The 122,317-nt window shown below is 46.0% G+C and overlaps 43 non-coding genes and 3 pseudogenes across 43 annotated transcripts; all 46 read left to right on the forward strand.

Moving 5' to 3' along the window:
- Positions 1 to 311: 311 nt before the first annotated feature.
- Positions 312 to 502, forward strand: LOC130339012 (U2 spliceosomal RNA). The gene has a single exon (XR_008879456.1). It is a non-coding gene; the product is annotated as a U2 spliceosomal RNA (small nuclear RNA).
- A 2,086-nt stretch (positions 503 to 2,588) lies between these two features.
- LOC130339013 (U2 spliceosomal RNA) lies at positions 2,589 to 2,779 on the forward strand. Its single transcript, XR_008879457.1, has one exon. It is a non-coding gene; the product is annotated as a U2 spliceosomal RNA (small nuclear RNA).
- A 7,184-nt stretch (positions 2,780 to 9,963) lies between these two features.
- Positions 9,964 to 10,154, forward strand: LOC130338926 (U2 spliceosomal RNA). The gene has a single exon (XR_008879384.1). It is a non-coding gene; the product is annotated as a U2 spliceosomal RNA (small nuclear RNA).
- A 2,089-nt stretch (positions 10,155 to 12,243) lies between these two features.
- LOC130339014 (U2 spliceosomal RNA) lies at positions 12,244 to 12,434 on the forward strand. Its single transcript, XR_008879458.1, has one exon. It is a non-coding gene; the product is annotated as a U2 spliceosomal RNA (small nuclear RNA).
- A 3,640-nt stretch (positions 12,435 to 16,074) lies between these two features.
- Positions 16,075 to 16,262, forward strand: LOC130338965 (U2 spliceosomal RNA). Its single transcript, XR_008879419.1, has one exon. It is a non-coding gene; the product is annotated as a U2 spliceosomal RNA (small nuclear RNA).
- A 2,082-nt stretch (positions 16,263 to 18,344) lies between these two features.
- LOC130339015 (U2 spliceosomal RNA) lies at positions 18,345 to 18,535 on the forward strand. The gene has a single exon (XR_008879459.1). It is a non-coding gene; the product is annotated as a U2 spliceosomal RNA (small nuclear RNA).
- Positions 18,536 to 20,611: 2,076 nt separating this feature from the next.
- Positions 20,612 to 20,802, forward strand: LOC130339016 (U2 spliceosomal RNA). Its single transcript, XR_008879460.1, has one exon. It is a non-coding gene; the product is annotated as a U2 spliceosomal RNA (small nuclear RNA).
- Positions 20,803 to 22,901: 2,099 nt separating this feature from the next.
- LOC130338973 (U2 spliceosomal RNA) lies at positions 22,902 to 23,061 on the forward strand (annotated as a pseudogene).
- A 692-nt stretch (positions 23,062 to 23,753) lies between these two features.
- On the forward strand, positions 23,754 to 23,942 carry LOC130338970 (U2 spliceosomal RNA). Its single transcript, XR_008879423.1, has one exon. It is a non-coding gene; the product is annotated as a U2 spliceosomal RNA (small nuclear RNA).
- A 2,106-nt stretch (positions 23,943 to 26,048) lies between these two features.
- Positions 26,049 to 26,239, forward strand: LOC130339017 (U2 spliceosomal RNA). The gene has a single exon (XR_008879461.1). It is a non-coding gene; the product is annotated as a U2 spliceosomal RNA (small nuclear RNA).
- Positions 26,240 to 28,331: 2,092 nt separating this feature from the next.
- On the forward strand, positions 28,332 to 28,522 carry LOC130339018 (U2 spliceosomal RNA). The gene has a single exon (XR_008879462.1). It is a non-coding gene; the product is annotated as a U2 spliceosomal RNA (small nuclear RNA).
- Positions 28,523 to 30,609: 2,087 nt separating this feature from the next.
- Positions 30,610 to 30,800, forward strand: LOC130339019 (U2 spliceosomal RNA). Its single transcript, XR_008879463.1, has one exon. It is a non-coding gene; the product is annotated as a U2 spliceosomal RNA (small nuclear RNA).
- Positions 30,801 to 32,887: 2,087 nt separating this feature from the next.
- LOC130339021 (U2 spliceosomal RNA) lies at positions 32,888 to 33,078 on the forward strand. The gene has a single exon (XR_008879465.1). It is a non-coding gene; the product is annotated as a U2 spliceosomal RNA (small nuclear RNA).
- Positions 33,079 to 41,668: 8,590 nt separating this feature from the next.
- LOC130339023 (U2 spliceosomal RNA) lies at positions 41,669 to 41,859 on the forward strand. Its single transcript, XR_008879466.1, has one exon. It is a non-coding gene; the product is annotated as a U2 spliceosomal RNA (small nuclear RNA).
- Positions 41,860 to 43,954: 2,095 nt separating this feature from the next.
- LOC130338974 (U2 spliceosomal RNA) lies at positions 43,955 to 44,114 on the forward strand (annotated as a pseudogene).
- Positions 44,115 to 44,806: 692 nt separating this feature from the next.
- Positions 44,807 to 44,994, forward strand: LOC130338968 (U2 spliceosomal RNA). The gene has a single exon (XR_008879421.1). It is a non-coding gene; the product is annotated as a U2 spliceosomal RNA (small nuclear RNA).
- Positions 44,995 to 47,086: 2,092 nt separating this feature from the next.
- LOC130339024 (U2 spliceosomal RNA) lies at positions 47,087 to 47,277 on the forward strand. Its single transcript, XR_008879467.1, has one exon. It is a non-coding gene; the product is annotated as a U2 spliceosomal RNA (small nuclear RNA).
- Positions 47,278 to 49,370: 2,093 nt separating this feature from the next.
- On the forward strand, positions 49,371 to 49,561 carry LOC130339025 (U2 spliceosomal RNA). Its single transcript, XR_008879468.1, has one exon. It is a non-coding gene; the product is annotated as a U2 spliceosomal RNA (small nuclear RNA).
- Positions 49,562 to 51,650: 2,089 nt separating this feature from the next.
- On the forward strand, positions 51,651 to 51,841 carry LOC130339026 (U2 spliceosomal RNA). The gene has a single exon (XR_008879469.1). It is a non-coding gene; the product is annotated as a U2 spliceosomal RNA (small nuclear RNA).
- Positions 51,842 to 53,932: 2,091 nt separating this feature from the next.
- Positions 53,933 to 54,123, forward strand: LOC130338927 (U2 spliceosomal RNA). Its single transcript, XR_008879385.1, has one exon. It is a non-coding gene; the product is annotated as a U2 spliceosomal RNA (small nuclear RNA).
- Positions 54,124 to 56,208: 2,085 nt separating this feature from the next.
- Positions 56,209 to 56,399, forward strand: LOC130338928 (U2 spliceosomal RNA). Its single transcript, XR_008879386.1, has one exon. It is a non-coding gene; the product is annotated as a U2 spliceosomal RNA (small nuclear RNA).
- A 2,091-nt stretch (positions 56,400 to 58,490) lies between these two features.
- LOC130338929 (U2 spliceosomal RNA) lies at positions 58,491 to 58,681 on the forward strand. Its single transcript, XR_008879387.1, has one exon. It is a non-coding gene; the product is annotated as a U2 spliceosomal RNA (small nuclear RNA).
- Positions 58,682 to 60,773: 2,092 nt separating this feature from the next.
- Positions 60,774 to 60,964, forward strand: LOC130338930 (U2 spliceosomal RNA). Its single transcript, XR_008879388.1, has one exon. It is a non-coding gene; the product is annotated as a U2 spliceosomal RNA (small nuclear RNA).
- A 2,087-nt stretch (positions 60,965 to 63,051) lies between these two features.
- On the forward strand, positions 63,052 to 63,242 carry LOC130338931 (U2 spliceosomal RNA). The gene has a single exon (XR_008879389.1). It is a non-coding gene; the product is annotated as a U2 spliceosomal RNA (small nuclear RNA).
- A 2,081-nt stretch (positions 63,243 to 65,323) lies between these two features.
- On the forward strand, positions 65,324 to 65,514 carry LOC130338933 (U2 spliceosomal RNA). Its single transcript, XR_008879391.1, has one exon. It is a non-coding gene; the product is annotated as a U2 spliceosomal RNA (small nuclear RNA).
- Positions 65,515 to 67,610: 2,096 nt separating this feature from the next.
- On the forward strand, positions 67,611 to 67,802 carry LOC130338954 (U2 spliceosomal RNA). Its single transcript, XR_008879410.1, has one exon. It is a non-coding gene; the product is annotated as a U2 spliceosomal RNA (small nuclear RNA).
- A 2,077-nt stretch (positions 67,803 to 69,879) lies between these two features.
- Positions 69,880 to 70,070, forward strand: LOC130338935 (U2 spliceosomal RNA). Its single transcript, XR_008879392.1, has one exon. It is a non-coding gene; the product is annotated as a U2 spliceosomal RNA (small nuclear RNA).
- Positions 70,071 to 72,164: 2,094 nt separating this feature from the next.
- Positions 72,165 to 72,355, forward strand: LOC130338936 (U2 spliceosomal RNA). The gene has a single exon (XR_008879393.1). It is a non-coding gene; the product is annotated as a U2 spliceosomal RNA (small nuclear RNA).
- A 2,082-nt stretch (positions 72,356 to 74,437) lies between these two features.
- Positions 74,438 to 74,628, forward strand: LOC130338937 (U2 spliceosomal RNA). The gene has a single exon (XR_008879394.1). It is a non-coding gene; the product is annotated as a U2 spliceosomal RNA (small nuclear RNA).
- Positions 74,629 to 76,710: 2,082 nt separating this feature from the next.
- Positions 76,711 to 76,901, forward strand: LOC130338938 (U2 spliceosomal RNA). The gene has a single exon (XR_008879395.1). It is a non-coding gene; the product is annotated as a U2 spliceosomal RNA (small nuclear RNA).
- Positions 76,902 to 78,987: 2,086 nt separating this feature from the next.
- LOC130338939 (U2 spliceosomal RNA) lies at positions 78,988 to 79,178 on the forward strand. The gene has a single exon (XR_008879396.1). It is a non-coding gene; the product is annotated as a U2 spliceosomal RNA (small nuclear RNA).
- A 2,086-nt stretch (positions 79,179 to 81,264) lies between these two features.
- Positions 81,265 to 81,455, forward strand: LOC130338958 (U2 spliceosomal RNA). Its single transcript, XR_008879413.1, has one exon. It is a non-coding gene; the product is annotated as a U2 spliceosomal RNA (small nuclear RNA).
- Positions 81,456 to 83,534: 2,079 nt separating this feature from the next.
- On the forward strand, positions 83,535 to 83,752 carry LOC130338975 (U2 spliceosomal RNA; annotated as a pseudogene).
- Positions 83,753 to 89,141: 5,389 nt separating this feature from the next.
- Positions 89,142 to 89,328, forward strand: LOC130338966 (U2 spliceosomal RNA). Its single transcript, XR_008879420.1, has one exon. It is a non-coding gene; the product is annotated as a U2 spliceosomal RNA (small nuclear RNA).
- Positions 89,329 to 91,431: 2,103 nt separating this feature from the next.
- Positions 91,432 to 91,622, forward strand: LOC130338940 (U2 spliceosomal RNA). Its single transcript, XR_008879397.1, has one exon. It is a non-coding gene; the product is annotated as a U2 spliceosomal RNA (small nuclear RNA).
- Positions 91,623 to 93,705: 2,083 nt separating this feature from the next.
- On the forward strand, positions 93,706 to 93,896 carry LOC130338961 (U2 spliceosomal RNA). The gene has a single exon (XR_008879416.1). It is a non-coding gene; the product is annotated as a U2 spliceosomal RNA (small nuclear RNA).
- Positions 93,897 to 95,978: 2,082 nt separating this feature from the next.
- Positions 95,979 to 96,169, forward strand: LOC130338941 (U2 spliceosomal RNA). The gene has a single exon (XR_008879398.1). It is a non-coding gene; the product is annotated as a U2 spliceosomal RNA (small nuclear RNA).
- Positions 96,170 to 98,263: 2,094 nt separating this feature from the next.
- LOC130338942 (U2 spliceosomal RNA) lies at positions 98,264 to 98,454 on the forward strand. The gene has a single exon (XR_008879399.1). It is a non-coding gene; the product is annotated as a U2 spliceosomal RNA (small nuclear RNA).
- Positions 98,455 to 105,390: 6,936 nt separating this feature from the next.
- On the forward strand, positions 105,391 to 105,581 carry LOC130338971 (U2 spliceosomal RNA). The gene has a single exon (XR_008879424.1). It is a non-coding gene; the product is annotated as a U2 spliceosomal RNA (small nuclear RNA).
- A 2,081-nt stretch (positions 105,582 to 107,662) lies between these two features.
- LOC130338943 (U2 spliceosomal RNA) lies at positions 107,663 to 107,853 on the forward strand. Its single transcript, XR_008879400.1, has one exon. It is a non-coding gene; the product is annotated as a U2 spliceosomal RNA (small nuclear RNA).
- Positions 107,854 to 109,939: 2,086 nt separating this feature from the next.
- LOC130338946 (U2 spliceosomal RNA) lies at positions 109,940 to 110,130 on the forward strand. The gene has a single exon (XR_008879402.1). It is a non-coding gene; the product is annotated as a U2 spliceosomal RNA (small nuclear RNA).
- A 2,103-nt stretch (positions 110,131 to 112,233) lies between these two features.
- Positions 112,234 to 112,424, forward strand: LOC130338947 (U2 spliceosomal RNA). Its single transcript, XR_008879403.1, has one exon. It is a non-coding gene; the product is annotated as a U2 spliceosomal RNA (small nuclear RNA).
- Positions 112,425 to 114,529: 2,105 nt separating this feature from the next.
- LOC130338948 (U2 spliceosomal RNA) lies at positions 114,530 to 114,720 on the forward strand. The gene has a single exon (XR_008879404.1). It is a non-coding gene; the product is annotated as a U2 spliceosomal RNA (small nuclear RNA).
- A 2,094-nt stretch (positions 114,721 to 116,814) lies between these two features.
- LOC130338949 (U2 spliceosomal RNA) lies at positions 116,815 to 117,005 on the forward strand. The gene has a single exon (XR_008879405.1). It is a non-coding gene; the product is annotated as a U2 spliceosomal RNA (small nuclear RNA).
- Positions 117,006 to 119,098: 2,093 nt separating this feature from the next.
- Positions 119,099 to 119,289, forward strand: LOC130338950 (U2 spliceosomal RNA). Its single transcript, XR_008879406.1, has one exon. It is a non-coding gene; the product is annotated as a U2 spliceosomal RNA (small nuclear RNA).
- Positions 119,290 to 121,398: 2,109 nt separating this feature from the next.
- On the forward strand, positions 121,399 to 121,589 carry LOC130338951 (U2 spliceosomal RNA). Its single transcript, XR_008879407.1, has one exon. It is a non-coding gene; the product is annotated as a U2 spliceosomal RNA (small nuclear RNA).
- Positions 121,590 to 122,317: the final 728 nt, after the last annotated feature.

Here is a 122,317-nt window from a genome sequence, read left to right on the forward strand (position 1 = left end):
AGGTGTGTGCTTGTGTGTGTGTTTCCTATGCAGATCCTAAGCCCAGTGTCACATGCAAGTAGGAGGAGTAAGAAGGGTTCCTGGCAAATCCGGGTTATGGATTGCATTTAAAAAGGCCCCGTGGGAGTGCAATGGGCCCCTGTCTTGCTGCTTAGCAATAATGGTATGGGTTTAGGTTCTGCTGTGTGTACTGGTGGTTGACTGCCCCCCAGCCCAGAGTGTGCATGGAAAATTGTCTGGCAGCCTCCCTGACAGCAAGCAGTGATAGTGCCCATGAAGGGGACCTTGTTGGGCCCGCCCCTTTCACGGTTATCGCTTCTCGGCCTTTTGGCTAAGATCAAGTGTAGTATCTGTTCTTATCAGTTTAATATCTGATACGTCCCCTATCTGGGGACCATATATTAAATGGATTTTTGAGAACGGGGGCCGATTTCGAAGCTTGCTTCCGTCGCCCTATGCATTGACCCGATATGGCAGTATCTTCGGGTACAGTGCACCACCCCCTTACAGGGTTAAAAAGAAAGATTCCTACTTTCATTGCTACCTGCTTGCTGGCTAGCCAGCTAGCCAGCCCTGTGGGCCTTGCTGCTGCAGCCAAAAAACAAAAGGTGGTGCTGCTGCTGCTGCTTCTGCTGCTTCTGCTTGTGTCTGGCCGCTGTTGGAGCGTCCAGGCACAGGACTTCTGCTGCTGCTGACTAAATGGCCTCCTTAATTGGATCATTTGAGTAGCCAGCACACCTGTGCAGGTAGGGCATGACATGATAGGCAGCTGCCTTGATAGCGGGTGGGTGCTGAATGTTCCTAATTGACAAAATAAGATTAATGCTTATGAAGAAATATAAAATCTCATCCCTTCCCCAATATCGCGCCACACCCCTACCCCTTAATTCCCTGGTTGAACTTGATGGACATATGTCTTTTTTCGACCGTACTAACTATGTAACTATGTAACATAACATGGGGGGGGGGGGGGGGTCTCCTGGCTGTTCACACAGGTGTGTCATTGCTGTACATTGACCATGCATTGCTTCTGTGGTATTGCAAAGGCAAAGACAAATGCTTCCAGCCATCCATTGCACTAATGGATTGGTCATCAGCTGGCTGTCTATGTCCCGCATCAATATAGACCAAAGTACAGAGGGTTAGGCTATGCTATTGTGCACCTACCTGATGCATCAGAAGGTGCGAGGCCCTTGCTAAATTCTGTGCACAGACTTTGAGATCTATACTTTAGACTGTATCTAAACCTGCTCCAACATGGACTGACATTCTGGCCTACTTTCAGCCGATGCGACTTGTCTGTCGCTGAACAGTCGCTTTTTATGTATTCAGCACCTATGTATAATGTTGTAAAAATGCTCTAGAAGCTAAAGTCGCAGAAATGTCACACATATTTGGCCTGCAACTTTCTGTGCGACAAATTCAGACAGGAAAAATCAGTATAAATCCTTAGAAAATTATCCCCCAGTGTCTCCATCTGCTGGCGGTATTGAATAAGCATTGCTGCACTGATGGGGTATGCATTAGACGAAAAAAAAGAAGAAAAAGAAGAATAATACGCCCAGAAAAGAGGCGAAAAGGAGAAAAACGTAAAAAAACGTGAAAAAAAAGTAAGAGGAAGAGAAGGGAAAAAAAGGTGGAAATGGGTTTAAAAGTGATTTCGGCGGAGTATATATATATATATATATATATATATATATATATATATATATATACGCGCACACACACACATATATATAAACGTATTCTCCGTTGAGATATTGCAGCCGCTGCTGTGTCCAGGCCCAGGAGCCTTAGCACTGTGCTGTGATGTCACTCAATACCACTGACATCACTAGGTGTAAACAACATCTCTCCTTTGCTGTGTATGTGACTATGGAGCTGTTTGGTGATGTCGTCTATTATGGCCTTCATAGAAGCAACAGGAGATTGTTGCATCCATCTAGAACCCTCAGAACTACAGTGCTATGATGTCACTCACTTCCACAGGCCTTGCAGAGTGTAAACAACAACAACCCAGCTTTGTTGTGTATGTAACCATAGGGATTTGTGATGTCACCTAGAACCTTCACAGCAGCGACAGCTTTATGAGGAGCATCAGCACTGCTCTGCCTGAGCAGAACCATCACCGCCATAGGTTGTCAAATAACCCGGATTTAACCCACACAGGTAAGTCCAATGGGGTGCAGGCATGTCCTCTATGCTTACAGCTTCCCGTGGGTGTTGGTTTGATACCGTTTGGGGACAGCCAAGGAGGCATCTGCAGGCAACAAAGGTAGGTGTGTGCTTGTGTGTGTGTTTCCTATGCAGATCCTAAGCCCAGTGTCACATGCAAGTAGGAGGAGTAAGAAGGGTTCCTGGCAAATCCGGGTTATGGATTGCATTTAAAAAGGCCCCGTGGGAGTGCAATGGGCCCCTGTCTTGCTGCTTAGCAATAATGGTATGGGTTTAGGTTCTGCTGTGTGTACTGGTGGTTGACTGCCCCCCAGCCCAGAGTGTGCATGGAAAATTGTCTGGCAGCCTCCCTGACAGCAAGCAGTGATAGTGCCCATGAAGGGGACCTTGTTGGGCCCGCCCCTTTCACGGTTATCGCTTCTCGGCCTTTTGGCTAAGATCAAGTGTAGTATCTGTTCTTATCAGTTTAATATCTGATACGTCCCCTATCTGGGGACCATATATTAAATGGATTTTTGAGAACGGGGGCCGATTTCGAAGCTTGCTTCCGTCGCCCTATGCATTGACCCGATATGGCAGTATCTTCGGGTACAGTGCACCACCCCCTTACAGGGTTAAAAAGAAAGATTCCTACTTTCATTGCTACCTGCTTGCTGGCTAGCCAGCTAGCCAGCCCTGTGGGCCTTGCTGCTGCAGCCAAAAAACAAAAGGTGGTGCTGCTGCTGCTGCTTCTGCTGCTTCTGCTTGTGTCTGGCCGCTGTTGGAGCGTCCAGGCACAGGACTTCTGCTGCTGCTGACTAAATGGCCTCCTTAATTGGATCATTTGAGTAGCCAGCACACCTGTGCAGGTAGGGCATGACATGATAGGCAGCTGCCTTGATAGCGGGTGGGTGCTGAATGTTCCTAATTGACAAAATAAGATTAATGCTTATGAAGAAATATAAAATCTCATCCCTTCCCCAATATCGCGCCACACCCCTACCCCTTAATTCCCTGGTTGAACTTGATGGACATATGTCTTTTTTCGACCGTACTAACTATGTAACTATGTAACATAACATGGGGGGGGGGTCTCCTGGCTGTTCACACAGGTGTGTCATTGCTGTACATTGACCATGCATTGCTTCTGTGGTATTGCAAAGGCAAAGACAAATGCTTCCAGCCATCCTGTTACGCCGAGCGCTCCGGGTCCCCGCTCCTCCCCGGAGCGCTCGCTTCACTCTCCCCGCGGCAGCGCTCCGGTCACGTCCTCTGACCCGGGGCGCTGCGATTCCGCTGCCAGCCGGGATGCGATTCGCGATGCGGGTAGCGCCCGCTCGCCATGCGCACCCCGGCTCCCCTACCTGACTCGCTCTCCGTCTGTTCTGTCCCGGCGCGCGCGGCCCCGCTCCCTAGGGCGCGCGCGCGCCGGGTCTCTGCGATTTAAAGGGCCACTGCGCCGCTGATTGGCGCAGTGGTTCCAATCAGTGTGTTCACCTGTGCACTCCCTTGCCGGATCTTGTTGCCTTAGTGCCAGTGAAAGCGTTCCTTGTGTGTTCCTTGCCTGTGTTTCCAGACCTTCTGCCGTTGCCCCTGACTACGATCCTTGCTGCCTGCCCCGACCTTCTGCTACGTCCGACCTTGCTTTTGCCTACTCCCTTGTACCGCGCCTATCTTCAGCAGCCAGAGAGGTGAGCCGTTGCTAGTGGATACGACCTGGTCACTACCGCCGCAGCAAGACCATCCCGCTTTGCGGCGGGCTCTGGTGAAAACCAGTAGTGGCTTAGAACCGGTCCACTAGCATGGTCCACGCCAATCCCTCTCTGGCACAGAGGATCCACTACCTGCCAGCCGGCATCGTGACAGTAGATCCGGCCATGGATCCCGCTGAAGTTCCTCTGCCAGTTGTCGCTGACCTCACCACGGTGGTCGCCCAGCAGTCACAACAGATAGCGCAACAAGGCCAACAGCTGTCTCAACTGACCGTTATGCTACAACAGTTACTACCACAGCTTCAGCAGTCATCTCCTCCACCAGCTCCTGCACCTCCTCCGCAGCGAGTGGCCGCTCCTGGGATACGCTTATCCTTGCCGGATAAATTTGATGGGGACTCTAAGTTTTGCCGTGGCTTTCTTTCCCAATGTTCCCTGCATCTGGAGATGATGTCGGACCTGTTTCCCACTGAAAGGTCTAAGGTGGCTTTCGTAGTCAGCCTTCTGTCCGGAAAAGCCCTGTCATGGGCCACACCGCTCTGGGACCGCAATGACCCCGTCACTGCCTCTGTACACTCCTTCTTCTCGGAAATCCGAAGTGTCTTTGAGGAACCTGCCCGAGCCTCTTCTGCTGAGACTGCCCTGTTGAACCTGGTCCAGGGTAATTCTTCCGTTGGCGAGTATGCCGTACAATTCCGTACTCTTGCTTCAGAATTGTCCTGGAATAATGAGGCCCTCTGCGCGACCTTCAAAAAAGGCCTATCCAGCAACATTAAAGATGTTCTGGCCGCACGAGAAATTCCTGCTAATCTACATGAACTTATTCACCTAGCCACTCGCATTGACATGCGTTTTTCCGAAAGGCGTCAGGAACTCCGCCAAGATATGGACTCTGTTCGCACGAGGCGTTTCTTCTCCTCGGCTCCTCTCTCCTCTGGTCCCCTGCAATCTGTTCCTGTGCCTCCCGCCGTGGAGGCTATGCAGGTCGACCGGTCTCGCCTGACACCTCAAGAGAGGACACGACGCCGTATGGAGAACCTCTGCCTGTACTGTGCTAGTACCGAACACTTCCTGAGAGATTGTCCTATCCGTCCTCCCCGCCTGGAAAGACGTACGCTGACTCCGCACAAAGATGAGACAGTCCTTGATGTCTACTCTGCTTCTCCACGTCTTACTGTGCCTGTGCGGATGTCTGCCTCTGCCTTCTCCTTCTCTACAGTGGCCTTCTTGGACTCTGGATCTGCAGGAAATTTTATTTTGGCCTCTCTCGTCAACAGGTTCAACATCCCGGTGACCAGTCTCGCCAGACCCCTCTACATCAATTGTGTAAATAATGAAAGATTGGACTGTACCATACGTTTCCGCACGGAGCCCCTTCTTATGAGCATCGGATCTCATCATGAGAGGATTGAACTTTTGGTCCTCCCCAATTGCACCTCGGAAATTCTCCTTGGACTTCCCTGGCTTCAACTTCATTCCCCTACCCTGGATTGGTCCACTGGGGAGATCAAGAGTTGGGGGTCCTCTTGTTCCAAGAACTGTCTAAAACCGGTTCCCAGTAACCCTTGCCGTAACTCTGTGGTTCCTCCAGTAACCGGTCTCCCTAAGGCCTATATGGACTTCGCGGATGTTTTCTGCAAAAAACAAGCTGAGACTCTACCTCCTCACAGGCCTTATGATTGCCCTATCGACCTCCTCCCGGGCACTACTCCACCCCGGGGCAGAATTTATCCTCTCTCTGCCCCAGAGACTCTTGCCATGTCCGAATACGTCCAGGAGAATCTAAAAAAGGGCTTTATCCGTAAATCCTCCTCTCCTGCCGGAGCCGGATTTTTCTTTGTGTCCAAGAAAGATGGCTCCCTACGTCCATGCATTGACTACCGCGGTCTTAATAAAATCACGGTTAAGAACCGCTACCCCTTACCCCTCATCTCTGAACTCTTTGATCGCCTCCAAGGTGCCCACATCTTCACTAAATTGGACTTAAGAGGCGCCTATAACCTCATCCGCATCAGAGAGGGGGACGAGTGGAAAACGGCATTTAACACCAGAGATGGACACTTTGAGTATCTGGTCATGCCCTTTGGACTGTGCAACGCCCCTGCCGTCTTCCAAGACTTTGTCAATGAAATTTTTCGTGATCTGTTATACTCCTGTGTTGTTGTATATCTGGACGATATCCTAATTTTTTCTGCCAATCTAGAAGAACACCGCCAGCATGTCCGTATGGTTCTTCAGAGACTTCGTGACAACCAACTCTATGCCAAAAGTGAGAAATGTCTGTTTGAATGCCAATCTCTTCCTTTTCTAGGATATTTGGTCTCTGGCCAGGGACTACAGATGGATCCAGACAAACTCTCTGCCGTCTTAGATTGGCCACGCCCCTCCGGACTCCGTGCTATCCAACGCTTTTTGGGGTTCGCCAATTATTACAGGCAATTTATTCCACATTTTTCTACCATTGTGGCTCCTATCGTGGCTTTAACCAAAAAAAATGCTGATCCCAAGTCCTGGCCCCCTCAAGCAGAAGACGCCTTTAAACGACTCAAGTCTGCCTTTTCTTCGGCTCCCGTCCTCTCCAGACCTGACCCTTCCAAACCCTTCCTATTGGAGGTTGATGCCTCCTCAGTGGGAGCTGGAGCTGTTCTTCTACAAAAAAATTCTTCCGGGCATGCTGTCACTTGTGGTTTTTTCTCTAGGACCTTCTCTCCAGCGGAGAGGAACTACTCCATCGGGGATCGAGAGCTTCTAGCCATTAAATTAGCACTTGAGGAATGGAGGCATCTGCTGGAGGGATCAAGTTCTCCTGTTATTATCTACACCGACCACAAGAACCTCTCCTACCTCCAGTCTGCCCAACGGCTGAATCCTCGCCAGGCCCGGTGGTCTCTGTTCTTTGCCCGATTTAATTTTGAGATTCACTTTCGTCCTGCCGATAAGAACATTAGGGCCGATGCTCTCTCTCGTTCCTCGGATGCCTCAGAAGTTGAACTCTCTCCGCAACACATCATTCCACCTGACTGCCTGATCTCCACTTCTCCTGCCTCCATCAGGCAGACTCCTCCAGGAAAGACCTTTGTTTCTCCTCGCCAACGCCTCGGAATCCTCAAATGGGGTCACTCCTCCCATCTCGCAGGTCATGCGGGTATCAAGAAATCTGTGCAACTCATCTCCCGCTTCTATTGGTGGCCGACTCTGGAGACGGATGTTGTGGACTTTGTGCGAGCCTGCACTATCTGTGCCCGGGATAAGACTCCTCGCCAGAAGCCCGCTGGTTTTCTTCATCCTCTGCCTGTCCCCGAACAGCCTTGGTCTCTGATTGGTATGGATTTTATTACTGATTTACCCCCTTCTCGTGACCTTTCCATCATATGGAGAGAGACCCAAAATTCTCTCTTACAGGCTTCATCACGCATGAAGAAGTTCGCGGATAAGAAAAGAAGAGCTCCCCCCGTTTTTTCCCCTGGAGACAAGGTATGGCTCTCCGCTAAATATGTCCGCTTCCGTGTCCCTAGCTACAAGTTGGGACCACGCTATCTTGGTCCTTTCAAAATTTTGTGTCAAATTAATCCTGTCTCTTATAAACTTCTTCTTCCTCCCTCTCTTCGTATCCCTAATGCCTTTCACGTCTCTCTTCTCAAACCACTCATCCTCAACCGTTTTTCTCCCAAATCTGTTCCTCCCACTCCTGTTTCCGGCTCCTCGGACATCTTCTCGGTCAAAGAAATTTTAGCTGCCAAAAAGGTCAGAGGGAAAATTTTTTTTTTAGTGGACTGGGAGGGTTGTGGTCCTGAAGAGAGATCCTGGGAACCTGAGGACAACATCCTAGACAAAAGTCTGCTCCTCAGGTTCTCAGGCTCTAAGAAGAGGGGGAGACCCAAGGGGGGGGGTACTGTTACGCCGAGCGCTCCGGGTCCCCGCTCCTCCCCGGAGCGCTCGCTTCACTCTCCCCGCGGCAGCGCTCCGGTCACGTCCTCTGACCCGGGGCGCTGCGATTCCGCTGCCAGCCGGGATGCGATTCGCGATGCGGGTAGCGCCCGCTCGCGATGCGCACCCCGGCTCCCCTACCTGACTAGCTCTCCGTCTGTTCTGTCCCGGCGCGCGCGGCCCCGCTCCCTAGGGTGCGCGCGCGCCGGGTCTCTGCGATTTAAAGGGCCACTGCGCCGCTGATTGGCGCAGTGGTTCCAATCAGTGTGTTCACCTGTGCACTCCCTTGCCGGATCTTGTTGCCTTAGTGCCAGTGAAAGCGTTCCTTGTGTGTTCCTTGCCTGTGTTTCCAGACCTTCTGCCGTTGCCCCTGACTACGATCCTTGCTGCCTGCCCCGACCTTCTGCTACGTCCGACCTTGCTTTTGCCTACTCCCTTGTACCGCGCCTATCTTCAGCAGCCAGAGAGGTGAGCCGTTGCTAGTGGATACGACCTGGTCACTACCGCCGCAGCAAGACCATCTCGCTTTGCGGCGGGCTCTGGTGAAAACCAGTAGTGGCTTAGAACCGGTCCACTAGCACGGTCCACGCCAATCCCTCTCTGGCACAGAGGATCCACTACCTGCCAGCCGGCATCGTGACACATCCATTGCACTAATGGATTGGTCATCAGCTGGCTGTCTATGTCCCGCATCAATATAGACCAAAGTACAGAGGGTTAGGCTATGCTATTGTGCACCTACCTGATGCATCAGAAGGTGCGAGGCCCTTGCTAAATTCTGTGCACAGACTTTGAGATCTATACTTTAGACTGTATCTAAACCTGCTCCAACATGGACTGACATTCTGGCCTACTTTCAGCCGATGCGACTTGTCTGTCGCTGAACAGTCGCTTTTTATGTATTCAGCACCTATGTATAATGTTGTAAAAATGCTCTAGAAGCTAAAGTCGCAGAAATGTCACACATATTTGGCCTGCAACTTTCTGTGCGACAAATTCAGACAGGAAAAATCAGTATAAATCCTTAGAAAATTATCCCCCAGTGTCTCCATCTGCTGGCGGTATTGAATAAGCATTGCTGCACTGATGGGGTATGCATTAGACGAAAAAAAAGAAGAAAAAGAAGAATAATACGCCCAGAAAAGAGGCGAAAAGGAGAAAAACGTAAAAAAACGTGAAAAAAAAGTAAGAGGAAGAGAAGGGAAAAAAAGGTGGAAATGGGTTTAAAAGTGATTTCGGCGGAGAAATATATATATATATATATATATATATATATATATATATATATATATATATACGCGCACACACACACATATATATAAACGTATTCTCCGTTGAGATATTGCAGCCGCTGCTGTGTCCAGGCCCAGGAGCCTTAGCACTGTGCTGTGATGTCACTCAATACCACTGACATCACTAGGTGTAAACAACATCTCTCCTTTGCTGTGTATGTGACTATGGAGCTGTTTGGTGATGTCGTCTATTATGGCCTTCATAGAAGCAACAGGAGATTGTTGCATCCATCTAGAACCCTCAGAACTACAGTGCTATGATGTCACTCACTTCCACAGGCCTTGCAGAGTGTAAACAACAACAACCCAGCTTTGTTGTGTATGTAACCATAGGGATTTGTGATGTCACCTAGAACCTTCACAGCAGCGACAGCTTTATGAGGAGCATCAGCACTGCTCTGCCTGAGCAGAACCATCACCGCCATAGGTTGTCAAATAACCCGGATTTAACCCACACAGGTAAGTCCAATGGGGTGCAGGCATGTCCTCTATGCTTACAGCTTCCCGTGGGTGTTGGTTTGATACCGTTTGGGGACAGCCAAGGAGGCATCTGCAGGCAACAAAGGTAGGTGTGTGCTTGTGTGTGTGTTTCCTATGCAGATCCTAAGCCCAGTGTCACATGCAAGTAGGAGGAGTAAGAAGGGTTCCTGGCAAATCCGGGTTATGGATTGCATTTAAAAAGGCCCCGTGGGAGTGCAATGGGCCCCTGTCTTGCTGCTTAGCAATAATGGTATGGGTTTAGGTTCTGCTGTGTGTACTGGTGGTTGACTGCCCCCCAGCCCAGAGTGTGCATGGAAAATTGTCTGGCAGCCTCCCTGACAGCAAGCAGTGATAGTGCCCATGAAGGGGACCTTGTTGGGCCCGCCCCTTTCACGGTTATCGCTTCTCGGCCTTTTGGCTAAGATCAAGTGTAGTATCTGTTCTTATCAGTTTAATATCTGATACGTCCCCTATCTGGGGACCATATATTAAATGGATTTTTGAGAACGGGGGCCGATTTCGAAGCTTGCTTCCATCGCCCTATGCATTGACCCGATATGGCAGTATCTTCGGGTACAGTGCACCACCCCCTTACAGGGTTAAAAAGAAAGATTCCTACTTTCATTGCTACCTGCTTGCTGGCTAGCCAGCTAGCCAGCCCTGTGGGCCTTGCTGCTGCAGCCAAAAAACAAAAGGTGGTGCTGCTGCTGCTGCTTCTGCTGCTTCTGCTTGTGTCTGGCCGCTGTTGGAGCGTCCAGGCACAGGACTTCTGCTGCTGCTGACTAAATGGCCTCCTTAATTGGATCATTTGAGTAGCCAGCACACCTGTGCAGGTAGGGCATGACATGATAGGCAGCTGCCTTGATAGCGGGTGGGTGCTGAATGTTCCTAATTGACAAAATAAGATTAATGCTTATGAAGAAATATAAAATCTCATCCCTTCCCCAATATCGCGCCACACCCCTACCCCTTAATTCCCTGGTTGAACTTGATGGACATATGTCTTTTTTCGACCGTACTAACTATGTAACTATGTAACATAACATGGGGGGGGGGGAGGGGGGGGGGTCTCCTGGCTGTTCACACAGGTGTGTCATTGCTGTACATTGACCATGCATTGCTTCTGTGGTATTGCAAAGGCAAAGACAAATGCTTCCAGCCATCCATTGCACTAATGGATTGGTCATCAGCTGGCTGTCTATGTCCCGCATCAATATAGACCAAAGTACAGAGGGTTAGGCTATGCTATTGTGCACCTACCTGATGCATCAGAAGGTGCGAGGCCCTTGCTAAATTCTGTGCACAGACTTTGAGATCTATACTTTAGACTGTATCTAAACCTGCTCCAACATGGACTGACATTCTGGCCTACTTTCAGCCGATGCGACTTGTCTGTCGCTGAACAGTCGCTTTTTATGTATTCAGCACCTATGTATAATGTTGTAAAAATGCTCTAGAAGCTAATGTCGCAGAAATGTCACACATATTTGGCCTGCAACTTTCTGTGCGACAAATTCAGACAGGAAAAATCAGTATAAATCCTTAGAAAATTATCCCCCAGTGTCTCCATCTGCTGGCGGTATTGAATAAGCATTGCTGCACTGATGGGGTATGCATTAGACGAAAAAAAAGAAGAAAAAGAAGAATAATACGCCCAGAAAAGAGGCGAAAAGGAGAAAAACGTAAAAAAACGTGAAAAAAAAGTAAGAGGAAGAGAAGGGAAAAAAAGGTGGAAATGGGTTTAAAAGTGATTTCGGCGGAGAAATATATATATATATATATATATATATATATATATATATATACGCGCACACACACACATATATATAAACGTATTCTCCGTTGAGATATTGCAGCCGCTGCTGTGTCCAGGCCCAGGAGCCTTAGCACTGTGCTGTGATGTCACTCAATACCACTGACATCACTAGGTGTAAACAACATCTCTCCTTTGCTGTGTATGTGACTATGGAGCTGTTTGGTGATGTCGTCTATTATGGCCTTCATAGAAGCAACAGGAGATTGTTGCATCCATCTAGAACCCTCAGAACTACAGTGCTATGATGTCACTCACTTCCACAGGCCTTGCAGAGTGTAAACAACAACAACCCAGCTTTGTTGTGTATGTAACCATAGGGATTTGTGATGTCACCTAGAACCTTCACAGCAGCGACAGCTTTATGAGGAGCATCAGCACTGCTCTGCCTGAGCAGAACCATCACCGCCATAGGTTGTCAAATAACCCGGATTTAACCCACACAGGTAAGTCCAATGGGGTGCAGGCATGTCCTCTATGCTTACAGCTTCCCGTGGGTGTTGGTTTGATACCGTTTGGGGACAGCCAAGGAGGCATCTGCAGGCAACAAAGGTAGGTGTGTGCTTGTGTGTGTGTTTCCTATGCAGATCCTAAGCCCAGTGTCACATGCAAGTAGGAGGAGTAAGAAGGGTTCCTGGCAAATCCGGGTTATGGATTGCATTTAAAAAGGCCCCGTGGGAGTGCAATGGGCCCCTGTCTTGCTGCTTAGCAATAATGGTATGGGTTTAGGTTCTGCTGTGTGTACTGGTGGTTGACTGCCCCCCAGCCCAGAGTGTGCATGGAAAATTGTCTGGCAGCCTCCCTGACAGCAAGCAGTGATAGTGCCCATGAAGGGGACCTTGTTGGGCCCGCCCCTTTCACGGTTATCGCTTCTCGGCCTTTTGGCTAAGATCAAGTGTAGTATCTGTTCTTATCAGTTTAATATCTGATACGTCCCCTATCTGGGGACCATATATTAAATGGATTTTTGAGAACGGGGGCCGATTTCGAAGCTTGCTTCCGTCGCCCTATGCATTGACCCGATATGGCAGTATCTTCGGGTACAGTGCACCACCCCCTTACAGGGTTAAAAAGAAAGATTCCTACTTTCATTGCTACCTGCTTGCTGGCTAGCCAGCTAGCCAGCCCTGTGGGCCTTGCTGCTGCAGCCAAAAAACAAAAGGTGGTGCTGCTGCTGCTGCTTCTGCTGCTTCTGCTTGTGTCTGGCCGCTGTTGGAGCGTCCAGGCACAGGACTTCTGCTGCTGCTGACTAAATGGCCTCCTTAATTGGATCATTTGAGTAGCCAGCACACCTGTGCAGGTAGGGCATGACATGATAGGCAGCTGCCTTGATAGCGGGTGGGTGCTGAATGTTCCTAATTGACAAAATAAGATTAATGCTTATGAAGAAATATAAAATCTCATCCCTTCCCCAATATCGCGCCACACCCCTACCCCTTAATTCCCTGGTTGAACTTGATGGACATATGTCTTTTTTCGACCGTACTAACTATGTAACTATGTAACATAACATGGGGGGGGGGGGGGGTCTCCTGGCTGTTCACACAGGTGTGTCATTGCTGTACATTGACCATGCATTGCTTCTGTGGTATTGCAAAGGCAAAGACAAATGCTTCCAGCCATCCATTGCACTAATGGATTGGTCATCAGCTGGCTGTCTATGTCCCGCATCAATATAGACCAAAGTACAGAGGGTTAGGCTATGCTATTGTGCACCTACCTGATGCATCAGAAGGTGCGAGGCCCTTGCTAAATTCTGTGCACAGACTTTGAGATCTATACTTTAGACTGTATCTAAACCTGCTCCAACATGGACTGACATTCTGGCCTACTTTCAGCCGATGCGACTTGTCTGTCGCTGAACAGTCGCTTTTTATGTATTCAGCACCTATGTATAATGTTGTAAAAATGCTCTAGAAGCTAAAGTCGCAGAAATGTCACACATATTTGGCCTGCAACTTTCTGTGCGACAAATTCAGACAGGAAAAATCAGTATAAATCCTTAGAAAATTATCCCCCAGTGTCTCCATCTGCTGGCGGTATTGAATAAGCATTGCTGCACTGATGGGGTATGCATTAGACGAAAAAAAAGAAGAAAAAGAAGAATAATACGCCCAGAAAAGAGGCGAAAAGGAGAAAAACGTAAAAAAACGTGAAAAAAAAGTAAGAGGAAGAGAAGGGAAAAAAAGGTGGAAATGGGTTTAAAAGTGATTTCGGCGGAGAAATATATATATATATATATATATATATATATATATATATATATATATACGCGCACACACACACATATATATAAACGTATTCTCCGTTGAGATATTGCAGCCGCTGCTGTGTCCAGGCCCAGGAGCCTTAGCACTGTGCTGTGATGTCACTCAATACCACTGACATCACTAGGTGTAAACAACATCTCTCCTTTGCTGTGTATGTGACTATGGAGCTGTTTGGTGATGTCGTCTATTATGGCCTTCATAGAAGCAACAGGAGATTGTTGCATCCATCTAGAACCCTCAGAACTACAGTGCTATGATGTCACTCACTTCCACAGGCCTTGCAGAGTGTAAACAACAACAACCCAGCTTTGTTGTGTATGTAACCATAGGGATTTGTGATGTCACCTAGAACCTTCACAGCAGCGACAGCTTTATGAGGAGCATCAGCACTGCTCTGCCTGAGCAGAACCATCACCGCCATAGGTTGTCAAATAACCCGGATTTAACCCACACAGGTAAGTCCAATGGGGTGCAGGCATGTCCTCTATGCTTACAGCTTCCCGTGGGTGTTGGTTTGATACCGTTTGGGGACAGCCAAGGAGGCATCTGAAGGCAACAAAGGTAGGTGTGTGCTTGTGTGTGTGTTTCCTATGCAGATCCTAAGCCCAGTGTCACATGCAAGTAGGAGGAGTAAGAAGGGTTCCTGGCAAATCCGGGTTATGGATTGCATTTAAAAAGGCCCCGTGGGAGTGCAATGGGCCCCTGTCTTGCTGCTTAGCAATAATGGTATGGGTTTAGGTTCTGCTGTGTGTACTGGTGGTTGACTGCCCCCCAGCCCAGAGTGTGCATGGAAAATTGTCTGGCAGCCTCCCTGACAGCAAGCAGTGATAGTGCCCATGAAGGGGACCTTGTTGGGCCCGCCCCTTTCACGGTTATCGCTTCTCGGCCTTTTGGCTAAGATCAAGTGTAGTTCTGCTCGCTTGGTCTGGCCAGAGGGTGTCTGGGGTACCCGGCTCCTTTGCCTGGGGGGATCGTCCTTCTTAACGGAGGGACTTCACCCCCCTGCTGCTATCAGGGAGCCGGCTTAGTCCCCAGACAACGGGAGGCGATCCCCACCTACCTACTTCGGTGGGGGAGGTGTCTGGACATCATGGACATGGAGGAAGATTGCGGTTTTTCTTCGGAAGGCGTGCCGCCTTTTGCGAGACTTCGGAATGGAGTTCGTATTTCCCTGCTCGATGTCCGGAAGAAGGAAAGAGGCCTTGTCTTTGTCGTGGAAGAAGTGCTGTTTAAGTTGCTGGAAGTCAAGAGGGAGCAAATCCTATCCATGCTTGAGTTTCCCAGAAGTGGATACTACGACGTGGTGCTGGCTTCTGAAAAGGACTATGAGTCATTTTGGAACATATTGCAGCAAAAGAAGGTATGTCCGGTTTTGGAAGGGGTGGAGATAGTTCCACATTTCCCACGTAGAGAACGATTGGTGACTATAAGGATGTATAGCCCATATACTTCGGAGGAGGATATCGTTACCTTTTTGTCTCGATTCTGTGACAGTGTTCTGCCTAAAGGCAAGGTATTTAATCAATATGGACTATGGACCACCAAGTGGAGGTTCCATGTGAAATTTAAAATGGCAGATGGCAAGTTAGTGATCCCCCCAGGACGGTTTAAAATTGGTTCTGTGAACGGGGATCTGTATTTTTCTGGCATGCAAGATTTTTGCCGCAAATGTAAACAGTACGGTCACAGAAAGGAGGATTGCACGTTTTTGTGGTGTTTCAAGTGTCAAGAGGAGGGTCACGACGTGGAAAATTGTCAAAAGAAAAGGAAATGCCATCTGTGTGGTGAGGAGGGCCATCTGCTTGGCTCGTGTCCTAAGAAAAAGTCTGAGAAAAATTCAGAGAAAAAGGAAGCTGTAAAAAGAAGCAGAGAGGAACCAGCTGAAGTGAAAGAACCAGAAGTGGAGCAGGTTCCAACTAGAAGACCTACAGAGCAGAAGAAGAAGAGAGAGGAGGAAGTGTATGTGCCAGTGCAGTATTTTGGTGTGCTTGGTGGTTTGTTGGAAAATTTGTCGGAAGCAGAAAGAAAAACGTTTGACAAAGATATGATGGATCTAAAGATAGGCTTAAAGAACCGGGAGGAAGAAGCTCGGGATAAAGTCTATTTTTCTTTCAAGGCAGACATGAACCGTTTTGTTGAAACGTATAAAATTCCAGGCTGGTTAGCGTCTCAAGTTAAGAAAGATATAGCAAATGGCAATATCAGTCGAGGACTGATAGACTTTCTAATGGTGTTTGCATGGAGGAAGGGGATGACCTTCTAATTTGGTTTTGCTTAATTAGAAAGTAATGTTTGGTTTTGCTATTTTATGTTGTTTCTTATTTTGTTTTTAAATGTTCTATTTTGTTTCATTAGTGTTTAAGAAAAGAAATAAAAACATGTTACCTGATGATGAACACAAAATTGAGTTCCAAATAAGATCTTGGAACTCTGAGTGAGTTCTGAGGGCTAACTTAAAAAATCTGTTCTTATCAGTTTAATATCTGATACGTCCCCTATCTGGGGACCATATATTAAATGGATTTTTGAGAACGGGGGCCGATTTCGAAGCTTGCTTCCGTCGCCCTATGCATTGACCCGATATGGCAGTATCTTCGGGTACAGTGCACCACCCCCTTACAGGGTTAAAAAGAAAGATTCCTACTTTCATTGCTACCTGCTTGCTGGCTAGCCAGCTAGCCAGCCCTGTGGGCCTTGCTGCTGCAGCCAAAAAACAAAAGGTGGTGCTGCTGCTGCTGCTTCTGCTGCTTCTGCTTGTGTCTGGCCGCTGTTGGAGCGTCCAGGCACAGGACTTCTGCTGCTGCTGACTAAATGGCCTCCTTAATTGGATCATTTGAGTAGCCAGCACACCTGTGCAGGTAGGGCATGACATGATAGGCAGCTGCCTTGATAGCGGGTGGGTGCTGAATGTTCCTAATTGACAAAATAAGATTAATGCTTATGAAGAAATATAAAATCTCATCCCTTCCCCAATATCGCGCCACACCCCTACCCCTTAATTCCCTGGTTGAACTTGATGGACATATGTCTTTTTTCGACCGTACTAACTATGTAACTATGTAACATAACATGGGGGGGGGGGGGGGTCTCCTGGCTGTTCACACAGGTGTGTCATTGCTGTACATTGACCATGCATTGCTTCTGTGGTATTGCAAAGGCAAAGACAAATGCTTCCAGCCATCCATTGCACTAATGGATTGGTCATCAGCTGGCTGTCTATGTCCCGCATCAATATAGACCAAAGTACAGAGGGTTAGGCTATGCTATTGTGCACCTACCTGATGCATCAGAAGGTGCGAGGCCCTTGCTAAATTCTGTGCACAGACTTTGAGATCTATACTTTAGACTGTATCTAAACCTGCTCCAACATGGACTGACATTCTGGCCTACTTTCAGCCGATGCGACTTGTCTGTCGCTGAACAGTCGCTTTTTATGTATTCAGCACCTATGTATAATGTTGTAAAAATGCTCTAGAAGCTAAAGTCGCAGAAATGTCACACATATTTGGCCTGCAACTTTCTGTGCGACAAATTCAGACAGGAAAAATCAGTATAAATCCTTAGAAAATTATCCCCCAGTGTCTCCATCTGCTGGCGGTATTGAATAAGCATTGCTGCACTGATGGGGTATGCATTAGACGAAAAAAAAGAAGAAAAAGAAGAATAATACGCCCAGAAAAGAGGCGAAAAGGAGAAAAACGTAAAAAAACGTGAAAAAAAAGTAAGAGGAAGAGAAGGGAAAAAAAGGTGGAAATGGGTTTAAAAGTGATTTCGGCGGAGAAATATATATATATATATATATATATATATATATATATATATACGCGCACACACACACATATATATAAACGTATTCTCCGTTGAGATATTGCAGCCGCTGCTGTGTCCAGGCCCAGGAGCCTTAGCACTGTGCTGTGATGTCACTCAATACCACTGACATCACTAGGTGTAAACAACATCTCTCCTTTGCTGTGTATGTGACTATGGAGCTGTTTGGTGATGTCGTCTATTATGGCCTTCATAGAAGCAACAGGAGATTGTTGCATCCATCTAGAACCCTCAGAACTACAGTGCTATGATGTCACTCACTTCCACAGGCCTTGCAGAGTGTAAACAACAACAACCCAGCTTTGTTGTGTATGTAACCATAGGGATTTGTGATGTCACCTAGAACCTTCACAGCAGCGACAGCTTTATGAGGAGCATCAGCACTGCTCTGCCTGAGCAGAACCATCACCGCCATAGGTTGTCAAATAACCCGGATTTAACCCACACAGGTAAGTCCAATGGGGTGCAGGCATGTCCTCTATGCTTACAGCTTCCCGTGGGTGTTGGTTTGATACCGTTTGGGGACAGCCAAGGAGGCATCTGCAGGCAACAAAGGTAGGTGTGTGCTTGTGTGTGTGTTTCCTATGCAGATCCTAAGCCCAGTGTCACATGCAAGTAGGAGGAGTAAGAAGGGTTCCTGGCAAATCCGGGTTATGGATTGCATTTAAAAAGGCCCCGTGGGAGTGCAATGGGCCCCTGTCTTGCTGCTTAGCAATAATGGTATGGGTTTAGGTTCTGCTGTGTGTACTGGTGGTTGACTGCCCCCCAGCCCAGAGTGTGCATGGAAAATTGTCTGGCAGCCTCCCTGACAGCAAGCAGTGATAGTGCCCATGAAGGGGACCTTGTTGGGCCCGCCCCTTTCACGGTTATCGCTTCTCGGCCTTTTGGCTAAGATCAAGTGTAGTATCTGTTCTTATCAGTTTAATATCTGATACGTCCCCTATCTGGGGACCATATATTAAATGGATTTTTGAGAACGGGGGCCGATTTCGAAGCTTGCTTCCGTCGCCCTATGCATTGACCCGATATGGCAGTATCTTCGGGTACAGTGCACCACCCCCTTACAGGGTTAAAAAGAAAGATTCCTACTTTCATTGCTACCTGCTTGCTGGCTAGCCAGCTAGCCAGCCCTGTGGGCCTTGCTGCTGCAGCCAAAAAACAAAAGGTGGTGCTGCTGCTGCTGCTTCTGCTGCTTCTGCTTGTGTCTGGCCGCTGTTGGAGCGTCCAGGCACAGGACTTCTGCTGCTGCTGACTAAATGGCTTCCTTAATTGGATCATTTGAGTAGCCAGCACACCTGTGCAGGTAGGGCATGACATGATAGGCAGCTGCCTTGATAGCGGGTGGGTGCTGAATGTTCCTAATTGACAAAATAAGATTAATGCTTATGAAGAAATATAAAATCTCATCCCTTCCCCAATATCGCGCCACACCCCTACCCCTTAATTCCCTGGTTGAACTTGATGGACATATGTCTTTTTTCGACCGTACTAACTATGTAACTATGTAACATAACATGGGGGGGGGGGGGGGGGTCTCCTGGCTGTTCACACAGGTGTGTCATTGCTGTACATTGACCATGCATTGCTTCTGTGGTATTGCAAAGGCAAAGACAAATGCTTCCAGCCATCCATTGCACTAATGGATTGGTCATCAGCTGGCTGTCTATGTCCCGCATCAATATAGACCAAAGTACAGAGGGTTAGGCTATGCTATTGTGCACCTACCTGATGCATCAGAAGGTGCGAGGCCCTTGCTAAATTCTGTGCACAGACTTTGAGATCTATACTTTAGACTGTATCTAAACCTGCTCCAACATGGACTGACATTCTGGCCTACTTTCAGCCGATGCGACTTGTCTGTCGCTGAACAGTCGCTTTTTATGTATTCAGCACCTATGTATAATGTTGTAAAAATGCTCTAGAAGCTAAAGTCGCAGAAATGTCACACATATTTGGCCTGCAACTTTCTGTGCGACAAATTCAGACAGGAAAAATCAGTATAAATCCTTAGAAAATTATCCCCCAGTGTCTCCATCTGCTGGCGGTATTGAATAAGCATTGCTGCACTGATGGGGTATGCATTAGACGAAAAAAAAGAAGAAAAAGAAGAATAATACGCCCAGAAAAGAGGCGAAAAGGAGAAAAACGTAAAAAAACGTGAAAAAAAAGTAAGAGGAAGAGAAGGGAAAAAAAGGTGGAAATGGGTTTAAAAGTGATTTCGGCGGAGAAATATATATATATATATATATATATATATATATACGCGCACACACACACATATATATAAACGTATTCTCCGTTGAGATATTGCAGCCGCTGCTGTGTCCAGGCCCAGGAGCCTTAGCACTGTGCTGTGATGTCACTCAATACCACTGACATCACTAGGTGTAAACAACATCTCTCCTTTGCTGTGTATGTGACTATGGAGCTGTTTGGTGATGTCGTCTATTACGGCCTTCATAGAAGCAACAGGAGATTGTTGCATCCATCTAGAACCCTCAGAACTACAGTGCTATGATGTCACTCACTTCCACAGGCCTTGCAGAGTGTAAACAACAACAACCCAGCTTTGTTGTGTATGTAACCATAGGGATTTGTGATGTCACCTAGAACCTTCACAGCAGCGACAGCTTTATGAGGAGCATCAGCACTGCTCTGCCTGAGCAGAACCATCACCGCCATAGGTTGTCAAATAACCCGGATTTAACCCACACAGGTAAGTCCAATGGGGTGCAGGCATGTCCTCTATGCTTACAGCTTCCCGTGGGTGTTGGTTTGATACCGTTTGGGGACAGCCAAGGAGGCATCTGCAGGCAACAAAGGTAGGTGTGTGCTTGTGTGTGTGTTTCCTATGCAGATCCTAAGCCCAGTGTCACATGCAAGTAGGAGGAGTAAGAAGGGTTCCTGGCAAATCCGGGTTATGGATTGCATTTAAAAAGGCCCCGTGGGAGTGCAATGGGCCCCTGTCTTGCTGCTTAGCAATAATGGTATGGGTTTAGGTTCTGCTGTGTGTACTGGTGGTTGACTGCCCCCCAGCCCAGAGTGTGCATGGAAAATTGTCTGGCAGCCTCCCTGACAGCAAGCAGTGATAGTGCCCATGAAGGGGACCTTGTTGGGCCCGCCCCTTTCACGGTTATCGCTTCTCGGCCTTTTGGCTAAGATCAAGTGTAGTATCTGTTCTTATCAGTTTAATATCTGATACGTCCCCTATCTGGGGACCATATATTAAATGGATTTTTGAGAACGGGGGCCGATTTCGAAGCTTGCTTCCGTCGCCCTATGCATTGACCCGATATGGCAGTATCTTCGGGTACAGTGCACCACCCCCTTACAGGGTTAAAAAGAAAGATTCCTACTTTCATTGCTACCTGCTTGCTGGCTAGCCAGCTAGCCAGCCCTGTGGGCCTTGCTGCTGCTGCAGCCAAAAAACAAAAGGTGGTGCTGCTGCTGCTTCTGCTGCTTCTGCTTCTGCTTGTGTCTGGCCCCTGTTGGAGCGTCCAGGCACAGGACTTCTGCTGCTGCTGACTAAATGGCCTCCTTAATTGGATCATTTGAGTAGCCAGCACACCTGTGCAGGTAGGGCATGACATGATAGGCAGCTGCCTTGATAGCGGGTGGGTGCTGAATGTTCCTAATTGACAAAATAAGATTAATGCTTATGAAGAAATATAAAATCTCATCCCTTCCCCAATATCGCGCCACACCCCTACCCCTTAATTCCCTGGTTGAACTTGATGGACATATGTCTTTTTTCGACCGTACTAACTATGTAACTATGTAACATAACATGGGGGGGGGGGGGGGGTCTCCTGGCTGTTCACACAGGTGTGTCATTGCTGTACATTGACCATGCATTGCTTCTGTGGTATTGCAAAGGCAAAGACAAATGCTTCCAGCCATCCATTGCACTAATGGATTGGTCATCAGCTGGCTGTCTATGTCCCGCATCAATATAGACCAAAGTACAGAGGGTTAGGCTATGCTATTGTGCACCTACCTGATGCATCAGAAGGTGCGAGGCCCTTGCTAAATTCTGTGCACAGACTTTGAGATCTATGCTTTAGACTGTATCTAAACCTGCTCCAACATGGACTGACATTCTGGCCTACTTTCAGCCGATGCGACTTGTCTGTCGCTGAACAGTCGCTTTTTATGTATTCAGCACCTATGTATAATGTTGTAAAAATGCTCTAGAAGCTAAAGTCGCAGAAATGTCACACATATTTGGCCTGCAACTTTCTGTGCGACAAATTCAGACAGGAAAAATCAGTATAAATCCTTAGAAAATTATCCCCCAGTGTCTCCATCTGCTGGCGGTATTGAATAAGCATTGCTGCACTGATGGGGTATGCATTAGACGAAAAAAAAGAAGAAAAAGAAGAATAATACGCCCAGAAAAGAGGCGAAAAGGAGAAAAACGTAAAAAAACATGAAAAAAAAGTAAGAGGAAGAGAAGGGAAAAAAAGGTGGAAATGGGTTTAAAAGTGATTTCGGCGGAGAAATATATATATATATATATATATATATATATATATATATATATATATATATACGCGCACACACACACATAGATATAAACGTATTCTCCGTTGAGATATTGCAGCCGCAGCTGTGTCCAGGCCCAGGAGCCTTAGCACTGTGCTGTGATGTCACTCAATACCACTGACATCACTAGGTGTAAACAACATCTCTCCTTTGCTGTGTATGTGACTATGGAGCTGTTTGGTGATGTCGTCTATTATGGCCTTCATAGAAGCAACAGGAGATTGTTGCATCCATCTAGAACCCTCAGAACTACAGTGCTATGATGTCACTCACTTCCACAGGCCTTGCAGAGTGTAAACAACAACAACCCAGCTTTGTTGTGTATGTAACCATAGGGATTTGTGATGTCACCTAGAACCTTCACAGCAGCGACAGCTTTATGAGGAGCATCAGCACTGCTCTGCCTGAGCAGAACCATCACCGCCATAGGTTGTCAAATAACCCGGATTTAACCCACACAGGTAAGTCCAATGGGGTGCAGGCATGTCCTCTATGCTTACAGCTTCCCGTGGGTGTTGGTTTGATACCGTTTGGGGACAGCCAAGGAGGCATCTGCAGGCAACAAAGGTAGGTGTGTGCTTGTGTGTGTGTTTCCTATGCAGATCCTAAGCCCAGTGTCACATGCAAGTAGGAGGAGTAAGAAGGGTTCCTGGCAAATCCGGGTTATGGATTGCATTTAAAAAGGCCCCGTGGGAGTGCAATGGGCCCCTGTCTTGCTGCTTAGCAATAATGGTATGGGTTTAGGTTCTGCTGTGTGTACTGGTGGTTGACTGCCCCCCAGCCCAGAGTGTGCATGGAAAATTGTCTGGCAGCCTCCCTGACAGCAAGCAGTGATAGTGCCCATGAAGGGGACCTTGTTGGGCCCGCCCCTTTCACGGTTATCGCTTCTCGGCCTTTTGGCTAAGATCAAGTGTAGTATCTGTTCTTATCAGTTTTCATGCTGGTGGGGATGGGTGCTGCATGGAGGATGCAGGTGTACCAGGGCTTTCCGGGGCTGGTTCTGAGGAATCAGCTCGACGGCTGCCCTGATGTGACCTGTTCCCTCCGGGTCTCGCCATGAGGCTGAGAGGGTCTAGAGCCGAGGTACTTTTGTGCCTCGGGGAGTGGTGACCCCGAGGTGCCGAAACTCACTGGGAGAATAGGCTCACTGGGTTGAAGCACGGGCACCATAATCTCTTCACCTTGTGGCACTCACCTCTTGATTCCCGGCCTTCTGGCTAGGATCAGAGAAATTTTTATAGATCCGGCCGGATGTCCGGGCAGTATATCTGCACACATTCACTTATTTATTTATTTTTTGTCTCACTGTGTCACTTTTTGCGTGTTGTGTGTTCACAGGATTTGTCAGGATGCGGTAGCCCTTCTGGGTGTCCCTCCTGGCGGTCTAGGGGAGGTGTGTGTGGCCATTAGGTTCCGCACCTCCCTGCAAACACCCCGGGTACTCCTGCTTCGCAGGGTACCTACCGTAATCGGCTCTGCGGGCAGATACCTTGGCTAACGCCAAGGGGGATGCCGGGAGCATTTGTGGTCTCCTAGTAGCTTCGGCGAAAAGGGACATCGAACCTGGAACCTCGCAGGTACCTTTTGGTCCGGAGGCGAAGGGTAAGGTTTGTTGGGGGGCCTCTCTCCTATCGGAGAAGGGCTTGCGATAGACCGCATCCTTTGTGCACGTTTTTTTAGTGTAACACGTTTGCACTTTTTCTTGCACTTTGGGTGAATCGAAAGCACGTTCCTCGGCTTTAGATCAAAAAAAAAAAAAAAAAAAAAATCTGTTCTTATCAGTTTAATATCTGATACGTCCCCTATCTGGGGACCATATATTAAATGGATTTTTGAGAACGGGGGCCGATTTCGAAGCTTGCTTCCGTCGCCCTATGCATTGACCCGATATGGCAGTATCTTCGGGTACAGTGCACCACCCCCTTACAGGGTTAAAAAGAAAGATTCCTACTTTCATTGCTACCTGCTTGCTGGCTAGCCAGCTAGCCAGCCCTGTGGGCCTTGCTGCTGCTGCAGCCAAAAAACAAAAGGTGGTGCTGCTGCTGCTGCTTCTGCTGCTTCTGCTTGTGTCTGGCCGCTGTTGGAGCGTCCAGGCACAGGACTTCTGCTGCTGCTGACTAAATGGCCTCCTTAATTGGATCATTTGAGTAGCCAGCACACCTGTGCAGGTAGGGCATGACATGATAGGCAGCTGCCTTGATAGCGGGTGGGTGCTGAATGTTCCTAATTGACAAAATAAGATTAATGCTTATGAAGAAATATAAAATCTCATCCCTTCCCCAATATCGCGCCACACCCCTACCCCTTAATTCCCTGGTTGAACTTGATGGACATATGTCTTTTTTCGACCGTACTAACTATGTAACTATGTAACATAACATGGGGGGGGGGGGGGGGGGTCTCCTGGCTGTTCACACAGGTGTGTCATTGCTGTACATTGACCATGCATTGCTTCTGTGGTATTGCAAAGGCAAAGACAAATGCTTCCAGCCATCCATTGCACTAATGGATTGGTCATCAGCTGGCTGTCTATGTCCCGCATCAATATAGACCAAAGTACAGAGGGTTAGGCTATGCTATTGTGCACCTACCTGATGCATCAGAAGGTGCGAGGCCCTTGCTAAATTCTGTGCACAGACTTTGAGATCTATACTTTAGACTGTATCTAAACCTGCTCCAACATGGACTGACATTCTGGCCTACTTTCAGCCGATGCGACTTGTCTGTCGCTGAACAGTCGCTTTTTATGTATTCAGCACCTATGTATAATGTTGTAAAAATGCTCTAGAAGCTAAAGTCGCAGAAATGTCACACATATTTGGCCTGCAACTTTCTGTGCGACAAATTCAGACAGGAAAAATCAGTATAAATCCTTAGAAAATTATCCCCCAGTGTCTCCATCTGCTGGCGGTATTGAATAAGCATTGCTGCACTGATGGGGTATGCATTAGACGAAAAAAAAGAAGAAAAAGAAGAATAATACGCCCAGAAAAGAGGCGAAAAGGAGAAAAACGTAAAAAAACGTGAAAAAAAAGTAAGAGGAAGAGAAGGGAAAAAAAGGTGGAAATGGGTTTAAAAGTGATTTCGGCGGAGAAATATATATATATATATATATATATATATATATATATATATATATATGTATATATATATACGCGCACACACACACATATATATAAACGTATTCTCCGTTGAGATATTGCAGCCGCTGCTGTGTCCAGGCCCAGGAGCCTTAGCACTGTGCTGTGATGTCACTCAATACCACTGACATCACTAGGTGTAAACAACATCTCTCCTTTGCTGTGTATGTGACTATGGAGCTGTTTGGTGATGTCGTCTATTATGGCCTTCATAGAAGCAACAGGAGATTGTTGCATCCATCTAGAACCCTCAGAACTACAGTGCTATGATGTCACTCACTTCCACAGGCCTTGCAGAGTGTAAACAACAACAACCCAGCTTTGTTGTGTATGTAACCATAGGGATTTGTGATGTCACCTAGAACCTTCACAGCAGCGACAGCTTTATGAGGAGCATCAGCACTGCTCTGCCTGAGCAGAACCATCACCGCCATAGGTTGTCAAATAACCCGGATTTAACCCACACAGGTAAGTCCAATGGGGTGCAGGCATGTCCTCTATGCTTACAGCTTCCCGTGGGTGTTGGTTTGATACCGTTTGGGGACAGCCAAGGAGGCATCTGCAGGCAACAAAGGTAGGTGTGTGCTTGTGTGTGTGTTTCCTATGCAGATCCTAAGCCCAGTGTCACATGCAAGTAGGAGGAGTAAGAAGGGTTCCTGGCAAATCCGGGTTATGGATTGCATTTAAAAAGGCCCCGTGGGAGTGCAATGGGCCCCTGTCTTGCTGCTTAGCAATAATGGTATGGGTTTAGGTTCTGCTGTGTGTACTGGTGGTTGACTGCCCCCCAGCCCAGAGTGTGCATGGAAAATTGTCTGGCAGCCTCCCTGACAGCAAGCAGTGATAGTGCCCATGAAGGGGACCTTGTTGGGCCCGCCCCTTTCACGGTTATCGCTTCTCGGCCTTTTGGCTAAGATCAAGTGTAGTATCTGTTCTTATCAGTTTAATATCTGATACGTCCCCTATCTGGGGACCATATATTAAATGGATTTTTGAGAACGGGGGCCGATTTCGAAGCTTGCTTCCGTCGCCCTATGCATTGACCCGATATGGCAGTATCTTCGGGTACAGTGCACCACCCCCTTACAGGGTTAAAAAGAAAGATTCCTACTTTCATTGCTACCTGCTTGCTGGCTAGCCAGCTAGCCAGCCCTGTGGGCCTTGCTGCTGCAGCCAAAAAACAAAAGGTGGTGCTGCTGCTGCTGCTTCTGCTGCTTCTGCTTGTGTCTGGCCGCTGTTGGAGCGTCCAGGCACAGGACTTCTGCTGCTGCTGACTAAATGGCCTCCTTAATTGGATCATTTGAGTAGCCAGCACACCTGTGCAGGTAGGGCATGACATGATAGGCAGCTGCCTTGATAGCGGGTGGGTGCTGAATGTTCCTAATTGACAAAATAAGATTAATGCTTATGAAGAAATATAAAATCTCATCCCTTCCCCAATATCGCGCCACACCCCTACCCCTTAATTCCCTGGTTGAACTTGATGGACATATGTCTTTTTTCGACCGTACTAACTATGTAACTATGTAACATAACATGGGGGGGGGGGGGGGGGTCTCCTGGCTGTTCACACAGGTGTGTCATTGCTGTACATTGACCATGCATTGCTTCTGTGGTATTGCAAAGGCAAAGACAAATGCTTCCAGCCATCCATTGCACTAATGGATTGGTCATCAGCTGGCTGTCTATGTCCCGCATCAATATAGACCAAAGTACAGAGGGTTAGGCTATGCTATTGTGCACCTACCTGATGCATCAGAAGGTGCGAGGCCCTTGCTAAATTCTGTGCACAGACTTTGAGATCTATACTTTAGACTGTATCTAAACCTGCTCCAACATGGACTGACATTCTGGCCTACTTTCAGCCGATGCGACTTGTCTGTCGCTGAACAGTCGCTTTTTATGTATTCAGCACCTATGTATAATGTTGTAAAAATGCTCTAGAAGCTAAAGTCGCAGAAATGTCACACATATTTGGCCTGCAACTTTCTGTGCGACAAATTCAGACAGGAAAAATCAGTATAAATCCTTAGAAAATTATCCCCCAGTGTCTCCATCTGCTGGCGGTATTGAATAAGCATTGCTGCACTGATGGGGTATGCATTAGACGAAAAAAAAGAAGAAAAAGAAGAATAATACGCCCAGAAAAGAGGCGAAAAGGAGAAAAACGTAAAAAAACGTGAAAAAAAAGTAAGAGGAAGAGAAGGGAAAAAAAGGTGGAAATGGGTTTAAAAGTGATTTCGGCGGAGAAATATATATATATATATATATATATATATATATATATATATATATATATACGCGCACACACACACATATATATAAACGTATTCTCCGTTGAGATATTGCAGCCGCTGCTGTGTCCAGGCCCAGGAGCCTTAGCACTGTGCTGTGATGTCACTCAATACCACTGACATCACTAGGTGTAAACAACATCTCTCCTTTGCTGTGTATGTGACTATGGAGCTGTTTGGTGATGTCGTCTATTATGGCCTTCATAGAAGCAACAGGAGATTGTTGCATCCATCTAGAACCCTCAGAACTACAGTGCTATGATGTCACTCACTTCCACAGGCCTTGCAGAGTGTAAACAACAACAACCCAGCTTTGTTGTGTATGTAACCATAGGGATTTGTGATGTCACCTAGAACCTTCACAGCAGCGACAGCTTTATGAGGAGCATCAGCACTGCTCTGCCTGAGCAGAACCATCACCGCCATAGGTTGTCAAATAACCCGGATTTAACCCACACAGGTAAGTCCAATGGGGTGCAGGCATGTCCTCTATGCTTACAGCTTCCCGTGGGTGTTGGTTTGATACCGTTTGGGGACAGCCAAGGAGGCATCTGCAGGCAACAAAGGTAGGTGTGTGCTTGTGTGTGTGTTTCCTATGCAGATCCTAAGCCCAGTGTCACATGCAAGTAGGAGGAGTAAGAAGGGTTCCTGGCAAATCCGGGTTATGGATTGCATTTAAAAAGGCCCCGTGGGAGTGCAATGGGCCCCTGTCTTGCTGCTTAGCAATAATGGTATGGGTTTAGGTTCTGCTGTGTGTACTGGTGGTTGACTGCCCCCCAGCCCAGAGTGTGCATGGAAAATTGTCTGGCAGCCTCCCTGACAGCAAGCAGTGATAGTGCCCATGAAGGGGACCTTGTTGGGCCCGCCCCTTTCACGGTTATCGCTTCTCGGCCTTTTGGCTAAGATCAAGTGTAGTATCTGTTCTTATCAGTTTAATATCTGATACGTCCCCTATCTGGGGACCATATATTAAATGGATTTTTGAGAACGGGGGCCGATTTCGAAGCTTGCTTCCGTCGCCCTATGCATTGACCCGATATGGCAGTATCTTCGGGTACAGTGCACCACCCCCTTACAGGGTTAAAAAGAAAGATTCCTACTTTCATTGCTACCTGCTTGCTGGCTAGCCAGCTAGCCAGCCCTGTGGGCCTTGCTGCTGCAGCCAAAAAACAAAAGGTGGTGCTGCTGCTGCTGCTTCTGCTGCTTCTGCTTGTGTCTGGCCGCTGTTGGAGCGTCCAGGCACAGGACTTCTGCTGCTGCTGACTAAATGGCCTCCTTAATTGGATCATTTGAGTAGCCAGCACACCTGTGCAGGTAGGGCATGACATGATAGGCAGCTGCCTTGATAGCGGGTTGGTGCTGAATGTTCCTAATTGACAAAATAAGATTAATGCTTATGAAGAAATATAAAATCTCATCCCTTCCCCAATATCGCGCCACACCCCTACCCCTTAATTCCCTGGTTGAACTTGATGGACATATGTCTTTTTTCGACCGTACTAACTATGTAACTATGTAACATAACATGGGGGGGGGGGGGGGGTCTCCTGGCTGTTCACACAGGTGTGTCATTGCTGTACATTGACCATGCATTGCTTCTGTGGTATTGCAAAGGCAAAGACAAATGCTTCCAGCCATCCATTGCACTAATGGATTGGTCATCAGCTGGCTGTCTATGTCCCGCATCAATATAGACCAAAGTACAGAGGGTTAGGCTATGCTATTGTGCACCTACCTGATGCATCAGAAGGTGCGAGGCCCTTGCTAAATTCTGTGCACAGACTTTGAGATCTATACTTTAGACTGTATCTAAACCTGCTCCAACATGGACTGACATTCTGGCCTACTTTCAGCCGATGCGACTTGTCTGTCGCTGAACAGTCGCTTTTTATGTATTCAGCACCTATGTATAATGTTGTAAAAATGCTCTAGAAGCTAAAGTCGCAGAAATGTCACACATATTTGGCCTGCAACTTTCTGTGCGACAAATTCAGACAGGAAAAATCAGTATAAATCCTTAGAAAATTATCCCCCAGTGTCTCCATCTGCTGGCGGTATTGAATAAGCATTGCTGCACTGATGGGGTATGCATTAGACGAAAAAAAAGAAGAAAAAGAAGAATAATACGCCCAGAAAAGAGGCGAAAAGGAGAAAAACGTAAAAAAACGTGAAAAAAAAGTAAGAGGAAGAGAAGGGAAAAAAAGGTGGAAATGGGTTTAAAAGTGATTTCGGCGGAGAAATATATATATATATATATATATATATATATATATATATATATATACGCGCACACACACACATATATATAAACGTATTCTCCGTTGAGATATTGCAGCCGCTGCTGTGTCCAGGCCCAGGAGCCTTAGCACTGTGCTGTGATGTCACTCAATACCACTGACATCACTAGGTGTAAACAACATCTCTCCTTTGCTGTGTATGTGACTATGGAGCTGTTTGGTGATGTCGTCTATTATGGCCTTCATAGAAGCAACAGGAGATTGTTGCATCCATCTAGAACCCTCAGAACTACAGTGCTATGATGTCACTCACTTCCACAGGCCTTGCAGAGTGTAAACAACAACAACCCAGCTTTGTTGTGTATGTAACCATAGGGATTTGTGATGTCACCTAGAACCTTCACAGCAGCGACAGCTTTATGAGGAGCATCAGCACTGCTCTGCCTGAGCAGAACCATCACCGCCATAGGTTGTCAAATAACCCGGATTTAACCCACACAGGTAAGTCCAATGGGGTGCAGGCATGTCCTCTATGCTTACAGCTTCCCGTGGGTGTTGGTTTGATACCGTTTGGGGACAGCCAAGGAGGCATCTGCAGGCAACAAAGGTAGGTGTGTGCTTGTGTGTGTGTTTCCTATGCAGATCCTAAGCCCAGTGTCACATGCAAGTAGGAGGAGTAAGAAGGGTTCCTGGCAAATCCGGGTTATGGATTGCATTTAAAAAGGCCCCGTGGGAGTGCAATGGGCCCCTGTCTTGCTGCTTAGCAATAATGGTATGGGTTTAGGTTCTGCTGTGTGTACTGGTGGTTGACTGCCCCCCAGCCCAGAGTGTGCATGGAAAATTGTCTGGCAGCCTCCCTGACAGCAAGCAGTGATAGTGCCCATGAAGGGGACCTTGTTGGGCCCGCCCCTTTCACGGTTATCGCTTCTCGGCCTTTTGGCTAAGATCAAGTGTAGTATCTGTTCTTATCAGTTTAATATCTGATACGTCCCCTATCTGGGGACCATATATTAAATGGATTTTTGAGAACGGGGGCCGATTTCGAAGCTTGCTTCCGTCGCCCTATGCATTGACCCGATATGGCAGTATCTTCGGGTACAGTGCACCACCCCCTTACAGGGTTAAAAAGAAAGATTCCTACTTTCATTGCTACCTGCTTGCTGGCTAGCCAGCTAGCCAGCCCTGTGGGCCTTGCTGCTGCAGCCAAAAAACAAAAGGTGGTGCTGCTGCTGCTGCTTCTGCTGCTTCTGCTTGTGTCTGGCCGCTGTTGGAGCGTCCAGGCACAGGACTTCTGCTGCTGCTGACTAAATGGCCTCCTTAATTGGATCATTTGAGTAGCCAGCACACCTGTGCAGGTAGGGCATGACATGATAGGCAGCTGCCTTGATAGCGGGTGGGTGCTGAATGTTCCTAATTGACAAAATAAGATTAATGCTTATGAAGAAATATAAAATCTCATCCCTTCCCCAATATCGCGCCACACCCCTACCCCTTAATTCCCTGGTTGAACTTGATGGACATATGTCTTTTTTCGACCGTACTAACTATGTAACTATGTAACATAACATGGGGGGGGGGGGGGTCTCCTGGCTGTTCACACAGGTGTGTCATTGCTGTACATTGACCATGCATTGCTTCTGTGGTATTGCAAAGGCAAAGACAAATGCTTCCAGCCATCCATTGCACTAATGGATTGGTCATCAGCTGGCTGTCTATGTCCCGCATCAATATAGACCAAAGTACAGAGGGTTAGGCTATGCTATTGTGCACCTACCTGATGCATCAGAAGGTGCGAGGCCCTTGCTAAATTCTGTGCACAGACTTTGAGATCTATACTTTAGACTGTATCTAAACCTGCTCCAACATGGACTGACATTCTGGCCTACTTTCAGCCGATGCGACTTGTCTGTCGCTGAACAGTCGCTTTTTATGTATTCAGCACCTATGTATAATGTTGTAAAAATGCTCTAGAAGCTAAAGTCGCAGAAATGTCACACATATTTGGCCTGCAACTTTCTGTGCGACAAATTCAGACAGGAAAAATCAGTATAAATCCTTAGAAAATTATCCCCCAGTGTCTCCATCTGCTGGCGGTATTGAATAAGCATTGCTGCACTGATGGGGTATGCATTAGACGAAAAAAAAGAAGAAAAAGAAGAATAATACGCCCAGAAAAGAGGCGAAAAGGAGAAAAACGTAAAAAAACGTGAAAAAAAAGTAAGAGGAAGAGAAGGGAAAAAAAGGTGGAAATGGGTTTAAAAGTGATTTCGGCGGAGAAATATATATATATATATATATATATATATATATATATATATATATATACGCGCACACACACACATATATATAAACGTATTCTCCGTTGAGATATTGCAGCCGCTGCTGTGTCCAGGCCCAGGAGCCTTAGCACTGTGCTGTGATGTCACTCAATACCACTGACATCACTAGGTGTAAACAACATCTCTCCTTTGCTGTGTATGTGACTATGGAGCTGTTTGGTGATGTCGTCTATTATGGCCTTCATAGAAGCAACAGGAGATTGTTGCATCCATCTAGAACCCTCAGAACTACAGTGCTATGATGTCACTCACTTCCACAGGCCTTGCAGAGTGTAAACAACAACAACCCAGCTTTGTTGTGTATGTAACCATAGGGATTTGTGATGTCACCTAGAACCTTCACAGCAGCGACAGCTTTATGAGGAGCATCAGCACTGCTCTGCCTGAGCAGAACCATCACCGCCATAGGTTGTCAAATAACCCGGATTTAACCCACACAGGTAAGTCCAATGGGGTGCAGGCATGTCCTCTATGCTTACAGCTTCCCGTGGGTGTTGGTTTGATACCGTTTGGGGACAGCCAAGGAGGCATCTGCAGGCAACAAAGGTAGGTGTGTGCTTGTGTGTGTGTTTCCTATGCAGATCCTAAGCCCAGTGTCACATGCAAGTAGGAGGAGTAAGAAGGGTTCCTGGCAAATCCGGGTTATGGATTGCATTTAAAAAGGCCCCGTGGGAGTGCAATGGGCCCCTGTCTTGCTGCTTAGCAATAATGGTATGGGTTTAGGTTCTGCTGTGTGTACTGGTGGTTGACTGCCCCCCAGCCCAGAGTGTGCATGGAAAATTGTCTGGCAGCCTCCCTGACAGCAAGCAGTGATAGTGCCCATGAAGGGGACCTTGTTGGGCCCGCCCCTTTCACGGTTATCGCTTCTCGGCCTTTTGGCTAAGATCAAGTGTAGTATCTGTTCTTATCAGTTTAATATCTGATACGTCCCCTATCTGGGGACCATATATTAAATGGATTTTTGAGAACGGGGGCCGATTTCGAAGCTTGCTTCCGTCGCCCTATGCATTGACCCGATATGGCAGTATCTTCGGGTACAGTGCACCACCCCCTTACAGGGTTAAAAAGAAAGATTCCTACTTTCATTGCTACCTGCTTGCTGGCTAGCCAGCTAGCCAGCCCTGTGGGCCTTGCTGCTGCAGCCAAAAAACAAAAGGTGGTGCTGCTGCTGCTGCTTCTGCTGCTTCTGCTTGTGTCTGGCCGCTGTTGGAGCGTCCAGGCACAGGACTTCTGCTGCTGCTGACTAAATGGCCTCCTTAATTGGATCATTTGAGTAGCCAGCACACCTGTGCAGGTAGGGCATGACATGATAGGCAGCTGCCTTGATAGCGGGTGGGTGCTGAATGTTCCTAATTGACAAAATAAGATTAATGCTTATGAAGAAATATAAAATCTCATCCCTTCCCCAATATCGCGCCACACCCCTACCCCTTAATTCCCTGGTTGAACTTGATGGACATATGTCTTTTTTCGACCGTACTAACTATGTAACTATGTAACATAACATGGGGGGGGGGGGGGGGGGGGGTCTCCTGGCTGTTCACACAGGTGTGTCATTGCTGTACATTGACCATGCATTGCTTCTGTGGTATTGCAAAGGCAAAGACAAATGCTTCCAGCCATCCATTGCACTAATGGATTGGTCATCAGCTGGCTGTCTATGTCCCGCATCAATATAGACCAAAGTACAGAGGGTTAGGCTATGCTATTGTGCACCTACCTGATGCATCAGAAGGTGCGAGGCCCTTGCTAAATTCTGTGCACAGACTTTGAGATCTATACTTTAGACTGTATCTAAACCTGCTCCAACATGGACTGACATTCTGGCCTACTTTCAGCCGATGCGACTTGTCTGTCGCTGAACAGTCGCTTTTTATGTATTCAGCACCTATGTATAATGTTGTAAAAATGCTCTAGAAGCTAAAGTCGCAGAAATGTCACACATATTTGGCCTGCAACTTTCTGTGCGACAAATTCAGACAGGAAAAATCAGTATAAATCCTTAGAAAATTATCCCCCAGTGTCTCCATCTGCTGGCGGTATTGAATAAGCATTGCTGCACTGATGGGGTATGCATTAGACGAAAAAAAAGAAGAAAAAGAAGAATAATACGCCCAGAAAAGAGGCGAAAAGGAGAAAAACGTAAAAAAACGTGAAAAAAAAGTAAGAGGAAGAGAAGGGAAAAAAAGGTGGAAATGGGTTTAAAAGTGATTTCGGCGGAGAAATATATATATATATATATATATATATATATATATATATATATATATATGCGCGCACACACACACATATATATAAACGTATTCTCCGTTGAGATATTGCAGCCGCTGCTGTGTCCAGGCCCAGGAGCCTTAGCACTGTGCTGTGATGTCACTCAATACCACTGACATCACTAGGTGTAAACAACATCTCTCCTTTGCTGTGTATGTGACTATGGAGCTGTTTGGTGATGTCGTCTATTATGGCCTTCATAGAAGCAACAGGAGATTGTTGCATCCATCTAGAACCCTCAGAACTACAGTGCTATGATGTCACTCACTTCCACAGGCCTTGCAGAGTGTAAACAACAACAACCCAGCTTTGTTGTGTATGTAACCATAGGGATTTGTGATGTCACCTAGAACCTTCACAGCAGCGACAGCTTTATGAGGAGCATCAGCACTGCTCTGCCTGAGCAGAACCATCACCGCCATAGGTTGTCAAATAACCCGGATTTAACCCACACAGGTAAGTCCAATGGGGTGCAGGCATGTCCTCTATGCTTACAGCTTCCCGTGGGTGTTGGTTTGATACCGTTTGGGGACAGCCAAGGAGGCATCTGCAGGCAACAAAGGTAGGTGTGTGCTTGTGTGTGTGTTTCCTATGCAGATCCTAAGCCCAGTGTCACATGCAAGTAGGAGGAGTAAGAAGGGTTCCTGGCAAATCCGGGTTATGGATTGCATTTAAAAAGGCCCCGTGGGAGTGCAATGGGCCCCTGTCTTGCTGCTTAGCAATAATGGTATGGGTTTAGGTTCTGCTGTGTGTACTGGTGGTTGACTGCCCCCCAGCCCAGAGTGTGCATGGAAAATTGTCTGGCAGCCTCCCTGACAGCAAGCAGTGATAGACCAATGAACCACATGAGTGAACGGGACTTATGATATAATCCCATTCACCTTACCTAGAACACACCCAAAATGGGGGATTGCTGTGTCAGGACTCCATGACTGTATTTTGATATGTGTGAGACATTGGAATAAATGTGGGGTTTTACCTGAAATGTCCTAGTTACATTGTCTACAATATTTGATCTTGATTTTCATTCATCCATTAATGGTTATCCTTTCTGACTTGATTGAGGGCAGCCCTGGTCCAATATGGCGCCCTGTGACTCTATAATACAAATTGCCATGCGCATTAAGTCACAGCTTGCATTGCTGTGCGGCGCGATATTCAGTTTCTATGTTGATACATTGGTCACTAAGCAACGATGACGCCACACTGTGATTGGCTATGATCTCCCCATACCCGGAAGCTAACGCCGGCAGTATTAGTCGGGCTTCCGGAGGTGCGGAGGATGGCGTACTACACCACGAGGTTAGTTGTTTTGCTGATACCATGTGTTTTATTGTTTTTATTTCTTTCACCTGTGCACTGACACTTTTGTACACTGTTGTTTTACACTATATGTTACATACTTGCGATCGGCTTTGCTGATCACACGGCTGAAATATAATATTCACAGGAACACTTATGCTGTACATAGATTATGAATTGATTCATCATTATAAATGATTTGTACTTTATTTATATATATGGTATCACTAATTATGCTAATTTTTGATGATGTCACTGATTGAGGGGAGTGTGTATTTAAACCCCTGTGTATCACTTGTATTCACTTGAAAATGGCGGTGAGAGACCGCTGAAACGTTGTCTCTATATCCCTGGAATAAAGTAACACTTTATTGATTCACTACTTTGGTGTGCTGCCGTCATACTTTAACTATCAAGAGGAACCAGAGCACCGAGGTTCAACTGTGCCTGCACCCACCTCACCCTAAACTGGATGTGCTGCTTTATATGGACTGTATATTCTGAGGTGAACAAGCGTGCACTCTTCTTTATACAACATGGATGTTGCTAATAGCAACCTGTCGGAAATTTCCTCTCAAGTCTATTCCACGGATGTTTTTTCATATACGAGTCTGGACGCTGATCGTATCCTGGGGAATGTATCAAGTGATGCAGCCTTTTTGCACAACCCATCATACTCTGACCTTCGTAGAATGTATGAGTTGAAAACAAAAAAACTTCTTAGTCTGCAACTACATGTCACCACCATGAGTGAGTACCACCGCAATCACAAGATCCCTCGTGGGATGCGAATCCAACCTCGCATTAATTCTTTTGTTAATGATGTGGACTATAGAGCTCGTTTTGAAGCCATATCTAATAAATACTCACTAGATCTCATTTTACTGAATATTGAGTTTCTACAACGGGACTTAACAAATACACAAGATAAAGTCACGGAACTTGAGGACACCATTAAGAGGGTCTTGATCTCAGACGACCAAGAAAAACTTTTCCAGAAACAACAGGAATTTCTAGCGAAACAACGTACCCTAATTGAAGAAACAAAACGCCGGAAATGGTTCAGGGATAGCCAAGATTATAACAACAGTAAAGTTTATTCATGGGAAGGAGCTACAACTGCTGGGAAACGATTCTTTAAAAGAGGTAATACAGTACCGGATGGTGAGGATTCTAACGATACCCCGAGAAGAGCTGGACCTAACAACAAAGATCAACTGGCGAAGACACAGCCTTTTTTAGAAATGCAGGTCTCCTCAGCAAACGGAGGAGGGGAGGCCACAGACATAACCGCCTCCGCAAGAAACAAACCACTGAGGAGCACAAGGATTCAGGGACAGAACTTGACAACACAAAAGAAGAAATAGAACAGATGAATAAAGCCACTGTGGTAAATATCTCTTCATGTTCTTTATCAGATGATGAACTATTGCTATTGTCTAAAGGTCTTAACTTTTGTCCTAGTCGTGTAAATGATTGGTTCCAGTTGGAATTGGATTTTATCCAGTTCTTACGTAAGATTAAACTTAAAATCTGGTTCTCTCAGCATACTGTACAGAATGTGTTACCCCCTGATTCTCAAAGGGAGGTGGGCTTTGAATTTAAAAAGTTTGATTTATACATGCCAAGTGATTTTCAACCAACAGTAGAATCACATGCTGTAGCTACATTTGCAGATTGTGTTAGAAGGGATTTGACATATATTAAACAACAACAAACTCGTTTGAAACATCCTAACCTCACACATGGGGAATTATTGGCAATGCAGGAGCTTGTCCAGAACCACAACCTCATCGTCAAACCAGCCGATAAGGGCGGTGGGGTTGTGGTAATGGACAGGAGTACCTATTTGACTGAAGCTCATAGACAACTTGCAGATGTCAATGTATATAAAATTTTACCTAGAGATCCTAAGGTGGAAATGGAAAGGGCATTAAGAGGTATTGTCAATCATGCATTAGAACAAGGATTGGTGGACAGGAAACTGAGTGAATTTTTACTAATCCAATATCCTATCACTCCCGTACTATACCTCCTGCCTAAGATACATAAGAGCCTACAAAATCCACCAGGTAGGCCTATTGTGTCAGGCAGGGGGTCTTTATCTAATAATGTCTCAATTTTCCTTGACAAAATTCTTAGACCCTTTGCGGTCAATGCAAAATCCTATTTGAGAGATACCAGTGATTTCCTTTCCAAAATATCTCGAATGACAATACCTAATGATGCCATAATTGCCAGTTTTGATATAGTAAGTCTTTATACATCCATACAACACCAGAGAGGAATTGAAGCAGTGAGAAGATGTCTTCTCTCAGCCAACTTTGATCTACAACAGATCAGTTTGATACTTGAACTACTTATGTTTGTTTTACAAAACAATTATTTTCTCTTTAATGAAAAATACTATGTACAGCTACGTGGGACCGCCATGGGCAGCAACATGGCGCCCACGTATGCTAACATAGTGATGGCGGATTTTGAGGAAAACCATGTCTATGTGGCCCACCACTCCAGGAATCTCCTGGGGTGGTGGCGCTACATAGATGATATTTTTCTAATTTGGGCTGGCTCAGAGAGAGAACTACTTGATTTTCAGACTTACCTGAATGAGATTGACAGTGAACTTCAATTTACTCTATCCTACTCTAGCCACAGGATACAGTTTCTTGACACAGAAGTATCAATGGAGGATGGCAGACTGTCGACTGATCTTTATTGCAAGCCGACAGACTGCAATACTCTATTAAAATTCAATTCTTGCCATCCCAGAGCAATGGTAAAGTCTTTACCGTATAGCCAATTTTTGAGGGCTGACAGAATTGTGGACACAGATGACAAATACAATAAGGCTTTAGATAAAATGACAAAACAATTCATTGCTAGGGGTTACCCTATTGAAATTATCAACAGACAAAAACGCAGATTATATGAAGAGAAACAAGGGACTAGGGAACCAATCCACAAAAAGGACCAGACGGGGCGTTTACCATTTATTACAACCTACAATGAGACGTCAGGGGCAATAGCTCAGAAAATTAGGAAATATTGGTACCTCATTAAGGACAACTTTCCCAACATTCCTGAATTACAAGAATTCCCACTAATGTCATATCGTAGGGCCAGAAACCTTAAAGACCATCTGGTGAAGGCAGACATAGCTAAACACGGTACAAGCACACAAAAATATTTTTCAGTGAAATCTAGGGGTTGCTTTCCCTGTAGAAGATGTGTTAACTGCAAGTACATACACAAGGGCAGTGAGTTTGTACATCCGAAAACAGGGATAGCATCCCCTATAAAACATTATCTCACATGTGACAGTGATCACGTTATATATATCTTGTGGTGCCCCTGTAGTTTAATCTATATAGGTGAAACCAAATGTGACTTTAAGACGAGACTAAACCAGCACCGTTACACTATTAGGAAGAATAGGGTCGACCTCCCAGTGTCGAAACACTTCTTTGAAGCCGGACACTCGGAACGCGACCTTAAATGTATGATAGTGGATCACATCCCTCCTCTCAAAAGAGGAGGTGATAGGATCAACCTGCTACAAAAAAGAGAATTGAAATGGATTTTTGAGTTAGGCTCACTGAAGCCGAATGGCCTGAATGTAGAATTCATTGTACCTCCAAAAATGATATAAATTGTACACATGGAGATTGTTATGGGATATAGTCCCCATAAAGAATACAAATTGTGCATATTCCCCCAAAAGGTGTAATCACTGATATAGCCACAGGGTGCGACAATGTCCAGACAACTATATGTACAAGTGATATATTTGCTCAATACTAATTTTTTTTTTTTTTTTATCTTATAGAATTGCAAGTTATTCACATGGTGTCGAAAGGAATGCAAAACATACCTCAAGTCCATCCTGGATCCGCAAAATTTTCCCTACATTTATGCATTTTTTCAAAAAAAATTTTTAAAAACTTTTTAGGGTGTTTGAATAGTAACACTTTGTGGAGTCATGTACATTTTTGACCAATTTGTATCATACATTTAGTTTATTATCAGGAAAACTTTGGACAGTTACTCTGGTTTCATACCCCGATGAATGTGAATGCATGCCTTAGGAGCCTTATGACACTTTCCCCGTCAAAATGGGGTGTCTGGGGTACCAGTTCGGGAGTCCATGGGGTACTTACAGTATCTCAAATGGACCAATGAACCACATGAGTGAACGGGACTTATGATATAATCCCATTCACCTTACCTAGAACACACCCAAAATGGGGGATTGCTGTGTCAGGACTCCATGACTGTATTTTGATATGTGTGAGACATTGGAATAAATGTGGGGTTTTACCTGAAATGTCCTAGTTACATTGTCTACAATATTTGATCTTGATTTTCATTCATCCATTAATGGTTATCCTTTCTGACTTGATTGAGGGCAGCCCTGGTCCAATATGGCGCCCTGTGACTCTATAATACAAATTGCCATGCGCATTAAGTCACAGCTTGCATTGCTGTGCGGCGCGATATTCAGTTTCTATGTTGATACATTGGTCACTAAGCAACGATGACGCCACACTGTGATTGGCTATGATCTCCCCATACCCGGAAGCTAACGCCGGCAGTATTAGTCGGGCTTCCGGAGGTGCGGAGGATGGCGTACTACACCACGAGGTTAGTTGTTTTGCTGATACCATGTGTTTTATTGTTTTTATTTCTTTCACCTGTGCACTGACACTTTTGTACACTGTTGTTTTACACTATATGTTACATACTTGCGATCGGCTTTGCTGATCACACGGCTGAAATATAATATTCACAGGAACACTTATGCTGTACATAGATTATGAATTGATTCATCATTATAAATGATTTGTACTTTATTTATATATATGGTATCACTAATTATGCTAATTTTTGATGATGTCACTGATTGAGGGGAGTGTGTATTTAAACCCCTGTGTATCACTTGTATTCACTTGAAAATGGCGGTGAGAGACCGCTGAAACGTTGTCTCTATATCCCTGGAATAAAGTAACACTTTATTGATTCACTACTTTGGTGTGCTGCCGTCATACTTTAACTATCAAGAGGAACCAGAGCACCGAGGTTCAACTGTGCCTGCACCCACCTCACCCTAAACTGGATGTGCTGCTTTATATGGACTGTATATATATATATATATATATATATATATATATATATATATATATATATATATATACGCGCACACACACACATATATATAAACGTATTCTCCGTTGAGATATTGCAGCCGCTGCTGTGTCCAGGCCCAGGAGCCTTAGCACTGTGCTGTGATGTCACTCAATACCACTGACATCACTAGGTGTAAACAACATCTCTCCTTTGCTGTGTATGTGACTATGGAGCTGTTTGGTGATGTCGTCTATTATGGCCTTCATAGAAGCAACAGGAGATTGTTGCATCCATCTAGAACCCTCAGAACTACAGTGCTATGATGTCACTCACTTCCACAGGCCTTGCAGAGTGTAAACAACAACAACCCAGCTTTGTTGTGTATGTAACCATAGGGATTTGTGATGTCACCTAGAACCTTCACAGCAGCGACAGCTTTATGAGGAGCATCAGCACTGCTCTGCCTGAGCAGAACCATCACCGCCATAGGTTGTCAAATAACCCGGATTTAACCCACACAGGTAAGTCCAATGGGGTGCAGGCATGTCCTCTATGCTTACAGCTTCCCGTGGGTGTTGGTTTGATACCGTTTGGGGACAGCCAAGGAGGCATCTGCAGGCAACAAAGGTAGGTGTGTGCTTGTGTGTGTGTTTCCTATGCAGATCCTAAGCCCAGTGTCACATGCAAGTAGGAGGAGTAAGAAGGGTTCCTGGCAAATCCGGGTTATGGATTGCATTTAAAAAGGCCCCGTGGGAGTGCAATGGGCCCCTGTCTTGCTGCTTAGCAATAATGGTATGGGTTTAGGTTCTGCTGTGTGTACTGGTGGTTGACTGCCCCCCAGCCCAGAGTGTGCATGGAAAATTGTCTGGCAGCCTCCCTGACAGCAAGCAGTGATAGTGCCCATGAAGGGGACCTTGTTGGGCCCGCCCCTTTCACGGTTATCGCTTCTCGGCCTTTTGGCTAAGATCAAGTGTAGTATCTGTTCTTATCAGTTTAATATCTGATACGTCCCCTATCTGGGGACCATATATTAAATGGATTTTTGAGAACGGGGGCCGATTTCGAAGCTTGCTTCCGTCGCCCTATGCATTGACCCGATATGGCAGTATCTTCGGGTACAGTGCACCACCCCCTTACAGGGTTAAAAAGAAAGATTCCTACTTTCATTGCTACCTGCTTGCTGGCTAGCCAGCTAGCCAGCCCTGTGGGCCTTGCTGCTGCAGCCAAAAAACAAAAGGTGGTGCTGCTGCTGCTGCTTCTGCTGCTTCTGCTTGTGTCTGGCCGCTGTTGGAGCGTCCAGGCACAGGACTTCTGCTGCTGCTGACTAAATGGCCTCCTTAATTGGATCATTTGAGTAGCCAGCACACCTGTGCAGGTAGGGCATGACATGATAGGCAGCTGCCTTGATAGCGGGTGGGTGCTGAATGTTCCTAATTGACAAAATAAGATTAATGCTTATGAAGAAATATAAAATCTCATCCCTTCCCCAATATCGCGCCACACCCCTACCCCTTAATTCCCTGGTTGAACTTGATGGACATATGTCTTTTTTCGACCGTACTAACTATGTAACTATGTAACATAACATGGGGGGGGGGGGGGGGGGGGGGTCTCCTGGCTGTTCACACAGGTGTGTCATTGCTGTACATTGACCATGCATTGCTTCTGTGGTATTGCAAAGGCAAAGACAAATGCTTCCAGCCATCCATTGCACTAATGGATTGGTCATCAGCTGGCTGTCTATGTCCCGCATCAATATAGACCAAAGTACAGAGGGTTAGGCTATGCTATTGTGCACCTACCTGATGCATCAGAAGGTGCGAGGCCCTTGCTAAATTCTGTGCACAGACTTTGAGATCTATACTTTAGACTGTATCTAAACCTGCTCCAACATGGACTGACATTCTGGCCTACTTTCAGCCGATGCGACTTGTCTGTCGCTGAACAGTCGCTTTTTATGTATTCAGCACCTATGTATAATGTTGTAAAAATGCTCTAGAAGCTAAAGTCGCAGAAATGTCACACATATTTGGCCTGCAACTTTCTGTGCGACAAATTCAGACAGGAAAAATCAGTATAAATCCTTAGAAAATTATCCCCCAGTGTCTCCATCTGCTGGCGGTATTGAATAAGCATTGCTGCACTGATGGGGTATGCATTAGACGAAAAAAAAGAAGAAAAAGAAGAATAATACGCCCAGAAAAGAGGCGAAAAGGAGAAAAACGTAAAAAAACGTGAAAAAAAAGTAAGAGGAAGAGAAGGGAAAAAAAGGTGGAAATGGGTTTAAAAGTGATTTCGGCGGAGAAATATATATATATATATATATATATATATATATATATATATATATATACGCGCACACACACACATATATATAAACGTATTCTCCGTTGAGATATTGCAGCCGCTGCTGTGTCCAGGCCCAGGAGCCTTAGCACTGTGCTGTGATGTCACTCAATACCACTGACATCACTAGGTGTAAACAACATCTCTCCTTTGCTGTGTATGTGACTATGGAGCTGTTTGGTGATGTCGTCTATTATGGCCTTCATAGAAGCAACAGGAGATTGTTGCATCCATCTAGAACCCTCAGAACTACAGTGCTATGATGTCACTGACTTCCACAGGCCTTGCAGAGTGTAAACAACAACAACCCAGCTTTGTTGTGTATGTAACCATAGGGATTTGTGATGTCACCTAGAACCTTCACAGCAGCGACAGCTTTATGAGGAGCATCAGCACTGCTCTGCCTGAGCAGAACCATCACCGCCATAGGTTGTCAAATAACCCGGATTTAACCCACACAGGTAAGTCCAATGGGGTGCAGGCATGTCCTCTATGCTTACAGCTTCCCGTGGGTGTTGGTTTGATACCGTTTGGGGACAGCCAAGGAGGCATCTGCAGGCAACAAAGGTAGGTGTGTGCTTGTGTGTGTGTTTCCTATGCAGATCCTAAGCCCAGTGTCACATGCAAGTAGGAGGAGTAAGAAGGGTTCCTGGCAAATCCGGGTTATGGATTGCATTTAAAAAGGCCCCGTGGGAGTGCAATGGGCCCCTGTCTTGCTGCTTAGCAATAATGGTATGGGTTTAGGTTCTGCTGTGTGTACTGGTGGTTGACTGCCCCCCAGCCCAGAGTGTGCATGGAAAATTGTCTGGCAGCCTCCCTGACAGCAAGCAGTGATAGTGCCCATGAAGGGGACCTTGTTGGGCCCGCCCCTTTCACGGTTATCGCTTCTCGGCCTTTTGGCTAAGATCAAGTGTAGTATCTGTTCTTATCAGTTTTCATGCTGGTGGGGATGGGTGCTGCATGGAGGATGCAGGTGTACCAGGGCTTTCCGGGGCTGGTTCTGAGGAATCAGCTCGACGGCTGCCCCGATGTGACCTGTTCCCTCCGGGTCTCGCCATGAGGCTGAGAGGGTCTAGAGCCGAGGTACTTTTGTGCCTCGGGGAGTGGTGACCCCGAGGTGCCGAAACTCACTGGGAGAATAGGCTCACTGAGTTGAAGCACGGGCACCATAATCTCTTCACCTTGTGGCACTCACCTCTTGATTCCCGGCCTTCTGGCTAGGATCAGAGAAATTTTTATAGATCCGGCCGGATGTCCGGGCAGTATATCTGCACACATTCACTTATTTATTTATTTTTTGTCTCACTGTGTCACTTTTTGCGTGTTGTGTGTTCACAGGATTTGTCAGGATGCGGTAGCCCTTCTGGGTGTCCCTCCTGGCGGTCTAGGGGAGGTGTGTGTGGCCATTAGGTTCCGCACCTCCCTGCAAACACCCCGGGTACTCCTGCTTCGCAGGGTACCTACCGTAATCGGCTCTGCGGGCAGATACCTTGGCTAACGCCAAGGGGGATGCCGGGAGCATTTGTGGTCTCCTAGTAGCTTCGGCGAAAAGGGACATCGAACCTGGAACCTCGCAGGTACCTTTTGGTCCGGAGGCGAAGGGTAAGGTTTGTTGGGGGGCCTCTCTCCTATCGGAGAAGGGCTTGCGATAGACCGCATCCTTTGTGCACGTTTTTTTAGTGTAACACGTTTGCACTTTTTCTTGCACTTTGGGTGAATCGAAAGCACGTTCCTCGGCTTTAGATAAAAAAAAAAAAAAAAAAAAAATCTGTTCTTATCAGTTTAATATCTGATACGTCCCCTATCTGGGGACCATATATTAAATGGATTTTTGAGAACGGGGGCCGATTTCGAAGCTTGCTTCCGTCGCCCTATGCATTGACCCGATATGGCAGTATCTTCGGGTACAGTGCACCACCCCCTTACAGGGTTAAAAAGAAAGATTCCTACTTTCATTGCTACCTGCTTGCTGGCTAGCCAGCTAGCCAGCCCTGTGGGCCTTGCTGCTGCAGCCAAAAAACAAAAGGTGGTGCTGCTGCTGCTGCTTCTGCTGCTTCTGCTTGTGTCTGGCCGCTGTTGGAGCGTCCAGGCACAGGACTTCTGCTGCTGCTGACTAAATGGCCTCCTTAATTGGATCATTTGAGTAGCCAGCACACCTGTGCAGGTAGGGCATGACATGATAGGCAGCTGCCTTGATAGCGGGTGGGTGCTGAATGTTCCTAATTGACAAAATAAGATTAATGCTTATGAAGAAATATAAAATCTCATCCCTTCCCCAATATCGCGCCACACCCCTACCCCTTAATTCCCTGGTTGAACTTGATGGACATATGTCTTTTTTCGACCGTACTAACTATGTAACTATGTAACATAACATGGGGGGGTCTCCTGGCTGTTCACACAGGTGTGTCATTGCTGTACATTGACCATGCATTGCTTCTGTGGTATTGCAAAGGCAAAGACAAATGCTTCCAGCCATCCATTGCACTAATGGATTGGTCATCAGCTGGCTGTCTATGTCCCGCATCAATATAGACCAAAGTACAGAGGGTTAGGCTATGCTATTGTGCACCTACCTGATGCATCAGAAGGTGCGAGGCCCTTGCTAAATTCTGTGCACAGACTTTGAGATCTATACTTTAGACTGTATCTAAACCTGCTCCAACATGGACTGACATTCTGGCCTACTTTCAGCCGATGCGACTTGTCTGTCGCTGAACAGTCGCTTTTTATGTATTCAGCACCTATGTATAATGTTGTAAAAATGCTCTAGAAGCTAAAGTCGCAGAAATGTCACACATATTTGGCCTGCAACTTTCTGTGCGACAAATTCAGACAGGAAAAATCAGTATAAATCCTTAGAAAATTATCCCCCAGTGTCTCCATCTGCTGGCGGTATTGAATAAGCATTGCTGCACTGATGGGGTATGCATTAGACGAAAAAAAAGAAGAAAAAGAAGAATAATACGCCCAGAAAAGAGGCGAAAAGGAGAAAAACGTAAAAAAACGTGAAAAAAAAGTAAGAGGAAGAGAAGGGAAAAAAAGGTGGAAATGGGTTTAAAAGTGATTTCGGCAGAGAAATATATATATATATATATATATATATATATATATATATATATATATATATATATATATACGCGCACACACACACATATATATAAACGTATTCTCCGTTGAGATATTGCAGCCGCTGCTGTGTCCAGGCCCAGGAGCCTTAGCACTGTGCTGTGATGTCACTCAATACCACTGACATCACTAGGTGTAAACAACATCTCTCCTTTGCTGTGTATGTGACTATGGAGCTGTTTGGTGATGTCGTCTATTATGGCCTTCATAGAAGCAACAGGAGATTGTTGCATCCATCTAGAACCCTCAGAACTACAGTGCTATGATGTCACTCACTTCCACAGGCCTTGCAGAGTGTAAACAACAACAACCCAGCTTTGTTGTGTATGTAACCATAGGGATTTGTGATGTCACCTAGAACCTTCACAGCAGCGACAGCTTTATGAGGAGCATCAGCACTGCTCTGCCTGAGCAGAACCATCACCGCCATAGGTTGTCAAATAACCCGGATTTAACCCACACAGGTAAGTCCAATGGGGTGCAGGCATGTCCTCTATGCTTACAGCTTCCCGTGGGTGTTGGTTTGATACCATTTGGGGACAGCCAAGGAGGCATCTGCAGGCAACAAAGGTAGGTGTGTGCTTGTGTGTGTGTTTCCTATGCAGATCCTAAGCCCAGTGTCACATGCAAGTAGGAGGAGTAAGAAGGGTTCCTGGCAAATCCGGGTTATGGATTGCATTTAAAAAGGCCCCGTGGGAGTGCAATGGGCCCCTGTCTTGCTGCTTAGCAATAATGGTATGGGTTTAGGTTCTGCTGTGTGTACTGGTGGTTGACTGCCCCCCAGCCCAGAGTGTGCATGGAAAATTGTCTGGCAGCCTCCCTGACAGCAAGCAGTGATAGTGCCCATGAAGGGGACCTTGTTGGGCCCGCCCCTTTCACGGTTATCGCTTCTCGGCCTTTTGGCTAAGATCAAGTGTAGTATCTGTTCTTATCAGTTTAATATCTGATACGTCCCCTATCTGGGGACCATATATTAAATGGATTTTTGAGAACGGGGGCCGATTTCGAAGCTTGCTTCCGTCGCCCTATGCATTGACCCGATATGGCAGTATCTTCGGGTACAGTGCACCACCCCCTTACAGGGTTAAAAAGAAAGATTCCTACTTTCATTGCTACCTGCTTGCTGGCTAGCCAGCTAGCCAGCCCTGTGGGCCTTGCTGCTGCAGCCAAAAAACAAAAGGTGGTGCTGCTGCTGCTGCTTCTGCTGCTTCTGCTTGTGTCTGGCCGCTGTTGGAGCGTCCAGGCACAGGACTTCTGCTGCTGCTGACTAAATGGCCTCCTTAATTGGATCATTTGAGTAGCCAGCACACCTGTGCAGGTAGGGCATGACATGATAGGCAGCTGCCTTGATAGCGGGTGGGTGCTGAATGTTCCTAATTGACAAAATAAGATTAATGCTTATGAAGAAATATAAAATCTCATCCCTTCCCCAATATCGCGCCACACCCCTACCCCTTAATTCCCTGGTTGAACTTGATGGACATATGTCTTTTTTCGACCGTACTAACTATGTAACTATGTAACATAACATGGGGGGGGGGGGGGGGGGGGTCTCCTGGCTGTTCACACAGGTGTGTCATTGCTGTACATTGACCATGCATTGCTTCTGTGGTATTGCAAAGGCAAAGACAAATGCTTCCAGCCATCCATTGCACTAATGGATTGGTCATCAGCTGGCTGTCTATGTCCCGCATCAATATAGACCAAAGTACAGAGGGTTAGGCTATGCTATTGTGCACCTACCTGATGCATCAGAAGGTGCGAGGCCCTTGCTAAATTCTGTGCACAGACTTTGAGATCTATACTTTAGACTGTATCTAAACCTGCTCCAACATGGACTGACATTCTGGCCTACTTTCAGCCGATGCGACTTGTCTGTCGCTGAACAGTCGCTTTTTATGTATTCAGCACCTATGTATAATGTTGTAAAAATGCTCTAGAAGCTAAAGTCGCAGAAATGTCACACATATTTGGCCTGCAACTTTCTGTGCGACAAATTCAGACAGGAAAAATCAGTATAAATCCTTAGAAAATTATCCCCCAGTGTCTCCATCTGCTGGCGGTATTGAATAAGCATTGCTGCACTGATGGGGTATGCATTAGACGAAAAAAAAGAAGAAAAAGAAGAATAATACGCCCAGAAAAGAGGCGAAAAGGAGAAAAACGTAAAAAAACGTGAAAAAAAAGTAAGAGGAAGAGAAGGGAAAAAAAGGTGGAAATGGGTTTAAAAGTGATTTCGGCGGAGAAATATATATATATATATATATATATATATATATATATATATATATATACGCGCACACACACACATATATATAAACGTATTCTCCGTTGAGATATTGCAGCCGCTGCTGTGTCCAGGCCCAGGAGCCTTAGCACTGTGCTGTGATGTCACTCAATACCACTGACATCACTAGGTGTAAACAACATCTCTCCTTTGCTGTGTATGTGACTATGGAGCTGTTTGGTGATGTCGTCTATTATGGCCTTCATAGAAGCAACAGGAGATTGTTGCATCCATCTAGAACCCTCAGAACTACAGTGCTATGATGTCACTGACTTCCACAGGCCTTGCAGAGTGTAAACAACAACAACCCAGCTTTGTTGTGTATGTAACCATAGGGATTTGTGATGTCACCTAGAACCTTCACAGCAGCGACAGCTTTATGAGGAGCATCAGCACTGCTCTGCCTGAGCAGAACCATCACCGCCATAGGTTGTCAAATAACCCGGATTTAACCCACACAGGTAAGTCCAATGGGGTGCAGGCATGTCCTCTATGCTTACAGCTTCCCGTGGGTGTTGGTTTGATACCGTTTGGGGACAGCCAAGGAGGCATCTGCAGGCAACAAAGGTAGGTGTGTGCTTGTGTGTGTGTTTCCTATGCAGATCCTAAGCCCAGTGTCACATGCAAGTAGGAGGAGTAAGAAGGGTTCCTGGCAAATCCGGGTTATGGATTGCATTTAAAAAGGCCCCGTGGGAGTGCAATGGGCCCCTGTCTTGCTGCTTAGCAATAATGGTATGGGTTTAGGTTCTGCTGTGTGTACTGGTGGTTGACTGCCCCCCAGCCCAGAGTGTGCATGGAAAATTGTCTGGCAGCCTCCCTGACAGCAAGCAGTGATAGTGCCCATGAAGGGGACCTTGTTGGGCCCGCCCCTTTCACGGTTATCGCTTCTCGGCCTTTTGGCTAAGATCAAGTGTAGTATCTGTTCTTATCAGTTTAATATCTGATACGTCCCCTATCTGGGGACCATATATTAAATGGATTTTTGAGAACGGGGGCCGATTTCGAAGCTTGCTTCCGTCGCCCTATGCATTGACCCGATATGGCAGTATCTTCGGGTACAGTGCACCACCCCCTTACAGGGTTAAAAAGAAAGATTCCTACTTTCATTGCTACCTGCTTGCTGGCTAGCCAGCTAGCCAGCCCTGTGGGCCTTGCTGCTGCAGCCAAAAAACAAAAGGTGGTGCTGCTGCTGCTGCTTCTGCTGCTTCTGCTGCTTCTGCTTGTGTCTGGCCGCTGTTGGAGCGTCCAGGCACAGGACTTCTGCTGCTGCTGACTAAATGGCCTCCTTAATTGGATCATTTGAGTAGCCAGCACACCTGTGCAGGTAGGGCATGACATGATAGGCAGCTGCCTTGATAGCGGGTGGGTGCTGAATGTTCCTAATTGACAAAATAAGATTAATGCTTATGAAGAAATATAAAATCTCATCCCTTCCCCAATATCGCGCCACACCCCTACCCCTTAATTCCCTGGTTGAACTTGATGGACATATGTCTTTTTTCGACCGTACTAACTATGTAACTATGTAACATAACATGGGGGGGTCTCCTGGCTGTTCACACAGGTGTGTCATTGCTGTACATTGACCATGCATTGCTTCTGTGGTATTGCAAAGGCAAAGACAAATGCTTCCAGCCATCCATTGCACTAATGGATTGGTCATCAGCTGGCTGTCTATGTCCCGCATCAATATAGACCAAAGTACAGAGGGTTAGGCTATGCTATTGTGCACCTACCTGATGCATCAGAAGGTGCGAGGCCCTTGCTAAATTCTGTGCACAGACTTTGAGATCTATACTTTAGACTGTATCTAAACCTGCTCCAACATGGACTGACATTCTGGCCTACTTTCAGCCGATGCGACTTGTCTGTCGCTGAACAGTCGCTTTTTATGTATTCAGCACCTATGTATAATGTTGTAAAAATGCTCTAGAAGCTAAAGTCGCAGAAATGTCACACATATTTGGCCTGCAACTTTCTGTGCGACAAATTCAGACAGGAAAAATCAGTATAAATCCTTAGAAAATTATCCCCCAGTGTCTCCATCTGCTGGCGGTATTGAATAAGCATTGCTGCACTGATGGGGTATGCATTAGACGAAAAAAAAGAAGAAAAAGAAGAATAATACGCCCAGAAAAGAGGCGAAAAGGAGAAAAACGTAAAAAAACGTGAAAAAAAAGTAAGAGGAAGAGAAGGGAAAAAAAGGTGGAAATGGGTTTAAAAGTGATTTCGGCGGAGAAATATATATATATATATATATATATATATATATATATATATATATATACGCGCACACACACACATATATATAAACGTATTCTCCGTTGAGATATTGCAGCCGCTGCTGTGTCCAGGCCCAGGAGCCTTAGCACTGTGCTGTGATGTCACTCAATACCACTGACATCACTAGGTGTAAACAACATCTCTCCTTTGCTGTGTATGTGACTATGGAGCTGTTTGGTGATGTCGTCTATTATGGCCTTCATAGAAGCAACAGGAGATTGTTGCATCCATCTAGAACCCTCAGAACTACAGTGCTATGATGTCACTCACTTCCACAGGCCTTGCAGAGTGTAAACAACAACAACCCAGCTTTGTTGTGTATGTAACCATAGGGATTTGTGATGTCACCTAGAACCTTCACAGCAGCGACAGCTTTATGAGGAGCATCAGCACTGCTCTGCCTGAGCAGAACCATCACCGCCATAGGTTGTCAAATAACCCGGATTTAACCCACACAGGTAAGTCCAATGGGGTGCAGGCATGTCCTCTATGCTTACAGCTTCCCGTGGGTGTTGGTTTGATACCGTTTGGGGACAGCCAAGGAGGCATCTGCAGGCAACAAAGGTAGGTGTGTGCTTGTGTGTGTGTTTCCTATGCAGATCCTAAGCCCAGTGTCACATGCAAGTAGGAGGAGTAAGAAGGGTTCCTGGCAAATCCGGGTTATGGATTGCATTTAAAAAGGCCCCGTGGGAGTGCAATGGGCCCCTGTCTTGCTGCTTAGCAATAATGGTATGGGTTTAGGTTCTGCTGTGTGTACTGGTGGTTGACTGCCCCCCAGCCCAGAGTGTGCATGGAAAATTGTCTGGCAGCCTCCCTGACAGCAAGCAGTGATAGTGCCCATGAAGGGGACCTTGTTGGGCCCGCCCCTTTCACGGTTATCGCTTCTCGGCCTTTTGGCTAAGATCAAGTGTAGTATCTGTTCTTATCAGTTTAATATCTGATACGTCCCCTATCTGGGGACCATATATTAAATGGATTTTTGAGAACGGGGGCCGATTTCGAAGCTTGCTTCCGTCGCCCTATGCATTGACCCGATATGGCAGTATCTTCGGGTACAGTGCACCACCCCCTTACAGGGTTAAAAAGAAAGATTCCTACTTTCATTGCTACCTGCTTGCTGGCTAGCCAGCTAGCCAGCCCTGTGGGCCTTGCTGCTGCAGCCAAAAAACAAAAGGTGGTGCTGCTGCTGCTGCTTCTGCTGCTTCTGCTTGTGTCTGGCCGCTGTTGGAGCGTCCAGGCACAGGACTTCTGCTGCTGCTGACTAAATGGCCTCCTTAATTGGATCATTTGAGTAGCCAGCACACCTGTGCAGGTAGGGCATGACATGATAGGCAGCTGCCTTGATAGCGGGTGGGTGCTGAATGTTCCTAATTGACAAAATAAGATTAATGCTTATGAAGAAATATAAAATCTCATCCCTTCCCCAATATCGCGCCACACCCCTACCCCTTAATTCCCTGGTTGAACTTGATGGACATATGTCTTTTTTTGACCGTACTAACTATGTAACTATGTAACATAACATGGGGGGGGGGGGGGGGGGGGGTCTCCTGGCTGTTCACACAGGTGTGTCATTGCTGTACATTGACCATGCATTGCTTCTGTGGTATTGCAAAGGCAAAGACAAATGCTTCCAGCCATCCATTGCACTAATGGATTGGTCATCAGCTGGCTGTCTATGTCCCGCATCAATATAGACCAAAGTACAGAGGGTTAGGCTATGCTATTGTGCACCTACCTGATGCATCAGAAGGTGCGAGGCCCTTGCTAAATTCTGTGCACAGACTTTGAGATCTATACTTTAGACTGTATCTAAACCTGCTCCAACATGGACTGACATTCTGGCCTACTTTCAGCCGATGCGACTTGTCTGTCGCTGAACAGTCGCTTTTTATGTATTCAGCACCTATGTATAATGTTGTAAAAATGCTCTAGAAGCTAAAGTCGCAGAAATGTCACACATATTTGGCCTGCAACTTTCTGTGCGACAAATTCAGACAGGAAAAATCAGTATAAATCCTTAGAAAATTATCCCCCAGTGTCTCCATCTGCTGGCGGTATTGAATAAGCATTGCTGCACTGATGGGGTATGCATTAGACGAAAAAAAAAGAAGAAAAAGAAGAATAATACGCCCAGAAAAGAGGCGAAAAGGAGAAAAACGTAAAAAAACGTGAAAAAAAAGTAAGAGGAAGAGAAGGGAAAAAAAGGTGGAAATGGGTTTAAAAGTGATTTCGGCGGAGAAATATATATATATATATATATATATATATATATATATATATATACGCGCACACACACACATATATATAAACGTATTCTCCGTTGAGATATTGCAGCCGCTGCTGTGTCCAGGCCCAGGAGCCTTAGCACTGTGCTGTGATGTCACTCAATACCACTGACATCACTAGGTGTAAACAACATCTCTCCTTTGCTGTGTATGTGACTATGGAGCTGTTTGGTGATGTCGTCTATTATGGCCTTCATAGAAGCAACAGGAGATTGTTGCATCCATCTAGAACCCTCAGAACTACAGTGCTATGATGTCACTGACTTCCACAGGCCTTGCAGAGTGTAAACAACAACAACCCAGCTTTGTTGTGTATGTAACCATAGGGATTTGTGATGTCACCTAGAACCTTCACAGCAGCGACAGCTTTATGAGGAGCATCAGCACTGCTCTGCCTGAGCAGAACCATCACCGCCATAGGTTGTCAAATAACCCGGATTTAACCCACACAGGTAAGTCCAATGGGGTGCAGGCATGTCCTCTATGCTTACAGCTTCCCGTGGGTGTTGGTTTGATACCGTTTGGGGACAGCCAAGGAGGCATCTGCAGGCAACAAAGGTAGGTGTGTGCTTGTGTGTGTGTTTCCTATGCAGATCCTAAGCCCAGTGTCACATGCAAGTAGGAGGAGTAAGAAGGGTTCCTGGCAAATCCGGGTTATGGATTGCATTTAAAAAGGCCCCGTGGGAGTGCAATGGGCCCCTGTCTTGCTGCTTAGCAATAATGGTATGGGTTTAGGTTCTGCTGTGTGTACTGGTGGTTGACTGCCCCCCAGCCCAGAGTGTGCATGGAAAATTGTCTGGCAGCCTCCCTGACAGCAAGCAGTGATAGTGCCCATGAAGGGGACCTTGTTGGGCCCGCCCCTTTCACGGTTATCGCTTCTCGGCCTTTTGGCTAAGATCAAGTGTAGTATCTGTTCTTATCAGTTTAATATCTGATACGTCCCCTATCTGGGGACCATATATTAAATGGATTTTTGAGAACGGGGGCCGATTTCGAAGCTTGCTTCCGTCGCCCTATGCATTGACCCGATATGGCAGTATCTTCGGGTACAGTGCACCACCCCCTTACAGGGTTAAAAAGAAAGATTCCTACTTTCATTGCTACCTGCTTGCTGGCTAGCCAGCTAGCCAGCCCTGTGGGCCTTGCTGCTGCAGCCAAAAAACAAAAGGTGGTGCTGCTGCTGCTGCTTCTGCTGCTTCTGCTTGTGTCTGGCCGCTGTTGGAGCGTCCAGGCACAGGACTTCTGCTGCTGCTGACTAAATGGCCTCCTTAATTGGATCATTTGAGTAGCCAGCACACCTGTGCAGGTAGGGCATGACATGATAGGCAGCTGCCTTGATAGCGGGTGGGTGCTGAATGTTCCTAATTGACAAAATAAGATTAATGCTTATGAAGAAATATAAAATCTCATCCCTTCCCCAATATCGCGCCACACCCCTACCCCTTAATTCCCTGGTTGAACTTGATGGACATATGTCTTTTTTCGACCGTACTAACTATGTAACTATGTAACATAACATGGGGGGGGGGGGGGGGGGGGTCTCCTGGCTGTTCACACAGGTGTGTCATTGCTGTACATTGACCATGCATTGCTTCTGTGGTATTGCAAAGGCAAAGACAAATGCTTCCAGCCATCCATTGCACTAATGGATTGGTCATCAGCTGGCTGTCTATGTCCCGCATCAATATAGACCAAAGTACAGAGGGTTAGGCTATGCTATTGTGCACCTACCTGATGCATCAGAAGGTGCGAGGCCCTTGCTAAATTCTGTGCACAGACTTTGAGATCTATACTTTAGACTGTATCTAAACCTGCTCCAACATGGACTGACATTCTGGCCTACTTTCAGCCGATGCGACTTGTCTGTCGCTGAACAGTCGCTTTTTATGTATTCAGCACCTATGTATAATGTTGTAAAAATGCTCTAGAAGCTAAAGTCGCAGAAATGTCACACATATTTGGCCTGCAACTTTCTGTGCGACAAATTCAGACAGGAAAAATCAGTATAAATCCTTAGAAAATTATCCCCCAGTGTCTCCATCTGCTGGCGGTATTGAATAAGCATTGCTGCACTGATGGGGTATGCATTAGACGAAAAAAAAGAAGAAAAAGAAGAATAATACGCCCAGAAAAGAGGCGAAAAGGAGAAAAACGTAAAAAAACGTGAAAAAAAAGTAAGAGGAAGAGAAGGGAAAAAAAGGTGGAAATGGGTTTAAAAGTGATTTCGGCGGAGAAATATATATATATATATATATATATATATATATATATATACGCGCACACACACACATATATATAAACGTATTCTCCGTTGAGATATTGCAGCCGCTGCTGTGTCCAGGCCCAGGAGCCTTAGCACTGTGCTGTGATGTCACTCAATACCACTGACATCACTAGGTGTAAACAACATCTCTCCTTTGCTGTGTATGTGACTATGGAGCTGTTTGGTGATGTCGTCTATTATGGCCTTCATAGAAGCAACAGGAGATTGTTGCATCCATCTAGAACCCTCAGAACTACAGTGCTATGATGTCACTCACTTCCACAGGCCTTGCAGAGTGTAAACAACAACAACCCAGCTTTGTTGTGTATGTAACCATAGGGATTTGTGATGTCACCTAGAACCTTCACAGCAGCGACAGCTTTATGAGGAGCATCAGCACTGCTCTGCCTGAGCAGAACCATCACCGCCATAGGTTGTCAAATAACCCGGATTTAACCCACACAGGTAAGTCCAATGGGGTGCAGGCATGTCCTCTATGCTTACAGCTTCCCGTGGGTGTTGGTTTGATACCGTTTGGGGACAGCCAAGGAGGCATCTGCAGGCAACAAAGGTAGGTGTGTGCTTGTGTGTGTGTTTCCTATGCAGATCCTAAGCCCAGTGTCACATGCAAGTAGGAGGAGTAAGAAGGGTTCCTGGCAAATCCGGGTTATGAATTGCATTTAAAAAGGCCCCGTGGGAGTGCAATGGGCCCCTGTCTTGCTGCTTAGCAATAATGGTATGGGTTTAGGTTCTGCTGTGTGTACTGGTGGTTGACTGCCCCCCAGCCCAGAGTGTGCATGGAAAATTGTCTGGCAGCCTCCCTGACAGCAAGCAGTGATAGTGCCCATGAAGGGGACCTTGTTGGGCCCGCCCCTTTCACGGTTATCGCTTCTCGGCCTTTTGGCTAAGATCAAGTGTAGTATCTGTTCTTATCAGTTTAATATCTGATACGTCCCCTATCTGGGGACCATATATTAAATGGATTTTTGAGAACGGGGGCCGATTTCGAAGCTTGCTTCCGTCGCCCTATGCATTGACCCGATATGGCAGTATCTTCGGGTACAGTGCACCACCCCCTTACAGGGTTAAAAAGAAAGATTCCTACTTTCATTGCTACCTGCTTGCTGGCTAGCCAGCTAGCCAGCCCTGTGGGCCTTGCTGCTGCAGCCAAAAAACAAAAGGTGGTGCTGCTGCTGCTGCTTCTGCTGCTTCTGCTTGTGTCTGGCCGCTGTTGGAGCGTCCAGGCACAGGACTTCTGCTGCTGCTGACTAAATGGCCTCCTTAATTGGATCATTTGAGTAGCCAGCACACCTGTGCAGGTAGGGCATGACATGATAGGCAGCTGCCTTGATAGCGGGTGGGTGCTGAATGTTCCTAATTGACAAAATAAGATTAATGCTTATGAAGAAATATAAAATCTCATCCCTTCCCCAATATCGCGCCACACCCCTACCCCTTAATTCCCTGGTTGAACTTGATGGACATATGTCTTTTTTCGACCGTACTAACTATGTAACTATGTAACATAACATGGGGGGGGGGGGGGGGGGGGTCTCCTGGCTGTTCACACAGGTGTGTCATTGCTGTACATTGACCATGCATTGCTTCTGTGGTATTGCAAAGGCAAAGACAAATGCTTCCAGCCATCCATTGCACTAATGGATTGGTCATCAGCTGGCTGTCTATGTCCCGCATCAATATAGACCAAAGTACAGAGGGTTAGGCTATGCTATTGTGCACCTACCTGATGCATCAGAAGGTGCGAGGCCCTTGCTAAATTCTGTGCACAGACTTTGAGATCTATACTTTAGACTGTATCTAAACCTGCTCCAACATGGACTGACATTCTGGCCTACTTTCAGCCGATGCGACTTGTCTGTCGCTGAACAGTCGCTTTTTATGTATTCAGCACCTATGTATAATGTTGTAAAAATGCTCTAGAAGCTAAAGTCGCAGAAATGTCACACATATTTGGCCTGCAACTTTCTGTGCGACAAATTCAGACAGGAAAAATCAGTATAAATCCTTAGAAAATTATCCCCCAGTGTCTCCATCTGCTGGCGGTATTGAATAAGCATTGCTGCACTGATGGGGTATGCATTAGACGAAAAAAAAGAAGAAAAAGAAGAATAATACGCCCAGAAAAGAGGCGAAAAGGAGAAAAACGTAAAAAAACGTGAAAAAAAAGTAAGAGGAAGAGAAGGGAAAAAAAGGTGGAAATGGGTTTAAAAGTGATTTCGGCGGAGAAATATATATATATATATATATATATATATATATATATATATATATACGCGCACACACACACATATATATAAACGTATTCTCCGTTGAGATATTGCAGCCGCTGCTGTGTCCAGGCCCAGGAGCCTTAGCACTGTGCTGTGATGTCACTCAATACCACTGACATCACTAGGTGTAAACAACATCTCTCCTTTGCTGTGTATGTGACTATGGAGCTGTTTGGTGATGTCGTCTATTATGGCCTTCATAGAAGCAACAGGAGATTGTTGCATCCATCTAGAACCCTCAGAACTACAGTGCTATGATGTCACTCACTTCCACAGGCCTTGCAGAGTGTAAACAACAACAACCCAGCTTTGTTGTGTATGTAACCATAGGGATTTGTGATGTCACCTAGAACCTTCACAGCAGCGACAGCTTTATGAGGAGCATCAGCACTGCTCTGCCTGAGCAGAACCATCACCGCCATAGGTTGTCAAATAACCCGGATTTAACCCACACAGGTAAGTCCAATGGGGTGCAGGCATGTCCTCTATGCTTACAGCTTCCCGTGGGTGTTGGTTTGATACCGTTTGGGGACAGCCAAGGAGGCATCTGCAGGCAACAAAGGTAGGTGTGTGCTTGTGTGTGTGTTTCCTATGCAGATCCTAAGCCCAGTGTCACATGCAAGTAGGAGGAGTAAGAAGGGTTCCTGGCAAATCCGGGTTATGGATTGCATTTAAAAAGGCCCCGTGGGAGTGCAATGGGCCCCTGTCTTGCTGCTTAGCAATAATGGTATGGGTTTAGGTTCTGCTGTGTGTACTGGTGGTTGACTGCCCCCCAGCCCAGAGTGTGCATGGAAAATTGTCTGGCAGCCTCCCTGACAGCAAGCAGTGATAGTGCCCATGAAGGGGACCTTGTTGGGCCCGCCCCTTTCACGGTTATCGCTTCTCGGCCTTTTGGCTAAGATCAAGTGTAGTATCTGTTCTTATCAGTTTAATATCTGATACGTCCCCTATCTGGGGACCATATATTAAATGGATTTTTGAGAACGGGGGCCGATTTCGAAGCTTGCTTCCGTCGCCCTATGCATTGACCCGATATGGCAGTATCTTCGGGTACAGTGCACCACCCCCTTACAGGGTTAAAAAGAAAGATTCCTACTTTCATTGCTACCTGCTTGCTGGCTAGCCAGCTAGCCAGCCCTGTGGGCCTTGCTGCTGCAGCCAAAAAACAAAAGGTGGTGCTGCTGCTGCTGCTTCTGCTGCTTCTGCTTGTGTCTGGCCGCTGTTGGAGCGTCCAGGCACAGGACTTCTGCTGCTGCTGACTAAATGGCCTCCTTAATTGGATCATTTGAGTAGCCAGCACACCTGTGCAGGTAGGGCATGACATGATAGGCAGCTGCCTTGATAGCGGGTGGGTGCTGAATGTTCCTAATTGACAAAATAAGATTAATGCTTATGAAGAAATATAAAATCTCATCCCTTCCCCAATATCGCGCCACACCCCTACCCCTTAATTCCCTGGTTGAACTTGATGGACATATGTCTTTTTTCGACCGTACTAACTATGTAACTATGTAACATAACATGGGGGGGGGGGGGGGGGGGTCTCCTGGCTGTTCACACAGGTGTGTCATTGCTGTACATTGACCATGCATTGCTTCTGTGGTATTGCAAAGGCAAAGACAAATGCTTCCAGCCATCCATTGCACTAATGGATTGGTCATCAGCTGGCTGTCTATGTCCCGCATCAATATAGACCAAAGTACAGAGGGTTAGGCTATGCTATTGTGCACCTACCTGATGCATCAGAAGGTGCGAGGCCCTTGCTAAATTCTGTGCACAGACTTTGAGATCTATACTTTAGACTGTATCTAAACCTGCTCCAACATGGACTGACATTCTGGCCTACTTTCAGCCGATGCGACTTGTCTGTCGCTGAACAGTCGCTTTTTATGTATTCAGCACCTATGTATAATGTTGTAAAAATGCTCTAGAAGCTAAAGTCGCAGAAATGTCACACATATTTGGCCTGCAACTTTCTGTGCGACAAATTCAGACAGGAAAAATCAGTATAAATCCTTAGAAAATTATCCCCCAGTGTCTCCATCTGCTGGCGGTATTGAATAAGCATTGCTGCACTGATGGGGTATGCATTAGACGAAAAAAAAGAAGAAAAAGAAGAATAATACGCCCAGAAAAGAGGCGAAAAGGAGAAAAACGTAAAAAAACGTGAAAAAAAAGTAAGAGGAAGAGAAGGGAAAAAAAGGTGGAAATGGGTTTAAAAGTGATTTCGGCGGAGAAATATATATATATATATATATATATATATATATATATATATATATATACGCGCACACACACACATATATATAAACGTATTCTCCGTTGAGATATTGCAGCCGCTGCTGTGTCCAGGCCCAGGAGCCTTAGCACTGTGCTGTGATGTCACTCAATACCACTGACATCACTAGGTGTAAACAACATCTCTCCTTTGCTGTGTATGTGACTATGGAGCTGTTTGGTGATGTCGTCTATTATGGCCTTCATAGAAGCAACAGGAGATTGTTGCATCCATCTAGAACCCTCAGAACTACAGTGCTATGATGTCACTCACTTCCACAGGCCTTGCAGAGTGTAAACAACAACAACCCAGCTTTGTTGTGTATGTAACCATAGGGATTTGTGATGTCACCTAGAACCTTCACAGCAGCGACAGCTTTATGAGGAGCATCAGCACTGCTCTGCCTGAGCAGAACCATCACCGCCATAGGTTGTCAAATAACCCGGATTTAACCCACACAGGTAAGTCCAATGGGGTGCAGGCATGTCCTCTATGCTTACAGCTTCCCGTGGGTGTTGGTTTGATACCGTTTGGGGACAGCCAAGGAGGCATCTGCAGGCAACAAAGGTAGGTGTGTGCTTGTGTGTGTGTTTCCTATGCAGATCCTAAGCCCAGTGTCACATGCAAGTAGGAGGAGTAAGAAGGGTTCCTGGCAAATCCGGGTTATGGATTGCATTTAAAAAGGCCCCGTGGGAGTGCAATGGGCCCCTGTCTTGCTGCTTAGCAATAATGGTATGGGTTTAGGTTCTGCTGTGTGTACTGGTGGTTGACTGCCCCCCAGCCCAGAGTGTGCATGGAAAATTGTCTGGCAGCCTCCCTGACAGCAAGCAGTGATAGTGCCCATGAAGGGGACCTTGTTGGGCCCGCCCCTTTCACGGTTATCGCTTCTCGGCCTTTTGGCTAAGATCAAGTGTAGTATCTGTTCTTATCAGTTTAATATCTGATACGTCCCCTATCTGGGGACCATATATTAAATGGATTTTTGAGAACGGGGGCCGATTTCGAAGCTTGCTTCCGTCGCCCTATGCATTGACCCGATATGGCAGTATCTTCGGGTACAGTGCACCACCCCCTTACAGGGTTAAAAAGAAAGATTCCTACTTTCATTGCTACCTGCTTGCTGGCTAGCCAGCTAGCCAGCCCTGTGGGCCTTGCTGCTGCAGCCAAAAAACAAAAGGTGGTGCTGCTGCTGCTGCTTCTGCTGCTTCTGCTTGTGTCTGGCCGCTGTTGGAGCGTCCAGGCACAGGACTTCTGCTGCTGCTGACTAAATGGCCTCCTTAATTGGATCATTTGAGTAGCCAGCACACCTGTGCAGGTAGGGCATGACATGATAGGCAGCTGCCTTGATAGCGGGTGGGTGCTGAATGTTCCTAATTGACAAAATAAGATTAATGCTTATGAAGAAATATAAAATCTCATCCCTTCCCCAATATCGCGCCACACCCCTACCCCTTAATTCCCTGGTTGAACTTGATGGACATATGTCTTTTTTCGACCGTACTAACTATGTAACTATGTAACATAACATGGGGGGGGGGGGGGGGTCTCCTGGCTGTTCACACAGGTGTGTCATTGCTGTACATTGACCATGCATTGCTTCTGTGGTATTGCAAAGGCAAAGACAAATGCTTCCAGCCATCCATTGCACTCATGGATTGGTCATCAGCTGGCTGTCTATGTCCCGCATCAATATAGACCAAAGTACAGAGGGTTAGGCTATGCTATTGTGCACCTACCTGATGCATCAGAAGGTGCGAGGCCCTTGCTAAATTCTGTGCACAGACTTTGAGATCTATACTTTAGACTGTATCTAAACCTGCTCCAACATGGACTGACATTCTGGCCTACTTTCAGCCGATGCGACTTGTCTGTCGCTGAACAGTCGCTTTTTATGTATTCAGCACCTATGTATAATGTTGTAAAAATGCTCTAGAAGCTAAAGTCGCAGAAATGTCACACATATTTGGCCTGCAACTTTCTGTGCGACAAATTCAGACAGGAAAAATCAGTATAAATCCTTAGAAAATTATCCCCCAGTGTCTCCATCTGCTGGCGGTATTGAATAAGCATTGCTGCACTGATGGGGTATGCATTAGACGAAAAAAAAGAAGAAAAAGAAGAATAATACGCCCAGAAAAGAGGCGAAAAGGAGAAAAACGTAAAAAAACGTGAAAAAAAAGTAAGAGGAAGAGAAGGGAAAAAAAGGTGGAAATGGGTTTAAAAGTGATTTCGGCGGAGAATATATATATATATATATATATATATATATATATATATATATATACGCGCACACACACACATATATATAAACGTATTCTCCGTTGAGATATTGCAGCCGCTGCTGTGTCCAGGCCCAGGAGCCTTAGCACTGTGCTGTGATGTCACTCAATACCACTGACATCACTAGGTGTAAACAACATCTCTCCTTTGCTGTGTATGTGACTATGGAGCTGTTTGGTGATGTCGTCTATTATGGCCTTCATAGAAGCAACAGGAGATTGTTGCATCCATCTAGAACCCTCAGAACTACAGTGCTATGATGTCACTCACTTCCACAGGCCTTGCAGAGTGTAAACAACAACAACCCAGCTTTGTTGTGTATGTAACCATAGGGATTTGTGATGTCACCCTAGAACCTTCACAGCAGCGACAGCTTTATGAGGAGCATCAGCACTGCTCTGCCTGAGCAGAACCATCACCGCCATAGGTTGTCAAATAACCCGGATTTAACCCACACAGGTAAGTCCAATGGGGTGCAGGCATGTCCTCTATGCTTACAGCTTCCCGTGGGTGTTGGTTTGATACCGTTTGGGGACAGCCAAGGAGGCATCTGCAGGCAACAAAGGTAGGTGTGTGCTTGTGTGTGTGTTTCCTATGCAGATCCTAAGCCCAGTGTCACATGCAAGTAGGAGGAGTAAGAAGGGTTCCTGGCAAATCCGGGTTATGAATTGCATTTAAAAAGGCCCCGTGGGAGTGCAATGGGCCCCTGTCTTGCTGCTTAGCAATAATGGTATGGGTTTAGGTTCTGCTGTGTGTACTGGTGGTTGACTGCCCCCCAGCCCAGAGTGTGCATGGAAAATTGTCTGGCAGCCTCCCTGACAGCAAGCAGTGATAGTGCCCATGAAGGGGACCTTGTTGGGCCCGCCCCTTTCACGGTTATCGCTTCTCGGCCTTTTGGCTAAGATCAAGTGTAGTATCTGTTCTTATCAGTTTAATATCTGATACGTCCCCTATCTGGGGACCATATATTAAATGGATTTTTGAGAACGGGGGCCGATTTCGAAGCTTGCTTCCGTCGCCCTATGCATTGACCCGATATGGCAGTATCTTCGGGTACAGTGCACCACCCCCTTACAGGGTTAAAAAGAAAGATTCCTACTTTCATTGCTACCTGCTTGCTGGCTAGCCAGCTAGCCAGCCCTGTGGGCCTTGCTGCTGCAGCCAAAAAACAAAAGGTGGTGCTGCTGCTGCTGCTTCTGCTGCTTCTGCTTGTGTCTGGCCGCTGTTGGAGCGTCCAGGCACAGGACTTCTGCTGCTGCTGACTAAATGGCCTCCTTAATTGGATCATTTGAGTAGCCAGCACACCTGTGCAGGTAGGGCATGACATGATAGGCAGCTGCCTTGATAGCGGGTGGGTGCTGAATGTTCCTAATTGACAAAATAAGATTAATGCTTATGAAGAAATATAAAATCTCATCCCTTCCCCAATATCGCGCCACACCCCTACCCCTTAATTCCCTGGTTGAACTTGATGGACATATGTCTTTTTTCGACCGTGCTAACTATGTAACTATGTAACATAACATGGGGGGGGGGGGGGTCTCCTGGCTGTTCACACAGGTGTGTCATTGCTGTACATTGACCATGCATTGCTTCTGTGGTATTGCAAAGGCAAAGACAAATGCTTCCAGCCATCCATTGCACTAATGGATTGGTCATCAGCTGGCTGTCTATGTCCCGCATCAATATAGACCAAAGTACAGAGGGTTAGGCTATGCTATTGTGCACCTACCTGATGCATCAGAAGGTGCGAGGCCCTTGCTAAATTCTGTGCACAGACTTTGAGATCTATACTTTAGACTGTATCTAAACCTGCTCCAACATGGACTGACATTCTGGCCTACTTTCAGCCGATGCGACTTGTCTGTCGCTGAACAGTCGCTTTTTATGTATTCAGCACCTATGTATAATGTTGTAAAAATGCTCTAGAAGCTAAAGTCGCAGAAATGTCACACATATTTGGCCTGCAACTTTCTGTGCGACAAATTCAGACAGGAAAAATCAGTATAAATCCTTAGAAAATTATCCCCCAGTGTCTCCATCTGCTGGCGGTATTGAATAAGCATTGCTGCACTGATGGGGTATGCATTAGACGAAAAAAAAGAAGAAAAAGAAGAATAATACGCCCAGAAAAGAGGCGAAAAGGAGAAAAACGTAAAAAAACGTGAAAAAAAAGTAAGAGGAAGAGAAGGGAAAAAAAGGTGGAAATGGGTTTAAAAGTGATTTCGGCGGAGAAATATATATATATATATATATATATATATATATATATATATACGCGCACACACACACATATATATAAACGTATTCTCCGTTGAGATATTGCAGCCGCTGCTGTGTCCAGGCCCAGGAGCCTTAGCACTGTGCTGTGATGTCACTCAATACCACTGACATCACTAGGTGTAAACAACATCTCTCCTTTGCTGTGTATGTGACTATGGAGCTGTTTGGTGATGTCGTCTATTATGGCCTTCATAGAAGCAACAGGAGATTGTTGCATCCATCTAGAACCCTCAGAACTACAGTGCTATGATGTCACTCACTTCCACAGGCCTTGCAGAGTGTAAACAACAACAACCCAGCTTTGTTGTGTATGTAACCATAGGGATTTGTGATGTCACCTAGAACCTTCACAGCAGCGACAGCTTTATGAGGAGCATCAGCACTGCTCTGCCTGAGCAGAACCATCACCGCCATAGGTTGTCAAATAACCCGGATTTAACCCACACAGGTAAGTCCAATGGGGTGCAGGCATGTCCTCTATGCTTACAGCTTCCCGTGGGTGTTGGTTTGATACCGTTTGGGGACAGCCAAGGAGGCATCTGCAGGCAACAAAGGTAGGTGTGTGCTTGTGTGTGTGTTTCCTATGCAGATCCTAAGCCCAGTGTCACATGCAAGTAGGAGGAGTAAGAAGGGTTCCTGGCAAATCCGGGTTATGGATTGCATTTAAAAAGGCCCCGTGGGAGTGCAATGGGCCCCTGTCTTGCTGCTTAGCAATAATGGTATGGGTTTAGGTTCTGCTGTGTGTACTGGTGGTTGACTGCCCCCCAGCCCAGAGTGTGCATGGAAAATTGTCTGGCAGCCTCCCTGACAGCAAGCAGTGATAGTGCCCATGAAGGGGACCTTGTTGGGCCCGCCCCTTTCACGGTTATCGCTTCTCGGCCTTTTGGCTAAGATCAAGTGTAGTATCTGTTCTTATCAGTTTAATATCTGATACGTCCCCTATCTGGGGACCATATATTAAATGGATTTTTGAGAACGGGGGCCGATTTCGAAGCTTGCTTCCGTCGCCCTATGCATTGACCCGATATGGCAGTATCTTCGGGTACAGTGCACCACCCCCTTACAGGGTTAAAAAGAAAGATTCCTACTTTCATTGCTACCTGCTTGCTGGCTAGCCAGCTAGCCAGCCCTGTGGGCCTTGCTGCTGCAGCCAAAAAACAAAAGGTGGTGCTGCTGCTGCTGCTTCTGCTGCTTCTGCTTGTGTCTGGCCGCTGTTGGAGCGTCCAGGCACAGGACTTCTGCTGCTGCTGACTAAATGGCCTCCTTAATTGGATCATTTGAGTAGCCAGCACACCTGTGCAGGTAGGGCATGACATGATAGGCAGCTGCCTTGATAGCGGGTGGGTGCTGAATGTTCCTAATTGACAAAATAAGATTAATGCTTATGAAGAAATATAAAATCTCATCCCTTCCCCAATATCGCGCCACACCCCTACCCCTTAATTCCCTGGTTGAACTTGATGGACATATGTCTTTTTTCGACCGTACTAACTATGTAACTATGTAACATAACATGGGGGGGGGGGGGGGGGGGGGTCTCCTGGCTGTTCACACAGGTGTGTCATTGCTGTACATTGACCATGCATTGCTTCTGTGGTATTGCAAAGGCAAAGACAAATGCTTCCAGCCATCCATTGCACTAATGGATTGGTCATCAGCTGGCTGTCTATGTCCCGCATCAATATAGACCAAAGTACAGAGGGTTAGGCTATGCTATTGTGCACCTACCTGATGCATCAGAAGGTGCGAGGCCCTTGCTAAATTCTGTGCACAGACTTTGAGATCTATACTTTAGACTGTATCTAAACCTGCTCCAACATGGACTGACATTCTGGCCTACTTTCAGCCGATGCGACTTGTCTGTCGCTGAACAGTCGCTTTTTATGTATTCAGCACCTATGTATAATGTTGTAAAAATGCTCTAGAAGCTAAAGTCGCAGAAATGTCACACATATTTGGCCTGCAACTTTCTGTGCGACAAATTCAGACAGGAAAAATCAGTATAAATCCTTAGAAAATTATCCCCCAGTGTCTCCATCTGCTGGCGGTATTGAATAAGCATTGCTGCACTGATGGGGTATGCATTAGACGAAAAAAAAGAAGAAAAAGAAGAATAATACGCCCAGAAAAGAGGCGAAAAGGAGAAAAACGTAAAAAAACGTGAAAAAAAAGTAAGAGGAAGAGAAGGGAAAAAAAGGTGGAAATGGGTTTAAAAGTGATTTCGGCGGAGAAATATATATATATATATATATATATATATATATATATATATATATATATACGCGCACACACACACATATATATAAACGTATTCTCCGTTGAGATATTGCAGCCGCTGCTGTGTCCAGGCCCAGGAGCCTTAGCACTGTGCTGTGATGTCACTCAATACCACTGACATCACTAGGTGTAAACAACATCTCTCCTTTGCTGTGTATGTGACTATGGAGCTGTTTGGTGATGTCGTCTATTATGGCCTTCATAGAAGCAACAGGAGATTGTTGCATCCATCTAGAACCCTCAGAACTACAGTGCTATGATGTCACTGACTTCCACAGGCCTTGCAGAGTGTAAACAACAACAACCCAGCTTTGTTGTGTATGTAACCATAGGGATTTGTGATGTCACCTAGAACCTTCACAGCAGCGACAGCTTTATGAGGAGCATCAGCACTGCTCTGCCTGAGCAGAACCATCACCGCCATAGGTTGTCAAATAACCCGGATTTAACCCACACAGGTAAGTCCAATGGGGTGCAGGCATGTCCTCTATGCTTACAGCTTCCCGTGGGTGTTGGTTTGATACCGTTTGGGGACAGCCAAGGAGGCATCTGCAGGCAACAAAGGTAGGTGTGTGCTTGTGTGTGTGTTTCCTATGCAGATCCTAAGCCCAGTGTCACATGCAAGTAGGAGGAGTAAGAAGGGTTCCTGGCAAATCCGGGTTATGGATTGCATTTAAAAAGGCCCCGTGGGAGTGCAATGGGCCCCTGTCTTGCTGCTTAGCAATAATGGTATGGGTTTAGGTTCTGCTGTGTGTACTGGTGGTTGACTGCCCCCCAGCCCAGAGTGTGCATGGAAAATTGTCTGGCAGCCTCCCTGACAGCAAGCAGTGATAGTGCCCATGAAGGGGACCTTGTTGGGCCCGCCCCTTTCACGGTTATCGCTTCTCGGCCTTTTGGCTAAGATCAAGTGTAGTATCTGTTCTTATCAGTTTAATATCTGATACGTCCCCTATCTGGGGACCATATATTAAATGGATTTTTGAGAACGGGGGGCCGATTTCGAAGCTTGCTTCCGTCGCCCTATGCATTGACCCGATATGGCAGTATCTTCGGGTACAGTGCACCACCCCCTTACAGGGTTAAAAAGAAAGATTCCTACTTTCATTGCTACCTGCTTGCTGGCTAGCCAGCTAGCCAGCCCTGTGGGCCTTGCTGCTGCAGCCAAAAAACAAAAGGTGGTGCTGCTGCTGCTGCTTCTGCTGCTTCTGCTTGTGTCTGGCCGCTGTTGGAGCGTCCAGGCACAGGACTTCTGCTGCTGCTGACTAAATGGCCTCCTTAATTGGATCATTTGAGTAGCCAGCACACCTGTGCAGGTAGGGCATGACATGATAGGCAGCTGCCTTGATAGCGGGTGGTGCTGAATGTTCCTAATGACAAAATAAGATTAATGCTTATGAAGAAATATAAAATCTCATCCCTTCCCCAATATCGCGCCACACCCCTACCCCTTAATTCCCTGGTTGAACTTGATGGACATATGTCTTTTTTCGACCGTACTAACTATGTAACTATGTAACATAACATGGGGGGTCTCCTGGCTGTTCACACAGGTGTGTCATTGCTGTACATTGACCATGCATTGCTTCTGTGGTATTGCAAAGGCAAAGACAAATGCTTCCAGCCATCCATTGCACTAATGGATTGGTCATCAGCTGGCTGTCTATGTCCCGCATCAATATAGACCAAAGTACAGAGGGTTAGGCTATGCTATTGTGCACCTACCTGATGCATCAGAAGGTGCGAGGCCCTTGCTAAATTCTGTGCACAGACTTTGAGATCTATACTTTAGACTGTATCTAAACCTGCTCCAACATGGACTGACATTCTGGCCTACTTTCAGCCGATGCGACTTGTCTGTCGCTGAACAGTCGCTTTTTATGTATTCAGCACCTATGTATAATGTTGTAAAAATGCTCTAGAAGCTAAAGTCGCAGAAATGTCACACATATTTGGCCTGCAACTTTCTGTGCGACAAATTCAGACAGGAAAAATCAGTATAAATCCTTAGAAAATTATCCCCCAGTGTCTCCATCTGCTGGCGGTATTGAATAAGCATTGCTGCACTGATGGGGTATGCATTAGACGAAAAAAAAGAAGAAAAAGAAGAATAATACGCCCAGAAAAGAGGCGAAAAGGAGAAAAACGTAAAAAAACGTGAAAAAAAAGTAAGAGGAAGAGAAGGGAAAAAAAGGTGGAAATGGGTTTAAAAGTGATTTCGGCGGAGAAATATATATATATATATATATATATATATATATATATATATATATATACGCGCACACACACACATATATATAAACGTATTCTCCGTTGAGATATTGCAGCCGCTGCTGTGTCCAGGCCCAGGAGCCTTAGCACTGTGCTGTGATGTCACTCAATACCACTGACATCACTAGGTGTAAACAACATCTCTCCTTTGCTGTGTATGTGACTATGGAGCTGTTTGGTGATGTCGTCTATTATGGCCTTCATAGAAGCAACAGGAGATTGTTGCATCCATCTAGAACCCTCAGAACTACAGTGCTATGATGTCACTCACTTCCACAGGCCTTGCAGAGTGTAAACAACAACAACCCAGCTTTGTTGTGTATGTAACCATAGGGATTTGTGATGTCACCTAGAACCTTCACAGCAGCGACAGCTTTATGAGGAGCATCAGCACTGCTCTGCCTGAGCAGAACCATCACCGCCATAGGTTGTCAAATAACCCGGATTTAACCCACACAGGTAAGTCCAATGGGGTGCAGGCATGTCCTCTATGCTTACAGCTTCCCGTGGGTGTTGGTTTGATACCGTTTGGGGACAGCCAAGGAGGCATCTGCAGGCAACAAAGGTAGGTGTGTGCTTGTGTGTGTGTTTCCTATGCAGATCCTAAGCCAGTGTCACATGCAAGTAGGAGGAGTAAGAAGGGTTCCTGGCAAATCCGGGTTATGGATTGCATTTAAAAAGGCCCCGTGGGAGTGCAATGGGCCCCTGTCTTGCTGCTTAGCAATAATGGTATGGGTTTAGGTTCTGCTGTGTGTACTGGTGGTTGACTGCCCCCCAGCCCAGAGTGTGCATGGAAAATTGTCTGGCAGCCTCCCTGACAGCAAGCAGTGATAGTGCCCATGAAGGGGACCTTGTTGGGCCCCGCCCCTTTCACGGTTATCGCTTCTCGGCCTTTTGGCTAAGATCAAGTGTAGTATCTGTTCTTATCAGTTTAATATCTGATACGTCCCCTATCTGGGGACCATATATTAAATGGATTTTTGAGAACGGGGGCCGATTTCGAAGCTTGCTTCCGTCGCCCTATGCATTGACCCGATATGGCAGTATCTTCGGGTACAGTGCACCACCCCCTTACAGGGTTAAAAAGAAAGATTCCTACTTTCATTGCTACCTGCTTGCTGGCTAGCCAGCTAGCCAGCCCTGTGGGCCTTGCTGCTGCAGCCAAAAAACAAAAGGTGGTGCTGCTGCTGCTGCTTCTGCTGCTTCTGCTTGTGTCTGGCCGCTGTTGGAGCGTCCAGGCACAGGACTTCTGCTGCTGCTGACTAAATGGCCTCCTTAATTGGATCATTTGAGTAGCCAGCACACCTGTGCAGGTAGGGCATGACATGATAGGCAGCTGCCTTGATAGCGGGTGGGTGCTGAATGTTCCTAATTGACAAAATAAGATTAATGCTTATGAAGAAATATAAAATCTCATCCCTTCCCCAATATCGCGCCACACCCCTACCCCTTAATTCCCTGGTTGAACTTGATGGACATATGTCTTTTTTCGACCGTACTAACTATGTAACTATGTAACATAACATGGGGGGGGGGGGGGGGTCTCCTGGCTGTTCACACAGGTGTGTCATTGCTGTACATTGACCATGCATTGCTTCTGTGGTATTGCAAAGGCAAAGACAAATGCTTCCAGCCATCCATTGCACTAATGGATTGGTCATCAGCTGGCTGTCTATGTCCCGCATCAATATAGACCAAAGTACAGAGGGTTAGGCTATGCTATTGTGCACCTACCTGATGCATCAGAAGGTGCGAGGCCCTTGCTAAATTCTGTGCACCAGACTTTGAGATCTATACTTTAGACTGTATCTAAACCTGCTCCAACATGGACTGACATTCTGGCCTACTTTCAGCCGATGCGACTTGTCTGTCGCTGAACAGTCGCTTTTTATGTATTCAGCACCTATGTATAATGTTGTAAAAATGCTCTAGAAGCTAAAGTCGCAGAAATGTCACACATATTTGGCCTGCAACTTTCTGTGCGACAAATTCAGACAGGAAAAATCAGTATAAATCCTTAGAAAATTATCCCCCAGTGTCTCCATCTGCTGGCGGTATTGAATAAGCATTGCTGCACTGATGGGGTATGCATTAGACGAAAAAAAAGAAGAAAAAGAAGAATAATACGCCCAGAAAAGAGGCGAAAAGGAGAAAAACGTAAAAAAACGTGAAAAAAAAGTAAGAGGAAGAGAAGGGAAAAAAAGGTGGAAATGGGTTTAAAAGTGATTTCGGCGGAGAAATATATATATATATATATATATATATATATATATATATATATATATATATACGCGCACACACACACATATATATAAACGTATTCTCCGTTGAGATATTGCAGCCGCTGCTGTGTCCAGGCCCAGGAGCCTTAGCACTGTGCTGTGATGTCACTCAATACCACTGACATCACTAGGTGTAAACAACATCTCTCCTTTGCTGTGTATGTGACTATGGAGCTGTTTGGTGATGTCGTCTATTATGGCCTTCATAGAAGCAACAGGAGATTGTTGCATCCATCTAGAACCCTCAGAACTACAGTGCTATGATGTCACTCACTTCCACAGGCCTTGCAGAGTGTAAACAACAACAACCCAGCTTTGTTGTGTATGTAACCATAGGGATTTGTGATGTCACCTAGAACCTTCACAGCAGCGACTGCTTTATGAGGAGCATCAGCACTGCTCTGCCTGAGCAGAACCATCACCGCCATAGGTTGTCAAATAACCCGGATTTAACCCACACAGGTAAGTCCAATGGGGTGCAGGCATGTCCTCTATGCTTACAGCTTCCCGTGGGTGTTGGTTTGATACCGTTTGGGGACAGCCAAGGAGGCATCTGCAGGCAACAAAGGTAGGTGTGTGCTTGTGTGTGTGTTTCCTATGCAGATCCTAAGCCCAGTGTCACATGCAAGTAGGAGGAGTAAGAAGGGTTCCTGGCAAATCCGGGTTATGGATTGCATTTAAAAAGGCCCCGTGGGAGTGCAATGGGCCCCTGTCTTGCTGCTTAGCAATAATGGTATGGGTTTAGGTTCTGCTGTGTGTACTGGTGGTTGACTGCCCCCCAGCCCAGAGTGTGCATGGAAAATTGTCTGGCAGCCTCCCTGACAGCAAGCAGTGATAGTGCCCATGAAGGGGACCTTGTTGGGCCCGCCCCTTTCACGGTTATCGCTTCTCGGCCTTTTGGCTAAGATCAAGTGTAGTATCTGTTCTTATCAGTTTAATATCTGATACGTCCCCTATCTGGGGACCATATATTAAATGGATTTTTGAGAACGGGGGCCGATTTCGAAGCTTGCTTCCGTCGCCCTATGCATTGACCCGATATGGCAGTATCTTCGGGTACAGTGCACCACCCCCTTACAGGGTTAAAAAGAAAGATTCCTACTTTCATTGCTACCTGCTTGCTGGCTAGCCAGCTAGCCAGCCCTGTGGGCCTTGCTGCTGCAGCCAAAAAACAAAAGGTGGTGCTGCTGCTGCTGCTTCTGCTGCTTCTGCTTGTGTCTGGCCGCTGTTGGAGCGTCCAGGCACAGGACTTCTGCTGCTGCTGACTAAATGGCCTCCTTAATTGGATCATTTGAGTAGCCAGCACACCTGTGCAGGTAGGGCATGACATGATAGGCAGCTGCCTTGATAGCGGGTGGGTGCTGAATGTTCCTAATTGACAAAATAAGATTAATGCTTATGAAGAAATATAAAATCTCATCCCTTCCCCAATATCGCGCCACACCCCTACCCCTTAATTCCCTGGTTGAACTTGATGGACATATGTCTTTTTTCGACCGTACTAACTATGTAACTATGTAACATAACATGGGGGGGGGGGGGGGTCTCCTGGCTGTTCACACAGGTGTGTCATTGCTGTACATTGACCATGCATTGCTTCTGTGGTATTGCAAAGGCAAAGACAAATGCTTCCAGCCATCCATTGCACTAATGGATTGGTCATCAGCTGGCTGTCTATGTCCCGCATCAATATAGACCAAAGTACAGAGGGTTAGGCTATGCTATTGTGCACCTACCTGATGCATCAGAAGGTGCGAGGCCCTTGCTAAATTCTGTGCACAGACTTTGAGATCTATACTTTAGACTGTATCTAAACCTGCTCCAACATGGACTGACATTCTGGCCTACTTTCAGCCGATGCGACTTGTCTGTCGCTGAACAGTCGCTTTTTATGTATTCAGCACCTATGTATAATGTTGTAAAAATGCTCTAGAAGCTAAAGTCGCAGAAATGTCACACATATTTGGCCTGCAACTTTCTGTGCGACAAATTCAGACAGGAAAAATCAGTATAAATCCTTAGAAAATTATCCCCCAGTGTCTCCATCTGCTGGCGGTATTGAATAAGCATTGCTGCACTGATGGGGTATGCATTAGACGAAAAAAAAGAAGAAAAAGAAGAATAATACGCCCAGAAAAGAGGCGAAAAGGAGAAAAACGTAAAAAAACGTGAAAAAAAAGTAAGAGGAAGAGAAGGGAAAAAAAGGTGGAAATGGGTTTAAAAGTGATTTCGGCGGAGATATATATATATATATATATATATATATATATATATATATATACGCGCACACACACACATATATATAAACGTATTCTCCGTTGAGATATTGCAGCCGCTGCTGTGTCCAGGCCCAGGAGCCTTAGCACTGTGCTGTGATGTCACTCAATACCACTGACATCACTAGGTGTAAACAACATCTCTCCTTTGCTGTGTATGTGACTATGGAGCTGTTTGGTGATGTCGTCTATTATGGCCTTCATAGAAGCAACAGGAGATTGTTGCATCCATCTAGAACCCTCAGAACTACAGTGCTATGATGTCACTCACTTCCACAGGCCTTGCAGAGTGTAAACAACAACAACCCAGCTTTGTTGTGTATGTAACCATAGGGATTTGTGATGTCACCTAGAACCTTCACAGCAGCGACAGCTTTATGAGGAGCATCAGCACTGCTCTGCCTGAGCAGAACCATCACCGCCATAGGTTGTCAAATAACCCGGATTTAACCCACACAGGTAAGTCCAATGGGGTGCAGGCATGTCCTCTATGCTTACAGCTTCCCGTGGGTGTTGGTTTGATACCGTTTGGGGACAGCCAAGGAGGCATCTGCAGGCAACAAAGGTAGGTGTGTGCTTGTGTGTGTGTTTCCTATGCAGATCCTAAGCCCAGTGTCACATGCAAGTAGGAGGAGTAAGAAGGGTTCCTGGCAAATCCGGGTTATGGATTGCATTTAAAAAGGCCCCGTGGGAGTGCAATGGGCCCCTGTCTTGCTGCTTAGCAATAATGGTATGGGTTTAGGTTCTGCTGTGTGTACTGGTGGTTGACTGCCCCCCAGCCCAGAGTGTGCATGGAAAATTGTCTGGCAGCCTCCCTGACAGCAAGCAGTGATAGTGCCCATGAAGGGGACCTTGTTGGGCCCGCCCCTTTCACGGTTATCGCTTCTCGGCCTTTTGGCTAAGATCAAGTGTAGTATCTGTTCTTATCAGTTTAATATCTGATACGTCCCCTATCTGGGGACCATATATTAAATGGATTTTTGAGAACGGGGGCCGATTTCGAAGCTTGCTTCCGTCGCCCTATGCATTGACCCGATATGGCAGTATCTTCGGGTACAGTGCACCACCCCCTTACAGGGTTAAAAAGAAAGATTCCTACTTTCATTGCTACCTGCTTGCTGGCTAGCCAGCTAGCCAGCCCTGTGGGCCTTGCTGCTGCAGCCAAAAAACAAAAGGTGGTGCTGCTGCTGCTGCTTCTGCTGCTTCTGCTTGTGTCTGGCCGCTGTTGGAGCGTCCAGGCACAGGACTTCTGCTGCTGCTGACTAAATGGCCTCCTTAATTGGATCATTTGAGTAGCCAGCACACCTGTGCAGGTAGGGCATGACATGATAGGCAGCTGCCTTGATAGCGGGTGGGTGCTGAATGTTCCTAATTGACAAAATAAGATTAATGCTTATGAAGAAATATAAAATCTCATCCCTTCCCCAATATCGCGCCACACCCCTACCCCTTAATTCCCTGGTTGAACTTGATGGACATATGTCTTTTTTCGACCGTACTAACTATGTAACTATGTAACATAACATGGGGGGGGGGGTCTCCTGGCTGTTCACACAGGTTGTGTCATTGCTGTACATTGACCATGCATTGCTTCTGTGGTATTGCAAAGGCAAAGACAAATGCTTCCAGCCATCCATTGCACTAATGGATTGGTCATCAGCTGGCTGTCTATGTCCCGCATCAATATAGACCAAAGTACAGAGGGTTAGGCTATGCTATTGTGCACCTACCTGATGCATCAGAAGGTGCGAGGCCCTTGCTAAATTCTGTGCACAGACTTTGAGATCTATACTTTAGACTGTATCTAAACCTGCTCCAACATGGACTGACATTCTGGCCTACTTTCAGCCGATGCGACTTGTCTGTCGCTGAACAGTCGCTTTTTATGTATTCAGCACCTATGTATAATGTTGTAAAAATGCTCTAGAAGCTAAAGTCGCAGAAATGTCACACATATTTGGCCTGCAACTTTCTGTGCGACAAATTCAGACAGGAAAAATCAGTATAAATCCTTAGAAAATTATCCCCCAGTGTCTCCATCTGCTGGCGGTATTGAATAAGCATTGCTGCACTGATGGGGTATGCATTAGACGAAAAAAAAGAAGAAAAAGAAGAATAATACGCCCAGAAAAGAGGCGAAAAGGAGAAAAACGTAAAAAAACGTGAAAAAAAAGTAAGAGGAAGAGAAGGGAAAAAAAGGTGGAAATGGGTTTAAAAGTGATTTCGGCGGAGAATATATATATATATATATATATATATATATATATATATATATATACGCGCACACACACACATATATATAAACGTATTCTCCGTTGAGATATTGCAGCCGCTGCTGTGTCCAGGCCCAGGAGCCTTAGCACTGTGCTGTGATGTCACTCAATACCACTGACATCACTAGGTGTAAACAACATCTCTCCTTTGCTGTGTATGTGACTATGGAGCTGTTTGGTGATGTCGTCTATTATGGCCTTCATAGAAGCAACAGGAGATTGTTGCATCCATCTAGAACCCTCAGAACTACAGTGCTATGATGTCACTCACTTCCACAGGCCTTGCAGAGTGTAAACAACAACAACCCAGCTTTGTTGTGTATGTAACCATAGGGATTTGTGATGTCACCTAGAACCTTCACAGCAGCGACAGCTTTATGAGGAGCATCAGCACTGCTCTGCCTGAGCAGAACCATCACCGCCATAGGTTGTCAAATAACCCGGATTTAACCCACACAGGTAAGTCCAATGGGGTGCAGGCATGTCCTCTATGCTTACAGCTTCCCGTGGGTGTTGGTTTGATACCGTTTGGGGACAGCCAAGGAGGCATCTGCAGGCAACAAAGGTAGGTGTGTGCTTGTGTGTGTGTTTCCTATGCAGATCCTAAGCCCAGTGTCACATGCAAGTAGGAGGAGTAAGAAGGGTTCCTGGCAAATCCGGGTTATGGATTGCATTTAAAAAGGCCCCGTGGGAGTGCAATGGGCCCCTGTCTTGCTGCTTAGCAATAATGGTATGGGTTTAGGTTCTGCTGTGTGTACTGGTGGTTGACTGCCCCCCAGCCCAGAGTGTGCATGGAAAATTGTCTGGCAGCCTCCCTGACAGCAAGCAGTGATAGTGCCCATGAAGGGGACCTTGTTGGGCCCGCCCCTTTCACGGTTATCGCTTCTCGGCCTTTTGGCTAAGATCAAGTGTAGTATCTGTTCTTATCAGTTTAATATCTGATACGTCCCCTATCTGGGGACCATATATTAAATGGATTTTTGAGAACGGGGGCCGATTTCGAAGCTTGCTTCCGTCGCCCTATGCATTGACCCGATATGGCAGTATCTTCGGGTACAGTGCACCACCCCCTTACAGGGTTAAAAAGAAAGATTCCTACTTTCATTGCTACCTGCTTGCTGGCTAGCCAGCTAGCCAGCCCTGTGGGCTGCTGCTGCTGCTGCAGCCAAAAAACAAAAGGTGGTGCTGCTGCTGCTGCTTCTGCTGCTTCTGCTTGTGTCTGGCCGCTGTTGGAGCGTCCAGGCACAGGACTTCTGCTGCTGCTGACTAAATGGCCTCCTTAATTGGATCATTTGAGTAGCCAGCACACCTGTGCAGGTAGGGCATGACATGATAGGCAGCTGCCTTGATAGCGGGTGGGTGCTGAATGTTCCTAATTGACAAAATAAGATTAATGCTTATGAAGAAATATAAAATCTCATCCCTTCCCCAATATCGCGCCACACCCCTACCCCTTAATTCCCTGGTTGAACTTGATGGACATATGTCTTTTTTCGACCGTACTAACTATGTAACTATGTAACATAACATGGGGGGGGGGGTCTCCTGGCTGTTCACACAGGTGTGTCATTGCTGTACATTGACCATGCATTGCTTCTGTGGTATTGCAAAGGCAAAGACAAATGCTTCCAGCCATCCATTGCACTAATGGATTGGTCATCAGCTGGCTGTCTATGTCCCGCATCAATATAGACCAAAGTACAGAGGGTTAGGCTATGCTATTGTGCACCTACCTGATGCATCAGAAGGTGCGAGGCCCTTGCTAAATTCTGTGCACAGACTTTGAGATCTATACTTTAGACTGTATCTAAACCTGCTCCAACATGGACTGACATTCTGGCCTACTTTCAGCCGATGCGACTTGTCTGTCGCTGAACAGTCGCTTTTTATGTATTCAGCACCTATGTATAATGTTGTAAAAATGCTCTAGAAGCTAAAGTCGCAGAAATGTCACACATATTTGGCCTGCAACTTTCTGTGCGACAAATTCAGACAGGAAAAATCAGTATAAATCCTTAGAAAATTATCCCCCAGTGTCTCCATCTGCTGGCGGTATTGAATAAGCATTGCTGCACTGATGGGGTATGCATTAGACGAAAAAAAAGAAGAAAAAGAAGAATAATACGCCCAGAAAAGAGGCGAAAAGGAGAAAAACGTAAAAAAACGTGAAAAAAAAGTAAGAGGAAGAGAAGGGAAAAAAAGGTGGAAATGGGTTTAAAAGTGATTTCGGCGGAGAAATATATATATATATATATATATATATATATATATATATATATATACGCGCACACACACACATATATATAAACGTATTCTCCGTTGAGATATTGCAGCCGCTGCTGTGTCCAGGCCCAGGAGCCTTAGCACTGTGCTGTGATGTCACTCAATACCACTGACATCACTAGGTGTAAACAACATCTCTCCTTTGCTGTGTATGTGACTATGGAGCTGTTTGGTGATGTCGTCTATTATGGCCTTCATAGAAGCAACAGGAGATTGTTGCATCCATCTAGAACCCTCAGAACTACAGTGCTATGATGTCACTCACTTCCACAGGCCTTGCAGAGTGTAAACAACAACAACCCAGCTTTGTTGTGTATGTAACCATAGGGATTTGTGATGTCACCTAGAACCTTCACAGCAGCGACAGCTTTATGAGGAGCATCAGCACTGCTCTGCCTGAGCAGAACCATCACCGCCATAGGTTGTCAAATAACCCGGATTTAACCCACACAGGTAAGTCCAATGGGGTGCAGGCATGTCCTCTATGCTTACAGCTTCCCGTGGGTGTTGGTTTGATACCGTTTGGGGACAGCCAAGGAGGCATCTGCAGGCAACAAAGGTAGGTGTGTGCTTGTGTGTGTGTTTCCTATGCAGATCCTAAGCCCAGTGTCACATGCAAGTAGGAGGAGTAAGAAGGGTTCCTGGCAAATCCGGGTTATGGATTGCATTTAAAAAGGCCCCGTGGGAGTGCAATGGGCCCCTGTCTTGCTGCTTAGCAATAATGGTATGGGTTTAGGTTCTGCTGTGTGTACTGGTGGTTGACTGCCCCCCAGCCCAGAGTGTGCATGGAAAATTGTCTGGCAGCCTCCCTGACAGCAAGCAGTGATAGTGCCCATGAAGGGGACCTTGTTGGGCCCGCCCCTTTCACGGTTATCGCTTCTCGGCCTTTTGGCTAAGATCAAGTGTAGTATCTGTTCTTATCAGTTTAATATCTGATACGTCCCCTATCTGGGGACCATATATTAAATGGATTTTTGAGAACGGGGGCCGATTTCGAAGCTTGCTTCCGTCGCCCTATGCATTGACCCGATATGGCAGTATCTTCGGGTACAGTGCACCACCCCCTTACAGGGTTAAAAAGAAAGATTCCTACTTTCATTGCTACCTGCTTGCTGGCTAGCCAGCTAGCCAGCCCTGTGGGCCTTGCTGCTGCTGCTGCAGCCAAAAAACAAAAGGTGGTGCTGCTGCTGCTTCTGCTTCTGCTGCTTCTGCTTGTGTCTGGCCGCTGTTGGAGCGTCCAGGCACAGGACTTCTGCTGCTGCTGACTAAATGGCCTCCTTAATTGGATCATTTGAGTAGCCAGCACACCTGTGCAGGTAGGGCATGACATGATAGGCAGCTGCCTTGATAGCGGGTGGGTGCTGAATGTTCCTAATTGACAAAATAAGATTAATGCTTATGAAGAAATATAAAATCTCATCCCTTCCCCAATATCGCGCCACACCCCTACCCCTTAATTCCCTGGTTGAACTTGATGGACATATGTCTTTTTTCGACCGTACTAACTATGTAACTATGTAACATAACATGGGGGGGGGGTCTCCTGGCTGTTCACACAGGTGTGTCATTGCTGTACATTGACCATGCATTGCTTCTGTGGTATTGCAAAGGCAAAGACAAATGCTTCCAGCCATCCATTGCACTAATGGATTGGTCATCAGCTGGCTGTCTATGTCCCGCATCAATATAGACCAAAGTACAGAGGGTTAGGCTATGCTATTGTGCACCTACCTGATGCATCAGAAGGTGCGAGGCCCTTGCTAAATTCTGTGCACAGACTTTGAGATCTATACTTTAGACTGTATCTAAACCTGCTCCAACATGGACTGACATTCTGGCCTACTTTCAGCCGATGCGACTTGTCTGTCGCTGAACAGTCGCTTTTTATGTATTCAGCACCTATGTATAATGTTGTAAAAATGCTCTAGAAGCTAAAGTCGCAGAAATGTCACACATATTTGGCCTGCAACTTTCTGTGCGACAAATTCAGACAGGAAAAATCAGTATAAATCCTTAGAAAATTATCCCCCAGTGTCTCCATCTGCTGGCGGTATTGAATAAGCATTGCTGCACTGATGGGGTATGCATTAGACGAAAAAAAAGAAGAAAAAGAAGAATAATACGCCCAGAAAAGAGGCGAAAAGGAGAAAAACGTAAAAAAACGTGAAAACGTGAAAAAAAAGTAAGAGGAAGAGAAGGGAAAAAAAGGTGGAAATGGGTTTAAAAGTGATTTCGGCGGAGAAATATATATATATATATATATATATATATATATACGCGCACACACACACATATATATAAACGTATTCTCCGTTGAGATATTGCAGCCGCTGCTGTGTCCAGGCCCAGGAGCCTTAGCACTGTGCTGTGATGTCACTCAATACCACTGACATCACTAGGTGTAAACAACATCTCTCCTTTGCTGTGTATGTGACTATGGAGCTGTTTGGTGATGTCGTCTATTATGGCCTTCATAGAAGCAACAGGAGATTGTTGCATCCATCTAGAACCCTCAGAACTACAGTGCTATGATGTCACTCACTTCCACAGGCCTTGCAGAGTGTAAACAACAACAACCCAGCTTTGTTGTGTATGTAACCATAGGGATTTGTGATGTCACCTAGAACCTTCACAGCAGCGACAGCTTTATGAGGAGCATCAGCACTGCTCTGCCTGAGCAGAACCATCACCGCCATAGGTTGTCAAATAACCCGGATTTAACCCACACAGGTAAGTCCAATGGGGTGCAGGCATGTCCTCTATGCTTACAGCTTCCCGTGGGTGTTGGTTTGATACCGTTTGGGGACAGCCAAGGAGGCATCTGCAGGCAACAAAGGTAGGTGTGTGCTTGTGTGTGTGTTTCCTATGCAGATCCTAAGCCCAGTGTCACATGCAAGTAGGAGGAGTAAGAAGGGTTCCTGGCAAATCCGGGTTATGGATTGCATTTAAAAAGGCCCCGTGGGAGTGCAATGGGCCCCTGTCTTGCTGCTTAGCAATAATGGTATGGGTTTAGGTTCTGCTGTGTGTACTGGTGGTTGACTGCCCCCCAGCCCAGAGTGTGCATGGAAAATTGTCTGGCAGCCTCCCTGACAGCAAGCAGTGATAGTGCCCATGAAGGGGACCTTGTTGGGCCCGCCCCTTTCACGGTTATCGCTTCTCGGCCTTTTGGCTAAGATCAAGTGTAGTATCTGTTCTTATCAGTTTAATATCTGATACGTCCCCTATCTGGGGACCATATATTAAATGGATTTTTGAGAACGGGGGCCGATTTCGAAGCTTGCTTCCGTCGCCCTATTCATTGACCCGATATGGCAGTATCTTCGGGTACAGTGCACCACCCCCTTACAGGGTTAAAAAGAAAGATTCCTACTTTCATTGCTACCTGCTTGCTGGCTAGCCAGCTAGCCAGCCCTGTGGGCCTTGCTGCTGCAGCCAAAAAACAAAAGGTGGTGCTGCTGCTGCTGCTTCTGCTGCTTCTGCTTGTGTCTGGCCGCTGTTGGAGCGTCCAGGCACAGGACTTCTGCTGCTGCTGACTAAATGGCCTCCTTAATTGGATTATTTGAGTAGCCAGCACACCTGTGCAGGTAGGGCATGACATGATAGGCAGCTGCCTTGATAGCGGGTGGGTGCTGAATGTTCCTAATTGACAAAATAAGATTAATGCTTATGAAGAAATATAAAATCTCATCCCTTCCCCAATATCGCGCCACACCCCTACCCCTTAATTCCCTGGTTGAACTTGATGGACATATGTCTTTTTTCGACCGTACTAACTATGTAACTATGTAACATAACATGGGGGGGGGGGGGTCTCCTGGCTGTTCACACAGGTGTGTCATTGCTGTACATTGACCATGCATTGCTTCTGTGGTATTGCAAAGGCAAAGACAAATGCTTCCAGCCATCCATTGCACTAATGGATTGGTCATCAGCTGGCTGTCTATGTCCCGCATCAATATAGACCAAAGTACAGAGGGTTAGGCTATGCTATTGTGCACCTACCTGATGCATCAGAAGGTGCGAGGCCCTTGCTAAATTCTGTGCACAGACTTTGAGATCTATACTTTAGACTGTATCTAAACCTGCTCCAACATGGACTGACATTCTGGCCTACTTTCAGCCGATGCGACTTGTCTGTCGCTGAACAGTCGCTTTTTATGTATTCAGCACCTATGTATAATGTTGTAAAAATGCTCTAGAAGCTAAAGTCGCAGAAATGTCACACATATTTGGCCTGCAACTTTCTGTGCGACAAATTCAGACAGGAAAAATCAGTATAAATCCTTAGAAAATTATCCCCCAGTGTCTCCATCTGCTGGCGGTATTGAATAAGCATTGCTGCACTGATGGGGTATGCATTAGACGAAAAAAAAGAAGAAAAAGAAGAATAATACGCCCAGAAAAGAGGCGAAAAGGAGAAAAACGTAAAAAAACGTGAAAAAAAAGTAAGAGGAAGAGAAGGGAAAAAAAGGTGGAAATGGGTTTAAAAGTGATTTCGGCGGAGAATATATATATATATATATATATATATATATATATATATATACGCGCACACACACACATATATATAAACGTATTCTCCGTTGAGATATTGCAGCCGCTGCTGTGTCCAGGCCCAGGAGCCTTAGCACTGTGCTGTGATGTCACTCAATACCACTGACATCACTAGGTGTAAACAACATCTCTCCTTTGCTGTGTATGTGACTATGGAGCTGTTTGGTGATGTCGTCTATTATGGCCTTCATAGAAGCAACAGGAGATTGTTGCATCCATCTAGAACCCTCAGAACTACAGTGCTATGATGTCACTCACTTCCACAGGCCTTGCAGAGTGTAAACAACAACAACCCAGCTTTGTTGTGTATGTAACCATAGGGATTTGTGATGTCACCTAGAACCTTCACAGCAGCGACAGCTTTATGAGGAGCATCAGCACTGCTCTGCCTGAGCAGAACCATCACCGCCATAGGTTGTCAAATAACCCGGATTTAACCCACACAGGTAAGTCCAATGGGGTGCAGGCATGTCCTCTATGCTTACAGCTTCCCGTGGGTGTTGGTTTGATACCGTTTGGGGACAGCCAAGGAGGCATCTGCAGGCAACAAAGGTAGGTGTGTGCTTGTGTGTGTGTTTCCTATGCAGATCCTAAGCCCAGTGTCACATGCAAGTAGGAGGAGTAAGAAGGGTTCCTGGCAAATCCGGGTTATGGATTGCATTTAAAAAGGCCCCGTGGGAGTGCAATGGGCCCCTGTCTTGCTGCTTAGCAATAATGGTATGGGTTTAGGTTCTGCTGTGTGTACTGGTGGTTGACTGCCCCCCAGCCCAGAGTGTGCATGGAAAATTGTCTGGCAGCCTCCCTGACAGCAAGCAGTGATAGTGCCCATGAAGGGGACCTTGTTGGGCCCGCCCCTTTCACGGTTATCGCTTCTCGGCCTTTTGGCTAAGATCAAGTGTAGTATCTGCATTTGGTCTGGTCGGAAGGTGTCTGTGGTACCCCGCTTCTCGGCCTTGGGGGATTGTCTCTCCTTACGGAGGGACTTCACCCCCTTGCTGCTATTGGGGAGCGGGCTTAGTCCACGGACAACGGGTTGCGATCCCCCTGTCTCTGGGACCTTGTGTCTCAGAAGGCATTTTCGGTACGTTGAGCGTTACCTGTAGCTTCGGAAGCACCTAGGGTACCCCCGACCTCTGCCTTGGGTAAGGGTTCCGCTTTTATAGCGGGATTCCGAGCCCCTGCTGCTATTGGGGAAGGGGCTTAGTCCCTGGGTGTGGAAGATGCCGTTCTCCTGGGCTTTCCCCTCTGGGGAAATGTCGATGCGAAATACCATCCGCATAGAGGTGTCGGAGAGCCATCGTCAGTTGAAGAACCTCCGCTTCATTGCGGAGGTGATTCTTCTCGACTACTTCCGCCTCAACAGGGAGGACATCCTGTGTCTAAATGACCAGGAAAGCCGTGGCCTGTATACCGTCACCTTCACGGCCACGGCGTGTTGCGATAACATCTATGCAACCTTGTCTGGTGCGGACCAGAGGGACGATCGACTCGACGGTCTTTCGTTCCAGTTCCTCTATGGTGAGGAACATATACCGTTGGTGGTGGCTATGCACAGCCCTCATGTGACCACGGAGGATATAGCCACTTTTCTTCGGCGATACTGCGAAGAGGTGCGATTCGCAAACAAAATCTTGAACTCCGTGCGGTTCTGGAACGGCAAGAGGAAGTTCTGGGTCAAGCTCCGTAAGGATCCCGGTGGTATTGGGGGTCTTTGCCATCCGCCCCCAAATTTTGCCATCGGGAGAGTTCGGGGCTTCCTGTTCTATCCTCAAATGCCTATGTATTGCCGAAATTGCTTGAGGTTTGGCCACACCCAGGAGACCTGCGGCGCGGAGCGTGTGATTCGCTGCAATAGGTGTGGCCAAGAAGGTCACATAGCCTCAAGATGTAGCCATACGATAAGGTGCAACCTCTGCGGAGAGGAAAATCACGATTTTAATTCCTGTCCCCATAAAGCAAAAACTACGATGGGTGGGTCAAGGCTGGGCCCACCCAAAGAGGGGACAGGACAAAAGACGTCCTTTTTTAAGATGCCCAAACCCCAGATGGCAGGTACTGATGGGTCCAGGCCCAAGACCTCTGGTGCTCCATCGGGGGGCCCACCGGTGGTAGTGCTAGGGGGAGGCCATGGGGATTCCACGAAGCCCGGGCGGGTGATCGAGTTTACTGCCCGGGAAATTGAAAGACGTCGATCGACTTCCTACCTGGCTCAAGAGCCCGCCGAAACTTCTGAAGGGGGCTCACCTGTGGCGGGTGGCAGCCGACGGGCCTCGGTGGGGGCAAAAGTGGACCCAAAATTGCAGCATAAGCCAGGTACTGGCTTGGCCCAGGGTCGCCCTGCTCCGGACGAAGAGGCCCCGGTGAAAGCCCGCCGGAAGGGGAGCCAGGTGGCCAGGTCTGAGCCCGGTCCTGTTACTCCGCCTATACAGGACAGGGCCAAGAAGACAAGTGGCGCCAAACCAGGGTTTGCTGCCCCGCCAGCAGTGGACCCGGTGGGTAAAACTGGCCATCGTCGATCGATGGGGAAGTTGGAGCAACAGTCCTCAGCAACGCTTGCTGGGGAACAAGCGATGAAAACTTCCCAAGGTAGCGGCAAAGGTTCCGGAAAAGAGGCCTCACAGGCCCCTGTGCAGCAGTTCCAGTCGTCAAATTATGAAAGAAGACGCAGATCCATCAGCCGGGGGCCAGAGATTACATCGAGTGAGAGCAACACAGAGGATATGGACAGCAGTGTGACATTTAAAAGACAAAGAGAAGAAGAAGAGGAAGACATTCAAAGGAAAGCGGCGTGCCGTAGTTCGGACGAGAGCGAGCTCAGGGTCGGGGCATCATCGATCTCAAGCTCCGACCCTCAGAACATCAAGGAGCTGATGACCCCGCAGGCGGGGGATGACGGTACGCAGCTTATTATTGACTTTGATTCTCCAAGCACGGACTCTCCATAAACTATGCCTATCCCTGTAAAAATTGCCTCACTCAATGTGAGGTCCTTAAAGAGCCCTGATCGCAGGGCTGCTTTATTTTCTTATCTAGAGACATGTGACTTTGACCTTTGCCTGCTACAAGAATGTGGAATCCCTAGTAAAATGGACTATAAAGACTTAAAAGAAGACTGGAAGCTGGGCCCATCCATATGGTCCGGTGCAAATGACTGTCGTTCTGTGGGTGTTGGGCTGCTCTGCCGAGGCCAGTCCTTTTCTATTCATACAGTAACTGAGATTGTGCCTGGCAGAGCTCTTTTAATTCATCTATATTTTAATGGACTTTTAATTCGTGTTTTAAATGTGTATGCCCCTCCTGATAAACAGGAGCGGGCAGAACTATTTGAAATTTTACCACTGTTTTGTGTTGGGTCTTCCCCCCTGCTGGTGGGAGGTGATTTTAACTGCATACGTGATGGGGAACACCGGCAGGGTGGGGATATTAATCGTAAAGACCGCACTTCTTACCTGCTTAAAAATTTTATTGATGATTTTAATTTGAAAGATTGCTGGAAGGATCTCTTGCCGGAGGACCCAGGCGCCACATGGTCCAATGGAAGAGTGAGCTCCAGAATCGATTTTATTTTTTCCTCTAGAGCTTTTAAACCCCTGAAATGCACGCTCGAGCAGAATATCTTCTCTGATCATAAGCTCCTCTTGGTGGGCCTGGAGCTAGAGGGGGAGCAAAAAGCAAAAAGGGGCCTCTGGAGATTAAACACCACACTCCTAGAGGACCCTGAGATAAAAGAGGAGTTTGTGCGGACCTACCAATGCTGGCAATCACAAAGAAAACCCCACGAGCCTATGCTGCACTGGTGGGAGGGCACCAAATCTAAAATCAGATTTTTTTTTATCAAAGCAGGTAAGAAGAAGGCAAAAATGGAAAAACAGTGGTTTTATGTTCTTAACATGCGTTTAAATGTACTTTTTAAATTGAAAGAAGCTGGTATGGATGTAGAAAATGATATTTTAAACCTTAAAACTGAAATAAAACATGCCATAGAAAAGAAAGGGAAACAAATCATTTTTAACTCACATGTGCAGCACCTGGAGGAGGGCGAGAAATGTTCCCGTTTCTTTTTTAAAAAAGTGATGAATAGGAGGGATATCATCCAAAACCTTGAGGGTGAATCCACTCCAAAAGGCATGTTAGATGCAGTTTTTAACTTCTACCAGCTTCTTTTTAATAAGAAAGATCTTAATCCATCCTTTTTAGAACATGTTCTTAATTCCCTTGATTTTAAGCTAGATGTTTTAGACCAGGAGGTTTTATCCCGTGATCTTAACTTAGATGAACTTTTATTTGTTTTTAAAAGTTTTTCTAGTGGGAAGGCCCCTGGGGAAGATGGTTTACCCATCGAATTTTATTTAGCTTTTTGGGATATTTTAAAGGATGATATGGTTTTATTGTATAAAGAAACTTTTATTGTTAATGAACTTCCCCCTTCCTGGAGGAGGGGGATTGTATCATTACTTTTTAAAAAGGGTGAAAAGGATATGCTAAAAAATTGGCGCCCCATCACACTTTTAAATGTTGATTATAAAGTTTTAGCCAAGTTATTAGCTGTCCGTTTTAAACCTTTTATTCATAAATTAATTCACCCAAATCAGGTTTGTGGGGTACCTGGAAGGTCTATAGCTGAATCCCTAAATATTTTAAGAGATGTTTTATGGTATTTTAAGGATAGAAATCAAACTGTAGCAATTTTATCCTTAGACTTTGAAAAAGCCTTTGATAGGGTCTCCCATGAATACCTGTTTTTAGTTCTTAAAAAGATGGCAGTGCCTGAAACGATTTTAAGCCGAATCATGCTTTTATACCGATCCTGTTTTAGTCAAGTCTCTGTTAATGGCTTTTTAACCAGCGGTGTTCCTCTTTTATCAGGTGTCAAACAGGGCTGCCCCCTGTCCCCACTCCTTTTTATTTGCGCAATCGAACCACTGATGGCCCTCCTCAGAAAAGACCGGGTAGTAAGAGGCGTACCGATACCTGGTGGAGGAGGGACCCATCTAAAGGTGTTGGGGTACATGGATGATGTCACCATACTGTGCCCGGACTCTCCATCCATGAGGGGGGCATTGAGGAACACCAGCTATTTCTGCGGGGTCTCTGGTTTTAAGCTAAACACAGATAAATGTGACTGTTTTTATATTGGCTCCTGGGATTCATCCATCACCCCAGGAGTCACAATGCAACAGGATCAAATTAAAGTTTTAGGTATTGTTTTTAACCAGGTCAATGATGGGAGCCCTAACTGGGATTCAGCTATAGCTAAGATGGAGAAGAAGATTTTAATGTGGAATCTTAGAAACCTTACCATGGAGGGGAAGATTTTAATAATAAAGATGGTTTTACTCCCTATTATGCTATACATTGCCATGGTATTTCCTCCATCTATTTTATACATTAAAAAAGTAACTAGAATTGTTTTTACTTTTTTATGGGGTTCAAAAATGGAGAAATTAAAGCGTGATTTTATGTACAAAAGTAAAGATAATGGCGGGAAAGATGTTCCTAACCTTTTTACTTTCTTTTACATAAAGTATTTCTGTTTCTGTTTTAAAATTATTAAATCCGATGGCATTTTTAGCTGCTTTTTAAGGTACGCTGCGGGCATGGTTTTTAAAAGATGGTTGCGCATCCCTCTGAACGCTCCGGTGCTTCTGTGTCCCCCAAAACATTATGTGGTGTTGGAAAAGACAGTCAGGCTCCTAGGTCTCCAAGATTTGGAGCCTGACATACTGGGGGACCAGAGAAAGGTATCAAAGGTCCTCAGGCGGAGTGAGGTTACCCTGGCAGTGTCCAATTTCACACAGGCAAGATCCAAAAAGGTATGGCGGAACGTGTACGGGAAGTTTCTGGCGAATGTACACAGGGATCTTGCCTGGGCAATCGTCCACCAGTGCCTCCCTACTCGTGAGTTTCAGCACAGGCGAGGACTGGTGGCGAGAGCCAAGTGCCCGAGAGATGGCTGCGGAGTGGACGAAACGGTGCTGCACATATTTTGGAACTGCCCTTTTGCACGGGAGCTTTGGAGGAAGGTAGGCCCACTTTTGAAGTGGGCCTGCGGCCTAAAAGATTTTAATCACGAATGTGTCTTTTACGGTCTTTTTAACTGCCCCAATTTTAAACAGCAGATGATCTGCTGGATGATTATTAATTGTTTTAAAAATGCCATCTGGAAAGTTAGGAACATCTTACTTTTTAAACATGATTTTATTGATGTTAAAAACTGTATAAAGCTGGCCCTGAGTGAGATGTACATCTATTACCTAAGAGACAAGAAACAGTTGGGGGCCAGCGAGGCAGCATCCATGTGGTGTCTGCCTCTATGGAACGAAATAACAGTATAATCAGTTTTTATGACATTTGTATAATGTTTTATCCTGCCATTTTTATTTTTTCTCCTTTTATTACTGGTTTTATTATTTGTATTTTAAAACTTTTGTGAACCTTTTATTATTTTGCATTTTAAATTTTGTATGGTTTCTTATTTATTCAATAAAATTTTGTTGAAACCTTATCTGTTCTTATCAGTTTAATATCTGATACGTCCCCTATCTGGGGACCATATATTAAATGGATTTTTGAGAACGGGGGCCGATTTCGAAGCTTGCTTCCGTCGCCCTATGCATTGACCCGAATATGGCAGTATCTTCGGGTACAGTGCACCACCCCCTTACAGGGTTAAAAAGAAAGATTCCTACTTTCATTGCTACCTGCTTGCTGGCTAGCCAGCTAGCCAGCCCTGTGGGCCTTGCTGCTGCAGCCAAAAAACAAAAGGTGGTGCTGCTGCTGCTGCTTCTGCTGCTTCTGCTTGTGTCTGGCCGCTGTTGGAGCGTCCAGGCACAGGACTTCTGCTGCTGCTGACTAAATGGCCTCCTTAATTGGATCATTTGAGTAGCCAGCACACCTGTGCAGGTAGGGCATGACATGATAGGCAGCTGCCTTGATAGCGGGTGGGTGCTGAATGTTCCTAATTGACAAAATAAGATTAATGCTTATGAAGAAATATAAAATCTCATCCCTTCCCCAATATCGCGCCACACCCCTACCCCTTAATTCCCTGGTTGAACTTGATGGACATATGTCTTTTTTCGACCGTACTAACTATGTAACTATGTAACATAACATGGGGGGGGGGGGGGGGGGTCTCCTGGCTGTTCACACAGGTGTGTCATGGCTGTACATTGACCATGCATTGCTTCTGTGGTATTGCAAAGGCAAAGACAAATGCTTCCAGCCATCCATTGCACTAATGGATTGGTCATCAGCTGGCTGTCTATGTCCCGCATCAATATAGACCAAAGTACAGAGGGTTAGGCTATGCTATTGTGCACCTACCTGATGCATCAGAAGGTGCGAGGCCCTTGCTAAATTCTGTGCACAGACTTTGAGATCTATACTTTAGACTGTATCTAAACCTGCTCCAACATGGACTGACATTCTGGCCTACTTTCAGCCGATGCGACTTGTCTGTCGCTGAACAGTCGCTTTTTATGTATTCAGCACCTATGTATAATGTTGTAAAAATGCTCTAGAAGCTAAAGTCGCAGAAATGTCACACATATTTGGCCTGCAACTTTCTGTGCGACAAATTCAGACAGGAAAAATCAGTATAAATCCTTAGAAAATTATCCCCCAGTGTCTCCATCTGCTGGCGGTATTGAATAAGCATTGCTGCACTGATGGGGTATGCATTAGACGAAAAAAAAGAAGAAAAAGAAGAATAATACGCCCAGAAAAGAGGCGAAAAGGAGAAAAACGTAAAAAAACGTGAAAAAAAAGTAAGAGGAAGAGAAGGGAAAAAAAGGTGGAAATGGGTTTAAAAGTGATTTCGGCGGAGAAATATATATATATATATATATATATATATATATATATATATATATATATATATATATATACGCGCACACACACACATAGATATAAACGTATTCTCCGTTGAGATATTGCAGCCGCTGCTGTGTCCAGGCCCAGGAGCCTTAGCACTGTGCTGTGATGTCACTCAATACCACTGACATCACTAGGTGTAAACAACATCTCTCCTTTGCTGTGTATGTGACTATGGAGCTGTTTGGTGATGTCGTCTATTATGGCCTTCATAGAAGCAACAGGAGATTGTTGCATCCATCTAGAACCCTCAGAACTACAGTGCTATGATGTCACTCACTTCCACAGGCCTTGCAGAGTGTAAACAACAACAACCCAGCTTTGTTGTGTATGTAACCATAGGGATTTGTGATGTCACCTAGAACCTTCACAGCAGCGACAGCTTTATGAGGAGCATCAGCACTGCTCTGCCTGAGCAGAACCATCACCGCCATAGGTTGTCAAATAACCCGGATTTAACCCACACAGGTAAGTCCAATGGGGTGCAGGCATGTCCTCTATGCTTACAGCTTCCCGTGGGTGTTGGTTTGATACCGTTTGGGGACAGCCAAGGAGGCATCTGCAGGCAACAAAGGTAGGTGTGTGCTTGTGTGTGTGTTTCCTATGCAGATCCTAAGCCCAGTGTCACATGCAAGTAGGAGGAGTAAGAAGGGTTCCTGGCAAATCCGGGTTATGGATTGCATTTAAAAAGGCCCCGTGGGAGTGCAATGGGCCCCTGTCTTGCTGCTTAGCAATAATGGTATGGGTTTAGGTTCTGCTGTGTGTACTGGTGGTTGACTGCCCCCCAGCCCAGAGTGTGCATGGAAAATTGTCTGGCAGCCTCCCTGACAGCAAGCAGTGATAGTGCCCATGAAGGGGACCTTGTTGGGCCCGCCCCTTTCACGGTTATCGCTTCTCGGCCTTTTGGCTAAGATCAAGTGTAGTATCTGTTCTTATCAGTTTAATATCTGATACGTCCCCTATCTGGGGACCATATATTAAATGGATTTTTGAGAACGGGGGCCGATTTCGAAGCTTGCTTCCGTCGCCCTATGCATTGACCCGATATGGCAGTATCTTCGGGTACAGTGCACCACCCCCTTACAGGGTTAAAAAGAAAGATTCCTACTTTCATTGCTACCTGCTTGCTGGCTAGCCAGCTAGCCAGCCCTGTGGGCCTTGCTGCTGCAGCCAAAAAACAAAAGGTGGTGCTGCTGCTGCTGCTTCTGCTGCTTCTGCTTGTGTCTGGCCGCTGTTGGAGCGTCCAGGCACAGGACTTCTGCTGCTGCTGACTAAATGGCCTCCTTAATTGGATCATTTGAGTAGCCAGCACACCTGTGCAGGTAGGGCATGACATGATAGGCAGCTGCCTTGATAGCGGGTGGGTGCTGAATGTTCCTAATTGACAAAATAAGATTAATGCTTATGAAGAAATATAAAATCTCATCCCTTCCCCAATATCGCGCCACACCCCTACCCCTTAATTCCCTGGTTGAACTTGATGGACATATGTCTTTTTTCGACCGTACTAACTATGTAACTATGTAACATAACATGGGGGGGGGGGGGGGGTCTCCTGGCTGTTCACACAGGTGTGTCATTGCTGTACATTGACCATGCATTGCTTCTGTGGTATTGCAAAGGCAAAGACAAATGCTTCCAGCCATCCATTGCACTAATGGATTGGTCATCAGCTGGCTGTCTATGTCCCGCATCAATATAGACCAAAGTACAGAGGGTTAGGCTATGCTATTGTGCACCTACCTGATGCATCAGAAGGTGCGAGGCCCTTGCTAAATTCTGTGCACAGACTTTGAGATCTTTACTTTAGACTGTATCTAAACCTGCTCCAACATGGACTGACATTCTGGCCTACTTTCAGCCGATGCGACTTGTCTGTCGCTGAACAGTCGCTTTTTATGTATTCAGCACCTATGTATAATGTTGTAAAAATGCTCTAGAAGCTAAAGTCGCAGAAATGTCACACATATTTGGCCTGCAACTTTCTGTGCGACAAATTCAGACAGGAAAAATCAGTATAAATCCTTAGAAAATTATCCCCCAGTGTCTCCATCTGCTGGCGGTATTGAATAAGCATTGCTGCACTGATGGGGTATGCATTAGACGAAAAAAAAGAAGAAAAAGAAGAATAATACGCCCAGAAAAGAGGCGAAAAGGAGAAAAACGTAAAAAAACGTGAAAAAAAAGTAAGAGGAAGAGAAGGGAAAAAAAGGTGGAAATGGGTTTAAAAGTGATTTCGGCGGAGAAATATATATATATATATATATATATATATATATATATATATACGCGCACACACACACATATATATAAACGTATTCTCCGTTGAGATATTGCAGCCGCTGCTGTGTCCAGGCCCAGGAGCCTTAGCACTGTGCTGTGATGTCACTCAATACCACTGACATCACTAGGTGTAAACAACATCTCTCCTTTGCTGTGTATGTGACTATGGAGCTGTTTGGTGATGTCGTCTATTATGGCCTTCATAGAAGCAACAGGAGATTGTTGCATCCATCTAGAACCCTCAGAACTACAGTGCTATGATGTCACTCACTTCCACAGGCCTTGCAGAGTGTAAACAACAACAACCCAGCTTTGTTGTGTATGTAACCATAGGGATTTGTGATGTCACCTAGAACCTTCACAGCAGCGACAGCTTTATGAGGAGCATCAGCACTGCTCTGCCTGAGCAGAACCATCACCGCCATAGGTTGTCAAATAACCCGGATTTAACCCACACAGGTAAGTCCAATGGGGTGCAGGCATGTCCTCTATGCTTACAGCTTCCCGTGGGTGTTGGTTTGATACCGTTTGGGGACAGCCAAGGAGGCATCTGCAGGCAACAAAGGTAGGTGTGTGCTTGTGTGTGTGTTTCCTATGCAGATCCTAAGCCCAGTGTCACATGCAAGTAGGAGGAGTAAGAAGGGTTCCTGGCAAATCCGGGTTATGGATTGCATTTAAAAAGGCCCCGTGGGAGTGCAATGGGCCCCTGTCTTGCTGCTTAGCAATAATGGTATGGGTTTAGGTTCTGCTGTGTGTACTGGTGGTTGACTGCCCCCCAGCCCAGAGTGTGCATGGAAAATTGTCTGGCAGCCTCCCTGACAGCAAGCAGTGATAGTGCCCATGAAGGGGACCTTGTTGGGCCCGCCCCTTTCACGGTTATCGCTTCTCGGCCTTTTGGCTAAGATCAAGTGTAGTATCTATTCTTATCAGTTTAATATCTGATACGTCCCCTATCTGGGGACCATATATTAAATGGATTTTTGAGAACGGGGGCCGATTTCGAAGCTTGCTTCCGTCGCCCTATGCATTGACCCGATATGGCAGTATCTTCGGGTACAGTGCACCACCCCCTTACAGGGTTAAAAAGAAAGATTCCTACTTTCATTGCTACCTGCTTGCTGGCTAGCCAGCTAGCCAGCCCTGTGGGCCTTGCTGCTGCAGCCAAAAAACAAAAGGTGGTGCTGCTGCTGCTGCTTCTGCTGCTTCTGCTTGTGTCTGGCCGCTGTTGGAGCGTCCAGGCACAGGACTTCTGCTGCTGCTGACTAAATGGCCTCCTTAATTGGATCATTTGAGTAGCCAGCACACCTGTGCAGGTAGGGCATGACATGATAGGCAGCTGCCTTGATAGCGGGTGGGTGCTGAATGTTCCTAATTGACAAAATAAGATTAATGCTTATGAAGAAATATAAAATCTCATCCCTTCCCCAATATCGCGCCACACCCCTACCCCTTAATTCCCTGGTTGAACTTGATGGACATATGTCTTTTTTCGACCGTACTAACTATGTAACTATGTAACATAACATGGGGGGGGGGGGTCTCCTGGCTGTTCACACAGGTGTGTCATTGCTGTACATTGACCATGCATTGCTTCTGTGGTATTGCAAAGGCAAAGACAAATGCTTCCAGCCATCCATTGCACTAATGGATTGGTCATCAGCTGGCTGTCTATGTCCCGCATCAATATAGACCAAAGTACAGAGGGTTAGGCTATGCTATTGTGCACCTACCTGATGCATCAGAAGGTGCGAGGCCCTTGCTAAATTCTGTGCACAGACTTTGAGATCTATACTTTAGACTGTATCTAAACCTGCTCCAACATGGACTGACATTCTGGCCTACTTTCAGCCGATGCGACTTGTCTGTCGCTGAACAGTCGCTTTTTATGTATTCAGCACCTATGTATAATGTTGTAAAAATGCTCTAGAAGCTAAAGTCGCAGAAATGTCACACATATTTGGCCTGCAACTTTCTGTGCGACAAATTCAGACAGGAAAAATCAGTATAAATCCTTAGAAAATTATCCCCCAGTGTCTCCATCTGCTGGCGGTATTGAATAAGCATTGCTGCACTGATGGGGTATGCATTAGACAAAAAAAAGAAGAAAAAGAAGAATAATACGCCCAGAAAAGAGGCGAAAAGGAGAAAAACGTAAAAAAACGTGAAAAAAAAGTAAGAGGAAGAGAAGGGAAAAAAAGGTGGAAATGGGTTTAAAAGTGATTTCGGCGGAGAAATATATATATATATATATATATATATATATATATATATATATATACGCGCACACACACACATATATATAAACGTATTCTCCGTTGAGATATTGCAGCCGCTGCTGTGTCCAGGCCCAGGAGCCTTAGCACTGTGCTGTGATGTCACTCAATACCACTGACATCACTAGGTGTAAACAACATCTCTCCTTTGCTGTGTATGTGACTATGGAGCTGTTTGGTGATGTCGTCTATTATGGCCTTCATAGAAGCAACAGGAGATTGTTGCATCCATCTAGAACCCTCAGAACTACAGTGCTATGATGTCACTCACTTCCACAGGCCTTGCAGAGTGTAAACAACAACAACCCAGCTTTGTTGTGTATGTAACCATAGGGATTTGTGATGTCACCTAGAACCTTCACAGCAGCGACAGCTTTATGAGGAGCATCAGCACTGCTCTGCCTGAGCAGAACCATCACCGCCATAGGTTGTCAAATAACCCGGATTTAACCCACACAGGTAAGTCCAATGGGGTGCAGGCATGTCCTCTATGCTTACAGCTTCCCGTGGGTGTTGGTTTGATACCGTTTGGGGACAGCCAAGGAGGCATCTGCAGGCAACAAAGGTAGGTGTGTGCTTGTGTGTGTGTTTCCTATGCAGATCCTAAGCCCAGTGTCACATGCAAGTAGGAGGAGTAAGAAGGGTTCCTGGCAAATCCGGGTTATGGATTGCATTTAAAAAGGCCCCGTGGGAGTGCAATGGGCCCCTGTCTTGCTGCTTAGCAATAATGGTATGGGTTTAGGTTCTGCTGTGTGTACTGGTGGTTGACTGCCCCCCAGCCCAGAGTGTGCATGGAAAATTGTCTGGCAGCCTCCCTGACAGCAAGCAGTGATAGTGCCCATGAAGGGGACCTTGTTGGGCCCGCCCCTTTCACGGTTATCGCTTCTCGGCCTTTTGGCTAAGATCAAGTGTAGTATCTGTTCTTATCAGTTTAATATCTGATACGTCCCCTATCTGGGGACCATATATTAAATGGATTTTTGAGAACGGGGGCCGATTTCGAAGCTTGCTTCCGTCGCCCTATGCATTGACCCGATATGGCAGTATCTTCGGGTACAGTGCACCACCCCCTTACAGGGTTAAAAAGAAAGATTCCTACTTTCATTGCTACCTGCTTGCTGGCTAGCCAGCTAGCCAGCCCTGTGGGCCTTGCTGCTGCAGCCAAAAAACAAAAGGTGGTGCTGCTGCTGCTGCTTCTGCTGCTTCTGCTTGTGTCTGGCCGCTGTTGGAGCGTCCAGGCACAGGACTTCTGCTGCTGCTGACTAAATGGCCTCCTTAATTGGATCATTTGAGTAGCCAGCACACCTGTGCAGGTAGGGCATGACATGATAGGCAGCTGCCTTGATAGCGGGTGGGTGCTGAATGTTCCTAATTGACAAAATAAGATTAATGCTTATGAAGAAATATAAAATCTCATCCCTTCCCCAATATCGCGCCACACCCCTACCCCTTAATTCCCTGGTTGAACTTGATGGACATATGTCTTTTTTCGACCGTACTAACTATGTAACTATGTAACATAACATGGGGGGGGGGGGGGGGGGGGGTCTCCTGGCTGTTCACACAGGTGTGTCATTGCTGTACATTGACCATGCATTGTTTCTGTGGTATTGCAAAGGCAAAGACAAATGCTTCCAGCCATCCATTGCACTAATGGATTGGTCATCAGCTGGCTGTCTATGTCCCGCATCAATATAGACCAAAGTACAGAGGGTTAGGCTATGCTATTGTGCACCTACCTGATGCATCAGAAGGTGCGAGGCCCTTGCTAAATTCTGTGCACAGACTTTGAGATCTATACTTTAGACTGTATCTAAACCTGCTCCAACATGGACTGACATTCTGGCCTACTTTCAGCCGATGCGACTTGTCTGTCGCTGAACAGTCGCTTTTTATGTATTCAGCACCTATGTATAATGTTGTAAAAATGCTCTAGAAGCTAAAGTCGCAGAAATGTCACACATATTTGGCCTGCAACTTTCTGTGCGACAAATTCAGACAGGAAAAATCAGTATAAATCCTTAGAAAATTATCCCCCAGTGTCTCCATCTGCTGGCGGTATTGAATAAGCATTGCTGCACTGATGGGGTATGCATTAGACGAAAAAAAAGAAGAAAAAGAAGAATAATACGCCCAGAAAAGAGGCGAAAAGGAGAAAAACGTAAAAAAACGTGAAAAAAAAGTAAGAGGAAGAGAAGGGAAAAAAAGGTGGAAATGGGTTTAAAAGTGATTTTGGCGGAGAAATATATATATATATATATATATATATATATATATATATATATATATACGCGCACACACACACATATATATAAACGTATTCTCCGTTGAGATATTGCAGCCGCTGCTGTGTCCAGGCCCAGGAGCCTTAGCACTGTGCTGTGATGTCACTCAATACCACTGACATCACTAGGTGTAAACAACATCTCTCCTTTGCTGTGTATGTGACTATGGAGCTGTTTGGTGATGTCGTCTATTATGGCCTTCATAGAAGCAACAGGAGATTGTTGCATCCATCTAGAACCCTCAGAACTACAGTGCTATGATGTCACTCACTTCCACAGGCCTTGCAGAGTGTAAACAACAACAACCCAGCTTTGTTGTGTATGTAACCATAGGGATTTGTGATGTCACCTAGAACCTTCACAGCAGCGACAGCTTTATGAGGAGCATCAGCACTGCTCTGCCTGAGCAGAACCATCACCGCCATAGGTTGTCAAATAACCCGGATTTAACCCACACAGGTAAGTCCAATGGGGTGCAGGCATGTCCTCTATGCTTACAGCTTCCCGTGGGTGTTGGTTTGATACCGTTTGGGGACAGCCAAGGAGGCATCTGCAGGCAACAAAGGTAGGTGTGTGCTTGTGTGTGTGTTTCCTATGCAGATCCTAAGCCCAGTGTCACATGCAAGTAGGAGGAGTAAGAAGGGTTCCTGGCAAATCCGGGTTATGGATTGCATTTAAAAAGGCCCCGTGGGAGTGCAATGGGCCCCTGTCTTGCTGCTTAGCAATAATGGTATGGGTTTAGGTTCTGCTGTGTGTACTGGTGGTTGACTGCCCCCCAGCCCAGAGTGTGCATGGAAAATTGTCTGGCAGCCTCCCTGACAGCAAGCAGTGATAGTGCCCATGAAGGGGACCTTGTTGGGCCCGCCCCTTTCACGGTTATCGCTTCTCGGCCTTTTGGCTAAGATCAAGTGTAGTATCTGTTCTTATCAGTTTAATATCTGATACGTCCCCTATCTGGGGACCATATATTAAATGGATTTTTGAGAACGGGGGCCGATTTCGAAGCTTGCTTCCGTCGCCCTATGCATTGACCCGATATGGCAGTATCTTCGGGTACAGTGCACCACCCCCTTACAGGGTTAAAAAGAAAGATTCCTACTTTCATTGCTACCTGCTTGCTGGCTAGCCAGCTAGCCAGCCCTGTGGGCCTTGCTGCTGCAGCCAAAAAACAAAAGGTGGTGCTGCTGCTTCTGCTTGTGTCTGGCCGCTGTTGGAGCGTCCAGGCACAGGACTTCTGCTGCTGCTGACTAAATGGCCTCCTTAATTGGATCATTTGAGTAGCCAGCACACCTGTGCAGGTAGGGCATGACATGATAGGCAGCTGCCTTGATAGCGGGTGGGTGCTGAATGTTCCTAATTGACAAAATAAGATTAATGCTTATGAAGAAATATAAAATCTCATCCCTTCCCCAATATCGCGCCACACCCCTACCCCTTAATTCCCTGGTTGAACTTGATGGACATATGTCTTTTTTCGACCGTACTAACTATGTAACTATGTAACATAACATGGGGGGGGGGGGGGGTGTCTCCTGGCTGTTCACACAGGTGTGTCATTGCTGTACATTGACCATGCATTGCTTCTGTGGTATTGCAAAGGCAAAGACAAATGCTTCCAGCCATCCATTGCACTAATGGATTGGTCATCAGCTGGCTGTCTATGTCCCGCATCAATATAGACCAAAGTACAGAGGGTTAGGCTATGCTATTGTGCACCTACCTGATGCATCAGAAGGTGCGAGGCCCTTGCTAAATTCTGTGCACAGACTTTGAGATCTATACTTTAGACTGTATCTAAACCTGCTCCAACATGGACTGACATTCTGGCCTACTTTCAGCCGATGCGACTTGTCTGTCGCTGAACAGTCGCTTTTTATGTATTCAGCACCTATGTATAATGTTGTAAAAATGCTCTAGAAGCTAAAGTCGCAGAAATGTCACACATATTTGGCCTGCAACTTTCTGTGCGACAAATTCAGACAGGAAAAATCAGTATAAATCCTTAGAAAATTATCCCCCAGTGTCTCCATCTGCTGGCGGTATTGAATAAGCATTGCTGCACTGATGGGGTATGCATTAGACGAAAAAAAAGAAGAAAAAGAAGAATAATACGCCCAGAAAAGAGGCGAAAAGGAGAAAAACGTAAAAAAACGTGAAAAAAAAGTAAGAGGAAGAGAAGGGAAAAAAAGGTGGAAATGGGTTTAAAAGTGATTTCGGCGGAGAATATATATATATATATATATATATATATATATATACGCGCACACACACACATATATATAAACGTATTCTCCGTTGAGATATTGCAGCCGCTGCTGTGTCCAGGCCCAGGAGCCTTAGCACTGTGCTGTGATGTCACTCAATACCACTGACATCACTAGGTGTAAACAACATCTCTCCTTTGCTGTGTATGTGACTATGGAGCTGTTTGGTGATGTCGTCTATTACGGCCTTCATAGAAGCAACAGGAGATTGTTGCATCCATCTAGAACCCTCAGAACTACAGTGCTATGATGTCACTCACTTCCACAGGCCTTGCAGAGTGTAAACAACAACAACCCAGCTTTGTTGTGTATGTAACCATAGGGATTTGTGATGTCACCTAGAACCTTCACAGCAGCGACAGCTTTATGAGGAGCATCAGCACTGCTCTGCCTGAGCAGAACCATCACCGCCATAGGTTGTCAAATAACCCGGATTTAACCCACACAGGTAAGTCCAATGGGGTGCAGGCATGTCCTCTATGCTTACAGCTTCCCGTGGGTGTTGGTTTGATACCGTTTGGGGACAGCCAAGGAGGCATCTGCAGGCAACAAAGGTAGGTGTGTGCTTGTGTGTGTGTTTCCTATGCAGATCCTAAGCCCAGTGTCACATGCAAGTAGGAGGAGTAAGAAGGGTTCCTGGCAAATCCGGGTTATGGATTGCATTTAAAAAGGCCCCGTGGGAGTGCAATGGGCCCCTGTCTTGCTGCTTAGCAATAATGGTATGGGTTTAGGTTCTGCTGTGTGTACTGGTGGTTGACTGCCCCCCAGCCCAGAGTGTGCATGGAAAATTGTCTGGCAGCCTCCCTGACAGCAAGCAGTGATAGTGCCCATGAAGGGGACCTTGTTGGGCCCGCCCCTTTCACGGTTATCGCTTCTCGGCCTTTTGGCTAAGATCGGGGTTTATTGCCTCGGTCGGCGCTGAGGGTGCGAGTGAACTGCGCCGCGACTAGCTGCGTAGGTGATCAAGACTGTGGTACTCGTTACCGACAGATTTGGAAAGATGGCTGGATCCAACATGTCTGCAGTGGAGAAGACCGTACGCATCAAGGTGCTAACCACGGATCGTCTAAGAAACAGCATTGAATACATCGGCCATACCATTGTGGAGCGACTGGCAGGATTTTCCTTGAGCGACCTCTTTTGTGTCCAGGAGAACAAGCGCCAAGGTATTTATGACGTGTCCTTCTTATATGATGCTGACTGCCAGAACTTTTATGAGTGCTTAAAACGGAACAGTGGAAGTGAGGTTTTGCGGGATGTGTCCTTTTATCCCCTTTTTGAAATGGGGACAAAGACTTTGTTTATCCACATGTACAATCCGTTTGTTGATGTCTCTATGATTAAGAACTTCTTGAGCATCTATTGTGAGTCTATTGCTGGTGGTACTAAGCAGACAAGCAGCATTGGTGTATTTAATGGCACGTATAAGTTCTTTGTGAAGTTGCGGCTTGATGGAGATTGCATTGGAGGCGTTAAGCACCCTCCGGCGAACTTTACCATTGCTGGTTTCAGAGGTTATCTCTATTACTACGGACAGCCATCTTTCTGTAGAAATTGTCTATTGTTTGGACATGTGAAGGAGGCCTGCCCTGGCAGTAAGAAATGCAGGAACTGTAAGCAACCGGGGCATGAGGCGGGTGCATGTCCACACCCGAGGACCTGTGACCTATGTGGGGAAGCTGGCCATGTGTACAAGAACTGTCCAGTGTTGAAGAGGAGGGAGGAGGAGAGGAGAATGGAAGAGGAAATGGTGGAGAGGAGGAGGGCAGCTGCAGCTGCGGCTGCAGTGGTTCCTGCAAGAGAGAGCGTTATTATTGGAGAGGTACAGAGTCCTGTGGTGGTAGAGGAGCAAGTGAAGGTGGTGGAGGAGCAAGTGGTGGTGGAGGAGGAGCAAATGGCGGTGCAAGTGGAAGAAGGGGAGATTGAGGATGCTCCCAGTCCCCCGGCTGAGGAGTCGCCGCAAATTGAAGAGTGGTCTTCTTCTGAGGGTGAAGACCGTGAGGAGAGACATAGAGAGAGAGAGGATGACTTTGATCTTTTTCGTCCCCCCAAGAAGACGGCCAGGAAGCTTTCTGGTGGACAGATGGAGTCGACGCTGGTGGCTACGGACAATCGGTATCAACCGCTATCTGAGAGCGACATGGATGCGTGCTCTGCGGGAGAAGCTTCTCCCACACCGCTGAGGAAAGCTACCTAAATAACTTTCTTCTTTTCTGTCAAATTCTTCCTTAGGGTTGTTAAGATGGTGGTATGTCTTTTTTAGTCGGTTCTATAAACGTTAGAGTCTTTAGAAGTAAAGTCAGAAGGACAGTAATTTTGGAGGACTTGGCAGGCAAAAAAGCGGACATTATTTGTTTGCAGGAATGTGGGCTAAATGATATTCCGGGGAAGGGAGAATGGGCTTATGGTCCTGCTGTTTGGTCGGTGTCTGGGCATAATAGGAATGATGGGGTAGGGGTGCTTTTTAAGAGCTTTAAGTTTGAAGTTTGTAGTTATGTGGTAATAGAGGAGGGGAGGTGTATCATGGTGGAGGTTAAGGTGCAGGGGGTTAAATTTAGGTTGATAAATGTGTATGCGCCGGTAAGGAGGGAGGAGCGGGTGGGGTTGTTGGAGGTAATTAAGAGGTTTCTGCCGGGTAAAATACCTTTGGTGTGGGTGGGGGATTTCAATTGTGAAATTGAGGGGAATGTGGATGTATCTGGGAATATTCTTAAAAGTATGGTGTGTGACTTTAAGTTAAAGGATGTGGCTGAAGCGTGTGGAGTGTGTCCTTTGTTAGATACATATTATTCTGATAGTGGAAGTCATAGTTCCAGACTTGATATGTGTTTTGTGTCTAAGGGTGTGTTATGTAAGAATTATATGCAAGAAAAAGTAGGATATTCAGATCATGAGTATGTGTGTTGTGAGTTAGTATTGGATGCAGATTGTGTGAGTGGGAGGGGTGTATGGAAATTAAATGTTAAATTGTTGGAAGTGGAAGGAGTGTATGATAGATATGTTAATAAGTATAGGGGTTGGTGTAAGAAAAAGAATGATTTTCCTGATATATTGTGTTGGTGGGAATGGGTTAAGGGTCAAACAAAAGTTTTCTTTAAAAGAGAGGGATATAAGCGGAATGCTGGGAGGAAGAAGAAGTATGAATGGTTGAATAAAAGATTGGTGTTTCTCAATAAGTTAAAGAAGTATGGCTGGAGTGTGGGTGAGCAGATTGAGGTTGTGAAGAGTGATCTAAAAAATTGGTTGAATGAGAAAGGTAAAGAGTTGATGTATCAAGCAAAACTTGATAAGTTAGAGAAAGATGAGAAATGTTCGAGATATTTCTTTAAAAAAGTTATTGGGAAGAGAGAGGATATGGTAAGAGTGTATGATGATGATGGCTGTCTGGTTAAAGGTAAAGCTGTGTTGGGAGTGGTTAAAAATTTTTATGAAGAGTTGTATGCGGTAAAAGATTGTGAAGAGGACTTGCAGGATGAAGTGTTGAGAGTGCTTGATAAGAGGGTGGATGGTAGTGAATATGGGACTCTGATGAGAGAGATTGGAGAGGAGGAAGTGAAGAGGACTGCGGATAGTATGTCAAGAAATAAAACGCCTGGAGAGGATGGGTTACCTGTTGAATTTTATGCTTGGATTTGGGATGTTGTGAAGGATGATTTGGTGGAAGTGTATAGGTATATGTGGAGGAATGAGAGAATGGTGGAAAGTATGAAGAGTGGAGTGGTTGTGTTGATTTATAAGAAAGGTGATGTGAATGATGTGAGGAATTGGAGGCCGATAACTTTGTTGAATGTAGATTATAAGGTGTTTGCTAAAATAATTACAAATAGGATGAGAGATGTGGTTGAGCAGGTGATTGGAGAAGAACAAGTGTGTGGAGTGCCTGGGAGAAGAATAAATGAAAATTTGTGTTTGTTGAGAGATTTGTTATGGGATAGTATGAGTAGGAAACAGGAGGTTAGAGTGATGTCGATAGATTTTGAAAAGGCGTTTGATCGTCTGTCACATAGGTTTTTGTTTAGAGTATTAGTGAGAATGGGATTCCCGGGTGATTTTGTAAATGTTGTAAGGATGCTGTATGATGGAGTATATAGTAAGGTTTTGATAAATGGTTGGATGTCTGAGAAGGTGAAAGTATGTTCTGGTGTAAGGCAGGGTTGTCCGTTGTCCCCTATGGCTTTTATATGTGCTATGGAGCCATTATTAGAGATGTTGCGGCGGGATAAGTGTGTTAGAGGTTTAAAAATTCCAGGGAGTGGTGGGAGAGAAGTCAAAGTTTTGGCCTACATGGATGATGTGTGTATTTTGGGAGAGTCTGTGGCTGTTATGAGAAGGGCAAAGTTACTAGTTGGATTGTTTTGTGGAGCGTCTGGGTTTAAGGTGAATTGGGACAAAAGTGAGTATAAATGTTTTGGTAGTATGCAAGGAAGTGAGGATGTGGGTATGAAGAATATTGAAGGTGGTATTCAGGTTTTAGGTGTTAAAATGGATGAAAGATTGGATGGGAGAGAAAGTTGGGATGATGTAGAGAAGAGAGTGTCCAAAAAATTGAGTCTTTGGAGGTTGAGAGATTTGTCTATGGTTGGGAAAGTGCTGGTTGTGAAAAGTGTAATATTGCCTATTTTATTGTATGTGGCAATAGTGTTTCCGCCAAGTTATATGGTTTTAAGGAAGTTAAAAAGAATTTTGTTTGTGTTTTTTTGGGGTACAAAAGTGGAAAGAGTGAGGAGAGAAGTTGTGATGAAGGATGGTAGTAAGGGTGGAATGGGATTTCCAAATCTAGATGTGTATTTGGGGGTGAATGTGGTGTTTGCGGTTAGAAGGATGATGAGAGGAGAAAAGAATTTTGCATGTATGTTGAGATATTTAGGTGGGCGTGTGTTATGCAAATTAGGTTGGCTGGAGAGAGATCTGAGAGTGCCTTATGCGTTTGTGTGCCCGAGTTGGTATTTGTATGTGGAAAAGTTTTTGGAGAGTTACAGGTTGATTGGTGTGAGAAAGGAGTTGTTTGAAAGTAAGAAGAATGTGTTTGGGTATGTCGCCGCAAGTGAGGTGGAGTGTCCGATTAATATGGTAAGAGGCCAGGATGTGTCTAAGGTGTGGAAGAGTTTAATGACAGATGGAATATCAAATAGACAGAGAGAGATAGGATGGCAGTGTTTGCATGGAGCCTTACCAGTAAGAGAGTTCCAAAGGAATAGAGGTATTGGAAGGAGTGAAATATGTCCGAGGGAAGATTGTAGTGGGGTTGAAAGTGTGATGCATGTGATTTGGAATTGTGACATGGCTCAGAATGTATGGAGAGGGATAGGTCCGTTGTGTAAGGAGTTGACTGGGATAAATAGGTTGTCATATGAGGTTGTGATGTTTGGTCTTAGTATGATTGGAAGAAAGAATGAAAGGGTGTTGTTTGTGTTGTTGGCGATTGTGAAGGAAGTCTTGTGGGATGTTAGAAATTTATATGTGTTTAAGAGAAAAGATGTGACTGTGGAAGGAAGTTTAAGAATGATTCTGGATAGGTTGTACACCGTTTATTTACGTGATAAAAAGAAATTAGGTGAAATAGATGCAGAGGGGATATGGAAATTTTTGAAGTGGAGACATGTTGTAAGGGTGTAATGGTGATGGTATTTGAATTTGTTTTGAATTTGCTTTGAACAAATAAAGAATGACCTAATGATGAGTTAGACTTCACCATGAGTCAAAAATGATGCGTTATCTAAGTGGTGTTTAGTCTAAACCTGAAGGTTTATAAAAAAAAAAAAAAAAAAAAAAAAAAAAATCTGTTCTTATCAGTTTAATATCTGATACGTCCCCTATCTGGGGACCATATATTAAATGGATTTTTGAGAACGGGGGCCGATTTCGAAGCTTGCTTCCGTCGCCCTATGCATTGACCCGATATGGCAGTATCTTCGGGTACAGTGCACCACCCCCTTACAGGGTTAAAAAGAAAGATTCCTACTTTCATTGCTACCTGCTTGCTGGCTAGCCAGCTAGCCAGCCCTGTGGGCCTTGCTGCTGCAGCCAAAAAACAAAAGGTGGTGCTGCTGCTGCTGCTTCTGCTGCTTCTGCTTGTGTCTGGCCGCTGTTGGAGCGTCCAGGCACAGGACTTCTGCTGCTGCTGACTAAATGGCCTCCTTAATTGGATCATTTGAGTAGCCAGCACACCTGTGCAGGTAGGGCATGACATGATAGGCAGCTGCCTTGATAGCGGGTGGGTGCTGAATGTTCCTAATTGACAAAATAAGATTAATGCTTATGAAGAAATATAAAATCTCATCCCTTCCCCAATATCGCGCCACACCCCTACCCCTTAATTCCCTGGTTGAACTTGATGGACATATGTCTTTTTTCGACCGTACTAACTATGTAACTATGTAACATAACATGGGGGGGGGTCTCCTGGCTGTTCACACAGGTGTGTCATTGCTGTACATTGACCATGCATTGCTTCTGTGGTATTGCAAAGGCAAAGACAAATGCTTCCAGCCATCCATTGCACTAATGGATTGGTCATCAGCTGGCTGTCTATGTCCCGCATCAATATAGACCAAAGTACAGAGGGTTAGGCTATGCTATTGTGCACCTACCTGATGCATCAGAAGGTGCGAGGCCCTTGCTAAATTCTGTGCACAGACTTTGAGATCTATACTTTAGACTGTATCTAAACCTGCTCCAACATGGACTGACATTCTGGCCTACTTTCAGCCGATGCGACTTGTCTGTCGCTGAACAGTCGCTTTTTATGTATTCAGCACCTATGTATAATGTTGTAAAAATGCTCTAGAAGCTAAAGTCGCAGAAATGTCACACATATTTGGCCTGCAACTTTCTGTGCGACAAATTCAGACAGGAAAAATCAGTATAAATCCTTAGAAAATTATCCCCCAGTGTCTCCATCTGCTGGCGGTATTGAATAAGCATTGCTGCACTGATGGGGTATGCATTAGACGAAAAAAAAGAAGAAAAAGAAGAATAATACGCCCAGAAAAGAGGCGAAAAGGAGAAAAACGTAAAAAAACGTGAAAAAAAAGTAAGAGGAAGAGAAGGGGAAAAAAAGGTGGAAATGGGTTTAAAAGTGATTTCGGCGGAGAAATATATATATATATATATATATATATATATATATATATATATATACGCGCACACACACACATATATATAAACGTATTCTCCGTTGAGATATTGCAGCCGCTGCTGTGTCCAGGCCCAGGAGCCTTAGCACTGTGCTGTGATGTCACTCAATACCACTGACATCACTAGGTGTAAACAACATCTCTCCTTTGCTGTGTATGTGACTATGGAGCTGTTTGGTGATGTCGTCTATTACGGCCTTCATAGAAGCAACAGGAGATTGTTGCATCCATCTAGAACCCTCAGAACTACAGTGCTATGATGTCACTCACTTCCACAGGCCTTGCAGAGTGTAAACAACAACAACCCAGCTTTGTTGTGTATGTAACCATAGGGATTTGTGATGTCACCTAGAACCTTCACAGCAGCGACAGCTTTATGAGGAGCATCAGCACTGCTCTGCCTGAGCAGAACCATCACCGCCATAGGTTGTCAAATAACCCGGATTTAACCCACACAGGTAAGTCCAATGGGGTGCAGGCATGTCCTCTATGCTTACAGCTTCCCGTGGGTGTTGGTTTGATACCGTTTGGGGACAGCCAAGGAGGCATCTGCAGGCAACAAAGGTAGGTGTGTGCTTGTGTGTGTGTTTCCTATGCAGATCCTAAGCCCAGTGTCACATGCAAGTAGGAGGAGTAAGAAGGGTTCCTGGCAAATCCGGGTTATGGATTGCATTTAAAAAGGCCCCGTGGGAGTGCAATGGGCCCCTGTCTTGCTGCTTAGCAATAATGGTATGGGTTTAGGTTCTGCTGTGTGTACTGGTGGTTGACTGCCCCCCAGCCCAGAGTGTGCATGGAAAATTGTCTGGCAGCCTCCCTGACAGCAAGCAGTGATAGTGCCCATGAAGGGGACCTTGTTGGGCCCGCCCCTTTCACGGTTATCGCTTCTCGGCCTTTTGGCTAAGATCAAGTGTAGTATCTGTTCTTATCAGTTTAATATCTGATACGTCCCCTATCTGGGGACCATATATTAAATGGATTTTTGAGAACGGGGGCCGATTTCGAAGCTTGCTTCCGTCGCCCTATGCATTGACCCGATATGGCAGTATCTTCGGGTACAGTGCACCACCCCCTTACAGGGTTAAAAAGAAAGATTCCTACTTTCATTGCTACCTGCTTGCTGGCTAGCCAGCTAGCCAGCCCTGTGGGCCTTGCTGCTGCAGCCAAAAAACAAAAGGTGCTGCTGCTGCTGCTGCTTCTGCTGCTTCTGCTTGTGTCTGGCCGCTGTTGGAGCGTCCAGGCACAGGACTTCTGCTGCTGCTGACTAAATGGCCTCCTTAATTGGATCATTTGAGTAGCCAGCACACCTGTGCAGGTAGGGCATGACATGATAGGCAGCTGCCTTGATAGCGGGTGGGTGCTGAATGTTCCTAATTGACAAAATAAGATTAATGCTTATGAAGAAATATAAAATCTCATCCCTTCCCCAATATCGCGCCACACCCCTACCCCTTAATTCCCTGGTTGAACTTGATGGACATATGTCTTTTTTCGACCGTACTAACTATGTAACTATGTAACATAACATGGGGGGGGGGTCTCCTGGCTGTTCACACAGGTGTGTCATTGCTGTACATTGACCATGCATTGCTTCTGTGGTATTGCAAAGGCAAAGACAAATGCTTCCAGCCATCCATTGCACTAATGGATTGGTCATCAGCTGGCTGTCTATGTCCCGCATCAATATAGACCAAAGTACAGAGGGTTAGGCTATGCTATTGTGCACCTACCTGATGCATCAGAAGGTGCGAGGCCCTTGCTAAATTCTGTGCACAGACTTTGAGATCTATACTTTAGACTGTATCTAAACCTGCTCCAACATGGACTGACATTCTGGCCTACTTTCAGCCGATGCGACTTGTCTGTCGCTGAACAGTCGCTTTTTATGTATTCAGCACCTATGTATAATGTTGTAAAAATGCTCTAGAAGCTAAAGTCGCAGAAATGTCACACATATTTGGCCTGCAACTTTCTGTGCGACAAATTCAGACAGGAAAAATCAGTATAAATCCTTAGAAAATTATCCCCCAGTGTCTCCATCTGCTGGCGGTATTGAATAAGCATTGCTGCACTGATGGGGTATGCATTAGACGAAAAAAAAGAAGAAAAAGAAGAATAATACGCCCAGAAAAGAGGCGAAAAGGAGTAAAACGTAAAAAAACGTGAAAAAAAAGTAAGAGGAAGAGAAGGGAAAAAAAGGTGGAAATGGGTTTAAAAGTGATTTCGGCGGAGTATATATATATATATATATATATATATATATATATATATATATATATATATACGCGCACACACACACATATATATAAACGTATTCTCCGTTGAGATATTGCAGCCGCTGCTGTGTCCAGGCCCAGGAGCCTTAGCACTGTGCTGTGATGTCACTCAATACCACTGACATCACTAGGTGTAAACAACATCTCTCCTTTGCTGTGTATGTGACTATGGAGCTGTTTGGTGATGTCGTCTATTATGGCCTTCATAGAAGCAACAGGAGATTGTTGCATCCATCTAGAACCCTCAGAACTACAGTGCTATGATGTCACTCACTTCCACAGGCCTTGCAGAGTGTAAACAACAACAACCCAGCTTTGTTGTGTATGTAACCATAGGGATTTGTGATGTCACCTAGAACCTTCACAGCAGCGACAGCTTTATGAGGAGCATCAGCACTGCTCTGCCTGAGCAGAACCATCACCGCCATAGGTTGTCAAATAACCCGGATTTAACCCACACAGGTAAGTCCAATGGGGTGCAGGCATGTCCTCTATGCTTACAGCTTCCCGTGGGTGTTGGTTTGATACCGTTTGGGGACAGCCAAGGAGGCATCTGCAGGCAACAAAGGTAGGTGTGTGCTTGTGTGTGTGTTTCCTATGCAGATCCTAAGCCCAGTGTCACATGCAAGTAGGAGGAGTAAGAAGGGTTCCTGGCAAATCCGGGTTATGGATTGCATTTAAAAAGGCCCCGTGGGAGTGCAATGGGCCCCTGTCTTGCTGCTTAGCAATAATGGTATGGGTTTAGGTTCTGCTGTGTGTACTGGTGGTTGACTGCCCCCCAGCCCAGAGTGTGCATGGAAAATTGTCTGGCAGCCTCCCTGACAGCAAGCAGTGATAGTGCCCATGAAGGGGACCTTGTTGGGCCCGCCCCTTTCACGGTTATCGCTTCTCGGCCTTTTGGCTAAGATCAAGTGTAGTATCTGTTCTTATCAGTTTAATATCTGATACGTCCCCTATCTGGGGACCATATATTAAATGGATTTTTGAGAACGGGGGCCGATTTCGAAGCTTGCTTCCGTCGCCCTATGCATTGACCCGATATGGCAGTATCTTCGGGTACAGTGCACCACCCCCTTACAGGGTTAAAAAGAAAGATTCCTACTTTCATTGCTACCTGCTTGCTGGCTAGCCAGCTAGCCAGCCCTGTGGGCCTTGCTGCTGCAGCCAAAAAACAAAAGGTGGTGCTGCTGCTGCTGCTTCTGCTGCTTCTGCTTGTGTCTGGCCGCTGTTGGAGCGTCCAGGCACAGGACTTCTGCTGCTGCTGACTAAATGGCCTCCTTAATTGGATCATTTGAGTAGCCAGCACACCTGTGCAGGTAGGGCATGACATGATAGGCAGCTGCCTTGATAGCGGGTGGGTGCTGAATGTTCCTAATTGACAAAATAAGATTAATGCTTATGAAGAAATATAAAATCTCATCCCTTCCCCAATATCGCGCCACACCCCTACCCCTTAATTCCCTGGTTGAACTTGATGGACATATGTCTTTTTTCGACCGTACTAACTATGTAACTATGTAACATAACATGGGGGGGGGGGGGGGGTGTCTCCTGGCTGTTCACACAGGTGTGTCATTGCTGTACATTGACCATGCATTGCTTCTGTGGTATTGCAAAGGCAAAGACAAATGCTTCCAGCCATCCATTGCACTAATGGATTGGTCATCAGCTGGCTGTCTATGTCCCGCATCAATATAGACCAAAGTACAGAGGGTTAGGCTATGCTATTGTGCACCTACCTGATGCATCAGAAGGTGCGAGGCCCTTGCTAAATTCTGTGCACAGACTTTGAGATCTATACTTTAGACTGTATCTAAACCTGCTCCAACATGGACTGACATTCTGGCCTACTTTCAGCCGATGCGACTTGTCTGTCGCTGAACAGTCGCTTTTTATGTATTCAGCACCTATGTATAATGTTGTAAAAATGCTCTAGAAGCTAAAGTCGCAGAAATGTCACACATATTTGGCCTGCAACTTTCTGTGCGACAAATTCAGACAGGAAAAATCAGTATAAATCCTTAGAAAATTATCCCCCAGTGTCTCCATCTGCTGGCGGTATTGAATAAGCATTGCTGCACTGATGGGGTATGCATTAGACGAAAAAAAAGAAGAAAAAGAAGAATAATACGCCCAGAAAAGAGGCGAAAAGGAGAAAAACGTAAAAAAACGTGAAAAAAAAGTAAGAGGAAGAGAAGGGAAAAAAAGGTGGAAATGGGTTTAAAAGTGATTTCGGCGGAGAAATATATATATATATTTTTATATATATATATATATATATATATATATATATATATATATACGCGCACACACACACATATATATAAACGTATTCTCCGTTGAGATATTGCAGCCGCTGCTGTGTCCAGGCCCAGGAGCCTTAGCACTGTGCTGTGATGTCACTCAATACCACTGACATCACTAGGTGTAAACAACATCTCTCCTTTGCTGTGTATGTGACTATGGAGCTGTTTGGTGATGTCGTCTATTATGGCCTTCATAGAAGCAACAGGAGATTGTTGCATCCATCTAGAACCCTCAGAACTACAGTGCTATGATGTCACTCACTTCCACAGGCCTTGCAGAGTGTAAACAACAACAACCCAGCTTTGTTGTGTATGTAACCATAGGGATTTGTGATGTCACCTAGAACCTTCACAGCAGCGACAGCTTTATGAGGAGCATCAGCACTGCTCTGCCTGAGCAGAACCATCACCGCCATAGGTTGTCAAATAACCCGGATTTAACCCACACAGGTAAGTCCAATGGGGTGCAGGCATGTCCTCTATGCTTACAGCTTCCCGTGGGTGTTGGTTTGATACCGTTTGGGGACAGCCAAGGAGGCATCTGCAGGCAACAAAGGTAGGTGTGTGCTTGTGTGTGTGTTTCCTATGCAGATCCTAAGCCCAGTGTCACATGCAAGTAGGAGGAGTAAGAAGGGTTCCTGGCAAATCCGGGTTATGGATTGCATTTAAAAAGGCCCCGTGGGAGTGCAATGGGCCCCTGTCTTGCTGCTTAGCAATAATGGTATGGGTTTAGGTTCTGCTGTGTGTACTGGTGGTTGACTGCCCCCCAGCCCAGAGTGTGCATGGAAAATTGTCTGGCAGCCTCCCTGACAGCAAGCAGTGATAGTGCCCATGAAGGGGACCTTGTTGGGCCCGCCCCTTTCACGGTTATCGCTTCTCGGCCTTTTGGCTAAGATCAAGTGTAGTATCTGTTCTTATCAGTTTAATATCTGATACGTCCCCTATCTGGGGACCATATATTAAATGGATTTTTGAGAACGGGGGCCGATTTCGAAGCTTGCTTCCGTCGCCCTATGCATTGACCCGATATGGCAGTATCTTCGGGTACAGTGCACCACCCCCTTACAGGGTTAAAAAGAAAGATTCCTACTTTCATTGCTACCTGCTTGCTGGCTAGCCAGCTAGCCAGCCCTGTGGGCCTTGCTGCTGCAGCCAAAAAACAAAAGGTGGTGCTGCTGCTGCTGCTTCTGCTGCTTCTGCTTGTGTCTGGCCGCTGTTGGAGCGTCCAGGCACAGGACTTCTGCTGCTGCTGACTAAATGGCCTCCTTAATTGGATCATTTGAGTAGCCAGCACACCTGTGCAGGTAGGGCATGACATGATAGGCAGCTGCCTTGATAGCGGGTGGGTGCTGAATGTTCCTAATTGACAAAATAAGATTAATGCTTATGAAGAAATATAAAATCTCATCCCTTCCCCAATATCGCGCCACACCCCTACCCCTTAATTCCCTGGTTGAACTTGATGGACATATGTCTTTTTTCGACCGTACTAACTATGTAACTATGTAACATAACATGGGGGGGGGGGGGGGGGTGTCTCCTGGCTGTTCACACAGGTGTGTCATTGCTGTACATTGACCATGCATTGCTTCTGTGGTATTGCAAAGGAAAGACAAATGCTTCCAGCCATCCATTGCACTAATGGATTGGTCATCAGCTGGCTGTCTATGTCCCGCATCAATATAGACCAAAGTACAGAGGGTTAGGCTATGCTATTGTGCACCTACCTGATGCATCAGAAGGTGCGAGGCCCTTGCTAAATTCTGTGCACAGACTTTGAGATCTATACTTTAGACTGTATCTAAACCTGCTCCAACATGGACTGACATTCTGGCCTACTTTCAGCCGATGCGACTTGTCTGTCGCTGAACAGTCGCTTTTTATGTATTCAGCACCTATGTATAATGTTGTAAAAATGCTCTAGAAGCTAAAGTCGCAGAAATGTCACACATATTTGGCCTGCAACTTTCTGTGCGACAAATTCAGACAGGAAAAATCAGTATAAATCCTTAGAAAATTATCCCCCAGTGTCTCCATCTGCTGGCGGTATTGAATAAGCATTGCTGCACTGATGGGGTATGCATTAGACGAAAAAAAAGAAGAAAAAGAAGAATAATACGCCCAGAAAAGAGGCGAAAAGGAGAAAAACGTAAAAAAACGTGAAAAAAAAGTAAGAGGAAGAGAAGGGAAAAAAAGGTGGAAATGGGTTTAAAAGTGATTTCGGCGGAGAAATATATATATATATATATATATATATATATATATATATATATATATATATATATATATATACGCGCACACACACACATATATATAAACGTATTCTCCGTTGAGATATTGCAGCCGCTGCTGTGTCCAGGCCCAGGAGCCTTAGCACTGTGCTGTGATGTCACTCAATACCACTGACATCACTAGGTGTAAACAACATCTCTCCTTTGCTGTGTATGTGACTATGGAGCTGTTTGGTGATGTCGTCTATTATGGCCTTCATAGAAGCAACAGGAGATTGTTGCATCCATCTAGAACCCTCAGAACTACAGTGCTATGATGTCACTCACTTCCACAGGCCTTGCAGAGTGTAAACAACAACAACCCAGCTTTGTTGTGTATGTAACCATAGGGATTTGTGATGTCACCTAGAACCTTCACAGCAGCGACAGCTTTATGAGGAGCATCAGCACTGCTCTGCCTGAGCAGAACCATCACCGCCATAGGTTGTCAAATAACCCGGATTTAACCCACACAGGTAAGTCCAATGGGGTGCAGGCATGTCCTCTATGCTTACAGCTTCCCGTGGGTGTTGGTTTGATACCGTTTGGGGACAGCCAAGGAGGCATCTGCAGGCAACAAAGGTAGGTGTGTGCTTGTGTGTGTGTTTCCTATGCAGATCCTAAGCCCAGTGTCACATGCAAGTAGGAGGAGTAAGAAGGGTTCCTGGCAAATCCGGGTTATGGATTGCATTTAAAAAGGCCCCGTGGGAGTGCAATGGGCCCCTGTCTTGCTGCTTAGCAATAATGGTATGGGTTTAGGTTCTGCTGTGTGTACTGGTGGTTGACTGCCCCCCAGCCCAGAGTGTGCATGGAAAATTGTCTGGCAGCCTCCCTGACAGCAAGCAGTGATAGTGCCCATGAAGGGGACCTTGTTGGGCCCGCCCCTTTCACGGTTATCGCTTCTCGGCCTTTTGGCTAAGATCAAGTGTAGTATCTGTTCTTATCAGTTTAATATCTGATACGTCCCCTATCTGGGGACCATATATTAAATGGATTTTTGAGAACGGGGGCCGATTTCGAAGCTTGCTTCCGTCGCCCTATGCATTGACCCGATATGGCAGTATCTTCGGGTACAGTGCACCACCCCCTTACAGGGTTAAAAAGAAAGATTCCTACTTTCATTGCTACCTGCTTGCTGGCTAGCCAGCTAGCCAGCCCTGTGGGCCTTGCTGCTGCAGCCAAAAAACAAAAGGTGGTGCTGCTGCTGCTGCTTCTGCTGCTTCTGCTTGTGTCTGGCCGCTGTTGGAGCGTCCAGGCACAGGACTTCTGCTGCTGCTGACTAAATGGCCTCCTTAATTGGATCATTTGAGTAGCCAGCACACCTGTGCAGGTAGGGCATGACATGATAGGCAGCTGCCTTGATAGCGGGTGGGTGCTGAATGTTCCTAATTGACAAAATAAGATTAATGCTTATGAAGAAATATAAAATCTCATCCCTTCCCCAATATCGCGCCACACCCCTACCCCTTAATTCCCTGGTTGAACTTGATGGACATATGTCTTTTTTCGACCGTACTAACTATGTAACTATGTAACATAACATGGGGGGGGGGGGGGGGGGGTCTCCTGGCTGTTCACACAGGTGTGTCATTGCTGTACATTGACCATGCATTGCTTCTGTGGTATTGCAAAGGCAAAGACAAATGCTTCCAGCCATCCATTGCACTAATGGATTGGTCATCAGCTGGCTGTCTATGTCCCGCATCAATATAGACCAAAGTACAGAGGGTTAGGCTATGCTATTGTGCACCTACCTGATGCATCAGAAGGTGCGAGGCCCTTGCTAAATTCTGTGCACAGACTTTGAGATCTATACTAGACTGTATCTAAACCTGCTCCAACATGGACTGACATTCTGGCCTACTTTCAGCCGATGCGACTTGTCTGTCGCTGAACAGTCGCTTTTTATGTATTCAGCACCTATGTATAATGTTGTAAAAATGCTCTAGAAGCTAAAGTCGCAGAAATGTCACACATATTTGGCCTGCAACTTTCTGTGCGACAAATTCAGACAGGAAAAATCAGTATAAATCCTTAGAAAATTATCCCCCAGTGTCTCCATCTGCTGGCGGTATTGAATAAGCATTGCTGCACTGATGGGGTATGCATTAGATGAAAAAAAAGAAGAAAAAGAAGAATAATACGCCCAGAAAAGAGGCGAAAAGGAGAAAAACGTAAAAAAACGTGAAAAAAAAGTAAGAGGAAGAGAAGGGAAAAAAAGGTGGAAATGGGTTTAAAAGTGATTTCGGCGGAGAAATATATATATATATATATATATATATATATATATATATATATATATATATACGCGCACACACACACATATATATAAACGTATTCTCCGTTGAGATATTGCAGCCGCTGCTGTGTCCAGGCCCAGGAGCCTTAGCACTGTGCTGTGATGTCACTCAATACCACTGACATCACTAGGTGTAAACAACATCTCTCCTTTGCTGTGTATGTGACTATGGAGCTGTTTGGTGATGTCGTCTATTATGGCCTTCATAGAAGCAACAGGAGATTGTTGCATCCATCTAGAACCCTCAGAACTACAGTGCTATGATGTCACTCACTTCCACAGGCCTTGCAGAGTGTAAACAACAACAACCCAGCTTTGTTGTGTATGTAACCATAGGGATTTGTGATGTCACCTAGAACCTTCACAGCAGCGACAGCTTTATGAGGAGCATCAGCACTGCTCTGCCTGAGCAGAACCATCACCGCCATAGGTTGTCAAATAACCCGGATTTAACCCACACAGGTAAGTCCAATGGGGTGCAGGCATGTCCTCTATGCTTACAGCTTCCCGTGGGTGTTGGTTTGATACCGTTTGGGGACAGCCAAGGAGGCATCTGCAGGCAACAAAGGTAGGTGTGTGCTTGTGTGTGTGTTTCCTATGCAGATCCTAAGCCCAGTGTCACATGCAAGTAGGAGGAGTAAGAAGGGTTCCTGGCAAATCCGGGTTATGGATTGCATTTAAAAAGGCCCCGTGGGAGTGCAATGGGCCCCTGTCTTGCTGCTTAGCAATAATGGTATGGGTTTAGGTTCTGCTGTGTGTACTGGTGGTTGACTGCCCCCCAGCCCAGAGTGTGCATGGAAAATTGTCTGGCAGCCTCCCTGACAGCAAGCAGTGATAGTGCCCATGAAGGGGACCTTGTTGGGCCCGCCCCTTTCACGGTTATCGCTTCTCGGCCTTTTGGCTAAGATCAAGTGTAGTATCTGTTCTTATCAGTTTAATATCTGATACGTCCCCTATCTGGGGACCATATATTAAATGGATTTTTGAGAACGGGGGCCGATTTCGAAGCTTGCTTCCGTCGCCCTATGCATTGACCCGATATGGCAGTATCTTCGGGTACAGTGCACCACCCCCTTACAGGGTTAAAAAGAAAGATTCCTACTTTCATTGCTACCTGCTTGCTGGCTAGCCAGCTAGCCAGCCCTGTGGGCCTTGCTGCTGCAGCCAAAAAACAAAAGGTGGTGCTGCTGCTGCTGCTTCTGCTGCTTCTGCTTGTGTCTGGCCGCTGTTGGAGCGTCCAGGCACAGGACTTCTGCTGCTGCTGACTAAATGGCCTCCTTAATTGGATCATTTGAGTAGCCAGCACACCTGTGCAGGTAGGGCATGACATGATAGGCAGCTGCCTTGATAGCGGGTGGGTGCTGAATGTTCCTAATTGACAAAATAAGATTAATGCTTATGAAGAAATATAAAATCTCATCCCTTCCCCAATATCGCGCCACACCCCTACCCCTTAATTCCCTGGTTGAACTTGATGGACATATGTCTTTTTTCGACCGTACTAACTATGTAACTATGTAACATAACATGGGGGGGGGGGGGGGGGGGGGGTCTCCTGGCTGTTCACACAGGTGTGTCATTGCTGTACATTGACCATGCATTGCTTCTGTGGTATTGCAAAGGCAAAGACAAATGCTTCCAGCCATCCATTGCACTAATGGATTGGTCATCAGCTGGCTGTCTATGTCCCGCATCAATATAGACCAAAGTACAGAGGGTTAGGCTATGCTATTGTGCACCTACCTGATGCATCAGAAGGTGCGAGGCCCTTGCTAAATTCTGTGCACAGACTTTGAGATCTATACTTTAGACTGTATCTAAACCTGCTCCAACATGGACTGACATTCTGGCCTACTTTCAGCCGATGCGACTTGTCTGTCGCTGAACAGTCGCTTTTTATGTATTCAGCACCTATGTATAATGTTGTAAAAATGCTCTAGAAGCTAAAGTCGCAGAAATGTCACACATATTTGGCCTGCAACTTTCTGTGCGACAAATTCAGACAGGAAAAATCAGTATAAATCCTTAGAAAATTATCCCCCAGTGTCTCCATCTGCTGGCGGTATTGAATAAGCATTGCTGCACTGATGGAGTATGCATTAGACGAAAAAAAAGAAGAAAAAGAAGAATAATACGCCCAGAAAAGAGGCGAAAAGGAGAAAAACGTAAAAAAACGTGAAAAAAAAGTAAGAGGAAGAGAAGGGAAAAAAAGGTGGAAATGGGTTTAAAAGTGATTTCGGCGGAGATATATATATATATATATATATATATATATATATATATATATATATACGCGCACACACACACATATATATAAACGTATTCTCCGTTGAGATATTGCAGCCGCTGCTGTGTCCAGGCCCAGGAGCCTTAGCACTGTGCTGTGATGTCACTCAATACCACTGACATCACTAGGTGTAAACAACATCTCTCCTTTGCTGTGTATGTGACTATGGAGCTGTTTGGTGATGTCGTCTATTATGGCCTTCATAGAAGCAACAGGAGATTGTTGCATCCATCTAGAACCCTCAGAACTACAGTGCTATGATGTCACTCACTTCCACAGGCCTTGCAGAGTGTAAACAACAACAACCCAGCTTTGTTGTGTATGTAACCATAGGGATTTGTGATGTCACCTAGAACCTTCACAGCAGCGACAGCTTTATGAGGAGCATCAGCACTGCTCTGCCTGAGCAGAACCATCACCGCCATAGGTTGTCAAATAACCCGGATTTAACCCACACAGGTAAGTCCAATGGGGTGCAGGCATGTCCTCTATGCTTACAGCTTCCCGTGGGTGTTGGTTTGATACCGTTTGGGGACAGCCAAGGAGGCATCTGCAGGCAACAAAGGTAGGTGTGTGCTTGTGTGTGTGTTTCCTATGCAGATCCTAAGCCCAGTGTCACATGCAAGTAGGAGGAGTAAGAAGGGTTCCTGGCAAATCCGGGTTATGGATTGCATTTAAAAAGGCCCCGTGGGAGTGCAATGGGCCCCTGTCTTGCTGCTTAGCAATAATGGTATGGGTTTAGGTTCTGCTGTGTGTACTGGTGGTTGACTGCCCCCCAGCCCAGAGTGTGCATGGAAAATTGTCTGGCAGCCTCCCTGACAGCAAGCAGTGATAGTGCCCATGAAGGGGACCTTGTTGGGCCCGCCCCTTTCACGGTTATCGCTTCTCGGCCTTTTGGCTAAGATCAAGTGTAGTATCTGTTCTTATCAGTTTAATATCTGATACGTCCCCTATCTGGGGACCATATATTAAATGGATTTTTGAGAACGGGGGCCGATTTCGAAGCTTGCTTCCGTCGCCCTATGCATTGACCCGATATGGCAGTATCTTCGGGTACAGTGCACCACCCCCTTACAGGGTTAAAAAGAAAGATTCCTACTTTCATTGCTACCTGCTTGCTGGCTAGCCAGCTAGCCAGCCCTGTGGGCCTTGCTGCTGCAGCCAAAAAACAAAAGGTGGTGCTGCTGCTGCTGCTTCTGCTGCTTCTGCTTGTGTCTGGCCGCTGTTGGAGCGTCCAGGCACAGGACTTCTGCTGCTGCTGACTAAACGGCCTCCTTAATTGGATCATTTGAGTAGCCAGCACACCTGTGCAGGTAGGGCATGACATGATAGGCAGCTGCCTTGATAGCGGGTGGGTGCTGAATGTTCCTAATTGACAAAATAAGATTAATGCTTATGAAGAAATATAAAATCTCATCCCTTCCCCAATATCGCGCCACACCCCTACCCCTTAATTCCCTGGTTGAACTTGATGGACATATGTCTTTTTTCGACCGTACTAACTATGTAACTATGTAACATAACATGGGGGGGGGGGGGGGGGGTCTCCTGGCTGTTCACACAGGTGTGTCATTGCTGTACATTGACCATGCATTGCTTCTGTGGTATTGCAAAGGCAAAGACAAATGCTTCCAGCCATCCATTGCACTAATGGATTGGTCATCAGCTGGCTGTCTATGTCCCGCATCAATATAGACCAAAGTACAGAGGGTTAGGCTATGCTATTGTGCACCTACCTGATGCATCAGAAGGTGCGAGGCCCTTGCTAAATTCTGTGCACAGACTTTGAGATCTATACTTTAGACTGTATCTAAACCTGCTCCAACATGGACTGACATTCTGGCCTACTTTCAGCCGATGCGACTTGTCTGTCGCTGAACAGTCGCTTTTTATGTATTCAGCACCTATGTATAATGTTGTAAAAATGCTCTAGAAGCTAAAGTCGCAGAAATGTCACACATATTTGGCCTGCAACTTTCTGTGCGACAAATTCAGACAGGAAAAATCAGTATAAATCCTTAGAAAATTATCCCCCAGTGTCTCCATCTGCTGGCGGTATTGAATAAGCATTGCTGCACTGATGGGGTATGCATTAGACGAAAAAAAAGAAGAAAAAGAAGAATAATACGCCCAGAAAAGAGGCGAAAAGGAGAAAAACGTAAAAAAACGTGAAAAAAAAGTAAGAGGAAGAGAAGGGAAAAAAAGGTGGAAATGGGTTTAAAAGTGATTTCGGCGGAGAAATATATATATATATTTATATATATATATATATATATATATATATATATATATATATATATATATACGCGCACACACACACATATATATAAACGTATTCTCCGTTGAGATATTGCAGCCGCTGCTGTGTCCAGGCCCAGGAGCCTTAGCACTGTGCTGTGATGTCACTCAATACCACTGACATCACTAGGTGTAAACAACATCTCTCCTTTGCTGTGTATGTGACTATGGAGCTGTTTGGTGATGTCGTCTATTATGGCCTTCATAGAAGCAACAGGAGATTGTTGCATCCATCTAGAACCCTCAGAACTACAGTGCTATGATGTCACTCACTTCCACAGGCCTTGCAGAGTGTAAACAACAACAACCCAGCTTTGTTGTGTATGTAACCATAGGGATTTGTGATGTCACCTAGAACCTTCACAGCAGCGACAGCTTTATGAGGAGCATCAGCACTGCTCTGCCTGAGCAGAACCATCACCGCCATAGGTTGTCAAATAACCCGGATTTAACCCACACAGGTAAGTCCAATGGGGTGCAGGCATGTCCTCTATGCTTACAGCTTCCCGTGGGTGTTGGTTTGATACCGTTTGGGGACAGCCAAGGAGGCATCTGCAGGCAACAAAGGTAGGTGTGTGCTTGTGTGTGTGTTTCCTATGCAGATCCTAAGCCCAGTGTCACATGCAAGTAGGAGGAGTAAGAAGGGTTCCTGGCAAATCCGGGTTATGGATTGCATTTAAAAAGGCCCCGTGGGAGTGCAATGGGCCCCTGTCTTGCTGCTTAGCAATAATGGTATGGGTTTAGGTTCTGCTGTGTGTACTGGTGGTTGACTGCCCCCCAGCCCAGAGTGTGCATGGAAAATTGTCTGGCAGCCTCCCTGACAGCAAGCAGTGATAGTGCCCATGAAGGGGACCTTGTTGGGCCCGCCCCTTTCACGGTTATCGCTTCTCGGCCTTTTGGCTAAGATCAAGTGTAGTATCTGTTCTTATCAGTTTAATATCTGATACGTCCCCTATCTGGGGACCATATATTAAATGGATTTTTGAGAACGGGGGCCGATTTCGAAGCTTGCTTCCGTCGCCCTATGCATTGACCCGATATGGCAGTATCTTCGGGTACAGTGCACCACCCCCTTACAGGGTTAAAAAGAAAGATTCCTACTTTCATTGCTACCTGCTTGCTGGCTAGCCAGCTAGCCAGCCCTGTGGGCCTTGCTGCTGCAGCCAAAAAACAAAAGGTGGTGCTGCTGCTGCTGCTTCTGCTGCTTCTGCTTGTGTCTGGCCGCTGTTGGAGCGTCCAGGCACAGGACTTCTGCTGCTGCTGACTAAATGGCCTCCTTAATTGGATCATTTGAGTAGCCAGCACACCTGTGCAGGTAGGGCATGACATGATAGGCAGCTGCCTTGATAGCGGGTGGGTGCTGAATGTTCCTAATTGACAAAATAAGATTAATGCTTATGAAGAAATATAAAATCTCATCCCTTCCCCAATATCGCGCCACACCCCTACCCCTTAATTCCCTGGTTGAACTTGATGGACATATGTCTTTTTTCGACCGTACTAACTATGTAACTATGTAACATAACATGGGGGGGGGGGGGGGGTCTCCTGGCTGTTCACACAGGTGTGTCATTGCTGTACATTGACCATGCATTGCTTCTGTGGTATTGCAAAGGCAAAGACAAATGCTTCCAGCCATCCATTGCACTAATGGATTGGTCATCAGCTGGCTGTCTATGTCCCCCCGCATCAATATAGACCAAAGTACAGAGGGTTAGGCTATGCTATTGTGCACCTACCTGATGCATCAGAAGGTGCGAGGCCCTTGCTAAATTCTGTGCACAGACTTTGAGATCTAT

This window comes from Hyla sarda, unplaced genomic scaffold, assembly GCF_029499605.1.
Source record: "Hyla sarda isolate aHylSar1 unplaced genomic scaffold, aHylSar1.hap1 scaffold_534, whole genome shotgun sequence".
NCBI classification, from domain to species: domain Eukaryota; kingdom Metazoa; phylum Chordata; class Amphibia; order Anura; family Hylidae; genus Hyla; species Hyla sarda.